The 144,179-nt window shown below is 42.7% G+C and overlaps 3 protein-coding genes and 1 pseudogene across 6 annotated transcripts; 2 read left to right on the top strand and 2 right to left on the bottom strand.

The window, feature by feature from the left end:
- Positions 1–2,842: 2,842 nt before the first annotated feature.
- PDZK1 (PDZ domain containing 1) lies at positions 2,843–45,997 on the top strand. Of its 4 annotated transcripts, XM_078451510.1 has the most exons (10): positions 16,856–16,953; positions 20,169–20,380; positions 21,049–21,298; positions 23,471–23,607; positions 24,692–24,887; positions 27,990–28,186; positions 34,507–34,569; positions 34,606–34,767; positions 43,781–44,071; positions 45,386–45,997. In XM_078451510.1, exons 1-10 carry the CDS (start codon positions 16,887–16,889, stop codon positions 45,437–45,439), a joined length of 1,629 nt encoding a protein of 542 aa, XP_078307636.1. In that variant the 5' UTR covers positions 16,856–16,886; the 3' UTR covers positions 45,440–45,997. The 4 variants fall into 4 exon arrangements, with proteins under 4 accessions (XP_060478196.2, XP_078307636.1, XP_078307635.1 ...); XM_060622213.2 differs by lacking the exon at positions 16,856–16,953 and adding an exon at positions 2,843–3,046 and having other exon boundaries at positions 34,507–34,767; XM_078451509.1 differs by having other exon boundaries at positions 34,507–34,767.
- Positions 45,998–46,404: 407 nt separating this feature from the next.
- On the bottom strand, positions 46,405–106,841 carry GPHRA (golgi pH regulator A). Its single transcript, XM_060622217.3, has 14 exons — positions 106,612–106,841; positions 98,175–98,234; positions 96,873–96,976; positions 92,039–92,145; positions 91,502–91,603; positions 85,470–85,590; positions 84,491–84,571; positions 67,599–67,708; positions 65,194–65,282; positions 64,187–64,279; positions 50,816–50,911; positions 48,352–48,441; positions 47,180–47,245; positions 46,405–47,046 (listed from the first exon to the last, which is right to left on the bottom strand). Exons 1-14 carry the CDS (start codon positions 106,651–106,653, stop codon positions 46,840–46,842), a joined length of 1,368 nt encoding a protein of 455 aa, XP_060478200.1. The 5' UTR covers positions 106,654–106,841; the 3' UTR covers positions 46,405–46,839.
- On the top strand, positions 85,090–85,153 carry LOC132673934 (U4 spliceosomal RNA; annotated as a pseudogene).
- A 6,813-nt stretch (positions 106,842–113,654) lies between the features above and the next one.
- GJA8 (gap junction protein alpha 8) lies at positions 113,655–120,009 on the bottom strand. The gene has a single exon (XM_060625148.3). It carries the CDS (start codon positions 119,927–119,929, stop codon positions 118,607–118,609), a length of 1,323 nt encoding a protein of 440 aa, XP_060481131.1. The 5' UTR covers positions 119,930–120,009; the 3' UTR covers positions 113,655–118,606.
- Positions 120,010–144,179: the final 24,170 nt, after the last annotated feature.

Genomic DNA, 144,179 nt, shown 5'->3' on the forward strand with positions numbered 1-144,179 from the left:
TATTCCAAAGCCCACACTCACACCTCTTACCTTCATGCCCTTCTACCCACACACCAGGCTTATCCTGCACACCCTCATGACACTGTTGTCTTCGATCCATGGTGTTTAGGGTCACAGAAACTCCAAGCTGGAAGAGACCCAAGCTGGAAGACCCACGTCTACTAGCGGTCTACTCCTTCCCCCTACACCTACTCCGAGCTCCCCAGCGGTGCGGGATATCTCTCTGTAACAAGATACAGAACCATCAGCCTCCATTGGCATACCATACCCCTAGACAAGGAAAGCTCAGTCCCTCCCTGGACTGTCCCTTATCAACAGGCGCAGTGACACTCACAGACAGGCTCCTTAGTCCTTCTGAACCGAGTCATCTTGGGCAGGATAATTGACCAGGTGAGTCTAGGCTTTTCTTATCTGTTAAATGGAGACAGTGTCTCAAAGGGTTGGGCTGAGGGTTAAACAGAATCATAGATATAAAGGCTTAACAGTCACATAATAGATGTTATTTTCTCTTCTCATTAACGTCTAGATCTAAGTAATCAGTAAAAAGACTGCTTTGCGTTAATCAGATCATATCCATTTACAGGCATGAGAGCTTTTAAAATTCAAGTTTTAGTGAGAGCAAACCTCATTCCGTTCAACCAACATTCCACTGGGAAAGGGTTTTGTCGCTTAAAAAAATAATTGTTTGTTTCTATTTAATTTTGAGCCAAAACTTTCTCTGCATTTCTCTGCATTTTCTATTTCCAGTCTCAAGGCTTGTGGCAATTTCTCCATAGTGCTGGGGTAAAGGGCAAGTCTGAGAAGTCTCCTGGTTAATATACATGCCAATGGGAGGGCTGTCTTTATTTTATTTTTGTCCAACTTTTTTTATTTTAGAAGTTTCAAGAATAAACATTACCGACTTAGGCTCCTTAACAGTGAAAGTATTATTTCTATGCAGTGCAATTCACCTATTTTACGTGGATAGGTTGATGAAATTTGGTAATTAAAAAAAATTAAAAAAATTTTTTTTAATGTTTTATTTATTTTTGAGACACAGAGAGACAGAGCATGAGCAGCGGAGGGGCAGAGAGAGGGGGAGACACAGAATCCGAAGCAGGCTCCAGGCTCTGAGCTGTCAGCACAGAGCCTGACGCAGGGTTCGAACTCACAAACCATGAGATCATGACCTGAGCTGAGTCGGACGCCACTCGACTGAGCCACCCAGGCGCCCCTAAAAAAAATTTTTTTTAACATTTGTTTATTTCTGAGAGACAGAGAGACAGAGTGCAAGTGAGGGAGGGGCAGAGCAAGACAGAGACACAGAATCCGAAGCAGGCTCCAGGCTCTGAGCTGTCTGCATAGAGCCTGACGTGGGGCTCGAACTCACAAACCGCAAGATCATGGTGTGAGCTGAAGTATGTTGCTTAGCCGGCTGAGCCACCCAGGTGCCCCTGAAATTTGGTAATTTTAGACAATTACATAGCCATGCGCACACTCAAGATATAGAACAATTCCCTCACCTTAAAGCTTCCCTTTTAGGCCCTTGATTTTAAGAGAGACATTGACAGATTGGCTGGGGTCCAGGGTGAGAAGCCATGAAGTCATGGCCAAGGAATAAGGGGTATTCACAGAATCCCAGAGAAAAGAAGGCCTATGGAGGATGTAAGGAGCCTTTTAATACTCAAAGGGCTGCTATGTAGAATAAAGAGTAGACTTAGGGTAGCTCCGGAGGGAACCATTTGGATTTATGAGCAGAAGTGAGAGACATTTTGATTCAATAAAAAAAAAGAAAATCTCTGAAAACAATATAATAACCATTATTTATGGATGATAAAGTGAGTCTCGGAGTTGGAGTGGATTACTCTAGATCAAACAGCTGGGAAATGGCAGAGTCAGCATTTGAACACAGGTGTTCCAGTCTTAAATTCAGATTTCCCCATTATGTCCTGCCTCTTGGGAAGACATCCACCCAGGAGGCCCAGGGCACATGGCAATACAGCTGAAAATGACCCGTTTTGAGTTAGCGGCTCAGATGTTTGTTGTTTTTGACCATTTACTCTGTGGTTTGGGCCCTGCCTTTGCCGGGGAAAGCCAAGGCCCAGCTGAGATCAGCAGCCCCTGCGGCTTGGGTGGAGGAGGGTTGAGGCCACCCGGTCCTCTCTGGGCTTGCGGTTTGCTTTGCCTTACTGCCTGGAGCAATTTCTTGCCCCGATTTCTAGTGTGGGCCAAGGATCCAGGTCAGTCAGCCGCCTGGCGTCGGGGCCTGCCCGTGTGGGTGCTGCTGCTAAGGGATCATCTGCTCAGGGCGGCTGGGGGGCGAGGGGCTGACGCAGGGCCCCTCCCCACCGCCCAGGCAGCCACAGCTACACTGAGGACTTGCTGAAACACCTCCCACCTTCCCTGGCTGGGCTTGCCTGAGAGACTCTCAGTGGGTGTGAGAGGAAGGCAACTGTCCGTAGTTTGGAGAATAGAAACAGAGCAGCCTCAGGTGAAAAAACTAAGGGGTGAGGAGAGGGCATCTGAGAAGAGGAAGGGAATCTGGGAAGTCGGAGCAGGGTTTGGCCTGCAGGCCTTCTACTCGGCGGGGGTTGCATGGGTTACCCCTCCCCAGGAAGGTCTCAGCATGAGGATGCCCAGGGGGTGGCCCTCAGCCCTGAGCCTGTGCTGGGGCACAGTGGACATTCTTAACACACTGCATATGGAGGTGTTGGTTGGGGTGACCATGACACCTGGCACGGAGAGGACCGAGGAAGGTAGAGGCGCCTCCTCCCCAGCTGCCCTTTCCCTCCTCCCCCTCCTCTTCTCTGGGAGGGGCGGACAAACAGTCGCATCCCCGCAGGGTTAGGCGGGCCCAGTGCTGACTGGCGTTAACACCAGCTCCGGGCCCACCAGCTGGCAGGAAGCAGGACAGAGGTCACTGGAACTCAGACCACAGGTCCCTGTTAAATACATCAGCTTTTAAATCAATCTTTGTTCAAAGTCCAGTGAGTTCCAAGACTAGAGCTGGCCAGCAGAGAGAGAATTCCCTGGTGAGCGGACCAGCTTTTCTTCTTCCCAGATCCAGGTAAGAGCTGACACTGGGTCCCCCTGCCTGAGGGCGCTGGCTGCCTGGGCCTGAGCCACCTTCTTTCTCTTCCTTTCTCCTTTTCCAAGCAGTGGCTGGCTGCCAGGGCACAAGGGAGGCTCATGGGGAAGGAGCTAGGGCCCTTTCGTGGGGTGGCGGGGTATTGCCCACACTCTGAGGTCCTCTCTGCTTGTGACTCCCGACCCTCACAGGTCAGGGTCTGCTTCACAAAGGGGTTGGCAAACTGATCCTCAGAAAAAGCTTTCCCAGGGTTGCCTGAGGGGGTGTTGGCGTGCACCCATAAGGGAGTGTGACAACGGAGCTCCCAGGAAGAAATGTGGAAAAACCAGGGGGTTTCTAGGCTGGCTGAGTTTTAAATCGACCTCTCCAGGCTCCACCCTTTGGAGTTTGTAATTCTAGGGTCTTGTGTGGGGCTGAAAATCTTTGTTTCTTTAACACGCTTCCAGATGATTTAGGTGTGTAGCCACGTTTGGGAACCATAGGCCGCTTCCTCAGCGGAAGAGTCAAGGGACTTCAGTGTGACTTCACCTAAGGGCTCACTGGCCGAGGTCGGGTCTGGGCTGGTTCTTCTCTCCTCAGCTGTCCCCGCAGGGTTGCACCGACGTGTTCTCAGGCCCGGATCCAGAAGCCACAGGGGCTGGGTGTCCAGTCACCTGTAGTCACATGTTCTTTTCCTGCAGCAAATAACTCAGGGACTTTGAGTTTGTGTGTTATGACTAAGTAAATTGTTCTTATCTTTGACTCTTTTGTATGTTCTTTGCACTATAAACTATGAAGTAGCTGGTAATGATGTCTTGTGTTCCTAGACCGCTGGCTAGGCAGCTCCTTCTCCTCCAGGGAAAAGGACTTGGGACTAGAATTCAAAGAGCCTGCCCTGGGATTTGGTTGTTAGTGACAGACCGTTGGAGGGGTCAGCCAACTGGAGCTTCAATTTCATCATCTATCAGTGAGGGCCTCTCCTTTTTCCCCAGGGTTGTACTGAACATAAAATTATAAACAGGATGTGTTTGAGGAGATTTAAAGCACAAAGGTAAGGTGTGTGCATTTCCAGTGTGTGTGTCCCAAGGCTCTGTGGGAAGAAACAGGCTCATAGGACTCATTGGGACTCCTTGTCCTGGTGTTTCATCGCAAAGAGCCTCTTTACTCACTTGTAAGTCAGGAGTCGAGAGTGGATCGCTGTTAATGACTAGCTCACCAAGTGTAAGGTGGGGCTCTAAGTATTCGGAGCTTCCCGGTTGCTTGGAAGGCTGGCTCTGTCCCATCATCTGGGTCTGAATCCAAATGTTACCTTTCCAGGAAGTGCTAAGCCTACCTGCCCCCCCACCCACCCCTGCTGTCCCACCACTGACTGTCCTCACACATAGCCTTTGTCACCAGAAATCCTCTCATTTACCTTCTACTTGTCACCCGTGCCAGATGTCAGGCTTCGGGAGAGCAGGGATCTTGTCCTTTGTGTCACCTGCAATAATCCCAGCTCTTGGGGCAGCTCCTGGCAGAGAGTAGACGCTTAGATATTTGGCTGAATGGAAGTTAGTTTGGCAGGGAAGGAGCTGCAAGAATAGAATCAGGATGGTTTTTTGTTGTTTATTTTTGAGAGAGAGAAAGAGAGCAAGCTGGGAGGGGCAGAGAGAGAGGCACACACAGAATCCGAAGCAGGCTCCAGGCTCTGAGCTGTCAGCACAGAGCCCGACGCGGGGCTTGAACCCATGAACTGCGAGATCATGACCTGAGCTGAAGTCGGAGGCATGACAGGGGCTTAACCAACTGAGCCACCGGGGCGTCCCAGAATCAGGATGTTTTTGATAAACTGCTCTTAAGGAGAGGACAGTTAAGAACTCTGACACTGTCCGATCATCTGAGGTCCTGGGTCTGATCACGTGGGCATGGGCATCTCTGGGTTGCATCTTGGTTAAATGATTTTCACATTTGTTGCATAGGAGTTTGAGGAGGGTAGCAAGTTCAACTGGACAAGTTTCCTCAAGATCTCGGCAACTCCTCTCCTTGGCATTTCGTGAAGGACCGTCCAGCTTTTCTTAATCTTGTTGCCTGGTTGTCCAGTGGCTGTGAAGGGTATGGGCATTGGCATTGACAAACTGCGTAGCAGAGCAGACACATTCTTATCCTCTGAGGCTCTGTGTCCGCATCCATCAAATGGCACAACAGTACCTCATTCTAGTGTTAGGAGGATCAGAGAGGGGAAGACACACAGGGCCTCGCACACTGTCAGTGCCGCTGTTTTGATGATCTTCGGACACCTTTGCCACAGGCAGGACCCCAGGGGAGGAAGGAGCACAGGCCGTGGCAAGGAGTGTTGATAAACAGGAAAGATAGCCTTGAGGCAGCAACGCAGGGTTTGCTCTGGGTCTGAGATGGCCTCCGGCATCCGAGAGGCTCTAAGCCTCAACTGCTCTCAGCACTGACGGCTCTTCTGTAATTGACAGGACGGCGCCTAAGATTCCTCACAGTCTCACCTGACCTGCTTCCTCCTTTCAACATATACCTGTTGTCTGGGCTTGCTGAGCCATTCACGTTCCTGAACACAGCGCGCTCTTCACCTGCGGTGCTTTCCTCCGTCCAGCCTAACTGCGTGCGTCCCCTAACACAGCATAGGCCTCATGGTGGGGAGGCTGGGGAGATGGCCGAAGGAGCCCTGACTCAAGTGGCTTTGAATCCAGGCTCTGTCGCTTATCCGAATAGCCATGGGAAACCGACTTAACTTTTCAGAATCTCTTTTTTTTTCCCTTGTAGAATGGAGCATTTGGATTAAATGCAAACTCATAACAGGTACCGAGGCTGGTGCTTGGTGCTTAGTAGGAACTCGATAAATATGTAAAACAGCAGCAAAGCATTTTCTTTTAAATGTTCTAGCACCCATGCCATCGTTGGGTAATTATGCTTGTGACTTTCCGCACCTCACTAGTGGGCTCTGTGAGGGCAGAACAGTGTCTAACCTGGCTGGGGCCTTGGTATCTGTCCCATAGTAGGAAGTGAATGTAACTTGTTGATTATATAAATGCTACTTGAAATTTGGATGATGGAGTGATGCCTTCAGATGGTAGTGGTCAGGAAGGGATTTGTGTTTAACTTAAAATTTGAAAATTTTAAATGGGTAGGTTTTGAATTCATTGACTTGGAAAGAATGTTTGCTTAGGAGCTACTATGAATAAGTAATCAGAGTGAGGAAGGTGCTTCAGGCAGAGCAGGTAGCACGAGCAAAGGGCAGGCTGGGTGTCGGTGGCCACGAGGAGGCCAGTTTGCTGTCTGCTGAGGAGCTCTGGGGAATGAGACAGGGCTGGGTATGCTGAGCCTGAGCAAGGGGTTTGGATTCTGTTTCTTCTGTTTGTTTTTAATGTTTATTTATTTATTTATTTATTTATTTATTTATTTATTTACTTTTGAAACAGAACGAGAGAGAGAGCATGTGCATGCGAGTGGGGGAGGGACAGAGAGCGAGGGAAGGACTGAGAACTCCAAACTGTCAGCACAGAGCCCGACACGGGGCTTGAGCCCATGAACCGTGGGATCGTTTCCTGAGCCGAAATCAAGAGTTGGACATTTAACCGACTCAGCCACCCAGCTGCCCTGGATTCTGTTTCTTACACAATTCTTTTAGCGCCTGACAAGATGAGGGCAAGATCTGAAGGCAGTGACCAGGAGAGCCCGGGGGCAGGAGGACTCTGGCACACACGAAAACAGGGAAGGGGTAGAAATGCAAGGTCAAGGGGCGCCTGGGTGGCTTAGTCGGTCAAGTGTCTGGCTTCGGCTCAGGTCATGATCTCACGGTTCGTGAGTTCGAGTTCCGCATCGGGCTCTGTGCCGACAGGGCAGAGCCTGGAGCCTGCTTCGGATTCTGTGTCTCCCTCTCTCTCTGCCCCTCTCCTGCTCACACTGTTTCTCTCTCTCTCAAAAATAAACAAATGCTGGGGCGCCTGGGTGGCGCAGTCAGTTAAGTCTCCGACTTCAGCCAGGTCACGATCTCGCGGTCCGTGAGTTTGAGCCCCGCGTCAGGCTCTGGGCTGATGGCTCGGAGCCTGGAGCCTGTTTCCGATTCTGTGTCTCCCTCTCTCTCTGCCCCTCCCCCGTTCATGCTCTGTCTCTCTCTGTCCCAAAAATAAATAAACGATAAAAAAAAAAAAATAGCTTGTTGAAAGGAAGATTTATTTATGTCTTTATGTCTGCTTTGCCGGAGACGTCTGTTGGTACCAGCTGAGACACAATAGGGTTCCTCCTATGCTGTTGGAAGAAATGGCACTTGTGAGGCCCTGGGGCTGGCTCTGAAGGAAGGCGGGCACGCGGGCACAGGGCAGGAGGGGGCACCAGGAGGCCCTTGGGCAGGGCTGGTGGCTGTAGGGAATTCTCGGCCCGTCTACAGTTGCTGACTTAACATCTCCATCTCCACCAACTGTGCTTTTGCGACAGGAGTCTGGTGTTCTGTTCGTCTCACAGATGCACTCTGGTGGTGTAGGAGCCCTGTGCTCCACGTGGGCCCAGTGTGCGGCCATTGCTCAGCCTTGCCAGTGACGCTGTTTCCTCCTTGCTGAAGTTGCAAGGGTTTTCTAGACCAGCAAGGCGTTCAGTGCAAAGCGAGCGGCATTCGGGCTGAATGTACCGCTGGGCCCCTGCCCTCTCTGCCCGGCCCGCCTTTGATGAAACAGACATAATTTACTCTTCGGTATCTCCTAGGTATACAATCAGATATCTATCCACAGTCACAATTCCTAGGGTTAAACATTATTCACCTGCTGTCTTGTGAAGTTGTTGTTGTTTAGTTTTTTCTTGGCTCCGGCGTTGGTTACGTAAGTGCCTTGCGAAGAGAGGCTATGTTTTGTACTCGCTGCACCACTGGTTCCCAACTAGGAGAGAGGACGGCACTAGACCCATGGTGCTCATGGCTGGCGGTTGCAGGGTACCCTGTTTGTGGAATAATCCAATTGTATCCTCTGCAGAAGACAGTCCCGGGGCCCCTTCTTTTCTCCTGAAGTCACTGCACCTGGCTGTCTCCAGTGACATCCCTCTTCTGTTTTTCTGCCTCCAAACAGAATGCAGCTCCCCCTACATCCTTTCTGTAATCTTCTGGAAAGTCAGTGATGCTACGTGGCCAGTGGGCCTTAATCACTAGTTACTCCTTGGCTACGGATGATCCACACCCGGACCAGCTTTCTGTATATTAGGTCATGCCTCCCTCATTCGATCTTCTCTACCCTCATCTGTTCCTTGGTCCCTGTGCTGGTTACCTCGTGTGCATGTCTGTTAGAGCTCATCTGCCTCAGGTGCCGGGACCCCCTGGCCCACTTAGCCTTGAAGTTTTATAAAGGCTCCCTGGCACTTTTTTTTTTTCTTAAATGTTTTATTTATTTTTGAGACAGAGACAGAGAGCAAGCAGGGGAGGGGCAGAGCGAGAGGAAGACACAGAATCCAAAGCAGGCTCCAGGCTCTGAGCTGTCAGCACAGAGCCCGACAGGGGCTCAAACCCACGGACTGCAAGGTCATGACCTGAGCTGAAGCCGGACGCTTAACTGAGCCACCCAGGCACCCCATCCCTGGCACTTTATACTTCCTTGATAGGTGGTATTTGGTTCTATTTTTGTAATTCCCTGGCTATCAGACTTACATGAAACTTCTGGGTTCTGAGGAATCTGAATTCATTAAGTTCATTATTTGCACTTTATTCCGTGAGGAACAAAATCCTCAGCCCTGACTTCCTAACAGCTAAAGCTGACTTTGCAGAGATGGCATTCAGGCCATGGATGGAAAATCGCCAACCTACTAATCAAGGGGCCTGCCTACCCCCAGCCCATCCCTCCTTGTCTGCTTCAAAAAGAAAATGGGGAACACTGTTCAAATATTCTCACAGAGGAGGGGGTCCCCAGGGCATCGGGGCTCCCACCAGAGGACAGGGAAGATGACGCAATGGCCTTCTGTGCTCCAGACACTGTGCTTAGATGCTCCACAGGTTCTGTCTTAAGCAATCTTCACCGTGCCCATATGCATCTCTGATTTCAGGCACACTTCTGTCTTTCAAAATCAGGGAAGTCACCCATATTCTTGGTGCTAGTAAGTGCCAACACTGGGATTAAAAACTGGGTTATTTTTTAAAACTCTTTTTCTTACTGATATCCTTTACCCAGACTCAAGTGATGTGGGAAGATGGAAATAAAACTACAAATTCCCGGGGCACCTGGGTGTCTCAGTCGGTTGAGCGTTCGACTTCGGCTCAGGTCATGATCCTGTGGTCCTCGAGTTTGAGCCCTGTGTCGGGCTCTGTGCTGACAGCTCAGAGCCTGGAGCCTGCTTCAGATCCTGTGTCTCCTTCTGTCTCTGTCCCTCCCCCACTCATGCTCTGTCTCTCTCTCTTTCTGAAGAATAAATAAACATTAAAAAAAATTTTAAAAAATATAAATTTCCTTTCTATCACCTGCATACCTAGACATCTCTTTTAGACTTTTCATGACTAGAAATTACTCTGTTTTAAAGATCTTTAAAAAAAAAAAAAGTTTACTTCTTTATTTTGAAAGAGAGAGAGAGCAGGGGAGGGGCAGAGGGGAGGGAGGGAGAGAATCCCAAGCAGGCCCCAAGTTCAGTGCAGAGCCCAACATGGGTTTCGATCTCATGACTGAGATCATGACCTGAGCTGAAGTTGAGAGTCAGACGCTTCACCAATTGAGCCACCCAGGCGTCCCTGTTCTAAAGATCTTTTAAGATGACTTTTCCAGGTCGATACCTTATTTTTTGGAACTACTCCTTCAGTACCTCCTTCCTTCTCATTCACCCTGCTGAGTCAGTCCCTGACCGCTCCTCTCTCTAGCCCTACACTGGTCTCCCGTTCCTGCTCTGTGCTCATCCTAAGTATAGAAATTCTCATCTTCTAGCCTTCTGTTTTTTACATAGGTCAAACCCCACCTTAGGGTAAAAGTTACCACTTTCTCCTATTTTTTTTTTTTTTTTTTTAAATCCAAGTTAGTTAACATATAGTGTAATAAGGGCTTCAGGAGTAGAATTTAGTGTCTCCTTCTCTTGTTGATGGACCCTATGGTGAGAAGAAGCCATGAGAAATCATCCTGATTGGTCCGCTATAAATTAGTAAGATTGACCTAACTATCTGAGGGAAAAAATTTAACTGAAGTTGTTTCTTAGAACATTGTATTCAATTTGTTGACTCATTTTAGTGAAACAATGCTGTGGCTACTGGAAATCCTTTTGGCCAGTGGTTAATAAACTGCCAGCCCAGGGCTCGATTCTGTTGCGTTTACATGGAGTTTCTTAAAAAACTGGAAATAGCTGTCGTTTTTTTACAATGGGGACATTCTGCATACATCCAGATTTCCAGATTCTCTTGAGAAGTCGGCAGATCCAGCTTTCTGGGTTCCTATTTCCTCACTGCAGCTGTCTTTTCCTGCCAAATGCCAGCTAATTCACAGGCCTCTCCCGGCCAGCCTCTGCAATTTGTCAGTTTGAACCCATGGACCCTTGGTCTGTGTTCCCAAAGATCCTCATTTGTCTCAGCTACTTTGCAGGAGGGATTGAAGGTCAGGTGAGTGGCCTTATTTTCCTCTTTCTCTCATTTTGTTTTTAACTTCTGCCCCAGTGGAAATATTTCATCCCATGGAGGTTAAACCCATTTCCTGTCCTGCCTTGATGGCAACATGCTGCTCATTTTCTTCACATTGGAAATAAAATCATCATCTCTGCTTTCCCCTCAGGCTGCTATCCCGATGCTCTCCATCATCCCTTTTTTTTTTTTTTTTCAATTTTCTTTAATGTTTATTTTTGAGAGAGAGACAGAGTGTGAGCGGAGGAGGGGCAGAGAGAGAGGGAGACACAGAATCTGGAGCAGGTTCCAGGCTCTGAGCTGTCAGCACAGAGCCCGATGAGATCATGACCTGAGTGAAGTCAGATGCTCAAACAACTGAGTCACCCAGGCGCCCCACCATGACACCATCTTTTAATGGTATCGCTTTTCTGTCAGTCACCAAGGCATGAGCTTGGTTTTCGCTGACACCTTCCCTTTGCAACACTGAACTCAAGCAGAAGCCTTGTGAGTCTCCTCACCGCCATAGTAAGAATACCATAAACTGGGCGGTGGAGTGTGTGTGTGCTTAAACAATAGAAATTCATTTCTTCACAGTTCCAGAGGCTGAGAGTCCGAGGTGAAGGCATCAGCAGGGTTGGTTTTTCTGAGGTCTCTCTACTTGGCTTGCAGACGGCCACCTTCTTTCTGTGGGTTGCACTCCCTGTGTCTCTTCATCATCTTGTAAGGATTATTGGATTATTTCCCTACCCTGTGACCTTATTTAACCTTAATGATCTCTTTGTAAAGTCCAGTCTCCAAATATAATCACCTTGAGGGTTAAGGCTTCAACAGAAGAATTTGGGGAGGGACACAGTTCAGTGCATAAGAGAGGGGAGTCTGGGGCTTGAAGCAGGAAAGGCATCACAGTTGGATAGTAGGAAAAACTGAGCTAAAGTAATAAATCTGGGAAACAAACGACCTTCCTGGAGCAGCAGGTAGAAGGAGACGGTGATGGCAGAATTAGAGCGATCTTGCAGCTCAGCACTGCGAGGAGCCAAAAGCACCCTGTGCGGGAGCTGGCTGTTCCTTGTGAGGGCAAACCACAACCCAGCTGCGTGTGAGAGAGGTCAGATTAGGGGGAGGAACAGGGGCCATGACACCCCCGGGGGCTGCCGACCTGTTGCACCTGTCCTCTGGTCACAGTGGGTGTAAATGAGTATTGTGGACACGGGTGCTGTTGAAACGGCTCTGACTGTGGCCACCTCTGCCTCCGGAAATCTGAGGGAACAGGACTGAAGGATTGATATAATCTGTCGCTTTACTGCTGTTGCCTCCACTCTGTTCTCACAGCTGCCGTGCCGGGTCAGGGCCTGACCGTCTGTGAGTAGGATTATTACAACGGCCTGTGACCTGGCCGCCCCACGGGGCTTCTTGGCTCCAGTGCATCCCGCCTGCCATTCTCGTGGAGCCCAGCTCTGAACCTGCCCTTCCTCTGCCTGTAGTGGCGTCTGCTGACCACGAAACTCAGGCCAGATCCTCGGGCTGGAGTTCAAGGCCAAGATTTTACAGCGTAGTCAAAACTAATAGAAGAATCTCAAGATCGGGTAATTAACAGTGGGAAATGATGGCAAGAGGTAGAGAGAAGGAGAACGGAAAATGTCACTAAGCTTAGGACACGGAAGTCCAAGGGCCCAGGTGGCTCAGTCAGTTGAGCATCTGACTCTTTTTTTTTTTTAATGTTTATTTTTATTTATTTATTTATTTTTTTAATTTTTTTTTTTAATGTTTATTGATTTTTGAGACAGAGAGAGACAGAGCATGAACGGGGGAGGGTCAGAGAGAGAGGGAGACACAGAATCCGAAACAGGCTCCAGGCTCTGAGCCATCAGCACAGAGCCCGATGTGGGGCTCGAACCCACAGACCGTGAGATCATGACCTGAGCCGAAGTCAGACGCTTAACCGACTGAGCCACCCAGGCGCCCCTATGTTTATTTTTATTTTAGAGAGAGAGACAGAGTGCAAGGAGGGGAGGAAGAGAGAGAGAGGGAGACACAGAATCAGAAGCAGGCTCCAAGCTCCAAGCTGTCAGCACGAAGCCCGATGCGGGGCTCGAACCCACGAACCATGAGATCATGACCTGAGCCGAAGTCAGACGCTCAACCGACTGAGCCACCCAGGCACCCCAAGCATCTGACTCTTGATTTCAGAAAGATAAATTGGCTGTCCTTTTTGTCATGTTGGGCCTTTAACTCTTCTCTGACCACACCCAAGCACGTTCCCACTTCCACACCTGACGTCCACATCGTTCTCAGTGTTTAGAATGTTCTCTTCCTACTTCCGTACCTATTGAAGTCCTACCTATCTGTTGTCAAGATCTACATCAAGTCCTACCTAATCTGTGAAGTCTTCCTGAATTTGCCCCACGTTGTAGGTCTTATAGCATTTAGATTGTGCTCATAGAGGTAACTCTTTTTGTACTAAAACTTTTCCTTTGCCCCTATTCATCTATAAAAGTCCCTTGAGAATAGAGGTGGTGTTTAACTTTATTCCATCAACCATTTAAGAGTATTTTGCATTTTTAAAAATGTTTATTTCTGGGGGGTGGTGGGAGAGAGAGAGCACATGCCTGCATGAGTGGGGGAAGGGCAGAGAGAGAGGAAGAGAGAGAATCGCAAGCAGGTTCCTCACCGTCGGCATGAAGCCCGACATGTGGTTCAAACACGTGAACTGTAAGATCATGACCTGAGCCAAAATCAAGAGCCAGACGTTTAACCCACTGAGCCACCCAGGTGCCCCAAGAGTATTCTGCATTCAAGTCAGGGCGAACATAGGTGGCCTGGACAAATGAAACCAGGGTCATATGTCTTCTTCTTGATGTTCAGTAGAAAGTGGAAGAACCTTTGATCACGATCCTAGGTGGCCTTCACCCAATCCAGTATGCTAACTGAGGAAGTTAAGGAGGGGGAAAGTGCTTGGAAGGGAACAAGAAGCTGAAGTAGAGCTGTCACGCATTCCTCTTGCCCAGGGGCTCATGGGATGACTGGAAGAACCACAGGATGACTGGTAGGGCCTCAGATAGGAATGGAGCTTAAGACTCCACCCACAGGGTGCTGGGGGAGGAGGCATGGCTTCTGCTTTTAAGGTTGGTTAGATTTAGGGGGTGGAAAGTGGCCCCACAGACTTAACCCATAGAGTGAAGACCACATGGGAGCCGTTCAAGGTTGTTTTCACCTGCTTGATCCTGTTTGCCTGGCTCAGAACTGGAACTTGGGGAGGGAGGCATGAGGCACAGGCTTCAGGTCACCATGTACTCCTATACTGTTGGCCAAGGCATTGACTGGCCAGAGCTGGATCCTGAGGACTGCACATGGTGGCCAGGGCCTCTCCTATCCCAGCTGCCCCCTTGGTTTCTCATGTTGAGTAAAGGTGAGCTTAAGGTGGCTGTTAATAGTTCACCCAACCTTGACATTCTTTTCTGATCCATGAAGGTGTTATCCCAAGACTGAGGAGAATAAGTGGGAGTTAGGAACAGCAAAGGGTGGTTTTAAGCACTAGTTTCTTAAGTTAGTGGGACCTTCTAAAAAGGCTCCTGTTCGGGTTTCAAGCCTGGAGCCTGAGTCAGTAGATCTGGGGTGAGGCATAGGCATCGATTTCTAGAAATCTCTATAGGTGATTCTGGGGGCCAGCTAGGGTTGGAATCCAATCTGTAAGGTGCTTGGGAGGTTCAGTGAGGTTGTGTACATGCCTGGCACACAGCGAGTTTTCAAATGGCAACGTGATTTATTATTGCATCACCTGAAGGTCTGTAGATGTATACTCTTTCGACGAAGTATATCTGTTCACTCAGATGAAAGTGGATGGGGCCTTTGGGCATGAGTGGACAACTCCCAGGATTGAGGAGATGAACGAAGATCTTATAATTCTTGCTTTACTTCACTTTTCTAGGAGCTGTCCTTTCTTTTCCTTCCTCAGAAGAATTTGATCTCCTGACTTGTGTTTTATCTGATCTTTAGCAACTTCAGGATTCCTTTATGAAACACCTGGAGGCTCACAGGAGTTAGACAAATAACTCTGCTTTGGAGTAGGGCACGTTTCAGAGAACCCCATGTTCACTTTTGTATTGGGAAATGCTTTGTGTTCTTGTCAGGCTCCCACTGACCTTGAGACTCTCAAATATTTCTTAGGAGATCATGGAGTTTTCATGAGCTAAGTGGCTTTAAGATCCCTTCACTCCCACCCGTTTCCTGCACTGGGTAGGCTTATGAGCATTCATGTCTATGATAGTTTTCTTTTCTTTTCTTTTCTTTTCTTTTCTTCTCTTCTCTTCTCTTTTAATTTTTTAGAGCATAAGTAGGGGAGAGGGGCAGAGAGAGAGAAACAGAGAGAGAGCAAGCGAACCTTAAGCAGGTTCCACGCTTAGCACAGAACCTGATGTGGGGCTCGATCCCATGACCCTGGGATCATGACCTGAGGCAAAATCAAGAGTTGGACGCTTAGCAGACTGAGCCACCCAGATGCCCCTATGATAGTTTTAAATTAGAAATTTCCACATATAACAATTATCTTAGAACAGAGAATGTTTTATTTTTAATTTTTGTCTTTTTTGTAGCTGGCACACAATGTTATATTCTTTTCCGGTGAATATAGTGATTTGACAACTTTATACTTTATGCTGTGTTCAAGTGTAGCTACCCTCTCTCACCGTACAACACTATTACAGTACCATTGGCTGTATTCCCTATGCTATACCTTTTATCCCCGTGACTGATTCATTCCATAACTGGAAGCCAATATCTCCCACTCCCCTTCCTCCCTTTTGCCCATTCACCAACCCCTCCCATCTGGCAACTCTCAGTTAGTTCTCTGTATTTATGGGCCTGTTTCTGCCTTGTTCACTTTTTTAGATTCTATATATAACTGAAATCATATTGTATTTGTCTTTCTCTGGCTTATTTCACTTAGCATTATACCCTCTGTGTCCATTCATGTTGCTACTAATGGCAAGATCTGATTCTTTTTAGTATATGTGCTGCCAAAGCGAGCACAAGATCTCATTCCTTTTTATGGCTAATATTCCATTATTTAATATAATTAATATATTACATATTAATATATTAACAATAAATATATATTTGTACATTATATATTAATATATTATATCATTAATTTATTAATATTATATATATTAATATTACATATTAATATTATATAATTATATATATAATATATATATTTCCATCTTCTTTATCCATTTGTCTATTGGTAGACACTTGGGCTGCTTCCATATCTTGGCTATTGTAAATAATTCTGCCATACACAGGGGTGCACGTATCTTTTTGAATGAATGTTTTTGTTTTCCTTGGGTAAATACCCAATAGTGAGATTACTGGACCGTATGGTAGTTCTCTTTGTAATTTTTTGAGGAACCTCCATACTGTTTCCCACAGTGGCTGTACTAATTTTCATTCCCACTGGTAGTGCACAAGGGTTCCTTTTTCTCCATATCCTTGCCAGCACTTTTTATTTCTTTTTGTTACTGGCCGCTCTGGCAGGTGTAATGTGACACCTCTGTGGCTCTGACTTGTGTTTTCCTGATGATGAGTGATGCTGAGCATCTTTTCACGTGTCCTGTTGGCCATCTGAATGTCTTCTTTGGAAAAATGTTTATTCAGGTCCTCTGCCTATTTAAAAAGCAATCAGATTATTATTATTATTATTATTATTATTATTTTGTTTTGTTTTCGTTTTTGTTTGCTTTTTCTTTTGGTAGAACAGGGAAATTTCTGATGTGCAGGGTGACAGGTAAGGCACACTTCACTACAAGTCCTGTCGACTTCAGGATCAACTGAGTGGAGTCTCACTGCTTCCCCAGCCAGCCCTGCCGAGGAAAGTCCGGCAGCTTCCAGACCCAGACACACAAACTGAGGGGAAAATGAGCCGACTTCTGAGCCTCTGCCAACCAAATCGAATTCTCTTGGCTTTTTGGGTCTAGTTTTTGTAGATCATGAACCCTTAGGAACAGCTCCTGGCTCAGACTTCTCTGTGTGCAGGCTGGTGGTGAGGGGGTGTTGACTCGGGGTCAGAGATGGGCCCATGTTGATGGTTGTCTGAGAGGTTAGAACCCTTGGCCAGCTTGGAGCTCAGAAGAGTCCTCTGGGTCCCACCAGCTATTTCTTTCGTGTGGTAAATAGCCCAGCGGCTTCAATTCTTTCTTCTCTGGCCACATCCAGAGGTCCTGTGTGCCCTCCTCTGTCGTCATTGCCTTGCCTTCCCAACTTCTAAAATGTGCCGCGTTTTTCTTCTGGGCCATGGGCATATTATTCTCTTTCCTCGTAGCAAAAATCTACTCCTTTTGGGAGAAGGTGGGGTCTAAAGGTAAGATTAATAATTAAGATTGATTAGAAAAAATATCTGGCTCTCAGCCCTGAGTCTCTCCTGTCCACCAGCCAGCACTTTGTTCTCTTTCCCACAGACAAACAACTTTGTTGCCAAGAATTGACTTTCTTCCCAGAGCTCAGAAATGGTTACAGCTTTCTTTCATTTCTAGGGTTTTATTTTGGCGATGTGAACTGGGGGAATAACGCCTGTTGAAGATTTAATGGGCTCCAGCACTGGATGATTGCTGATACGGTATTATAGAAATCCATATGCTTTCGCTAGTTAAACACTTGTCCACCATAGGGATCTGGGCTGGATTTTCTCAGGAAGCAGAAGACGGAGATTGGGGCTGAAGAAACAGCCCTTAAATACAAAGATCCTTCCTATTAGGCCCTGTGTTCCAGAGTCCCAGGCATCCTCATCACAAAGCAGCAGGTCGTCGTGGATCCCAGCCCCGATTTAGGGGCCAGTGTAACACCAGGATGCAGATTAGATGGACCCAGGCCTGGAGCTGGACTGGAGCCCAGCCCCTTTGACTCCTAGCTGAATTGTCTCTCAGCAAGATGGCCAAGGAAATAGTTTTAGGGCTCTGAGGGTCCAATGGAAGGCCTGGCTTTGGGGTTTCAATATGTTTTTCTCTGCTGCTGTGGTGGAAGGAGTTACATATTTCATCAGTGTGGCGTGGGCACCGGCATTAATCCTTCAGCGGCTGACCAGTGGGGAGGGCTGATGGGTGGGAAGGGCTGACGGGTGGCAGGAGGATGTAGGGGGCCAGCGCCCAGGCTTCAAAGACACAAGTGTGGATCTGAGTGATTGCTGTCTGGCTGTTGGAAAACTTTCATCAAACAAACAATTTGGGATCTTGCCAAGAAGCAGTGATCTGTCTTTTCTTGTGTGTTGAGCTTTTGGGTCTCTACCGAGACCCAGGAAAATGTTGCCTCTTCCCCACTCCCCAAACACAGGACTAGTCTCCTAGCAAGGTGGTTTCACATTCTATCCTCCCAGACCTGCAGAGAAAGAGATTTTGATCCTGTGGCTGACTCCCAGGGTGGGAGATCGCTGAATTTTAGGGGTGAGGGCCTGAGAAATGGCCTTATTTTGATTATAAGGACTTGTTGCAGATTTTGCAGGATTTGGTTGAGGTTTGTTTACAATTGCTCCCAAATTTCGGAGGGCTCTGGGTTTTTTCTAGCTTTTCAGCTCTATGAAATTGCAAGCTGAGAGGGATCTAGAGGTGAGTGGACAGCGATGTGGATTCAAGCTGGAAAATGGAAGTGATACTTGCAGGCCAGATGCTCAGCAGAAAGAAAAAGTAAAGGCCCAGGGAGCCTGGGTGCCTGCATGCAAGGAAGCCCTGCTCTGGTGATGCCCAGTCCCTCCTAATGCCCTCCTCTGTCTCCTCCCAAAGCAGTGCTTTCCTGGCGATGGGTCATGCTAGGAGGGCTGCGAAGCTCCCCCATGGGTGGGTGATGACCTCACGATTGTGGCTCTATTTTTCTCTTCGCGGGAGACACAGCGGGGAGGGCTCAGCCCCGGGCCCTCGGTGAGAGATCACTTGGAACAGTGTCTATTTGTTTGTTTTCTTGGCCGCTTAGTCATTCGGGCCGCTGGTGGCGTGGCCGCCAGACTCCGCTGAGACTGTCTGTAATGGCCAAGTTGTCAGGCAGCAGGAGGCTTTCTGCCAGGTTTGAACTGTATGTCTCTGTGGGCATGAAGGTCAGAGATGGCTATCTGGGATCACCATGGGGTGGCTTCTAAGGAGCCTGGAGCACTTTGCTGTCTCTCCTCCACGCCCCACCCCCCACCCCCCATACCCCACACGGTCATCTGTACCTGTCCCTCCAGGAGGGAAGGGACAGACGGTTTATTCTCTGATTTACTGGTAGGGAACTGTGACGAGCCGAGCACGAGGCTTGCGCAGCAGGCAGCGTGACCTCAGAGTCCAGCCTTCTGCTCCTGGACCTCTGCCTGGCACCAGCCGATCTGGCTTCTGTTCTCGCTCTCCTGTGGAAGAAGATGCTTACGCTAGGAGGGATCGATGATGCTGGCAGGAGCCTTCCCCGTACGAACCTAGTGCCAAAGTCCCAGCTGGTGGTTTTCATACTTGTCCTTGCTTCCTCCTGTGGCCCGGGGCCCTGCTCTGGCAATGAGGCAAGAGGAAGGGCAGGATGGATGGGAACAGAAGCTGCTTCAAACAGGAGAATCTGACCTGGCCACAGGAGTCCTTTCTCTGTTGGGTATCCCTACTTTGCTCTAAAACTTCAGGGTCCTGGTTCTCTGTCTCCTCTCCAATAGGCCAGGCCAGCTCTGAGGCCTGGCTTCTCTGGTTTTTAGTTGTTTGAGGTCTTCCTGATCCTGTCCTACCTTACCTGCCTCCCACTAGTCCTTCAGGTCTTGGGAAAGGCGTTTTCCCAGGAAGCCATTCTTCCTTCTGCCTGTCCCAATCCCTGCTCCCAGCGCCCTCTGTTATAGTCTGCCTTATCACTGTGTTCTTTCCTAGCATATCCCTCACCATGTGTTGTTGTAAAAATGTGTGGCCTCTGTATGAGAGGCGAAGTAAAGGTCCATGTTGTCCACAGATTTATCCTCAAGGCCTACTACTTGGGAGGCTCTTTAAATATTTGAATGAAAGTGGGCTTGTATCTTTCTTTCTTTCTTTTTTTAAAAATTTATTTATTTATTTTGAGAGAGAGAGAGAGAGAGCATGAGCATGAGCAGAGGAGGGACAGAGAAAGAGGGAGACAGAGAATCCCAGGCAGGCTCCATGCCATCAGCACAGAGCCCAGCATGGGGCTCGATCTCACGAACCATGAGATCATGACCTGACTGAGATCAAGAGTTAGACGGTTAACTGACTAAGCCACTCAGGTGTCCTGGGCTGGTATTTCCTTAAAATATTTAGGTCAGGTGTTAAACCTACTTTCTTTAGGAAACAAAGAGGAATTTGGGTTTGGAGCTATTGAAACTGAAAAATCTATGTCTGGGACCCAGCCAAATACATGGGTCTGAAACTCAAGTAAAAAGGTCATCCTTTGGGAAATAGATTTGGAAATCCTTGGCAGGTCCTGGAAGGCGGCCTCCTAAACCTCAGTGTTGCTACAGTCTAGATTTGGTGTGATTAGAAGAAGAGAATTATGGGAGATGGAACACACGGGTTCTTTCTCCAAGGGGATTTTCTGTCCCCTGGGTTTATCCAATTTTTTTCATCACAGAAATGGCCTCCACCTTCCACCCACGAGAATGTGAGCTGTCTAAACAAGAAGGGCAAAGCTATGGCTTCTTCCTGCGAATTGAGAAGGACACTGATGGCCACCTGGTCCGGGTGGTTGAGAAGGGTAGCCCAGCGGAGAAGGCGGGCCTCAAGGACGGAGATCGAGTTCTTAGGATCAATGGTGTCTTTGTGGACAAGGAGGAACATATGCAGGTGAAAGGGACATTTGGGGTTCTTCTAGGATCTCTTTGGCTCCCACATATCTGCTGATTAGTGTTTGGGGTCAGCAGAGGTCTCCCAGCTGCCACTGACAAGGCAGACACCCTATGGCTGTACTTTCTGCCGGTTGATTGTCTCCTCCAAATTAACTGAGAACCACAAAATGGTTCTTAGATTGAATAGTGTCAGAGCTAATAGGCACTGGGTTTGCTCTAGGCTAGAAACTATGCTGGGCGGCTTCATAATCATTATTTTGTTGAACCTTTGTCACAACTCATGAGGTACGTATTACCATTCTGCAGATGAGGGCTCAGAGGCTCCGATGACTTACTAAATGTCTTGATGCAGTGAACATGTGGGACGGTCTGACCTTACCCCACTTCTGCCTGCCTCCCCATGCACGCCCTTTCCACCACACCATGCTGTTTCCATGAGCCCAGCTGGGATCGGGGCGCTCTAAGTTCTAACAGTGCTAGAGCCCCGCCCCCTCCAGCCCGCACCTGGTTCTTGGGAGGGGTGGGGTAGAGACGGCTGGACACTGTGCTGACTGTTTGGGCTTCAGAGACCAGCATTCAGAATCCTCTGGATCCAGAGACTGAGCCAGATGGCGAGCATCCCCTGGAATCGCTTCTTGGTTCAAGTTATCTTTTTCTTCCTCCTAGGTTGTGGATCTGGTCAGAAAGAGTGGGAACTCCGTGACTTTACTAGTCCTGGATGGGGATTCCTATGAGAAGGCCATGAAAAAACGGGTAGACCTGAAAGAGTTGGGTCAAAGTCGGAAGGAGCCGAGTTTGAATGATAAGAAACTGCTCCCTGTGGTGAAGGAAGGAGCAGAGACTTGGACGCAGCCGCGTCTCTGCTACCTGGTGAAGGAGGGGAGCAGCTATGGCTTCTCTCTGAAAACTGTCCAAGGTGGGCTTGAGGGCAGGATTTCCAGAAGAAAGATACTGTTATTGGCTAATGGCTTCTTTGACCACCTTTTCAGATGCTATGGCTGTCTAATTGTAGCTTCTCCCTCCCCTCTCCCTCCTTCCCTGACCCTTCCCTTGCTTTGACGATTGTGCAACAAGGGATCAAAACACTGGACCCATCATGGGGTGATGAGGGGCCACTGGGCACTCCTGTCCCCTAGTGTTAGGCTGAGCTTTGAGGTCAGAGTGTTAGAGGGCTGGTGCTTCTTTGTTATTCTTTCCTAGCTCCTTTAGGGTGAGGGTGGAGGGGAGAAGGGGGAATAAAAGGCAAGAAAAAGGAAATTTTTCATAATAGCTACTTTTGAGTAAGGGTGCTGTCTTTCCACTTCAAGTGCCCAGGTGATCACACATTCAACAAATTCTTGAGGGCCTGTTGATGTGGCAGACACCATTCTAGTGGCTGAGGATGCTATTAAAAATCCCACCCTCCTGGGGTGCCTGGGTGGCTCAGTCGGTTGAGCATCCAACTTCGGCTCAGGTCATGATCTTGCAGTTCATGAGTTTGAGCCCCGCGTTGGGCTCTGTGCTGATAGCTCAGAGCCTGGAGCCTGCTTCGGAGTCTGTGTCTCCCTCCCTCTGCCCCTTCCCCACTCATGCTCTGTCTCTCTCTGTCTCTCAGAAATGAATAAACGTTTAAAAAAATTTTTTTTTAATAAAAAAAAAATCCCACCCTCCTATGACATTTAAATAGTACCTTCTCAGCTATGGCCCAGCCTCAACTGCTCTGAGGTACATCCCTGACCTCTGAGAGGTACATAGTGATCTGAAAACTCCTGACCACCAGAAAGTACTAGAAACTCTGTTTGTAGAGTTTCAGAGATACAGACTATGCAATTGACTGTGGTTCCGTAATGGTGTCTCTGGGATTTAGAGCCATAGAGGCTACTGGTTCCACCTTGAATTTGCTCCTCCCATGTTCCTTCTGATACTGGAGAAGCACTGGTCATAATTGGGTAAGTGATAAAGAACAGACCAATAGTAAACATAAAACTTGTTTCCAAGGCCTATTTAACCTATAGCAAGAGATATAAACTAGGTAGAAGAGGCATTTCTCAAGTTTGTCCACTGTTAAACATAATGGTGTAGGTGGTCAAGGGAAGCCTGGCATTTCTTAGAAGTCCATTATCAGCAAAATGGTAAAAAAATTATCATAATTCAGATTCAATCCATTTGGCCCTTGTGTTAGTGAACATAATGCATGGTTTAAATAAGCTTTAGGAAGAAAATGTTTTCTACATGACAAATATATAACAAGAGAAATTGTAATGGGAGAAATTTTAAGACAGCAGTTTCTACTGTTATTCCTTACAAGTGATTTATTTTGTCATTATGAAGCTGCCCTTTGCCTAGGTTGAAATATTAATATCTTGAAAGAATTGATATCATTTCTATATCTATCTATATCTATATCTATATCTATATCTATATTTGTATCATTTCTATATCTAGCTGCCTTCTGTGGCTCTGTCCTCCTAGGCTTGCATCAATGAGATTTGGTGACCTCATTGGTACATGATGGTTGGTGATAGAACTAGTTAAAGAGGACAGGGGGCACCTGGTGGCTCAGTTGACTGTCCGTCCGACTTCAGCCCAGGTCATGATCTCACAGTTTGTATGTTGGAGCCCCACGTCGGACTCTGAGCCCTGACAGCTCAGAGCCTGGAGCCTGCTTCCGACTCTATGTCTCCCTCTCTCTCTGCCCCTCCCCTGTTCACGCTCTGTTCTCTCTCTCAAAAATGAATAAACGTTAAAAAGAATTAAAAAAAAAATAAAAGGACAGAATGGAACAGATGCTTTCTAATTCCACAAATGCGAAGAATGGGAGTGTGACAGCGATACAGCCCGGGCACAGCTCGGTGCTTTTCCGGTTCAAGAGGCCAGTGCCACCTGAGATTCCTTCCTTGCGTTTAGTTGGGGTCGGAAATTCTATTCGAATCAACAAAACCCAACAAAGCTCCTAGCACAAAGCCAGGAGCTGTAATTATAATTCTAGATCAGAAGGCAAAGTTAGCCTTAAAATTGGAGGTTGTAATTTTTACGTTATTGGGAGGAAATCCCTTATTGTTGGACTTTCTGTGTGATGGAGTTGTGATGCTGGTCCACTCCCTTTCAGGCAAAAAGGGAGTGTACATGACTGATATAACACCTCAAGGTGTGGCTATGAAAGCTGGTGTCCTGGCCGGTGATCACTTGATTGAAGTAAATGGAGAGAATGTAGAAGACGCCAGCCATGAGGAAGTCGTTGCAAAGGTATAGCCCAAAGGGGCACTTTTCTTACCTTTTACTCTCCTCCTATTGGAAGTGACAGGAAGACAGGAGTGGTAGTTTATGATGGAAGGAATATAATGATGGGAAGCTAATCCTTTGCTTTCAGAGTGAATAGACTCACTAGTGGTGTCAGCAGGGTTAGCATAGGGTTTTGGAACAAGGCTAGTTTCATGTTATTTCAAAGAAAAGGGTTCTTTTTTTATTTATTTTTTTATTTAAAAAAAAAATTTTTTTTTTTAATGTTTATTTATTTTTTGAGACAGAGAGAGACAGAGCATGAATGGGGGAGGGGCAGAGAGAGAGGGAGACACAGAATCAGAAGCAGGCTTCAGGCTCTGAGCCATCAGCCCAGAGCCTGACGCGGGGCTCGAACTCACGGACGGCGAGATCGTGACCTGAGCTGAAGTCGGACGCTTAACCGACTGCGCCACCCAGGCGCCCCAAAGAAAAGGGTTCTAAAGAACTGTCAACTTTATCTTTTGGATCTTTTTGTACCTGATTGGGAGCTCCGTCTGAATTTATAACAAATTGAGTGTTTCACTAAAATGTTTTAGCTCAAGCTGGCAGATAACCAACGTGATGATGAATATAGAGCTACGTGTAGGAGGTGTTGGAAGACCTGTTACCCCAGGTCTTATGTCCTGGGTCCATGACACATGTTACGCTCTCAGGTTTTCCTTTGAGGTCACGTGGAACCATGAAAACTGACCAACTTCTCCTGGTAGAATAATTTTTCACAGTAGACCTTTACCTTCTTTTCCAAACTTCTCTAGACGTAAGTACTTCGCTTAAGTACCTTTCTGGGTTTTCTGAATCTCAGCTCTCACTTGGGTTCAGTTAGCATCTGTGTGGGTGAGGTCATACTTAACAAAGGGGAAAACAGCTGTAGAAGTGGGGATCGAGAAATCCCAGGGAGATCAGGAGGTAGTGTTATAGTTCAAACTCAGGCCCCACACTGCATATTTTCTGTCGAACCTAGAGACGTGTGCCTCTGCGCAGGAGCTCTCCTCCTCCCCCGCGCCTTTCTTGGAGACCGCTGTCAGTCTTACTGTGTGTGCTGTTCCAGGTGAAGAGTTCTGGAGGCCGCGTCGTGTTCCTGCTGGTGGACGAGGAGACTGACAAGCTCCACACCGAGCAGAAGACCAGATTCAGGAGAGAGACGGCCAGTTTGAAACTGCTACCCCACCATCCCCGGCTCGTGGAGATGAAGAAGGGGAGCAATGGCTATGGTTTCTACCTGAGGGCAGGCCCGGAACAGAAAGGTGAGGCGCTAGACGAGCAGAAAGCGTGGCAGTGGAACCAATTGAACAATGAAGTCCAATTCTTCATCTTAGTCCGACTCCAGAGTTCTGTTAGGCCCCCAACTTCCTAGCTGCTGCACGAGGGGACAGTAAGAGACTAGAAGGCATAGCTGGGTCATTTTCCATGGGGGCCTGACAATGGGCCTCTCGGGTTTTCCTTAGCAGAATGATAAAGCAGAATTTTAGATCTGGGTGGTAGCGTGCTGTAAATTTGCTCTCCAGGGGGGAAAAAACCCACCTAATTTGTAGCATTTGTTGATCTATTTTATTTTATTTCGGTGGTGCAAATACTCCCATTACATCTGATTTCAAGCTACCAATGTGCTGTCACAGAGTGCAATGTGGAGAAGTATTGGCGAGAAAGGGTTCTCACGAGCTTGGACGAGCCAACTCCAATACGCCACCAGATCCGAGGCAGAGGTGTGGGCTGGGGCCTGGGAATCCAATAGAACCAGGAATCTTTCTGATTCCTTGCAACTCAACAAGAAAAGAACTACAGTCCTTCTAGGGAAGCTGAATACATAAAAGAACGCAGCTTCAGGCCATTTTGCAAGCTGTTATTCTCCTAGAAGTTGCTATGTTCTGTTCATTATGTATATTTGAATTAATCGAATGTTAATTTGATTCATATTATATAAAAGCATCCTCAGGGCCTTCTAGAATATCAAGTGGATCAAATAGGAGTTCTTCAGTCAAGGAGCCTCCTGTTTAGTAGAGGAGATGCAATACTTATGTCTGTAACTGAAGGTAGTTGTGAGGAGAACCTTAATATGGGTTAGATAAAATACTGTTGGAATTCAAGGTTGGAACACATTTTCCTTACTAAAAGAGTACAGGAAGACCTCATGGTAGAGATGGCACCTGAGCTCAGGCTTTGCAGGTATGAATAGAATTTGGACAAACAGATGGTGTGGGAACAACGCAGTCCATTCCATTAGGATGGGATTGTGTGAATAAAGCAGGGAAATATGGGCACAGTTTGGCATCTGAGGTGTAGCACAGGAAACCATGTTAGAAAGGTAGGTTGGAGGGGCGCCTGGGTGGCTCAGTCGGTTGAGCGTCCGACTTCGGCTCAGGTCATGATCTCGCAGATTGTGAGTTCGAGCCCCGCGTCGGGCTCTGTGCTGACAGCTCGGAGCCTGCAGCCTGCTTCGCATTCTGTCTCCTTCTCTCTCTACCCCTCCCCTGCTCATACTCCGCCTCTCTCTGTCTCTCAAAAATAAATAAATGTTAAAAAAAAAAAAAAAAAAAAAAGAAAGGTAGGTTGGAAAGAGATGATGAAGGGCCTTTAATACCAGGTTGAAGAGTTTAGACTTGGCTCTGTGGTCGATGGGGAGTTAAGAGTTTTTTCAACAGTGTGATAAGAAAAAATTAAGCCTATAGCACCTTGGGGGCTTACACATCTCAAACACAATCCTAATAATTCTGCAAGAAGAATTTCTGAACTTAAAGGCTTGGAGAAGATACAGTAATTATTATAAAGTCAAATAGTTGTGGTTTAACTGGGACCAAACTCAGGTCTGTTCTGTTCTTTTTTTTTTTTTTAATTTTTATTTATTTATTTTTTTTAATTTTTCTTTTTTTAACGTTTATTTATTTTTGAGACAGAGAGAGACAGAGCATGAATGGGGGAGGGCCACAGAGAGAGGGAGACACAGAATCTGAAACAGGCTCCAGGCTCTGAGCTGTCAGCACAGAGCCCGACGCGGGGCTCAAACTCATGCACTGTGAGATCATGACCTGAGCCGAAGTCAGACGCCTAACTGACCGAGCCACCCAGGCACCCCTAATTTTTATTTTTTAATGTTTTTATTTATTTTTGAGACAGAGACAGAGCATGAGCAGGGGAGGGGCAGAGAGAGAGGGAGACACAGAATCCAAAGCAGGCTCCAGGCTCTGAGCTGTCAGCACAGAGCCCGATGCGGGGCTCTAACTCACGCACTGTGAGATCATGGCCTGAGCCGAAGTCGGATGCTTAACCAACTGAGCCACCCAGGTGCCCAGGTCTGTTCCGTTCTAAAGCCCACACTCGTGCTGTTGCCCTGGGGAATGACTTGGTCCGACATTGCATCGAGAAGAATCTGAAGGCAGATCTGTATTGGAGAAGGCAGAGATCAGGGACAGGGAGAGCAATTCATAACTGAAGGTAGGTAGAGTTTAAGGCAGGAACAAATACCACCTGCATTGAGGGTAGAGGAAGTGGCACCAGAGAAGAGGAGATGTGTCAAATATTAAGGCAGCAACAAAGGACCTAGGAGTTGATTGGAATATGGGGAATGGACACTGAGAAGGAATTGTTCCTACGTGTCAGTGACTGGAGTGATGGTGCTCCCATGAACAGGTGACCTAGAGGAGGAGCTTTGGGATGGGGGTGATGGGCAGAGATGGCTTTTGGTTTGAGTATGTTACATTTGAGGGATCTATGGGATACCTAGTTGGAGATGCCCAGCAGCCAGCTGGAAAAGTGAAACTGGAGCTTGTTACAAAAGTGGGAGGGACCACAAAAAAGACAGTGTGGGAGATCTGAAGGCATCTGGTAAAGACAGTTCAAGTCGGGAGAGGAAGGCGGAAGACACATTGTCGAGGCACGCCCACAAACACATTCACAGTCAAATACACCTAGTGGCTACTAAAATGCCAGCATGGGTTTCCTAGGCTCTGTCTTCTTTGGTTTTGTTCTTCTTTCTTCTTTCAACCCCCCTTTTAATGGCTTAGCTTCTCCATAAGATGTATGGGTTACAAGAGCTTCCTGGGAACTAGCTGACTCCTAATAGTTAGCATGTTATTTTGTCAAGATTGAGCCTCAGATACTTTTAGTAACATGATTTTTTTCCCTTAAGGTCCTTTCATTGGTAATGGCTAAGTTTGTTCCTGGAGTAAGTTCTGGGCAGGGAATGAGGCTGGATAGGATGCTTACAGGCTTTCTCTGATGCCAGTGGGAGGGGCAGTAGCATTCAGCATGCCTTTTACATTTATTTATCAGATCCTTAGGCTCCAGCAGAAATGCCACAGTTTAATTTAGGGATCTTTCTGATAATTTTATTTAATTTTTTGGGAGGGTAGGTCAAGTCATCAAGGACATAGATTCCGGAAGTCCAGCAGAGGAGGCCGGCTTGAAGAACAACGACTTGGTAGTCGCTGTCAATGGCGAGTCTGTGGAATCCCTGGATCATGACAGTGTGGTGGAAATGATTAGAAAGGGCGGAGATCAGACTTCGCTGCTGGTGGTGGACAAAGAGACGGACCGCATGTATAGACTGGTAAATAATTCAAGGCCACGCATTCGTGCATTAAGGTTGGGTCCATTCCCTCAAGTCCTCAAACTTTGGCTAAGTTACCACTTTGATTTTCAAACTGGAAGGGGTGTAACGGTCATCATTAAGGCTGCACTGAAGGTCAAGTTGGTAGTGACAAGAGAATGCCAAGTGATTGGTACGTGAGTTTTAAATCCTTAGATTCAAGTTTTTGAAAGAATTTGCGAATGTAACTACAGAATTACTCTTGCTGATCTGAGAAAAATCTATGAACATTACCCTGGAAATAGGCAGATATAGCCCTAACTGTGCCAAATAGCAAACAACTGGATTTTAAACTATAGACCAATAAATGCCATTAACCCTGCACAAAAGCCTAGAAAGGATTATTAAATAGCTCCTGAGCCCTTAGCAAGGGAATAGAAACATGGATTCACCAAGACTAACATTAGTGTCACACTAACCTTATTTGCTCTCAACTTTTAATCACAACAGGTGTTACCTGCATGTCTTTTTTTTTTTTTTTTTAAATAATCTTTTAATTTTATCACAAGAACTGAGGTTCGGTCTAGTTTAAGAGACATTCAGGGGCCTTCAATGTACCATCCGCCTTGCTAGGTGGTGGTTACACAGATGAACAAGGATGAACTTATTCTATGTGATATACAATAATGGCAGCATCCAAAGGTACATAAATGATAGAGAGCGAGGAATATGATAGGGGTGGTATTAGCCCCTTTTTACAGATTTGCAATTTCTTAGTCTCTCTAAACTTCATTTTTTTAAGTCACCCATCCCAGCCAGTATTTGAACCCAAGTTGTTTTGCCGAGTGCAGGGCTTGAACTCACGACCTGAGTCACGACCTGACCTCAGGTCTGAGATCAAGACCTGAGCTGAGATCAAGAGTCAGATGCTTAGCTGACTGAGCCACCCAGACACCCCTGAACCTAAGTTCTTAATTCATTCCACCATATTCCCTCTCAGCACATCTTGATTAGGTATTTCAAGATACTTGTGTAAAGAAAATTGAAGAGTAAACTGGATGATAGAAGGATTTGTGGGTTTTTAGCTAGTTGTATGGCCATACTTGAAGGATAGTTGATATTGGAACAATGTCAGTCTGCATAGATGTCTCCAATGGTATTCTGCATATCCTAAGCTGCTTATAATCCAATTTGGAAACATGGAAAACGTTTAACATACTTTAGTCATACAGATGGCTTAATGTGTTGATGGGCAATTAATTTACTAGAGATTATAATATTCAAAATATTCAGGATAGAAAGAAGCATAAAAACTAGTAAGTTTAACTTTAAACAGGAATAAATTTCACATACTAATTTAAAACTAAATTGTATGCATATCAAATGGTGAGACCTGATTTGAGGACTATAAAAAAAGAACAGAAACCTGATGATACCCTACATAGCTGCCCCCACCCCAAAAAGGCAATTTAAACGGACACTTGGCTTTTGGAGAGGACAGTTGGTCAGACCGTACTTAAAATGACTAGTAAGTAATGTATGCTTGGGCAAGTTACCCTGGCTGTACTTGTTTCCTTAGTTGTAAAGTGGGGATAGTTACTGTGCAGTGTTACATGAGCTAATATTTAGAACATTCAGAATAATGTGTGGCATATAGAAATGTTGTTTAAGTCAACATCGTGTCCAGTTCTGAGAACATGACTATAAGAAGTCCAGTATCAAGAAAGGTAATTGGAGCAGAGGTTCTAGAAGTCACCATGTGAGTATTTAGCTTGAATAAGCATAGACTTTTGGGGAGGAAAGGAGAGTATCTTCAAGAATTCGAAAAGCAGGGGTGCCTGGGTGGCTCAGTTGGTTAAGCTTCCAACTTTGGCTCAGGTCATGATCTCAGGTCTGTGAGTTTGAGCCCCGCATCGGGGCCTGCACTGACAGCTCAGAGCCTGGAGCCTGCTTCCGATTCTGTGTCTCCCTCTCTCTCTCTGCCCCTCCCCTGCTCACGCTCTGTCTCTCTCTCTCAAAAATAAACATTAAAAAAAAACCCAACAATTCAAAAGACTAAATGATAACATGATGACTGTGTAAGGGGACAGATATGTTAATTAACTTGATTGTGGTGATCACTTCACAATGTGTATGTATATCAAATCGCACTGTACATATACCTTGAATATATAGAGTTTGTCAATTACACATTAATAAAGCTGGAAAAACCATGAAGCACAAATTGACAAACTTGGAAGTGGAAATAGACAATTCCACAATAATAGTTGGGAGATTCCTCGTTCTTAATCACAGATTGAGCCACCAGACAGAAGATAAGGAACTCAAGGACTTGAACAAAATTAACTAGATCTAACAAATATAGAGCACACTCTACCCAACAACAGCCCCAACTGAAACTGCCAGGAACAGGGTGAGCCATTTTTGCTGAGTAGTGACCTCCCAGCTTGTGGAAGAGTTCAGACAGAAGTCAGGAAGTCACTTCTCAGGCTGCTATAAAGGGGATTCTGGCATTAATTCTTTTCCACTCCCTCCTAATTCTATGGCAATGATTTAACTATAATGTTTTGGTTAATACAAGAGAGAATTTTGAAAAACATGCCTTCCCCATCTTCTTCCTCCCCCTCCCTTCAGCTCCTCTAAAGCAGGTTCCACACAGGGGTGGGTGGATCTTTGAGATATAACCGTGAATGAAACAAACACCTAAACAAGTTCCTGGCACATACTAGGCACCCAGATATCTGAGAGTGAATGAAACTCACTAAGTGTTTAATGTTACTATGCTTGTCCTCAAGATTAGCTACTGTGATCACATACAGTTGATTTGCCCTTTGGGTAGTGATGTTGGAGGTGTATTTGTATGTAACAAGTCACTGATAACTTTCCACATTTCATTTTATTTTATTTTTTGTTATCATTTTTAAAATAGAATTCATTGTCAAATTGACTAACATACAGTGTGTGAAGTGTGCTCTTGGTTTTGGGGGTAGATTCCCGTGGTTCACTGCTTACATACAACACCCAGTGCTCATCCCAGCAAGTGCCCTCCTCAATACCCATCACCCACTTTCCCCTCTCCTCCACCCCGCCATCCACCCTCAGTTTGTTTTTTCTCTGTATTTAAGAGTCTTGTGGTTTGCCTCCCTGCCTCTCTGTTTGTAACTAGTTTTTCCGCCTTCCTTCCCCCATGGTCTTCTGTTAAGTTTCTCAAGTTCCACATATGAGTGAAAACATGATACCTGTCTTTCTCTGACTGACTTATTTCACTTAGCTTAATACCTTCCAGTCCCATCCATGTTGCTGCAAATGGCATGATTTTATTCTTTCTCATGCCAAGTAATATTCCATTGAATATATAAACCACATCTTCTTTATCCATTCATCAGTTGATGGACATTTAGGCTCTTTCCATAATTTGGCCTTTGTTGAAAGTGCTGCTATAAACATTGGGGTACATGTACCCCTATGAATCAGCACTCCTGTATCCTTTGGATAAATTCCTGGTAGTGCTATTGCTGGGTCGTAGGGTAGTTCTATTTTTAATTTTTTGAGGAACCTCCACACTGTTTTCCAGAGTGGCTGCACTAGTTTGCATTCCCACCAACACTGCAAGAGGGTTCCTGTTTCTCCACATCCGCACCAGTATCTGTTGTTTCCTGAGTTGTTTATTTTAGCAACTCTGACCAGTGTGAGGTGGTATCTCAGTGTGGTTTTGATTTGTATTTCCCTGATGATGAGTGACGTTGAGCATCCTTTCATGTGTCTGTTGGCCACTTGGATGTCGTCTTTGGAGAAGTGTCCATTCATGTCTTTTGCCAATTTCTTCACTGGATTATTTGTTTTTTGGGTGTTGAGTTTGATAAGTTCTTTATAGATTTTGGATACTAACCCTATATCCAATATGTCATTTGAAAGTATCTTCTCCCATTCCATTGGTTGCTTTTCAGTTTTGTTGATTGTTTCCTTCAGTGTGCAGAAGTTTTTTTATCTTGATGCAGTCCCAATAGTTCATTTTTGCTTTTAATTCCCTTGCCTTTGGAGACATGTCGAGCAAGAAATTGCTGTAGCCGAGGTCAAAGAGATTGTTGCCTGTTTTCTCCTCTAGGGTTTTGATGGTTTCCTGTCTCACATTTAGGTCTTTCATCCATTTTGAGTTTATTTTTGTGTATGGTGTAAGAAAGTGGTCTAGTTTCATTCTTCTGCATGTTGCTGTCCAGTTCTCCCAGCACCGTTTGCTAAAGAGATTGTCTTTTTTCCATGGGATGCTCTTTCCTGCTTTGTCAAAGATTAGTTGGCCATCCATTTGGGCCCAATTCTGGGTTCTCTATTTTATTCCATTGGTCTATGTGTCTGTTTTTGTGCCAATATCATACTCTCTTGATGATTACAGCTTTGTAGTAGAGGCTAAAGTCTGGGATTGTGATGTCTCCCGCTTTGGTTTTCTTTTTCAACATCACTTTGGCTATTCAGGGTCTTTTGTGGTTCCATACAAATTTTAGGATTGTTTGTTCTGGCTTTGAGAAGAATGCTGGTGTAATTTTGATTGGGATTGCACTGAATGTGTAGATTGTTTGGGTAGTATTGCCATTTTAACAATATTCTTCCAATCCATGAGCATGGAATGTTTTTCCATTCTTTGTGTGTTCTTCAATTTTCTTCATAAGTTTTCTATAGTTTTCAGCATGTGGATCTTTCACATCTTTGGTTAGGTTTATTTCTAGGTTTTTTATGGTTCTTTGTACAATTGTAAATGGGATCGACTTCTTGATTTCTCTTTCTGTTGCTTCATTGTTGGTATATAGAAATGCAACCAACTTCTGTACACTGATTTTGTATCCTGCAACTTTGCTGAATTCATGTATCAGTTCTAGCAGCCTTTTTGGTGGAGTCTTGCAGGTTTTTCATGTAGAGTATCATGTCATCTGCGAAAAGTGAAAGTTTGACTTCTTCTTTGTCAATTTTGATGCCATTTATTTCATTTTGTTGTCTGATTGCTGATGCTAGGACTTCCAACACTGTTAAGCAACAGTGGTGACAGTGGACATCCCTGTCATGTTCCTGATCTCAGGGGGAAAGCTCTCAGTTTTTCCCCATTGAGGATGATATTAGCTGTGGGCTTTTCATATATGGCTTTTATGTTGTTAAGGTATGTTCTTTCTATCCCGACTTTCTTGAGGGTTTTTATTAGGAAAGGATGCTGTATTTTGTCAAATGCTTTTTCTGCATCTGTTGACAAGATCATATGGTTCTTATCCTTTCCTTTATTAGTGTGATGTATCACATTGGTTGATTTGCAAATATTGAACTAGCCCTGCAGCCCAGAAATGAATCCCACTTGATCACGGTGAATATTTCTTTTTATATGCTGTTGAATTCAATTTACTAGTACCTTGTTGATAATTTTTGCATCTGTGTTCATCAGGGATATTGGCCTGTAATTCTCCTTTTTTGTGGGATCTCTGTCTAGTTTGGGAATCAAAGTAATGCTGGTTTAACTTTCCATATTTTAAAGACAGAAAGAAATGTGGAACATTTGCAAGTATATAACTGAAAGGTCTGAAATGTAGCTGAATTGGGTAACTATGAGGTTCTTGGCTATTCTTGTTTAGAAAGGAAGATGTGGTCTTGTGGTTAGTCAGAGAATTGATAACCAGAGGACCCCAATCTAATTTTAGCCAGGCTGCTGAACAGCACAATTTGGGGCAGAGCACACATTGTACTCACTTTCAGTTGCCTGATTTTGTACTCGTTGCCTAATAAAAGTCCTGGACACTCGTGGGCAGCAATTTAACTGCTGGTCCAGGATCTTGCCATACTCAAATCTACCTTTTTGATTCTCTCAATTAAAACCCACAGTCTAAGCTGTTAATTCTATTTACAAAAACCAGTCATATGTTTCCTGTTCTATGCCTCTTTTGTATTCAAGACCATCACACTCTTCTTCACATGGATGGTCTGGGAGTTGAGATGGATTAGAAGTATTTAAAGATCAGTTTGGCATAACAGAAGTTTCAGCTAATGGTTACAACAATAAATAATAAAAACGAGTATAACAAATTAGTACGTGTACTTCAGATGGTGGTAACAGCTTTTATTTTATGTATATGCGTATTTGGTTACGTGTTTATACACATTACTCATGACCGAGCTCAATATTTCTTTATACCTTTTCTGGTTAGGGTGGTAGAGAAATTTTACTGCCCCCAATCAGATGTATCTGCAAGAGCTGTGGACCATGTATGACACCTTGTAAATTAAGCCAGCACATTTAATAAAATATAACTACTCATACTTACAATTCATGTTTTTTTTTTTTTTCCCCTTTCCTTTCCTTTCCAAAGGCTCACTTTTCTCCATTTCTCTACTATCAAAGCCAAGAACTGCCTAATGGTTCTGTCAAGGAGGCTCTGGCTCCCGCTCCGGCTCCCGCTCCGGCTCCCGCTCCGGCTCCCGCTCCCGCTCCTGTGGAGGTTTCAAGTCCAGATACTACAGAGGAAGTAGGAGATCATAAGCCTAAACTCTGCAGGCTGGTTAAAGGTGAAAATGGCTATGGCTTTCACTTAAACACCATTCAGGGTCGGCCAGGCTCGTTCGTCAAAGAGGTATGGTAATCTGGTTCTAGCAGCCCAATGAACACACCACAGTTAGGAGAGTCCTAGTCTCTCCCACTCATTGATGGCTTAGGTTACATTGAAGGCCTACATTGATGGTCTCACTTGGGTTTAAATAAATGCTGCCATGGTCCCGTACCCTTTAAGGTAGTGACGAGTACATCCTAAGCTCACATCTTTTATTTTTCTTAAACATCTAATTGTCTTTAGGTACTTTCAAGTCAAATAGAGTGAATCGACATGACTGTAGTTGACAGTCACTACCAAGTCTGACTGGGAGTGATACTTGTTTACTCCTGTGCGTTTGGCGTAATGCCCCCAGCCTATAGGGAGTGACAGCGAGACTATCCCCATAGCTCTCAAGTTGGGAATGAAGAAGGGGAACCTATGAAATCTAATTAATGCTCCAGCTCAGAAGACCTACAATATGGTACTCAACCACTGTAATGCTACTTATTTTCTTCTGATGATCTTCATGATTTTTTAAAAATTGAAGTATAGTTGACATACAATGTTCTATTAATTTCAGGTGTACAATGTAGCATTTTCACAATTATATGCATTACGAATTCTCATCATTGGTGAGTGTAGTTACCACTGTCACCATACGGTTATTAAATATTATTGACTATATTCCCTAAGCTGTACTTTTAATTCCTGTGATTTACTTATTTTATAACTGGAAGCTTGTACTTCTTAATCCCCTTTGCCTATTTTGCCCATATCCCTCCCCCATCTGCCTCTGCTTTGGCAACCACCAATTTTTTCTCTAGATTTGAGTGTTTGTTTTGTTTCTTGGATTCTACATATAAGTGAAATAATAAGGCTGATTTCTGTCTGCCTTTGGTCCATCCATGTTGTTGTGAATGGCAAGATTCCATTCTTTGTTATGGCTGAGTAATATTCCATTGTGGACCCCTCCCTCCCCCCATCTTCGTTATCCTTTCATCTACTGGTGGACACTTAGGTGGCTTCCATATCTTCGCTATTGTAAATAATGCTGCTGTAAACAAAGGGGTGCATAGTTTCAAATTGGTGTTTTTGTTTTCTTTGGGTAAATACTGAGAAGTGAAATTGATGGATCTTATGGTATTTCTATTTTCAATTTTTTGAGGAATCTCCATACTGTTTTCCATAGTGGCTGCACCAATTTACATTCCCACCCACAGTGCACAGGGGTTCGTTCCCTTTTCTCCACATCCTTGCTGATACTTGTCATTTCTTATCTTTTTGATACTAGCTTTTCTGATAGGTGTGAGGTGACATCTCATTGTGGTTTTGATTTGCACTTTCCTGATTAATAATGGTGAGCATCTTTTTATGTGTCTGTTGGCATGTGTGTGTGTTTGGAAAAATGCCTATTCAGGTCTTCTGTGCATTTCTTTTTTTTATTTTTTATTAAAAAATTTTTTTTAACATTTATTTTTGACAGGGAGAGACAGAGCATGAGCGGGGGAGGGGCAGAGAGAGAGGGAGACACAGAATCTGAAGCAGGCTCCAGGCTCTGAGCTGTCAGCACAGAGCCCGACACAGGGCTCAAACTCACAGACCGCGAGATCATGATCTGAGCCGAAGTTGGACGCTCAACCGACTGAGCCACCCAGATGCCCATTCAGTGCATTTCTTAATTGGATTATTTGTTGTTGTATAAGTTCTTTATATATTTTGGATATTAACCCATCATTGGATATATCTTCTCCATTCAGCAGGTTGCCCTTTCATTTTGTTGATGCTTTACTCTGCAAAACCTTTTTAGTTTGATGTAGTCTGAGTGGTTTCTTTTTGCTTTTTTCCCCTTGTCTGAGGAGACAGATCTACAAAAATGTTGCTAAGGTCGATGCCGAAGTAATTACTGCCTGTGTTTTCTTCTAGGAGTTTTATGATTTCAGGTCTCCCATTTAGGTCTTTAATCCATTTTGAGCTTATTTTTGTGTATGGTATGAGGAAGTGGTCCAGTTTCCCCAGCACCATTTATCGAAGAGACCGTCTTTTCCCCACTGTATATTCTTCCCTCCTTTGTTGTAGGTTAATTGACCATATAAGCGTGGGTTTATTTCTGGGCTCTCTGTTCTGTTCGTTGATCTATGTGTCTGTTTTTGTGCCAGTACTACACTGCTTTGATTACTGTAGCTTTGAGGATACCTTAAAATCTGAGATTGTGAGACCCCTAGCTTTGTTCTTCTTAAGATTGTTTACCTATTTGGGATCTTTGTGGTTCCACACAAATTTAGAATCTTTTGTTCTAGTTTGGAGAAAGCCACTGTTGGAATTTTGATAGGGATTGTATGGGATCTGTAGATTGCTCTGGGTAGTATGAACATTGTAACGCTATTCTCCCAATCTATAAGCATGGAATGTCTTTCCATTTAAGTGTGCAATCTCCACTTCATCAAACTCTTTCTTAACTTCCTTGGTTAAATTTATTCCTATGTATTTTATTCTCTTTGATGGAATTGTAAATGGGATTGTTTTCTAAATTTCTCTTTCTGCTACTTTGTTATTAGTGTATAGGAACACAACAGATTTTTGTATATTAATGTTTTTGCTTTTGCAACTTCATTGAATTCATTTACTCTAATAGTTTTTGGTGGAGTCTTTAGGGTTTTCTACATATAGTCTCATGTCATCTGCAAATAGTGACAGTTTTACTTTTTCCTTGCCAATTTGGATGTCTTTTGTTTCTTTTCCTTTTCCAATTTTTGCAGCTAGAACGTACAGTACAACGTCAAATAAAGGCGGCAAGAGTGGACATCCTTGTCTTCCTCCTGATCTTAGTGGAAAAGCTTTCAGCTTTTCACCGACTACATTAACCGAGGGTTTGTCATATAGGGTCTTAATTATGTTGAGGTATGTTCCCTCTAAGTCCACTTTGTTAAGTTTTTATCATGCTGAATTTTGTCAAATATTTTTTCTGCATCTATTGAGCTGGTCATTAGATTTTTAACTCTCATTTTGTTAATGTGGTGTATCACATTGATTTGTGGATATTGAACCATTCTTGCATCCTTGGAATAAATCCCACTTGATTGTGGTTAATGATCCTTTTAATGTGTTGTAGAATTTGGTCAGTTAATATTTTGAGGATTTTTGCATCTATGTTCGGGAATATTGGTGTGTAATTTTGTGTATGTGTGCGGTGTGTTTGTCAGGTTTTGGTATCAGGGTAATGCTGGCCTTGTAGAATGAATTTGGAAGCTTTCCTTCCTCTTTGCTTTTTTGGAATACTTTGAGAAGGATAGGTATTAATTCTTCTTTAAATGTTTGGTAGACTTCACCTGTGAGGCCATCTTATCCTGGACTTTTGTTTGTTGAGAGTTTATGATTCCTGATTTTGTTACCTGTAATCAGTCTGCTCAGATTTTCTATTTTTTCCTGACTCAGTCTTAGACGATTTTGTTTCTAGAAATTTATCTATTTCTTCTAGGTTGTCCAATTTATTTATTTTTATTGAAGTATAGTTGACACATGTTCTATTAGGTGTACAACATAGTGATTCAACAACTCTAAATGTTATGCTGTGCTCAACCACAAGTATAACTACCATCTGTCCCTGTACAACACTATTACAACATCATTGACCATAGTCCTGCTGTAACTTGTTCTGTTACTTGTTCATTCTATAATTGGAATCCTGTATCTCCTACTCTCCTTCACCCATTCTGTCCATCACCCCAATTCCTTCCCCTTTGGCAACCATCAGTTTATTCTCTATTTATGGATCTGTTTCTGCTTTTTTTTTTTTTTTTTTTTTTTTACATCCTACATATAAGTGAAACTATATGGTATTTGTTTTCTCTTATTTTACGTCTAGGTCCATCCATGTTGTCTCAAATGGCAGATTTCATTTTTTTTTTTTTTTTTTTTTTTTTTAATGGCTGAGTAATGGACACTTAGGTTGTTTCCATATTTTGGTTATTGTAGATGATGGTGCTATAAACATAGGGGTGCATGTATCTTTTCAAATTAGTGTTTCCAGTTTCTTTGGGTAAAATACCTAGTAGTGGAATTATTGGAACCGATGGTATTTCTATTTTCTTTTTTTAAAAATTTTTATTTATTAACATTTAATTTATATCCAAGTTAGCTTATAGTGCAACAATGATTTCAGGGGTAGATTCCTTAATGCCCCTTTTAGCCCATCCCCCATTTAGCCCATCCCCCCTCCTACAACCCCTCCAGTAACCCTCTGTTTATTCTCCATATTTAAGAGTCTCTTATGTTTTGTCTCCCTCTCTTTTTTTATATTATTTTTGCTCTCCTTCCCTTGTGTTCATCTGTTCTGTGTCTTAAAGTCCTCATATGAGTGATGATATTTCTATTTTCAATTTTTTGAAGAACCTCCATACTATTTTCCATAGTGGCTGCACCAGTTTACAGTCTCACAAACAATACATGAGTGTTCCTTTTTCTTCACATCCTTGCCAACACTTGTTATCTCTTGTTGTTTTGATGTTAACCATTCTGACAGGTGTGAGGATATCTCATTGTGGTTTTAATTTGTGTTTCCCTGATCATCAGTGGTGTTGAGTATCTTTTCATGTGCCTGTCAGTTATATACATGTCTTTGGAAAAATGTCTATTGAGGGCCTCTGCCCAATTCTTAATCAACTTATTTGTGCTGGTGTTGTTATCATTTGCAAATATCTTCTCTCATTTAGTAGGTTGCTCTTTCATTTTATTGATGCTTTCTCTGCTGTGTAAATTTGTTTTATTTTGGTGTAGTCCCAATAATTTAGTTTTGCTTTTATTTCTCTTGCCTGAGAGCATATATCTAGAAAAATGTTGCTAAGGCCAATGTCAAAGACATTACTGCTTACGTTTTCTTCTAGGATTTTTATGGTCTCAGGTTTCTTATTTAGGTCTTTAATTCATTTTGAGTTTATTTTTGTGTATGGTGTGAGAAAGTGGTCCAGTTTCATTGTTTTGCATGTAGCTGTCCAGTTTTCACAGCCCCATTATTGAAGAGGCTGTCTTTTCTCCACTGTATATTCTCGCCTCCTTTGTTGTAGATTAATTGACCAAATAAGCGTGGGATCATTTCTCGCCTCTCTATTCTGTTCTATTGATCTATGTGTCTATTGTTTGTGCCAGTACAACACTGTTTTGATTACTGTAGCTTTGTACTATATCTTAAAAAAATTTTTTTTTTAATGTTTATTTATTTTTGAGAGAGGGAAAGAGTGTGAGCAGGGGAGAGGCAGAGAGAGGGAGACATAGAATCTGAAGCAGGCTCCAGGCTCTGAGCTGTCAGCACAGAGCCCGACACAGGGCTTGAACCCACAAATAGTGATAGTTTCTTTGGTGGAGTCTATAGGGTTTTCTATGTATAGTATGTCATCTGCAAATAATAATTTTACTTTTGCCTTATCAATTTGGATGCATTGATTTCTTTTTTCTTGTCTGATTCTTATGCCTAGGTTTTCCAGTGTTGTGTTGGATAAAAGTGGCAAGAGGGAAGGTTGTCCCATTTATTGGCTTCTAAGTTTTCATAATAGTCTCTTATAATCCTTTGTATTTCTATGCTGTTGCTGGTAAGTTCTTTCATTTCTCATTTTGAGTCCTTTCTTGATGAGTCTGCCTAAAGGTACACAATTTTGTTTATATTTCAGAGAAGTAGGTCTTGATTTCATTGATCTTTTCTATTTTTGTCATCTCTATTTCCACTCAGATCTTTATTTCCTTCCTTCTACTAACTTTGGGTTTTGGTCCTTTTCTAGCTTTTTCAGGTAGAAGGCTAAATTGAGAATTTTCTTATTTCTTAGGGCAGTATCTCTATAAGCTTCTTAGCACTGCTTTTTACTACATCCCGAAGACTTTGAATTGTGTCTTTATTTTCATTTGTCTCCATGTTTTTGTTTTTTTTCCCCCTTCTTGATTTCTTGGTTGACCCATTCATTGTTTAGTAGCTACATGGAGTAGCAAACTCCATATTGGTGTTCTTTTTAGATTTTTTTTTGTGATTTCTAGTTTCATACTGTTGTGGTTGGAAAAGATGTAGGATATGATTTCAATCTTAAATTTATTGAGACTTGTCTTGTGGCCTAACATGCGATCCTGGGGAATGTTCAATATATACTTGAAAAGAATGTGTATTTAGCAGTTTTTGGATGGAATGTTCTGTATATACCTGTTAAGTCTGTCTGGTCTAATGTGTTGTTCAAAGCCCCCATTTTCTTATTGATTTCTGTCTGGATGATATATCCACTGATCTAAGTGGAGTGTTATAAATCACCTACTGTTATTGTATTACTGTCAATTTCTCCTTTTATGTATATTAAAAATTGCTTTATGTATTTTGGTGCTATGTTGGGTGCATAGATATTTATAATTGTTACATGTTGGATTGTTCCTTTTATCATTATGTAGTGCCTTTCTTTGTCTCTAGCTGTAGTCTGTTTTAAAGTCTATCTTATTGGGGTTCCTGGGTGGCTCAGTTGGTTAAGTGTCCAACCTCAGCTCAGGTCATGATCTCATGGTTTGTAGTTTTGAGCCCCATGTTGGGCTCAGTGCTGACAGCTCAGAGCCTGGAGCCTACTTTGGATTCTGTGTCTCCTTCTCTCTCTGCCTCTCTCAAAAGTCAATCAACATTAAAAAAAAAAACAAACTTATTAAAAAAAGTCTATCTTATCTAATGTAAGTATTGCTACCCTGGCTTCTCCCCCAGCCCCCTGCTTCATTTGCATGGTATATGTTTTCTAGCCCTTCACTTTCAGCCTGTGTCTTTAGGCCTGAAGTGAGTCTCCTAGAGGCAGCATATAGATGGGTCTTGTTTTTATATCCCTTCAGTTACCCTCTTTTGATTGGAGCATTTAGACCATTTACATTTAAAGTAGTTATTGATAGGCATGTACCTACTGACATTTTGTTACTTGTTTTCTGGCTATTTTTGTAGTTCTTCTGTTTCTTTCTTTTGTTCTCTTCCCTTGTGATTGATGACTTTTGTGTTATGCTTGGATTCCTTTCTAATTTTTTGTGTATCAATTATAGTTTTTGGTTTATGGTTACCATGAAGTCCCTACATAACATCCTAAATATATAGCAGTGTATATTAAGTTGATGGTCACTTAAATTCAAGTATATTCTAAAAGCACATGTTTATTCCCTCCTCTCCACATTTAACTTATTTTACACATCTTTTTATTTTGTAAATTCCTTATTTTTTTTTAAAGATATGATTGATTTTACTACTTTTGTGTTTCAACTTTCATATTAGGTTTATAAGTGACTGATTACCACCTTTACTATAGGTTTGCTTTTATTGGTGAAATTTTTTCCTTTCATAATTTTCTTCTAGTTATGGCCTTTTCTGCTTAGACCAGGTCCTTCAACATTTCTTACAAGGCTAACTTAAGGGTTGTGATTTCCTTAACTTTTGTATGGGAAACTCTTTCCCCTTCAATTCTGAAAATAATCTTGGTTGGTAGAACATTCTTGCATGTAGGTTTTTTCCTTTGAGCCCTTTACAGGCCCGAGGGAGAGTGGCATCTAGCTCAAAGTTACTACTGAAAAATCAGTTGAGAGCCTCATGGCATTTCCTTTGTATGTAGCTAGCTGCCTTTAAGATTCTCTATCTTTAATCTTTGAGATTTAAATTATTATGGGTCTTGGTGTTCCTCCTTGGGTTCATCTTGTTTGGGGCTCTCCTGGACCTGAGTGTCTCCCCAGGTTTTAGGGAGGTTTTCAGCTATTATTTCTTCAAATAGGCTCTCTGTCCCTTTCTGACAGGAATGACATGAGTGTTACTATGCTTGAGATTTTCCCAGAGATTCCTTAACCTAAACTCAATTACAATTTTTTTCTTTTTGTTGCTCAGTTTGGGTGCTTTCCACATTACCTGTCTTTGCAGATCACTTACCTGATTCTTCTGTATCATCTGTTGATTCCCTCTGGTGTATTTTTTCCAGTTATTTTAAAAAACCAGAGTTAAAGAGATAGAAAATATATTCTGTAAGTTCTGAGTTCATTCACTCAGCAGGTTGATTGCTCATCTCCATTTTGTTCAGTTCTTTAAGTTTTGTCTTCTTTCCATTTGGAGCATATTTTTTGTTTTCATTTTGTTTGACTTTTGGTGTTTGTTTCTATGAATTAGGCAAAACAGCCACCTCTCTCTGTCTTAAAGGAGTGGCCTTGTGTAGAAATGTCCCCATTGCAGACTGTGTCTGCCTGGTGGCTTTGGTTGGAGCCAGCGTCGGTGGCATGGCTGAAGCAGGCCGGCCTGGGCTGAGGGCGGGGGATGGTATTTTGGGGTGCTTTGTGCCCTGGCAGCACAGCTGGAGCTGTAGCAGGCAAAGGCTGAGGGTGTCCTGGTGGGTGCCATCCTGGGGCTGCCTTGCGCTGGTGTGGGCTAAGGTCCAAGGGCTTGCCGAGGTGGCAGGATGGCTAGAGTGCCTGGCCCTGGGCCCATCTGCACTATCAAGGTAGAGACGGAATGTAAACAGTGGTACCTGCCAGTAGCTGTGACGCTGGAGAAGTTCAGCAGTTTCCCTCCCATTTGGTGGATGCTCTAGGATTAGTGAGTTGGTTCCCTTCAGTTAGTCCAGCTGCTCTTTAAACTGCTTTTTTGCTGTGCCCCAGTCTGTGTGCAGACCCCTCCGTGCTCTGTCACTCGTGCAGCGCGGTTTTGATCATGACCGTGCCTCCATGTCTCCTGCTGTTCCTTATGTGGTCTCTCTATCCTTTGTTGTGCAGATACTGTTCAATCAGCCCTCAGTTCTTTAGGAAGAATTGCTCTGTATGTAGGTGTACATTTGGTGTCCGTGAGGGGGGTGGGGTGAGTTCAGAGTCTTGTGCTATCATCTTGGACCCCTCCAATGGTATTCATTTGAATATGGACGTTGAAGCTTTGAGAAGCAGAAAAGCATTAGAGTGCCTTTCTTCTGTACCTCAAGGAGAAATAACATGGTTAAGAAGAAATTCTCAAAGCCCTCTTTCCTCTGAAGGGAAGCCAATCTAATATTCCCTTATCTGTGCCTGGAAGTGATAATTCAGAACCTCTTTTTCACAGGTGCAGAAGGGCAGCCCTGCCGAACTGGCAGGGCTGGAGGATGAGGATATCATCATCGAAGTGAATGGAGGGAAGGTGCTGGAAGAACCCTATGAGAAAGTGGTGGACAGAATCCAGAATAGTGGGAAGAATGTCACACTCTTAGTCTGTGGAAAGAAGGCCTATGATTATTTCCAGGCTAAGAAAATCCCTATCGTTTCCTCTATGGCTGATCCACTGGATGCCCCCCCTGATGCCAAAGAAGGAACATTGGCAGAACCAGAGCACGACTCACACGTGGCAAAAGAACGAGTGAGTGGTGATAGGTTTCTCTCAGTGATTTAACCTATCAGAGTATGATAAAGTCTTTCATAAGTACACCTCAGGTCTATGTTTGCCACAGATTTCCTAGAATACTAGAAAATTACAATGTAAAGATAAGTCATTTTGGTGGAGAGGAAGTGGTATGAGGACAAGTTTCTTTTTCATAGCATGGAGTTGACAGTAACTGTCCAGAGAAGGTAAGTTTATCAAAATTATAATGGAACCACCAGAAGAACCTGAATCAGACTAGCTATGTACAAATTCTGGTTCTGTCACTTAACGCCCTTGGGCAAATGGATTTATTCTCTCTTTGCCTCATTATCCCCACCTGTAAAACAAGGAGGATTTGTAGGACTGTTATTAGGATTATATTATCTAAGACTACTAAAGCACTTCAAACAGGGCCTGGTTAATGGTAAGCATGAAAATGAACCGTGGTGTTTAGGGACATGTTGTTTTTAAGATCATTGGCGGTGTATTATTGCTAGGGAGGAATAAGCATTACTCTGTATTTGGATTAAATTCCTTGATAAGTCTTTTGCATCATTCTTCTTTCTACTACCTTTAATTCTACTCTATTTACAATTAATTATTGGTAATATAAATTAAATGCTATTTGTTAATGAATACCCACTTAGTCTGGGGGGCTATAATAAAAGACCATACACTGGATGGCTTATAAACAACACAGATTTATTTCTTACAGTTCTGAAGGCTGGCAAATCCAAGATCAGGGCACTGACAGCTTTCGGGTCCGGAGAAGGCCCTCTTCCAGGCTGCACACTGCCAACTTCTTGCAATGTCCTCACATGGTAGAAGGGGATAGGGAGCTCTGGGCGTGGGGGGGGTGGGGGCTCTCTTATAAGACATTAAACCCAACCACAAAGGCTCTGCCCTCATGACTTAATCACCGCCCAAAGGTCCTACCTCCTAATATCATCACCTGACCTCAGGGTTAGTATTTCAATAGACGAATTTTGGAGACATACATTCAGACCACAGCACACATGGTAGCCACTGACCTTGCATTCGTGACTGCTTCACAAAGAAAGCATTCTAGTTGTCTTTAAAAAATTCAGTGATAGCTCTATAGCAAGTCAATTATAGGACTGTGCTAGCTTTATAGAAAAGATATGTAGACATTAAGAAATTTGTTAGTGTCAAACAGCAAGCTGGAAACAAAGCCAAGTGTAAAATCCAGATTACCTGGCTTCTAGTGAGGGACTCTTCTCCCTGCCTCAAGTCATGCAACTGCTGACATTCATACTCGCACTTACAGATCTTTTGTTCTCTTTTGCACAGGCGCACAGTACAGCCTCACATTCTTCTTCCAATTCTGAAGACACAGAGATGTGATGAGAGCAAATATGTGGCTTTGGCTGACAGCTGTTTCTGGGCGTTCAGAAAGAATCCTTTCCCAAGGAATGAGCTGCCACCCATTTACTGTCTCTGTTAGAGAAGAGCTCCTCTGGGAACCAGTTCATCACGTGTGACTGTCTTCTGTTGTCATTTGCCTTGGGGGCAGATACCGCAATAGATGGCTTATTTATGGTCAACTTAAGGCAGGAACCAGATTCTTTTCAAGTGATCTCTTTCAAGCTTCAACTTAACTACATTTCTTTGTGTGATGCTATCTCTTAATTCTATAGGCTCCTTGAGCACCAAAGATGATTCACAAATCTGTACACGTGAGAGCTCATTATAGTATCTGAGCAGATAAGCCTATTAAAATTATCGTTTTGTAAGAATGTTGTGGTTGCTAAAACAGATGCCATTAAGAATGCCTTTAGAGTCTTCCTTGTTAGCTGATCAAACCTTAATAGTGCTTTTGTTTTTGGTAAACTTGCTTTTATGCTTTAACTTTCATTTTGCCTCTGGAAGTCCCAGCACAATAAAATTCAGGATTTCCTTAAATTGCATTTCTGAATATTCTATAAACCTTCCAACATTTTCCTTTCACAGATGGAGAAAAGTAGGGTCTACAATAGGAAAACTTATTCCAGTTAACAGTTATTCATTGTTTTACCCCACAGCATGAAGGGGCAGATGGAAAGAAAAAAAAAACAACTGAGACATCATCACCAACTTGAATGCACAGTAATTCACTCTCAAATACGGACTTAAAAGGAAATCAATAAAGATGATATACCTGACCTCTCTCAGTAGAATCTATTTCAGTAGCACACCATTCCATCCCTGGACAAGAACAGATAACCTGTTGGTAACTTTTATGGGGCGGGGGTTGGCTGGGGGATGCCAACTCACATTAGATCACACAAGCACACTACCAAGCTATCCTTGATAAAATGAAGCTAAAGCCAAAGGGTTCCAATCTGATTTTAATGATTGTCAATCTTAAGGGAAAGCCAGAACCTCCTCCGTGTGAGCCTTGACAGAGATCCTGTGTGTTTGGCCCAGCTACCTCAGACTTCCCATTACCCTAGGGCTCCAGTGTATTCTCCCAGACTAGTTTCTTGGCTCTTTTCCACCCCTCTTCCGCCATGCTGCATCAGCCTCAAACCCATGTGGGATGCGCTCCGCTGAGGGCTAGCTTGAGTTTACTTCACGCTCACGTTTTAGCTAATGCTACATGATCACAGTATCAGCTGAGGAGGAAGGCATAAGCTGGAGGTAGAATCTGCTACCTCAGTGTTTTGATTGTTTAAAAAATATTAGGCCCTGGTCCCCTCCATTGTTTTCTCTTAAATCCAAATTCTGACGCTACTGGCCCGTAGCAGTCTGTAACAGGCATGAGTTCAAGGTGCCATATGCTTCTCTGGCGCCTGTTTGTGAGCCAAATAGAGGAATAGTATGCTGGAGAGAGCACTGACCAGGAAGATCACATCAAACCAACGGTGATAGAAGTTGAACTGTAGTTCCCCCAGGACTTCGGTGATTATGGTACGATATTCTAGAGGCATGCTCATTCGAATCAGCAGCACAGAGGAGACAAAGTACATGCCCTAGAAGTTAAACAAATTAACCCAGAGGTCACTTTGTGGTCAGGGATCAAAGGGAATTGTTAAAATATTCAGAAGTACAAAACACTTCTGGTATTTTACAGTTGTAATCATAAAGCTAGTTCGTGAAACTCACCATTATCTGTGCTAACAGCAGGACAATGACGTTGGAGGACTTACTGCTAGAGATGGCATAAAAGAACTGTCAAGAAAGGGAGGAGAATTTATGCGGTACTGCTAGACACCTGTGTCAAGAACATTAAGTAGCATAATTAAAAATGTCTCTTCCCAGGGCGCCTGGGTGACTTGGTCGGTTAAGTGTCCGACTTTAGCTCAGGTCTTGATCTCATAGTTCATGGGTCTGAGCCCCGCGTCGGGCTCTGTGCTGACAGCTCGGAGCCTGGAGCCTGCTTCGGATTCTGTGTCTCCCTCTCTCTCTCTGCCCCTCCCCTGCTCATGCTCTGTCTCTTGAAAATGAATAAACGTTAAAAAAATAAAGTCTCTTCCATGCAGCAATCCCATAGGGAACAACTGATACAGTTAACGCCATGAAGAGAAACAGACTGCTTGCTATGTTGTGCTCAGAGGGATATTTGGGGGTTTTAAGAATTATGTTATGACATGAAGGGATTCCAATCTGTATCAAGTTTGTCAGAAATTATGTGACACATATGACTTTCATATCATTATGAAATAATAGAGCAGATTACCTCAGGCCACTCCAAGCTCTTATAATTATTACTAGGCTCCTGAGCTCTTTCCAAAATTGTGCGAGATGCCTGTAGATCCATCCTTCCTCCTCCTCTCCCAACCTCTTCACTCGTTTCATTCAAACCCTTCTTGGATTTCGAGATTCCCCACCTCGTCTCCAAGAGAAAATTTACCTTCTGCCTCCATGAAGCCTTCCTGTGTTGTCAGAAAATAGCCAAACATTCTGCTTCTCCTACTCCCATGTCCTCCTTATAAGGGACCCTCACAGTTATTCTAACCTCAAACACCTCAAATACTCAAATTCTAACCCAAATACCTCCAGTCTTCTTCATCCATTCCAAGTATCCCTGGAACACCTACTGCATGCCAGCTTCTGTTCCCAGATGCTGGTGCCGTATCAGTGAACGCAACGGACCATGATCTCGTTCTATGACCTTTGGTAAAAGTACACATCTGATGGGCGTGGGATGTAAATCCAACTATTTGTGACTGTTGTTTAAGATCTCAGAAGGCAGAAATCTTAATTAGGTAAAATTATCTTGTGGTGCCACGTGTAATTAAGCAAATAAGAAATTTAAACTCAATGATACAACCTACCTTGGTAAGAGTGATCAGCAGTCCTCGGATAGATGTAACGATGATGATTCCAACCAGAATGAAGGAAATGTGTTGAGACCAGAACTTCACCTGCCACCATAGAAAGAAGGAAAAGTATCTGTGAAATCTCTGTTGAGAGACACGTGAAGGCTATTCTCCTGATGCATTCTGATTGCTTATGTGACTGTGAGAGGGTACTTCATCGGGCCCTACCTGATTAAAAAAATTTTTTTTAGGGAGGGAGAAAAGTAAGGTGCAACTAACAACACCTAAGAAAGTGGCAGTGCAAATCTTTTTTTTTTTTTTTTTTAATGTTTATTTGAGCGAGAGAAAAGGAGCATGAGTGGGGGAGGGCAGAGAGAGGGAGAGAATTTCAAGCAGGCTCTGCACTGTTAGCGCAGAGCGGGCCCGACGCGGGGCTTGAACTCACCAACTATGAGATCATGACCTGAGCTGAAATCAAGAGTCAGACACTTAACTGAGTCACATAGGCATCCCTGCAGTGGATATCTTAATGAGACTTAATCAAGACAGGACGGAAGCAAGTGCAGTGGAGTGATGAAAATAACACTAGTCAGTCTGAGGAAACAGAGATGGAGCTAATGATGCAGCTTCAATGTATTATGTGAAAAGCACGGATTAAAAGGAAATTAAATAGCAGCTAAATTACTTTTAACATCTGTGAAGGATAGTCCCCTCATTGCCCATAACTTTAAGAAATTATTCTTTTTATAATAAAAGAATATGTAAACATTCTCAGCTACAGTCTAGGACATAATTGACCTTCACTTGAATTACACGAGGATACCTTTTTCTCCTCTTGGACTGCTTCATAGTGGCAGGCAGCTTTGGAACCCTGTGCTTGATTCGGGTCTGAAAAGTAGCTGCCAGGGAAGTGCTATTACTAACATCTAAAGGTGTTACTCAGAATTCTGAAACGTGGAGTATGCAGATGAATTGTAGATTAAATATATATATACACACACACAGCAACTAAGTAGCCTCACAAAGCACTGATAAGGAAGAACACTTCTAATAACTGAGCCCAGGAAAAAATGAAAAGAGGAGAAGAAAACACATATGTAACAACAGTGAAGCATGGGTTATGGGATATTTTATAAACTACTTGAACGAAAGGTACCATGTTCCTTCACGTGAAAAAGTTTACACCATTGGTTTATCATCAAAAAACGTGCTTTGGGGGGCGCCTGGGTGGCGCAGTCGGTTAAGCGTCCGACTTCAGCCAGGTCACGATCTCGCGGTCCGTGAGTTCGAGCCCCGCGTCAGGCTCTGGGCTGATGGCTCAGAGCCTGGAGCCTGTTTCCGATTCTGTGTCTCCCTCTCTCTCTGCCCCTCCCCCGTTCATGCTCTGTCTCTCTCCGTCCCAAAAATAAATAAAAAACGTTGAAAAAAAAAAAATTAAAAAACGTGCTTTGGGGTGCCTGGGTGGCTCAGTCAGTTAAGTGTCCAACTTCGGCTCAGGTCATGATCTCACAGTTCGTGGGTTCAAGCCCCGCGTCGGGCTCTGTGCTGACAGCTCAGAGCCTGGAGCCTGCTTCGGATTCTGTGTCTCCCTCTCTCTCTGTTCCTCCCCTGCTCATGCTCTTGTCTCTCTCTCTCTCCTTCAAAAATAAATAAAAACATTAAAAACAAAAACAAAAACATGTGCTTTGAATTGTTTCTCAAGGACTGGAGCTCATTTTGCTCTGGTTCATTTTCATTTTATCCAGCATCTAGCTACCAGGAGCATGTCCAGCTGAGACGGATGGCTGGGGGTAGCATGCAGTCTGTCACTAGGATCCTAGCCCAGCTAAATGGTCCTTACAGGGACTAAGAGCATGACTCTGGGCTTACTATCAAAGTGCTAATCAACTAGAATCATTGGCTATATATATATATATATGTGTGTGTGTATACACACACACACACACACACACATATATATATATATATATATATATGTATATATATATATTTTTTAAATATACTCTTCTATTAATAAAGGCAGAAAACATAAATCGGGACAAGAGTGTTTAATGATAGTGGTATCATAAATCAGGTAGAAAGAGAATTAAAACTGCACGGGTTACACTTACCATCTTTAGCTCAAAGTCCACATTAATTAATTGATAAAGATAAATTTTTTACAGCAGACATAATTTCACTTCTAACGTGGAACGCTAATTAGTAGTTAATTTTCTACTAGAGGAATCAAAGGTGAGTTTTGGATTTGAAGATCTCATTATATATCACAGAGAGAAGTATCTAATATTTGGTGGGGAGAAACTGGTGAGGAGCAGTCAGCTACAGAAAAGCAGAAGACGAACTATAGAAATAATCGGCATCTAAGTCAGTAATAAGTACCGGCCATCACTTACGGTTTTATGCCCTTTACAAATTTGCTATAAGAATATGTCAAAAAACAATGGAGAATGGGAAGAACAAAAACAGACTTAATTCTTACATCAAATTGGATCCCCAGATAATTCACAGTGATCTCAATGCCTCTTGTGACAGGATCAGTTTTCCCAACCCGGTCAAAAACGATATTAATCGTTGCCTGTAAAGACACAGACCTTTATATATTAGAGCATCTCAATAATCACTATTTCAAAAAGTGACTCAAAATAATGAATTAATATAACATCCTACAGGTAGATGTTCCATCCTACCTATCCTATAGGTAGATGTTCTTAAAAATTCAATTCTACTCTCAATCTAAATCACATATAAAACATCTATTATAGTTATTCACATATAGGCAAACAAAAGTCCTTATGTACCCTATCTTTTCTGTAAAGAATAAAGAGAAAAAAAGGCTATGGCATATGGCATGTATACCTTCGGTTAACAGAAGTCAGAAAGGTAACATTCTGGTGATACAGTTAGAGTGAAATCAAGGAATTCCAGGGTCATTCCCTCTGGTTATTTTCTGAATGCTCTAACAGCAATCACTAAAATAATGAAAAGAGAGTTACAGCTAACAAGGCAATAAGAGATCAGATGGAATTATGAAAAATATCCAATTAATCCAAAAGAAGGCAGAAACAAAGAAAAAATGGAAAAAAGAACAGATGGGACAAATAAAAAACATAATAACAACATGGCTGTTTTCAACCCAACCATATTAATAATCGCATTAAATGTAAATGGTCTAAACCAGGGTTGGCAAACTCTGACACTGTAGTGATAGTAGCCACAGATGATACGTAGATGAATGGCCTTGGCTGTATTTCCAGTAAAACTTTATTTACAAAGGCAGGTGGTGGTTGGATTTGATCTGTGAGCTGTAGATCTTGGTCTAAACATGCCAATTAAATGGCAGAGACTGTAAGACTGGATAAAAAGCAAGACCCAACTGTATGTTGTTTATAAAAATCCACTTTAAATATAAATATACAAATAGGTTAAAAGTAAAAGAATGGAAGAAGATATACTAACACTAATAAAGAGAAAGAGAAGTCTGTATTAATATCAAAGTAGATTTCATAGCAGAAAATACTGCCAGAGATTAAAAGGGTCATTTCAATAAGGGGTTCAAAATGACCCAGAAGGTGCATGTACCAAATAACAGAGCTTTAAAATACATGAAGCAGAGGTATCAGGAAGATGGTAGAGTAGGAGGATACTGAGCTCACCGTGTCTCAAACACATCAAGATAACAGCTATTATCTGTGCAACTAACTCTACTCTGAAAACCACCGGAAGATTGGCAGAACAGACCATCCACAGTTAAGTGTTGGGAGGCCACATTGAAAAGGGTAGGAGGGGCTGAGACACGGTTGGGAACCAACCCCCACCCGTCTGTGAGACTAACCACAAACAGGAGGGACACCACAAGCACAGAGGAGAGGATCAGACCCCACCCTAGGCACCCCAGGCAGTGGGATGAGGAATTCCGGTAACATGTGGCTTTGAAAACCAGTGGGGCTTAACTTTGGGAGCTTGTAAAATCAGCAGGGCTAAACTCCAGGTACTTTAAAAATTAGCAAGGCCTAACTCTGGAAGAGCCAGAGGGCAACAGGAAACGAAGACCCTGCCCTTGAAGAGCTAGAATAAATAACTTGGCCTGAGAGACAGCAAAGAAGCAGCAGTTTGAAAAGTGCCCAGGGTATATGTGAAGAATATTCATTTATTAATCGCAGTATGTGCTGGAGGCGCAGGGAGACTTCAAGAACAAAACTGCTGGGCACCATTTCTCTTCTCCTCCCCCAGCCTAGATAGCCAGACACCTGTGGGCACCAGGGCTAATACTCCCTACCTATCTCGCCAGCACCAAGTGCCCTGGCCCCATGGTCACCTGGGGACCTGCCTGCCTCGGCAGGTGGCCCTCTAGCACAGCTCCTGCCCTACTACAAGCAGTCTTAGCAGGGACCAGCACCACTCCAGAGGGACTGCTGTCTTGGGGAAGGGGAGAGATTACATCAGTGTGCCCATAGTTCCAGCAGCTGAGCCTCTTAGTTGGCTGTGCAGGGACAAAACCTTGCCCAGTGTGCCCAGAGCAGGCAGAGCAGGTCACTGCAGCCATCTGGGCTGAAGGCAAATGCAACTCAGCCACAGCAGTAGGGCGCATGTTTCCCACAGAGGAGACACCCTTGGAGCACCTGGTTTTGGTGACCAGGGACACTGCACTACAGGGCACCACCGGGTCTCTTCTACACAAGGCCATTACTATCAAGACCAGGAGTCACAGCTGGCCCCCAATACACAGAAACAAACAGAGAGCTAGATAAAATGAGGAGACAGAGGAATATGTCCCAAATGAAAGCACAGGACAAAATCACAGCAAAAGAGCTAATCAAACTGAGATAGGCAATATACCTAGATAAAGAATTCAAAGCAATGGTCATAAAGATACTCATTGGACTTGAGACAAAGTGGATGAACTCAAGGAGAACTTCAACAAAAACATAAAAAAGAACTAGAGATGAAGAATGCAATAACTAAAATTAAAAAAAGCACACTAGAGGGAAGGGCAGATCAGAGGATGCAGAATGGATCAGCAATCTGGAAGACAGGGTAACGGAAAGCAACAAAGCTAAACAGCAAAAAGGAAAAAAAAGGAATAAAAAATGAGAAAAGGTTAAAGGAACTCAGCAACACCATCAAGCGTAATAACATTCGTATTATAGGGATCCCAGAAGGAGAAGAGAGAGAGAAGGGGGCAAAAACGTCTTTGAAGAAATAACAGCTAAAAACTTGTCTAATCTGGGGAAGGAAACAGACATCCGAATCCAGAAAGCACAGAGAGCCCCTAACAAGATTAACCCAAAGAGGTCCACACCAAGATGTATAATAATGAAAATAGCAGGAAGTAATGATAAAGAGAGAATTTTAAAAGCAGCAAGAGGGGTGCCTGGGTGGCTCAGTCGGTCGAGTGTCCGACTTCGGCTCAGGTCATGATCTCACAGTTCATGGGTTCGAGCCCCGCGTTGGGCTCTGTGCTGACAGCTCAGAGCCCAGAGCCTGCTTCCGATTCTGTGTCTCCCTCTCTCTCTGCCCCTCCCCCACTCCCACTCTGTCTCTCTCTCCTTCAAAAATAAACAAACATTAAAAAAAAATTTAAAAAAAAGCAGCAAGAGAAAAATAAAACCAGTTACTACAGAAGGGGAACCCTACAAAGCTATTAGTTGATTTTTCACCAGAAACTTTGTAGGCCAGAAGGCAGTGGCATGATATATTCAAAGTACTGGAAGGAAGACCTGGAACCAAGAATACTCTACAAGCAAGACTATCATTCAGAATAAAAAAAGATACAAAAAGTTTCCCAGACAAAAGTTCAAGGATGAAATCACCACTAAATAAGCCTTACAAGAAATGTCAAAGGGAATTCTTTGAGTGGAAAGAAAAGGCCATAATTAGGAGAAAATTATGAAAGGAAAAACTTTCACAGGTAAAAGCAAACATAATAGACAGTAGAGGGGCACCTGGGTGGCTCAGTTGGTTGAGTGTCCAACTCTCAATCTCAGCTCACACCATGATCTCACTCAATGCAGGGACTGACCCCTGCATTGGGCTCTGAGCTGACAATGAAAGCTTGCTTGGGATTCTCTCTCCCCCCATTGCCACCACCCCCCCGCCCCGCTTCTCCCCTGCCCGTGTGCACTCTGAAAATAAATAAATAAACTTAAAAAAATTCTACACATAATAGATTAATCACTTGTAAAGCCAGTATGGAGCAAAAGTAATAAAATCAATTATGTCTACAAAAACCAGTCAAGGAATACACAAAATAAAGAGATGTAAAATATGACATCATCTACATAAAATGTGGAGAGGGAATAAAAATGTACTTTTAGAGTGTGTGTGAACTTAAGCTCGAACTTAAGTTTGATCAACTTTACAGACTGCTATACACCTAAGATGTTATATATAAACCTAATGCCAATCACAGATCAAAATCCTACAATAGATACATAAAGTAAAAAGAAAGGAATCCAAGCATAACACTAAAGAAAACCAACAAAACACAAGGGAAGAGAGTAACAGAAGAAGAAAAGAGCAGAGTACTACAAAAACAACCAGAAACAATGAACAAAATGGCAAGAAGTACATAAGTATCTATCTATCTATCTATCTATCTATCTATATTTATTTAGAGACAGACAGACAGACACAGACAGTGCATGCTCATAGCATGCACATGAGCGGGGGGAGAAGGGCAGAAGAAGGGAGAGAGAGAATCTTATGCAGGCTCCATTCTCAGCGTGGAGCCCGATATGGGCTTGATCCCATAACCCTGGGATCATGACCTGAGCTGAAATCAAGAGTCTGACATTCAACCAACTGAGCCACTCAGGCGCCCCTCAATAATTACTTTGAATGTAAATGGTCTAAATTCTCTAATCAAAAGACAGAGGGTGACTGAATGGATAAAAAACCAAGACCCATCTATATGCTCCTTTAAGAGGCTCACTTCAGACCTAAAGACACATACAGACTGAACATGAAGGGCTGGAAAAAATGCACCATGCAAAAGGTAGAAAAAAAAGGTAGAGTAGCAATACTTACATTAGATAAAGTAGACTTTAAAACAAAGACTATAGCAAGAGACAAAGAAAGCCACTACATAATCATAAAGGGGTCAATCAAATAAGAGTATATAACAACTAAATATCTATGCCCTCAACACAGGAGTACCTAAATACATAAATAATAACAGACAACTAACACTCCACCTATATCAATGTAGATTATCCAGACAGAAACCAATAAGCAAACAGTGGCTTTGAACAACATATTAGACCAAATGGACTTAAAAAAGACATACTGAACATCCCATCCAAAAAACCATTGAATACACATTCAAGTACCCATTGAACAGTCCCCAGGATAGATAACATGTTAGGCCACAAACAATCTCAATAAATGTAAGAAGACTGAGATCATATCATGCATCTTTTCCAACCACAATGATATGAAACTAAAAATTGATCACAAGAAAAAAATCTAAAAAGAATACCAATACATGGAGGCTAAATAGCATGCTCCTACACAATGAATGGGTCAACCAAGGAATCAAGGAGGAAATAAAAAAGAATACAAGGAGACAAATGAAAATGAAAACACGATGGTTCCAAGTCTTTGAGATGCAGTAAAGAAAGCCATTCTAAGAGGGAATTTCATAGCAATACAAAACTAACTCAAGAAACAAACAAAAAATCTCAAATAATCTAACCTCACACCTAAAAGAGCTAGACTTTGAAAGAACAAAGCCCACAGCTAGCAGAAGGAAGGAAGCAATAAAGATTAGAGCAGAAATAAATGAAATAGAGGGAAAAAAAAAACCCCACACAAAACCAAAACCCCACAAATCCAATGAAACCAGAACCTGTTTCTTTGAAAAGATCAACAAAATTGATAAACCTTTAGACAGACTCATCAAGAGAGAAGACTCAAAATCAGAAATAAAGGAGGAGAAATAACCATTGACACGACAGAAATACAAAGGATTAGAAGAGACTATAACGGGGGTGCCTGGGTGGCTCAGTTGGTTGAGCCACCGACTTAGGCTCAGGTCCTGATCTCACAGCTCGTGAGTTTGAGCCCCGCGTCGGGCTCTGTGCTGACAGCTTGGAGCCTGGAGTCTGCTTTGGATTCTGTCTCCCTCTCTCTCTGCCCCTAACCCACTTGCATTCTGTCTCTGTCTCTCTCAAAAATAAATAAGCATTAAAAAAATTTTTTTTAGAAAGAAGAGACTATAATGAAAAACTATGCCAACAAACTGGACAACCTAGAAGAAATGGATAAATTCCTAGAAACATATAATCCTCCAAAACTGAATCAGGAAGAAATAGAAAATCTAAACAGAGCAATTAGTAGCAATGAAATTCAATCAATAATAATAATAATAAAACAACAACAACAACAGAAGCCCAGGATCACATCGTCCCACAGGTGAATTCTACCAAACATTTAACAAAGACTTAACACCAAAGAGGCGAAAGACCTACACTGTGAAAACTATAAAGCACTGATGAAAAAAAGTGAAGATGAATCAAATGGAAAGATATTCCATGCTTGTTGTACACCTTAAACTAATGTAACACTATCTATAGAAAGAAAGAAAGAGAGTTAATACCTATTCTTCTCAAATGATTTCAAAAAATAGAAGAGGAGGGAAACTTCTAAATTCACTCTATGAGGCCAGCATTTAAAATCCCTGATACCAAGACCAGACAGACACTACAAAAACAAACAAAAAAGCTACGGGCCAATATTTCTTTTTTTTTTTTTGAGACAGAGACAGAGCATGAACGGGGGAGGGTCAGAGAGAGGGAGACACAGAATCTGAAACAGGCTCCAGGCTCTGAGCTGTCAGCACAGAGCTTGACGCGGGGCTTGAACTCACTGACCACGAGATCATGACCTGAGCCGAAGTCGGCTGCTTAACCGACTGAGCCACCCAGGCGCCCCTACAGGCCAATATTTCTGATGTACATATATACAAAATTCCTTAACAAATTTTAGCAGACTGAATTCAATAATACTCTTAAAAAAAACTGTCCACCGTGATCAAGCAGAATTTATTCCAGGAATACCAGGGTGATCCAGTATTTACAAATCAAACATGATAAACCAAATCAACAAAATAAAGGATAAAAACCATATGCTCATCTCAATAGATGCAGAAAAAGCATTTGAGAAAATACAACATCCATTCATGATAAAGTGGTTTTAGAGGGAACAAAGTGGGGTTAGAGGAACAAACGTCAGCATAATAAAGGCCATATATGAAAAATGTACACCTAACACCATACTCAATGGTGAAAAACGGAGCTTTTCCTCTAAGACTGGGAAGAAGACAAGGATGTCCACTTTCACCACTTTTATTCAACATTAATATTGAAGTCCTAGTTCCAGCAGTCAGATAAGAAAAAGAAATAGAAAGCATTCAGAATGATAAGGAAGACGTTAAACTGGCTGCAGATGACATAATAATATATACAGAAACCCTCAGAGACGCCACCAAAAACTATTAGAACTTATAAATAAATTCAGTAAAGTTGCAGGTACAAAATTAATATACAGAAATTGGTTGCATTTCTATACACTAATAATGAAGTACCAGAAAGAAAAGAAAACAATCCTATTTACAACTGCACCAAAAAAGACGATCTAGGAATAAACTTAAACAAGGAGATAAAGGGGCGCCTGGGTGGCGCAGTCGGTTAAGCGTCCGACTTCAGCCAGGTCACGATCTCACGGTCCGTGAGTTCGAGCCCCGCGTCAGGCTCTGGGCTGATGGCTCAGAGCCTGGAGCCTGTTTCCGATTCTGTGTCTCCCTCTCTCTCTGCCCCTCCCCTGTTCATGCTCTGTCTCTCTCTGTCCCAAAAATAAATAAACGTTGAAAAAAAAAAAAAAAAAAAAAAATTAAAAAAAAAAAAAAACAAAAAAAAAACAAGGAGATAAAGACCTGTACTCTGAAAACTATAAAATATTGATGAAAGAAATTGAAGGCAACAAAAACAAATAGAAAGTTATTCTGTGCTCAAGGACTGAAAGAATCAGCATTATTAAAACGTCCATGCTACCCATAGCAATCTACAGATTCAAGCAATCCCTGTCTAAGTACCAACTGTATTTTTCACAGAACTAGAACGAATAATCCTAACTTCTGTATGGAACCACGGAACACCCTGAACAGCCAAAGCAATCGTGAAAAAGAACAACGTTGGAGGTCTCACAATCCTGGAGTTCAAGATATGCTACTAAACTGTAGTAATCAAAACAGTATGGTAATGGCACATAAACAGACAGCTAGATCAATAGAACTAAATAGAGAGCTGAGAAACAAACCCATGCTTATACGGTCAATTAATCTATGACAAAGGAGGCAAGAATACACAGTGGAGAAAAGACTGTCTCTTCAAGAAATGGTGTTGGGAAAACTGGACAGCTATATGCAAAAGAATGAAACTGGACCACTTTCTTATACTACATACAAAAATAAACTAAAAGTGGATTACGTATCTAAATGTGAGATCTGAAACCGTAAAACTCCTAGAAGAAAACATAGGCAGTAATTACTCTGATCATAGCAACATTTTTGTAAATATGTCTTGCAAGGCAAGCGAAACAAAAACAAACATTAACTACTAGGACTACACCAAAGTAAGAAGCTTTTGCACAGTGAAAGAAATCATTAACAAAACAAAAGGGCAACCTACTGAACGGGAAAAGGTATTTGCAAATGATGTATCTGATAAGGGATTAATATCCAAAATATATAAAGAACTTATACAACTCAACACCCCAAACACAATCCAATTAAAAAGTGGGCAGAGGAACTAAAGAGGTATTTTTCCAAAGAAGACAAAGAGATGGCCCGCAAACACTTGAAAAGATGTTCAACATCACTAGTCATCAGGGAACTGCAAATCAAAACCACAATAAGACATCACCTTACACCTGCCAGAATGCCTAGAATAAAAAAGACAAGAAATAACAAGTGTTGGTGAGGATGTAAAGTAAAAGGAACCCTTATGCGGTGTTGGTGGGAACGTTAATTGGTATAGCCACTGTGGAAAACAGTATGGAGGTTTTTCAAAAAATTAAAAATAAAAATACCATATGATTCAGTAATCCTGCTACTGGGTATTTACAGAAAGAGTATGAAAATGCTAATTTGAAAAACTATAGGCATCCCTATATTTACTGCAGCATTATTTACAACAGCGGAGATATAGAAGCAACCCAAGTGCCCATCAATAGATGAATGGATAAAAAAGATATGATGTATTTATACAATGGAATATTACTTAGCCACAAAAAAGAATGTGGTCTAGCCATTTGCAATAACGTGGATGGTCCTAGAGGGTATGATGCTAAGTGAAATAAGTCAGACAAGGAAAGAAAGAACACCCGATTTTACTTACATGCAGAATCTTAAAACAAATGAACAAAGAAGTAAACAGACTCTTAAATACATATAACAAACTGGCGGTTGCCAGAAGGCAGGTAAGTAAAGGAATGTGTGAAATGGATAAAGGGGATTAAGAGGCACAAATTCTTAGTTATAAAATAAATAAGTCACAGAGATGCAATGCACAGCATAGAGAATATGGTCTATAATATTGTATAACATCGTATGGCAACAGATGGTGACCACACTTATAGTGGTGAGCACTCAGCAATGTATTGAATTGTTGAATCAAATATATTGTACACCTGAAACTAACATTGTATGTTAATTATAAGTAAAAAAAAATGCACAAAGCACAGAGAACTAAAAAGAGAAATAGACAAATCCATAACAATGGTTTGAAATGTCATCACCTCCTCTCAATAACTGAGAAGATAGAAAAATCAGCAAGGATACAGAAAACTAACAATACTACCAACCAACTTGATCTAATTGAGATTTATACAACATTCTAACCAGCAAGAGCAAAATACACATTCTACTCAAGTGCACAAGGGATGGATATTAGCCATGGTTGAAAATATTCTGGGCAGAAAACAAGTCTCAATAAATTTGAAGAGATCAAATTTAAGACAAATCAAAGTACGTTCTCAGATCACACGGTTTAAACTTGAAATCAATTACAGGATGATATTCCTCTGATCACCAAATATTGGATAACATACTTCTAAATAACCCATGAGTCAAGGAAAAGGAATTATACATATTTTGAACTGAATGAAATAAAAATACAACACACATCTGAAATGCTACATTTTGAATCAATGTAGTATACTATACCAGCCAACTAAAAAGAAAAAATATCATATGGTCCTCTCAATAGATGCAGAAAAAGCATTTGACAAAATCAAACACGTGTTCATGATTAAAAACACTCAAGAAACTATGAATAGAAGGGACTTCCTCAACCAGATAAAGGGCATCTAGGAAAAGCCAACAGCTAACACCATATTTCATGGCATAAAACTGGATGCTTTCCCCCTAAAATGAAGAACAAGATTAGGATGACTGCTCTTACCACTTGTTTAATTTTGTACTTTGGTGTGATATGGCTGAAGGAGAAGAAACATGAGATAGAATGGGATGGTATGGGATGGTATGGGATGGGATGGGATGGGATGGGACAGGAGGGGAGGGGAGGGGAGGGGAGGGAGGGGAGGGAGGGGAAGGGTAGGGAAGGGAAGGGAAGGGAAGGGAAGGGAAGGGAAGGGAATGGAGGGGAGGGGAGAGGAAGGGGAGGGGAAGGGGAGGGGAGTAGAAGGGGAAGGGAAGGGAAGGGAAGGGAAGGGAAGAAAAGAAATAAAAGGCATCCAGAAAAATAACAAGGAAGCAAAACTGTATTTGCAGAGAACAGATTGTCTATGTAGAAAAAAATCCTATGAAATCTACAAAAAACTTTAAAAATAAGCGGGTTTAGCAAGGTTGCAGGATATGAAATCAACAGACAAGAATCAACTGTGTAACTACATAATTATACTAGATACAGTTGTGTATCTAGTAACACTCAGAAACTGAAATTATAAAAACATTCCCATTTATAATAGCATCAAAAATATATTTGAGATAAATCTGAAAAATGTAAAAGATCTATACACTAAAAACTATAAACAATGCTGAGTGAAACTACAGAAGATCTAAATAAATGGTTACACCGTGTTCATGAATTGTAAGACTCAATATTAAGTCAAAATTAAGTCAAATTGATCTGAAGATTCAATGACATTCTAATACATATTTCAGCAGGTATTTTTGTATTCAGCAGTAATTAAAAACTGATTCTAAAATTCATATGGAAATGCAAAGGGCACAGAATGGCCAAAACAAATTTTAAAAAAGGAGAAAAAAAGAGTATTATTTATTTCAAGACTTATTAACATATATATCAATAGGAAAAAACAAATAGAAAAAATATATGGTCAATTAGTTTTTGACAAAATTGCAAAGTCAATTCAATGGAGGAAGGATAATCTTTTCCACAAATGGTGCTACAACAAGTAGATATCTCTGCGAAAAAAATGAACTTGGATCCACACTCCAACATCATATGAGAAAATTAACACCAGATGGATCATGGACCTAAATGTAAAAACCTCAAACTATAAAATGTATAGAATAAGACAAGAAAAATATCTTTGTGACCTTGGGTTAGGCCAAGATTTCTTAGATACAACACCAAAAGCATAACCCATGATAGAAAACAAAAGATACAGCAGACTTCATCGAAATTAAGAACTTTAATTCTTTGAAAGATACTACTAAGAGAATGACAAGCCAAGCCAGTGACTGGGAGAGAATATGTGAAAATCACATTTGATAAAGGGTTTCCAGAATGCAGTGAAAAATATACAAAACCCAATAAAAAAGAAGCCTAATTTAAAAGATGGCAAATAGTTACCCCACCCTCTCACATATACAGGTGGCAAATCAACACATGAAAAGTTGTTCAACATCATTAGGCATTAGGAAAATACAAATTAAACAATTCAATGCCACCTCATACCTATTAGAATGTCTAAAAGACTGACTACAAAATGTCAGCACGGATGTGGAGTAAACGAAATTCTCAAACACTGCAGGTGGGAATGTAATAGGGTACAACCTCTTTGGAAAAGTTTGGCCATTTCATACATTTGCCATGTGACCTAGCCTAAGTGTTTCCTCATAACAGGAAAGAGAGCACATGTCCACATACAAACTTGTACACAGATGTTCACAGCAGCTGTATTTGTAACATCCCCAAAGTGGAAACAAATACCCATCAGCAGGTGAACAGATAAACAGACTGTGGTACAACAACACAACGGAATACTACTCAGCAATGAGAAGGAATAAACTATTGACCACACGATAACATGAATGAAACATAAAGTAATTATGCTGAGTAAAAGCTGCCAGACAGAAAAAGGGTACATAATTTAAGACTCTATATACATAAAATTATAGAAAATGTAAGTGGTTACCTGGGGACACATGAGAGAGACATTACAAGGGGGTACAAGGAAGCTTTTGGAAGTGATGGATGGGTATGTTCTCTCCAAAGTGTGGTGATAGTTGTTGGACAGGTGTATACATAGGTCAAAACTTACCCAACTATACCCTTTAAATATGTGCACTTTACTGAATGTCAATTACACCTCCATAAAGCTGTTAAAAATGATATGCTCCTTTAAAGGCTATGTCTTGGGAAAAACTTTTTAGTAGCTTAGTTAATTAAACATACTATCTTCATTTATCTTCTCCACTGAATGAATCAGGATTTAAAAAGGTCCTCTGAATAGGCATTGACATCAATTTATTATAACATTAGATCCATTAAAATCCAGAATCTTCCATTCATCTATACTGATCAAAATTAACAAGCTGACAAAGCTCCTCTTTGTGCAAACACAGCCCCAGTAGAAAAGTCACCAAAACAGAAAGTCCAATCAGCCTTTTCTGTAATCACACTGAAATCCACGAATACCTACAGATGAGACACAAAATGAATGTACACAAAATGCACATAAAGAATATGGCATTGAGGGTGCCACATAAGATGAATTTATCTGTAGAAATAATGTTTCGGAATTTACTTTGTATTTAATTTTTTTAGGTATATACAGATGATTAAAAAGGAGAAGTAGTTTCTGTTCTGAGCTGAAGGTAGGGATTGCATTACATAGATATACTCATGGGTAATATGGAAAGCAGAGTGTAAAATAAAAAAACCTTTGTATTCCTTTCATGTAGTTTATAAACTAAGACCTTACTAATGATTTCTGACTGAAGAAAAATACAATTCCTCTTTTCTATGTGACATAAAAATGAGATGTGGGGGGAGGGGCACCTGGGTGTGGCTCAGTCCCTTAAGCATCCAACTGTTGATTTCGGCTCAGGTCATGATCTCACGGTCCATGAGATTGCACCCTGCTTCGAGCTCAGAATTGACAACGTGGAGGCTGTTGAGGATTCTCTCTCCCTCCCTCTCTGCCCCTCCCCTGCTCATTCTCCCTCCCTCTCTCTCAAAATAAATAAACATTAAGTTAAAAAAAAATTTTTGTTAATGTTTATTTATTTTTGAGAGAGAACGTGCACAAGCATGAGAAGGGTAGAGAGACAGGGAGACCCAGAATCTGAAGGAGGCTCCAGCCTCTGAGCTGTCAGCACAGAGCTCAACGTGGGGCTCAAACCCATGAACCATGAAATCATGACCTGAGCAGAAGTTGGACGCTTAACCGGCCGAGCCACCCATGCATCCCAAACATTAAAAAACTTTTTTTAAAAAGAAAAGGGGGAGAGTCAGGCTCGGGGATGTGAACGATATCATTCTCTGTTGACTCCTTTGGATTTAGAATTTACAAACCTACTTTTCTCTCTGCCATTACCAGGGAAAATAACCTAAACCCTGACAGTTAAAACTAATATACTTACCATGAAAATTTTCCAAACACAGTAAATAGAGAAAAAGTAACCCAGAAAATTGAAGTATTTTCCCTTAAAAGTTTTGGAATATTCTATTCTCTCCTGAGGGAAAACAAATACAGAACATGGTTAGTCCCAGCAAAATGTAAACTTTATACTCAGCTAAAACATTCCTGCCTCTATGAATCACTGTTTTGCCAGAGCGAAAAACCCACACATGGCTTCATAATATTAAAATAATACTAGTGGGAAACATTTATTGAACGCTTACTTTAAGCACCAAACTGGGATAAACACCTTACATACATTATCTCCTTTAATTTTTATAACAACTTTTCTATGTTCTATTATCTTAATCTTACACAGGAGAAAACTGAGGCTTACGGGGTGGGGGGGGGGGGGTATTAGATAACTTGCCCAAGGTCACACAGATAGTGAGTAGGGGAATTGAAGCTCAAGTCGGTCTTCAAAGCCTATGCTACCTCTATATTATGGCTATTCCAATGAAGTGATCCTTCAAAAGGATAAAAATAGTTTGAATGACCTTAGCTAATAGATTTTACATACTTAAATTATATGGCATTTTTACATAAATTATATGGCATTTTAACTTGAGGAAAGTTAGGTCACTTCTTGGTCTGGCTAGATCATGGCTAGATCATGGCATCACTCTTGCAATATTATTAACTTCTATAGGAATAAAAAGCAACCAGAGGAGCTACCATCTTGACCTTGAATCAGTAGGGGGTGGTGTGAGCCATCTTCCCAGATGTTGAAAAAAACATCGCCTGACTATCCCACTAATTTTTATTATTGAGAGCGTTCCATTAAGAATTTTGCTAGGGGGTAGGAACAATGTCATGAAGAACAGACTCTTAATGTTTCATGGCTGATACTGGAGCTATGAGGTCTCTCTTGTGCTGGGTGGCCACAGAGGATGCTACAAAGCTATTTAGTCTTGTTCTGCCTTCAATCGTACTGATTAAAAACCACACTTCCGTTTCCTTTCTCTGTACCTTGGTAGCATACAGATCAGCTGTTTCCAGAAAAAGCTGCCTGCTTAGTTCTTCCAAAGCATCCACTTCCTGTTGGATAAGAGTGAGATCTGGCACAAAATGGGCATCAAGGTTTAAATCACATAGAAGTTTCAAGAAATAGCAATGAAGAAATCATATGCTTTTGGTTTCTCCTAGCCTGGATATTCAATTTCCTGCTTCATGGCCAGCAGTACTCCTTCAGAGCAGTTTTCCCAACCTCCAACACAGGTGTGAAAAAGCTTCTCCCCCAAGAGCATTACCAAATACCTACCATTCAGTTTCTCACTAGTTCAAGTGGCTCAGACAGATGGTTTTGTTGTTGCTTTTCTTTATCTAATTAGAGTAAGTCAAATGTAATCTTGAAATCTCAAATAGTTACATAGTAAAACTCCTATAATATAGCATAATTTCCCCCTAAATTATCTGAATAAATATAATGTTAGGAAAGGGAATTAACACTACTGAGTTTAATACAGGATTTATAAACATTCCCTTCTTTAGTTCTTTATAGACATTATCTTCTTTCTATTATTCTCATAAAGTCCCATGAGATAGGTGTTATTACCCATTTTGCAGATAAGGAAAGTAAAGCTCAGATATGCCTTCCTCCAAGGTCTGCTCTTTCCATTACACTATGCTACTTTCCAAGAACTCAGTGAGGGCCTGTTATTGTCTCCATTGAGGAAACAGGGGCTCAGAGAGGGAAATAATTTTAATCCTGATACTTTTGCTGATTTGACTTACTATCACTAAGATAGCTTAAACCTAAACTTTAGCTTTTATGGACTTTAAAGTCATAAAAAATAGTGAAAATAGCCCAGGTCACAAGATTCACTTTGGTCCAGAGCCTCCCTAACTCTGTGACTTTTTCTGCTAGAGGCAGGCATTCTACTGCCTTCTGCAGATACTGCCCCCTTCACCCCCTCCCTTTTTTTTTTTTTTTTTTTTTTAAACAAATGGAAGGTTGTGGCAATCCTGCATTGGACAAGTCTATGGGCACCATTTGTGTCTCTACCAAAATGTATCACATTTTGGTAATTTTCACCGTATTTCAAGCTTTTTCATTATTATTACATTTGTTATGGTGATTTGTGATCAGCGATTACCACTCACTTAATGTTCAGGTAATGATTAGCATTTTTTAGCGATAGTTTAAACTAAGGTATGTACATTTTTTTTTTTTAAGAATGCTATTGCACACTCAATAGGATACAGTATAGTGTGAACAAAACTTTTATATGTACTGGGAAACCGAAATATTCATCTGACTCACTTTATGGCGATATTTGCTTTATTGCGATGTTCTGGACCCACACCTGTAACATCTCTGAGGTATGCCTGTACTGCTCAAATCACCATAGTGCCCTTCGGCTCCTTCTTCAGTAGTGGCTGCTACTGGGATGGTCCAGGCCACCAAACAACAGGGTTTAACTAGTTACATGTCTGCCTCTCCCATGATTAGATGGTCAGCTTCTTGAGGAGAGAGGGTACATACTCTGTTCATCATTTTATCCCTTAGGACTCTGCCTGGAAATAGAAGATATGAAATAAATGTCTCCAGGGTAAATGAATTCAATGTAATCCTTTTTTTCTTCTCTCATGGTCATCCTGCCTTTCTTTGGTCCAATTCTTACCTACATTTGACACCAGAAAGATATGTCACAATTTATAGCAAGGACAGATTACATCCTTTTCCTCCAATTGAAGCAAAAGGGAATTTGTACTTCCCTCAGGCTAGAGAAGGAAGGAGGAACATGCTATCTCACCCCAGCCCCCCCCATCCCCCCCGCCCCCCAGCAATTTTGACTTAATAGCCTGGTAGACACAAAGAGATTTTGTTGCTCAATCTGGGAATCAAACACTGCAACCGACTGGGCCAAGAACAACCCATTAAACCCAATATCCTTCATCCTTCAAACTAAAAGTCAATGAAGATACAGTGCTGCTTAAAAGTTGTTTAGCAATACCGATCGCTTTAGAAATGGGCCCTTACCAGCTCATATACATACAAACCATCCATTTTCAGGAGTCACTGTGTTTTATGCTAGTTTTTCAGACTTGGGAAATAGAATAGTGTAGAGGAAAGAACTAAAAGGAGGTCCTATCTTTGCCACAAACCACAGTGTGACTTAACCTCTCTGGGTCTATTTTCTTATCTGTAAAATGGAAAGAGTGACTTTTAGGATTTCTTGAGCTCAAAGACAATTGTTTTATGATCTTTTAGGGGCACTGGAGAGATGACTCTGTATTTCCTAAGCCTAGCCCTGGCCAGCTGGACTCTGATGCAGTCAGGTACCTTAGAGAAGACCATCCCAACACTACTTTTTTCTTCTGGCCTTGGTCCAGAGTTGAAAAAAAGAATCAGGCAGAGGGATAAAGGATACTTTCACTTCCTGGTGCTGAAGTGGTAACACTTTTTATCATTCCCCAGAATCCTGATGGTTTGTTATGCACCTCCCCCTTCTGGAACATAGTTCTCCGTGTCATTGCCATCCTGAAAGGAAAGAAAAGATAAAACCTCAGCAGGGAGCTTTAATCCTCATAGTCGGTATTCATCCACCTTCTAGTCTCATAACTGCCCTTTTCCCTTGCTGAGTTGTTCAGGAAAGAATGCAAAACTCCGGAGTCCCGCTTTGCCACTACTCACAACCAAGGGGAAACTATACACTCCCAAGAAGCAATGTGGCCTACGCAATGGAGCACAGAATTTGGCGAAGGCAAGAAATGTGAAGATTGGCTCTAACTGAGAAACTAGAAGACTGCAGAGTTTTCATTTCCTCATCTCTGGCCGGGTGTGAAGATCACTGAAACCGTATATAAGAACTCATGCCGTCAACTACAAAGCTCTATACTTACATTAGTAATTTTTACCATTATCATTTAAGGACAAAATAGTTAACACACCTGAAGGGCCAGGTTCAGGGTAAGAACTAAAAAGTTTCTTTCCTTCCTTTTCGAAAGCAGACAAAGAACAAAAACTAAATGCAGGAAAATCACATAAATCTAGCCTCTTCTTCTTCTTTTTTTTTTTTTAAGTTTATTTATTAATTTTGAGAGAGACAGAGACAGCATGAGTTGGGGAGGAGCAGAGACAGAGGGACAGAGAGAGAGAATCCCAAGCAGGCTCCGTGCTGGCAGCACAGAGCCCGATGCCGGGCTCGAACCCACAAAACCATGAGATCATGACCTGAGCCAAAACCAAGAGTCAGACACTTTAACCGACTGAGACACCCAGGTGGCCCTCTGTGGGCTAGATTCTTTAAGACAGTGATTAAAGGTATTAACAATAAGAATATGAGGTATACTGGGTCATGCTGACTTAATTTTCTTCTCAAAATGACCTTTGCCTGGATATCGAGTGAATGGGATATAGCTCTAAGTTTTAGCTCTTTAATTACACATGTTCACTATAACTTAGCATTGTTGGAAGAATTCATTAACAACCAAGAAGAGGCTCACTAGGAAGATTTTGACTTGGGAGAACTAAGGGTTATGAGTCTTGCCATTTTCATAGGTGGAAAAGCTGGAACAAGTGTATAAAGAAGGAAGAGGTTCTATCTTACTCATTTGAAAGTTCACTTCAGTTTACCGGGACGGATTAAAAGAGAAGCAGTGGGGAGAGAGGGAGCACTGAGGCCCATTTCTATTGTCCTTAGTTTCGATGACTACAGCACGACAAATGCAACGACTGGCTGTGGAGTGGAACTGGTTGATGATATCAAGGTGACCGACACTGTATCGTGGCCCCGGAATAGGCAGGGAGGCACAATCACTGGAAGAAGTGAAGGCTGGCTGCACACAACAAGCGTGACCTTGTTTTAAATGACTCACTTTCACTTTTAATTTTATCACTTTAGCCTAAACCAATTTTGCTCTTTCTTACCATAAGTTGCAGCTGAGAAATAAACATGTATTTTTAAAAGAAATGGTTAACATTATCAGACTTCCGGAGATGTGGTAAAAAAGAAAAAAATAGTACGAGGTACTTGTACTTTTATCTTGAACTTTTTGTCACTATCATCAACACCACATCCTGTGACCATCATCATTATTGCCTCTTTATGATAAGGGCAGTCCAGAACAAGAAATTATTTTTTCATTATTAGCTGGATGCCATTAAAAAACCCCACAGTCTGGAAAAACATGTGCCTGGCTGAGGTTTGGTGGTAGTTTGCAAGTCAAGAGGCTGAAAAGTATCTACTGTGGTTTAAATACACCATTCTACTATTCTTCTGGTACAAACTAGAAAGGTGGGAAGAAAGCAATTACTTTTCCTTTCTAATTAAACATTTTGAGGTATTGTAGTTTCACATGTAGTATAAGAAATTACAGAGACATCCCACACACCCTTTCCCCAGCTTTCCCCAATGGAAACATCTTGCAAATTTATAGTACAATAGCACAACCAGGGTATTGACACTGATATGGTCAAGATACAGAATATTTCCATCACTACAAGGATCCCTCATAATGCCCTTGTACAGCCCACTTCCCCCCTCTCTCCTCTGACTCCTCTTTAACCACCTAGCAACCACAAATCTGTTTTCCGTTTCCATTCTGTCAGTTCAAAAATGTAATAGAAATAGAATCAGATAGTATGGAACCTTTGCAGATTGGCTTTTTTCACTCAGCATAATTTTCTGGAGATTCACCCAGGCTGTTTTAGTGACAGTTCATTCATTTCGTTCATTTTTATTACTCAGTAGTATTCTGTACATGTGCGACCCCGTAACCATTCATTCACTAAAGGGTATCTGGGTTATTTCCAATTTGGGCCACTATGAATAAAACTGCTACAAACGTCAGTGTACAAGTTTTCTGTGAACCCAACTCTTCTTTTCTCTGGCATGAATGCCGAGGAAGGCAGTTGCTGGGTTGTGTGGTCGTTGCAGGTTTAGTTTTTAAAGAAAGTGCTAAATGTGTTCCAGAATTACTATTCTACATTTTAACCAGCAATGTATGAGTAATCTAGCTTCTCTACATCCTTGCTAGGATTTGGTGTCACTTATTTATGTTAGCCATTCTAATACGTGTATAGTGGTATCTCATAGTTTTAATTGCATTTCTCTCACGTTTTAGGATGTTAAAACATCTTTTCACCTACTTAATAGCAATCTACATATGCTCTGCAATGAATATCTCCATGTCTTTTGCCTATTTTCTAATTGGGCTTTTTTTTTAAAACTCTGTTTTGAAAGTTTTTATATTTTAGACACTAGTTTTTTCTCAGATCTGTGGTTTACAAATATTTCCCCCCAGTCTGTAATTTGTCTTTTCACCCTGAGCAGGGTCTTTCCCAGAGCAGAAGCTTGTGGTGTGGATGAAGTTTAATTTATCAATTTTTCCTTTTATATGTTTGGTGTCAAATCCATGAACTCTTTGCTTAGCCCTAGAGCCCTCCTAAGACTTCCTATGTTTCTTTCTCCCTAAGTTGTACAGTTGTACGTTTGAGTTAATTTTTGTGTAAGATGTGAAATTTATATTGAGATTCATTTTTTAAAAAATCTATGAAGGGGTGCCTGGGTGGCTCAGTCAGTTAAATGTCTGACTTTGGCTCAGGTCACGATCTTGTGGTTCCTGAGTTCAAGCCCCACGCTGGGCTCTGTGCTGACAGCTCAGAGCCTGGAGTCTGCTTCAGATTCTGTGTCTCCCTCTCTCTCTCTGCCCCTCCCCTGCTCTGTCTCTGTCTCTGTCTCTCTCTCAAAAATAAACATTAAAAAAATGTTTTTTAAATCTATGGATATCCGATTGCTCTAGAACTATTTGTTGAAAAAGCGATCTTTTCTCTGCTGACGTGCTCTTGGATCTTTGTAAAAAAATTACTTGGGCATATTTGTGTTGGTCTATGTCTGAGTTTTCTGCTCTTTTCTATTGATATGTGTCTATACCTCTGCCAATACCACACATTCTTGGTTAGTATAGCTACATAATAAACTTTGAAATCAGACTGATTCTTTCCATTTTATTCTTTTTCAAAATTGTTTTAGCTATTCTAAGTACTTTTGCCTTTCCATATAAAATCTACAAAAAATCTTGTTGGGATATATGTTAAAGCTGTGTATCAGTGTGGAGAGAACTGACATATCTACTATTTTGAGTCTTCTAATCTATAAACTTGGTATGCCTCTCTATGTAGATATTTGATTTCTTTGATTAGCATTTTATAGTTTTCAGCATGTAAGACCTATATATGTTTTGTTAGACTTACATCTAAGTATTTCATTTTTTGAGTGATTGTAATTGGTATTGTATTTCTAAATGTCAGTTTAAAGAAATACTTTAAGTCTCTGTATGTTTATTATGTACCTGCAACCCTGTTAAACAACCATTATTTTGCATTGTTCCCCTGTGGAAAATAAGCTTAAGAATTCTGTACACTTGCACCAGTGGGTTAACAAGGCTTAGGGCAGAAAGCCACTATGGGGCAAAAGTGCCCAAGGTTAGTCACTAAGTAAAACAAGGCTTAGGGAGAAAAGCCACCTCCACAGGACAGAAGCCTCTGAAAATAGAGGGACAAAGCCACTATGGGGCGAAAGCGCCCAAGGTTAGCTAGTAGAAAGGTGCCTTGTTAGCCTTGAGGCAGCGCGCTCCAGCAATCTTACACTTTGGAGAGAACAGCTACGTGGCTGTATCGCCCACAGAGAAACACTGTCCATCTGGCATCTGGCGCCAATACATCACTGTGCTTTAATCTCAACTTCTACCGCCACTTGCCCCCCAAACCCTTTGCTTCTTACAAATTAATGGTCACTATCTTATTGTTTGTTTCTGCACATTCACCATGTATGTGAAACCTTGAGAGATCAATACATACAGAGGCAAAACCCCTGTTCGGGGCTCTTGTCACCTCCTGGACATTAGCTTCTCTCATATTCAATTCTGCATCCAATCTCTTGCTGGACAAGAGAGAGCTCCAGATTCAAAGTCTGCAACATTCCCCTGTATCATTTTTCTCTTGCTGCTTTCAAGATTTTTTCATCTTCATCTTTTAGTAGTTTGATGATATGAACCTCAGTAGAGTTTTGTGTTTACCCTACTTGGGGTTAAGCTTCTTGGATCTGTAAATTAACATTTTCCACCAAATTTGGGAAGTTTCTGGCCATTAGTTCTTTAAATGCACCCCCGCCCCCTTCTTTGAGAGTGAGCACGAAAGCGTGCGCACATGCATGCACCTGAGCATGGGAAGGGCAGAGAGACAGACTCTTAAGCAGGCTCCACGCCCAGTATGGAGCCTGATGCAGGGGCTTGATCTCACGACCCTGGGATCATGACCTGACCCGAAATCAAGAGTTGGATGCTTAACCAACTGAGCCACCCAGGCACCCCTCTTTAAATACTCTCTTTCTCTCTCTTTAGGACCCCAACCACATTTTGAATTGCTTGATATTGTTTTATACTTAAATACCCTGCATTTTTTCCAGTCTTTTCTCTATTCTTCAACTGACTAATTTCTTTTTTAATTTTTTTTTTTTTTAACATTTATTTAGAGAGACAGAGAGAGACAGAGCATGAGCAGGGGAGGAGCAGAGAGAGGGACACACAGAATCTAAAGCAGGCTCCAGGCTCTGAGCTGTCAGGACAGAGACCGATGCGGGGCTTGAACTCATGAATCACGAGATCATAACCTAGGCCGAAGTTGGACACTTAACCAACTGAGCCACCCAGGCGTCCCTCCAACTGAATAATTTCTATTGATCTATCTTCAACTTGATTCTTCCACCTCTCAATTCTGCTAGGCCTACCTAGTGACATTTTCATTTCAGTTATTGTACTTTTCAGTTTTTGAATTTGTTTTCTTTTTAAAATACAGTTTCCATTTCTCTTTTGGGATGCTTTATCTGTTCACTGATATTATGTTCTCCTTCATTTCTTAGAATTCATAATAGATTTCACAAAAAGACTTAAAGGCTATTATTTGGGCCCACTTGAAGTTAAGTGTCTTATTATCTGCTTTTTATCTTGAACATAGATTGCTTGGTCCCATTTCTTTGTATGTCGAGTAAGTTTTGGCTGAAAACTTAACACTGCAGATAGTATGTTGCAGTAACTTGGGAATCTATCACCCGCCCCCCCACCCCCACCCACACCCCGCCCCGAGAACTGGTTTTTTTTTGTTTTTTTTGTTTTTTGGTTGGTTGTTGTTCTATTAAGCAGTTAGCTTACCTGGGCTCAAACTGTGAAGCCATCATACCTACTGCATGCAGCAACTACTATCTTTGCCTAGTTTTTCAGCATCCAGCTGCTCTCTTTGTAGCTGACTCTGGTGGTCTCTGCTGAGCCTGAGTAGGTTAGTTAGTGGTTGACAAAGAATCTGAACAGATTTTATATTTTAAGGCCTATCCTTTCTCTGGTCCCTTTGTTTTTAGGGGTTCCTCTAAAATTTCTAATTGCACCTTGCCAGTCCCAAGTTGTACCTTGTGACACCTTAAACCAGTTAAGAATTTCACTTTCTGTCATTCAAGCTCTGTGCCCATCTTACACACAGTTCAGGCAATGCACGCAGCCAAAGGCACCACACACCTGCAGATCACATTAAGAGGGAATTATGTCTTTCAAGGGTAGACCCCCTTCTAGTTTCTCCCTACTTTTTCTCAGGCTCTCTGGTATCTACTCTGCAAATGTATTGTTTAGTGATGAGGCAGGGACTTGGATAGTTTATACCTCGATTCTATTATCTTAGTACTTCTACATGTCTCTTGCCTCCAAAATTTCACTTCCAAGTTCAAACCAGAGTAACTGGAAATTTATCAGTCTGAGTGGATGCTAGGATAGTGGGCAGTGGCTGAAGAGCAACCCCGAGGAAGAAAGCCACAAAACGTGAGGTAACGTGATACTCTTCAAAATTTTTACCTCTGTTCGTTTTCCAGTGTCTTTGAATAATATCTTTTACGATTTTTTTCTAGTAAAAACTAGAATCATAAAAATGATTCTCTATAGAAGGATTTACGTAAACTCTTTGCAGTACCATGGTTTGAAGGCAGTTGTGGCTGGTGCTGAAATTTCACCAGTGAATGTATTTTTTCCCCTATCTCTACAAGTTTTCAAGAGAGCCTAAAAATAAATAAATAAACAAACCAACTCAAGAGTATAGGTTAAGATTTTTTCTTTATAGTAATAGCTTGCATTAAACTTTTACATATTATAATATTCTAGTTTTTTTTTTAGTCACCAACAGAAAAATTAGAAATTCAGAATCTGTGGTTGGAAAGGGATCCTAGAGACCCTTTAGCCAACCCTGTCATTTTCCAAATGAGGAAACTAAGTCTAGCATTTGCTCAAGATCACTTAGCATGTTTATTGTAAAGTGACTGTCTGGCTCAAATTCTTTTCATTATACTATGGGAGAGTTGCATAGCTGTATTTTCTATCTTCCACAAAACCACAATTTCAAAGTTGTATTAATACTGTTTGTGAGTACAGACTATAATTTAGCTATATCCTAGATTACCAAAACAAAAACTTTGACATCTAAGTCAAAAGAAAAAGAAAATAACAGATCACTTAATTCTTTTAACCTGAAAAAAGCTGAAGGCTTTGATCACTAAACCAGCGTGTTCATACTAATTGAAGTAGGTTTAAAAAAAATTATTTTTAAAGTTTATTTATTTATTTTGAGGGAGACATCAAGCAGGGTAGGGGCAGAGAGACACAGAAAGAGAGAGGGAAGGAAGGAGGGAGGGAGGGAGGGAGGGAGGGAGAGAGAGAGAGAATCCCAAGCGGGCTCCGCACTGTCAGCAGAGCCTGATGAGGGGGCTCGAACCCACGAAATGTGAGATCATGACCTGAGCTGAAATCAAGAGTCATATGCTTAAACAACTGAACCACCCAGGCACCCCTGAACTAGGTTTTTGATGAATGTTTTCCAAATACTATAAATTTCATCTTCTCTTTAGTGTTCCCAGGGAGAACACAGTGTGCCTCTTTCCTACCCCCATTTTTAACTATTAATTCTTTTGTACATAACAGATGTTATATTTCTTGTAGGTCATCTCACTATGGCTCTCTGCTGGTAAATTAAAAGATGGTTTTCTGGTCACTACTCCTGCCCAGCTAGGAGTATTTGTGAAAACAGTGTTTCTAGTATGAATCCCAAGGGCCCCAGTGTTGTCATGTTAGCTTATTTGCCCTGATAGCTCCACTGCGGTGATAATTAGGCCAAGTTAGGAGGCTAACTCTTCTGAGAGCCGCTCAAATTAATAAGATCTACTAGAGGATCACAAACCATCCCAGATTCTGACTAGACAAAACCTGTAGGGGTACATGTAGGGATCAGGGTCAATTCCTAACCATGACTTATGATGAAATGGCTTAAAAGTACACATCCAAGGAAAAGGTGTCAAAGATGGTAATGTAGGAAGACCCTGAACTCACCTCCTCCACTGACACCCCAAATCTGCAGCTATTTATAGAGCAATTCCTCCTGAATAATAACTAAGGGCTGGGGTGCCTGGGTGACTCAGTCAGTTCGTGTCTGATTCTTGATTTTGACTCAAGGTCATGATCTCAAGGTTTGTGAGTTCGAGTTGACAGTGCAGAGCCTGCTTGGGATTCTGTCTCTGCCCCTCCCCAGCTCTCTCTCTCTCTCTCTCCCTCAAAATAAATAAATAAACATTAAAAAAAATGACTGAGGGCTGACTGAACAGCTTCTGCACAACAAAAGGTAGAGAGACCACAGAGAATGGCAAAATAGTGGAGACTCAGTATTAAAGGGAACCTCCCCCTCCCTCCCCCTGCCAATGCTGTACAGTGCAGGGGGTGCAGGGGAGAGGAATTGTACTGAGGGACCATGAACAGATTTGTCTGGCCTGAGGCACAGAAAAAAAGGCATGGTTTACAAGAACTACTTGAATATAAAGGATCCAGCTCTACAAGCCTACCAGACAACTGGGGAGCTGCTGGAACTCTCTCTAGCTGGCCAGGGCTGGCACGTACCACAGTCTATGTTCCCCCTCCACCTTAATAGTACAGACAGGAGCAGGATCTGAGCACCCTAGTCAGACTACCACCTCAGTGAGCCCCGAGCCCCTGGACCGCATCAGTCCCAGCTGTCCCACCAAAGCAGCCCCAGAACTGTACACGCTGGGGCACCCCTGGTCAGCGTTCACTACAGCTCCAGCCATCTCACCATGTGACACAGGCACAAAGCACCCTGGAACACTCTAGGCTGACACCACTTCAGCTCCAGATAGCTTGCTAGGGCACCCCTAGTGCAGCTCGCACTGGGACCTCCTGGCTCACGTGTGTTTCAGCTCTAGCCACTTTGCTAGGGCACCCTGTGTATGGAGCCTCTCGAGAACCTCTGGCCTGTGCCCACTTTAGCTCCAGCTGTCTTGCCAGGGCACCCCCTGAGTGGAATACCTGGGAACCCTGGCCCATTCCCCACCTCAGCTCCAGCCATCCCCCAACTGGGTGCCCCTGGAGTGGAGCATCTTGGCCTGTGCCAGCCTTGGCTCTAGCCACCCAGTCAGGGTGCTTCCTGCATGGAGTGCCCTGGGACACCGTAGCTTGCACACATTTCAGCTTCAGCTATCTTGCCAGGGTGCCCTCTGCACAGAGAGGCCCAGGACCATCCTGGCCCACACCCACTTCAGCTCTAAACATCCCACCAGGGCAGACCCAGAATGGAGTGCTCCAAGGCCCCCAGCCTCTGCCAATCAACAAAAATTACCAGTCACATACAGTCTACACAGAAGATGATGATACCCGGAGCATTTCCTCAAGTTTGGAAGTAGCTGTTTCACCAAATTCGTAGAATAAAAACAGAAAGGCAAAATGAGGAGGCAGAGGAAGATGTTCCAAACTAAAGAGTAGGACAAAACCTCAGAAAAAGAACCAAATGAAATGGAGATAAGCAATATGCCTGATAAAGAGTTTAAAGTAATGATCATAAAGATGCTCATGAAACTGGAGAGAAGGGTAAGAAGCCAGTGAGAACTTCAACAAAAAGACAGAAAATATAAAAAGAGCCAATCAGAGTTGAGGAATACAATAACTGAAAAGGAAAATACACTAGAGGGAATCAACAGATTAGTGGATACAGAAGAATGGATTAGTGATCTAGAAGAAGGGTAATGGGAACTACCTAAGCTGAACAGCAAAAAGAAAAAAGAATTAAAAAAAAAATAAGACTAAGGGTTCTTTTGTATCACATCAAGCAAGTAAACATTAACATTATAGGGATCCTAGAAGAGAAAGAAAGGGGCAGAAAACTTATTTGAAGAAGTAACAGAAACTTTCCTAGCCTGGGGACAGAAATAGACATCCAGGTCTAGGAAGCAAAGAGTTCCAAACAAGATGAACCCAAGGAGGTCATACCAAGATACATCGTAATTAAAATGTCAAATGTCAAAATCTTAAAAGCAGCAAGAAGCAAATAGTTACATACAAGAGAAACCCCATAAGGCTATCAGCTGATTTTTCAGCAGAAACTGCAGAACAAAAAGGAATGGTAACATATATTCAAAGTGCTGAAAGGAAAAAAACCTACATCCAAGAATACTCTACCCAGCAACGTTATCATTCAGAATTGAAGGAGAGTTTGTCCCAGACATCCAAAACTTAAAGGAGTTCATCACCACTAAACAGGCCTTAGAAGAGATGTTACAGGGACTTCCTTAAGTGAAAAGAAAAGGCCATAAGTAGAAGAAAACAATGAATATAAAGATGTAAAATATGACAACATAAATATATAATGGGGGGGAGGGGAATGAAAAAAGTTCTTTCAGAATGTGTTTGATCTTAGGTGACTATCAGCTTAATATACACCGTTTCATACTTAGGATGTTATATCTGAACCTCATGGTAACCATAAACAAATATGTATAATAGATACACAAAAAATAAAGAGCAAGAAAGCCAAGCATACACTAGAGAAAGTCATCAATTGCAAGACAAGACAGCAAGAGAAGAAAAAAGGAACAGAAGCACCACAAAAACAATCAGAAAACAATGAACAAAATGGTAATAAGTACAGACCTATCAATGATTAAATGTAAACAGTCTAAATGCTCCAATCAAACAACTTAGAATGACCGAATGGATAAAAAAACAAGACCCATCTGTATGCTGCCTACCACAGACTCACTTCAGACCCAAAGACACACACAGACTGAAAATGAAGGGCTTAGAAAACATATTCCATGCAGATGAAAGCGGGGGTGAGAGGTGGGGAAGCCAGGGTAGCAGTACTTACATCAAACAAAATAGACTTTAAAACAAAGACTTTATTTATTTATTACTTTAAAAATTTTTTTTAAATGTTTACTTATTTTTTGAGAGAGAGAGAGAGACAGAGCACAAGGTGGGGAGGGGCAGAGAGAGAGGGAGACACAGAATCCGAAGCAGGCTCCAAGCTCTGAGCCATCAGCACAGAGCGTGACGTGGGGCTTGAGCCCACCAACTGTGAGATCATGACCTGAGCTGAAGTTGGTCACTCAACCAACTGAGCCACCCAGGTGCCCCTAAAACAAAGACTTTAACAAGAGACACAGAAGGGCATTACATAAAGATAAAGAAATCAGTCCAATAAGAGGACAGAACAACTGTAAACATCTTTTCATGCAACCGCTGTATCATCCAAATACATAAAGCAAATGTTAAGAGACATAAATGGAAAAACTGACAGTAATACAGTAATAGTTGAGAACTTTAACATCACACTTACATCAATGCATGAATGGAATATCCAGGCAGAAACATCAGTAAGGAAACTGGATTTTTTTAAAGGAAACTTCATCTTTGATGACACATTAGCCCAGATGGACTTAAAAGATATATACAGGACATTACATCCCAAAACAACTGAATACACATTCTTTTCAAGTACACATGGAACATTCTCCAGGACAGATCATATGCTGGCCACAAAACAAGTCTCAATAAATTTTAAAACACTGAAATCATATCATGCATCTTTTCTGACTACAATGGTATGAAACAAGATATCCATCACAAGAAAGCAACTGGAAAAAACACAAACACATGGAGGCTAAACATGCTACCAGGCAAACCAACAGGTCAGTTAAGAAATCAAAGAGGAAATTAAAAATACATGGAGACAAATGAAAGTGGAGAAACAATCATCCAAAATTTTTTGCATACAGCAAAAGCAGTTCTAAGGGGAACACTTACAGCAACACAGGCCTACATCAAGGAATCAGAAAAATCTCAAACAATTTAGTTTTACATCTAAATTAGGAACCAGAGAAAGAACAAACAAAGCTCAAGGTTAGAAGGAAGAAAATAATAAAGATCAGGCAGAAATTATAAATGAAATAGACTCTAAAAACAAGTAGAAAGATCAATGAAATCAAGAATTGGTTCTTTGAAAAGGTAACAAAATTGACAAAACTTTAGCCAGATTCATTATGAAAAAGAGACAGGACCCAAATAAATAGAACCAGAAATAAAAATGAAACAACTGACACCACAGAAATACAAAGGATTGTAAGAGACTACCACGAAAAGTTATATGTCAACAAACTAGACAACCTAGAAGAAATGGATGAATTCCTAGAAACATAGAATCTTCTGAAATTGAATCAGGAAGAAATAGGATATCTCTGAACAGACCAGCTACTAGTAACAAAATTGAATCAGTAATCAAAAAACTCCCAATAAACAAAAGTCCAGGACCAGAAGGAATTACAGGTGAATTCTACCAAACATTTAAAGAAGAGTTAATATTGGGGCGCCTGGGTGGCTCAGCCGGTTGAGCTTCCAACTTCGGCTCAGGTCATGATCTCACGCTCTGTGAGCTCGAGCCCTGTGTCAGGCTCTGTGCTGACAGCTCAGAGCCTGGAGCCTGCTTTGGATTCTGCGTCTCCCTCTCTCTCTAATCCTCCCCCGCTCATGCCCTGTCTCTGTCTCAAAAATAAAATAAAACATTAAAAAAAAAAATTAAAAAAAAAATAAAGAAGAGTTAATACCTATTCTCTTCAAACCACCCCCCAAAAAAGAGAAAGGCTTCCAAATTCATTCTATGCGGCCAGCATTTCTGATACCAAATCCATCCAAAGACACTACAAAAAAAACTACAATACCCTTGATGAACATAGATGCAAAAATCCTCAACAAAATATTAGCAAACTGAATTCAATAGCACTTTAAAAGGATCATCCAGCACAATCCAAGCGAGTTTTACTCCAAGGATGCAAGGATGGTTCAATATTGACACATCACACATTAATGTGACACATCACATTAACAAAACAAAGGATAAAAATCATATAATCACCTCAATAGATATAGAAAAATCATTTGACAAAATTCAACACTGGATCATAAAAACTCTCAACAAAGTAGATTCAGAAGGAACATATCTCAACATAAAAAGGGACGTATATGAAAAACCCACAGCTAACGTCATACTCAATGATGAAAAACAGTTTTTCCTCTAACATCAGGAAAAAAGAATGTCCACTCTTACCACTTTTTATTCAACACAGTACTGTAAGTCCTAGTTGCAACAATCAAGAAATAAAAGGCATCCAAATTCATAAGAAAGAAGTAAAATTGAAACTAATTGTAGAAAGAGAAATTTGGAAAACAATCCCATTTACAACTGCACCAAAAATAATAAAATACCTAGGAAGTAAAAGACTTGTACACTGAAAACTATAAAGTATTGATCAAAGACACTGCAGCTAACAAATTAATGGAAAGACAGACCACGTTCATGGATTGCAAGAATTTATATTATGAAAATGACCATACTATCCAAAGCAATCTACAGATTGAATACAATCCCCATCAAAATACCAACAGCCTTTTTCACAGAACTAGAAAAAATAATACTAAAATTTGTATGGAACCACAAAAGACTCTAGAGAACCAAAGAATATCGAGAAAGAAGAACAAAACTGGAGGTATCACTAACCTGGAGTTAAAGATATACTACAATGCTATAGTAATCAAAGTAGTATGGATCAGTGGAACAGAATAGAAAGCCCGGAAATAAATCCACACCTATACAACAATCTATAACAAAGGAGGCAAGAATATACAATGGGAAAAAAAGTCCTTTCAATAAAAGGTGCTGGGAAAACTGCACAGCTACATGCAAAGAATGAAACTGGACCACTTTCTCACACTATATATAAAAATAAACTCAAAATGGATTAAGAACTAAATGTGAGACCTGAAACCATAAAATTCCTAGAAGAAAACACAGGTGGTAATCTCTTGGATATTAATCTTAGAAATATTTTTCTGGATATGACTTCTCTGTTGAGGGAAACCAAAGCAAAAAGAAACTATTGGGACATCAAAATAAAAAGCTTTTGCACAGCGAAAAAAACCATTAATAAAATAAAAAGACAACCTACTGAATGGTAGAAGCTACTTGCAAATGATGTATCCAATAAGAGGTTAGTATCCAAAATATATAAAGAACTTATACAACTCAACATCAAAAAGGCAGTCTGATTACAAATGGGCAGAGGACCTGAATAGACATTTTTCTAAAGACAACATACAGATGGATAGCAGACACATGAAAAGATGCTTAACATCACCAATCAGGTAAATGCAAATCAAAATCACAATGACATATCACCTCACACCAGTCAGAATGGATAAAATAAGAATTAACAAGTGTTGGCAAGGGTGTGGAGGTAAAGGGAACCCTTGTGCACTGTGGGCAGGAATGTAAACTGGTACAACTGTGGAAAACGGTACGGAGGTTCCTCAAAAAATTAAAAACAGAACTATAGAACTACCATAGGATCCAGTAATTCAACTACTGGGTATTTACCCAAAGAAAAAAAAAAACACAATAATTTCAAAGCTACATGTACCCCTATGTTTACTACAGCATTACTTATAATAGCCAAGATACGGAAGCAACCTAAATGTTGGGCGTGTGTGCACACATGCACAGAGAATATTACACGGCCAAAAAAAAAAAAAAAAAAAAAAAAAAGGATGATACCTTGCCATCTGCAACAACATGGATGAATACAGAAGTTATTATGCCAAGGCAGACAGAAAGATATCATATGATTTCACTTATACGTGGAATCTAAAAATAAACACAAAACAGAAACACTCAAATACACAGAAATGATGGTTGGCAGAGGGGAAGGTGGTGGGGGATTCATTTATCTCTATATGAATAAAATATAGTAAAAAGGAGAACAATCATGGGAATCAAGACAGTATTATTCCTTTGTAATTATCTTTCAATACTGAATAATGTTGCTCTTACTGTTATTTATTTTTTTTTTTTTTCAACGTTTTTTATTTATTTTTGGGACAGAGAGAGACAGAGCATGAACGGGGAAGGGGCAGAGAGAGAGGGAGACGCAGAATCGGAAACAGGCTCCAGGCTCCGAGCCATCAGCCCAGAGCCCGACGCGGGGCTCGAACTCACGGACCGCGAGATCGTGACCTGGCTGAAGTCGGACGCTTAACCGACTGCGCCACCCAGGCGCCCCTACTGTTATATTTTTTAAATCTACATTCATATTCATTCATGTAAAATAAACTGTATATAAAATGAATGTGGACAAAACCCAGAGAACAGGGGCGCCTGGGTGGCGCAGTCGGTTAAGCGTCCGACTTCAGCCAGGTCACGATCTCGCGGTCCGTGAGTTCGAGCCCCGCGTCGGGCTCTGGGCTGATGGCTCGGAGCCTGGAGCCTGTTTCCGATTCTGCGTCTCCCTCTCTCTCTGCCCCTTCCCCGTTCATGCTCTGTCTCTCTCTGTCCCAAAAATAAATAAAAAACGTTGAAAAAAAAAAAAAAAAACAAAACCCAGAGAACAAATGTATATCCATGTGTATCTACTTTCAATATCCTCGGACAGATGTACAGAAATGGAGACAAATAATTAGCTGCTAAATCTCATCCTCTTTATCATTGTAAAGTCCGTTGTCATATCTTACATTAAAGCCTCCTTTGACTTTGACTTGATGGGTCTTACTATAGAAAAATGTTGAAGGACGAAACACGAAATGCAGAAACACTCATGCAGTTTAAAACCTCTATGTCACAGTTTTTATTTGGGTAACAGGACTTTAATAAAGACAGACTAATTAGCTTCATGAAGACAATAACTTACTATCTTGTTCCTCATTCTATCTCTATGACCGTTCAGCAATTAGCAAAGTGCCTAGCAGAAACTGGGCTTCCTATATTAAGAGAATGAAAATACATGAATGCATAAATGAAGACAAAGCACTAAAACCTAATGACTGTCCTCCAAGACTATTAATAAGTTCAATAGTTTTCCTTAGCTATGTATGGTTCACTGTTCTAGAGTTCTACATGTCAACTCATTCTTATTATTTCCATTTTACAGTTGAGGAAACCAAGACATGAAGTAACGCTCAAGGCCACACTGTGAACCGTACGGCAAGGATTCAAATTCAGAAAGTCTGAGTCTAGAGCCTAGGCTTTAACCCACCGTGATACAGATTTCTAGAAATGCCACTTAAAAAACACACACTGTAAGTCTACTTCTTAAAAATGACAAAAAGGACAACAGCTAGAAGACTTGAAGGATTTTTCAAAGTAGTTGGAGAAAAGGAAGTTGAAAAGATTGAAATTAGGCATGCAAGTTTTGTAAAAATGTAGGCCAACAGACTTTTAAAGCATCCAATCGATGTAGAATACCTTCAACTATAGAAGTTATTCTAACAACTTATCTCAAGAGAATTAAAGTCAGGAAATAAATGGAATTTGAAAATTTCATTCACACAAGACTAAACATTAAGTCTTTGTTTTTGTTTTTTTAAGTTTATTTTTGAGAGTGAGCGAGTTGAGGAGGGGCAGAGAGAAAGGGAAAGAGAGAGAATTCCAAGCAGGCTCTGCACTGTCAGTGCGTGGAGCCCAATGCGGGGCTTGAGCTCATGAACCATGAGATCACGACCTGAGCCGAAATCAGAGTCAGATGCTTAACTGACTGAGCCACCAAGGCACCTCAAAATCTTTGATGGTATCTTACTGTAAAAATGAATACGATGAAACTTCCTGTTATCATCAATTCACAGTCACATTTTCTTGTTGAGAAATTCTAAGAGTACATGTTTTTTAACGTTTATTTATTTTTATTTTTGAGACAGAGAGAGACAGAGCATGAACGGGGGAGGGGCAGAGAGAGAGGGAGACACAGAATTGGAAGCAGGCTCCAGGCTCTGAGCCATCAGCCCAGAGCCCGACGCGGGGCTTGAACTCATGGACCACGAGATCGTGACCTGAGCTGAAGTCAGACGCTTAACCGACTGAGCCACCGAGGCGCCCCAAGAGTACAGGTTTTTTAATGTGCTGGTATCTTACCTTTTCTTTTTGCTGATGATCATGTCCATGGTTTGGAGCAGTCGCCGTTCCAGGGCGAGGATATCTGCATCAGTCACATTTCTATAATAAGCACAAACTGTTAGCAATGTTTTGGGACCCCATCCTTGGGCATAATAAATACAAGGCCGCTGACAAACACATAAACCTCAATTGTTACCCAGTAATTGAAGGACCTCTTTCTAGAGAATATTAACATGATTATAATAAACAGGAGTCCTTTTGTTGCCATGTTTTATAGCTAATATTTTTTGCAGTCTCAGGGTAGTGGAAGGTAAGTGGCTCTCTTATATAGTCTTTCTTAGCTCTGATCCAATGACATTTTTTAAAAATATTTTTAATGTTTATTTTTGAGAGAGAGAGACATTCATGAGCGAGGGAGGGGCAGAGAGAGAGAGGGAGACAGAGAATCTGAGAGGAAGACAGAGCTGTCAGCACAGAGCCTGACATGGGGCTTGAACTTGGGAACGGCGAGATCATGACCTGAGCTGATGTCAGAAGCCCAACCGACCGAGCCACCCAGGAGCCCCTGATCCAGTGACATTTATGAGGTATCCGTAAGCATGCCTGCAGCTTGGCAAAGCTTTGTGCAAGGGCAGTCTTGTAGCCAATGAGGTTTATCCGAGGCACAATTAGTGCTACTTTTGGGAGGAAGCGATTGACTGAAGTTGGGATTAGCTCGCACTGCTGTCCACAAGAAATGTGCCTTTAAGAGGAGGTAGAGGGTCTGAGTGAAACAACCATTTTAAAAATAAGTGAATGTAGGACAAATAAGGACAAACAATATAAGTGATAAGACTTATTCAGGAAGACTCCTAGGATAATGCCCATAAGGGCAGAGGGAAAGAATAAAAAGTCCGTGTCACAGATCTAATACTTAAGTATTAATGATGGCAGCATGATATCACGTACGTATGCATGAAGTCATAGGAAGAAAGAAATGACACGAAGTTCTCTTTACCTGAGGAAGTAGGACATGTACGTGTATGGGCAGTTGACAGCACCAAATCCAGAAAGAAGAGCCATGAGAGTCACACCGATCACACCTACCCGGCTGATGAGCTGTTCTATGGACAAAATCCCTAAAAACATCAAAGCACCTTAATGTCAGCTAATAAAGATCAAATGTACTATGAGAGGAAACATCACGAAAAACATCAACTGTTACATACAGCTTATGTAAGCCAAATTTTAATTATCAATATGTATATCTTCCATAATAAATGTATAAAAGTCTGTTGATTTTCGTCATATCTCACATGTTTCTAGAATCATCTACTGGGTGATGGTAATAGTAATAATTATAAGTAACACTCACTGATTGCTTACTCAAGGTAGTGTGAACACTAACAGAGCAACACACTTTCAGTAAAAGCTTTGGTAAAAAAAAAAATATATGTATCAGCAAAGTAAGTCTGCTGGAGATTTACTTTGCAAAGTAGCACTTTGCACTATAGTTACTGTCAATATATATATATGTGTGTGTATATATATACATATATATATATATACACACACATAAGGCATCTAACAAATGAGCTGACTTTATACGTGAATGAGTACTTCAAACGCAAATATGTGAGTTTTTGATGATCAGTTGCATTCTAATTATCAACTGTTTCCTATGATTTGAAAATGCTGAAAGTCTGTAGGTAAAATAAGTGCTGTTGAGATCTTGGATAAATGAGAGAAGGCAATGCTGAAGAACAAGCCAGGAAGTTTGGAAGCACCCGACAAAACTAGCTTTGTTTTTACTCCTGTTTCTAGGATGGGGTCCACTTCAGCATTATCTACTCCTATGGCCTAACACCAGAGCTGCCATGCAGGAATTCTGTTGGCTTTGGAACCGAAATTCCAATAATCATGTTCTCTTGCTCTTGTGTTTCCACTACACCATTTTAGAGCTCTTTGTGGCCTCTGGTCTCTTGTCTTTTGCTTCCCCCTACCTTCCATTTCCTTCTTCACTGAGCCTGACCTCCAAGCTTGCTTGCTTGAACTTCTCTCACTAGGACTCTGTCCCCACTGTACTTCTGAAGTGCTGATCCTGAAAACTCCCAATCCTGGATCAGTCTGACACTCGGTCTTCCCTGTGCCCGTGCCTGAGATGCTAAAACTGCTAAAACGCGTCCCGACGTTGGTGCCATTACAGATTTAGGTCTCCAGTCTTAACATGGCTTACGCTACGACTGAGGAATCCTTTTCTTTCTTTCTTTCTTTTTTTTTTTTTTTTTAATTTTTTTTAACGTTTATTTATTTTTGAGACAGAGAGAGACAGAGCATGAACGGGGGAGGGTCAGAGAGAGGGAGACACAGAATCTGAAACAGGCTCCAGGCTCTGACCGTCAGCACAGAGCCCGATGCGGGGCTCGAACTCACGGACTGCGAGATCATGACCTGAGCCGAAGTCGGCCGCTTAACCAACTGAGCCACCCAGGCGCCCCCTGAGGAATCCTTTTCTTGCCCTTGGTCAACCATCTCTCCCCACCCCCCTTAGCAGATAATCTTTAATCCATTTTTTCAATCCTTGTTCTCCTTAGCCAATGCCCTCATTACTGAAGTTATTGGTTATACCACCTTCACTCTACTATATTCACATCTGCAATCATCCTCCCACCTTGTCCCCCTCAAACAAGACAGTGTCCAAAGCTAAGACTTCTCTATGTGCTTTGATCTTATTCCCTTTCTACCTCCTCCAGAATCCTGTTCCATCACCTGTCATCTCTCTCATCTTCAATCTTTCTTTCTTTGCTGGCTCTTTCCCTACAGTTTCAAGTCTCTTTCCTAAGGAAGGCTAAGGCCTTGAGTTTACCTCTAGTTACCAATCCTCTATTTTTCCTTTAATGGCCACGCTTTTTGAAAGGAGTTTACACTTCCTATTACCTCTTCTTCACTTCCACTTATTCCTCAACTGGCTGCAATTCAGCTTTCATTCCATTCTCCTACCCTAAAGGAAACTGCTTTCACTAATAATTGTAATGGCAATAAAAAATTGGCAACATTCATCAGGCACCTGTTATGCACCAGGCACCGTGGAAGCATTCTACTTGTATTAATTCATTTGCTCCTCATTACAGCTCTATGAGGCAAACAGTATCGAAAACCTCATTTTACAGATAAGGAAATGGAAGCACTGAGGAGGTAAATTTTGTCAAGGCCACACAGCTAGCAAGAGGCAGAGTCAGGCTTCAAACCCAAGCAGTGTAGCTCCACAGCCTATGCTCTTAACCATTACTCTAATATGATCATGAATTTTCTTCTGGTTGCAAAACCCAATGACATTTCCAATCCTGCCTTTATTTGATCTTTTATGACACTGAATCATTGCTACTTAAAATTATTTTCCTTTCTTGGCTTTCATACCATTTCCCTCAGTTATCCCTTTTACTTCTCTCGTATTTTCTTGGTCTTTCTCTGTTCATAATGGGCCAAAATAATCTTTCATTTCAGTCTATACATTTTTCCATGGGTGGTACTGCGCTTTTCCCCAGATTCATCTAACGACATTTAGCCGATGGTGCCTGATTTTTTTAGATTTCTGGAGTTATCTCCCTGAGGACTCCTAAATCCATTCTTTGTCCTAAATTGCTGACCTCGTGTATCCAACTGCCTACTGAACATCACTTTGGATGTGCACAGGCGCTTCAAATTCAACATACCTCAAGTTCAACTTATCTTCCCCTTTCTGCATTACCTATCCTAGAAAATGACATCATCAAGTATCTGGTCACCATGACAGAAAAATCTACACCACTAGTTTCCATTCTGTCTCTTACTCTCTAATGACTACACCAGGCTTTTTTACCTCAGGGCTTTACACAATGTCTCTGGCATCTTCTTGCTGGGTCTACCTTTGTCTTGTCCTTTAAATCTCAGTTTAAATAATTTCTCAGAAAAGCTGACTCTAACCGCTTACATGTAATTTGACATCTTTATTTGCATTGTTGTCTACCATAGCAACCTGTTTGCTCTTTGATAATGATCATGATCAGCAATCACTTGTTTATATATTTATTGTTTAGTCCTTCCTGCCAGAGGGTAAGTTGCTGGAGGGCAGAAACCTAGTTAGTTTGTTCATGGTTGAATCTCCAGCACTAACAATAAACTAGGTGCTCAGAAAATATTTGTGGAATGTTAAATGAATGACTAAATCCTCATCCAAATTCTGTTGATTCTATTTCCCACATAATTCTTTACATCCTCTATTTTTTTAATGTTTATTGATTTTTGAGAGACTGAGAGAAAGAGAGAGGGACAGAGACAGAGATGGTGTGAGCTGAGGAGGGGCAGAAGGAGGGGCAGAAAGAGAGGGAGACAGAATCCAAAGCAGGCTCCAGGCTCTGAGCTGTCAGCACAGAGCCTGATGCGGGCCTCAAACCCATGAACTGTAAGATCATGATCTGAGCCAAAGTCAGATGCTTAACTAACTGAGCCACCCAGGCACCCCTACATCCCCTTTATAGGAAGGAATCCTGCCTTACTGATCTTTGTTTTTCTTACTGCCTGTCACATGGAAGGTGTTCAGTAGATGTTTATTGACTATGGGTACATAATTATCATCTAGTATCATAAAAAAGTCCAAGGGATTAATATAGGTTACTAAATGTAAAAAAACTAGAAAAATGTCCCCTCTACTTTTATTCCCTTTAAGGTAGTGCCCCTTTATTAAATATCTTTTTCTGGTCTAAATTACTGTTTAGATACTACCGACTTCATCCTAGCATTTCTATGAAGTAAAGGTCAATCATTATTTGTTTTCTAGCTACTAGATGGAAAGTCTGATGAAGTGACATGCACAAGGCCATCTAACTGTTGCCATTTGCTCACACAGACTCCTTTTAGCTTCATGTACTTTCTTAGCCTCTCTTACCCTTTCTCACTGTTGAATGCCTTTCACCTTTCCTAGGTACAGGCACTGCATGAAGGAGTATTTTCACGGACATCTTTTCATGATAGGCAAGGCCTGGGTCTTGCAGTCTTCTGTGGTCTCCACAACAATGAACCATACTGGTTGTTGGGGCAGTCCTGGACAAGCTCTACGATGGCAGAGTAAGCCTGGCTGCTTCCCATCCATTGCCTAAACTTTGCTTCCTATTTACTTCTCTTAGTCAAATGAATTAGACACCTGAATATTCAGACATAAAACCAAAATGCTTATTTCCTGGAGGAAATACTAAGGAAAGACTAAAAGTGAAACTCTCTCTCTAGCGCTTCCCCCCAGTAGCTTCTTTAGGATATCCCTATAGGATTTAGAAATAAGGACAGATGAAGATCCAAAAGATGTGGTGGTCTTTATATTCCCTCAGGCCTGGTCTGGCTGTACAGGTCGTGTGAACTGACTGCTCACAAGGAGAAAGCTGGAGACAGGCATCAGAGTCTCTCTGGGTTGTATGTGACCTGTGCTATCACTGTAAGCATTGGGGTCCTTTTAGAATTCTTGTCCCTCTTGGGTTTATTTGAAACCGTTTATATGAGATCTCTATTATCAGGGCCTCTCTACTCCAAAATCTTTCCCTACACGGACATGTACATGTTAATCATATTAGCAAATCCTAAATTCCTATCCAGAATGTCATATTCTTAAACTCATCTACTACCTTGGAGAGACAGAAATTGCTTTTTTCATTCAGTAATGCAATAAACACGCATTAAACACTTTATGTGCTAGGTTTCATACTAGACACCAGGGATGCAAAGACCAGTAAGATGGAGTCTTTGTATATTGATGGAGTCAAGTATATTGAGGTGGGAGCAATTCATACCTTGTAATGATGGCCAGAAAAATCTTAAGAGGAATGAACTGACAGGAATTCAATACTGAAAGAAAAGGCATTTTCCACAAGGAATGTTGAGGCTGACAGAACAGCTCTAAAAACTTCAAGTAATTTGGTAGGACTGGAGACAGGCACAGAGAAAGACAGCAATAGTCAGGCCATAGAAGGTCCTGTATGCCATGCTGAGAATCTGAATGCTTTTGGTAGCCCATCCTGCTTTCCTATAAATAGTATAAACTCCCTAATACTCTGTAATAAATCACTTTCTGCTTTAAACTAGTTAGATTCTGTTTTCTGCTAGAAGAACCCTGATACAATAGGAGAGTGAAATGAATAGATGTGTATTTTTTTAAAACCTCTGGTATCAAAGTGCCAGTATATTTATTATAGGTGGGCTTGCTAATCTATTTTAGATAGATTCATATATATATATTTCTGAAGTACTAGGACTTTTAGCTGAGAGACTACTGTTCATGGTTTTTAGCACAGAAATTATGGCTATATAATCTGCTCTCATATTTAAAGAGTTTTTTTTTTACGTTTTTATTTATTTAAGTAAGCCCTACACCCAACTTGGGGCTCAAGCTCATGACCCCAAGATCAAGAGTCACATACTCTATCCACTGAGCCAGCCAAATGCCCCTGCTCTTGTATTTGAAATGAACTTTCTTTGTGTAAGAAGAGACACTGATTCCTAGAAAGCTTTTCTTTACCTACCAATTTTGAATGTTTATGTCACCGCTCTTTCCCAAAATGCATATATTCCCTAAAGACAATATTTATCATCATCTGAGCAGTGGTCATTTATCTTTTGGGGCTTAGACCCCTTTGGGAATCTAATAAAAGCTTATGGGTACTTCGCCTTCAAACACACACATAAATGTTTCCCTGTACTTCTGCATACAATATCAGGAGTTTTCAAAAAAAATTTTTTTAATGTTTTATTTATTTTTGAGATAGAGAGAGACAGAGCATGAGCAGGGGAGGGGCAGAAAGAGAGTGAGACACAGAATCTGAAGCAAGCTCCAGGCTCCGAGCTGTCAGCACAGAGCCCGACGCGGGGCTCGAACTCACGGACCGTGAGATCATGACCTGAGCTGAAGTCGGACACTTAACCGACTGAACCACCCAGGCGCCCCAGAACTTTTAAAAAAGTTATTGTTTTTCAAAATTAGAAAATGGTAAACAATTATTTCCCTCTCCCTGTCACATATTCGCTCACCATGTTTCGGGCTGAGAATGGGAAATGGGTCTCCTAGTTTCCAGAAGAAGTACATGAAGGTCAACCACAGGAGACAGGAGAAGAGCAGTCGCTGCCTATGCACTAAGGAGGAGGAGAAAGACTAAGGTTAAATGGATCCACATTAGAGAGCTTGCTCTACTTCCAGCTATGGAATCATACTAACTACTATTTGACTGGCTTGTCCACTTGGCAAAGAAATGATGGAATAATACCATTTTTAGAGAAAGCGTATTTATCGTCGCAAGAGGAATTTGGCTGAATTAAGATGTGGGTTAGGGGAGACAGAACAGTAGAAACAGAAAGATAGTTGTGGCCACACAGGTGGCTTAATTATTCATTCAACATTGATTTTATGCCTACTTTTTAAAGATGCTGGTGTGGGGCACCCCCAAACAACAGTAGTTACTGAGAGTAATACAGAAATGAAACTCTCCACAGCCTCAGTCCCCACGAATCCTTGTCTCAATCGACGTGCTGACATGAGCAGGTAAAATACTCACGTTTACAGATACTCACATAGTCGGATGTTGCTCACAATAAAATAGCCAATGTAAAAAGGCACCATGAACACCAGGATCAGAAGGATTACGCACAGGTTCATTTTCCAGTGAAAATAACGGGAACTGAAATGAGTATAAAAGAATATGGCTAAGAGGGGAAGGAGGCAGCAACTTCCACTCTCTTTAGTCTTCCGAAAGATCTCTTGCTCTTTGAACTCAATACCAGATATATCCCATCCAATCAGTCAAGTAGGCTGTTACGGTCTGCTTGTTTATAGAGGTTAAAGAATAGATTATAAAGTTCTGAAAGGTATATATGACCATCCTAACTTCCTAAGAATTTTACCTATTCAAATGAGAATGTTAATGCTCTAGTTACATTCGTAGGCAGTGTATAATAACCTATTAACATATACTAGCACTGGTAGAATGGCTATTGTTTCTCTTACCACTGGGAGGCTCATAAGAATTAAGAGAAAATAAATATTAATGGTAATATGTGCTATAAAGACATAAATATTTCTTATGTATCTTCAATATAAATAAACATTTGATTTTCATGACTAATGCTTATAAACTGTATTTTATTAACTGACTAAAATATTTTTAGGACTTTTCTAATGCTATGCCTTGTATTCCCATGACTTACACATTCCATAATCAGAAGCCTGTATCTCCCACTCCCCTTCACCCATTTTGCCCAATCCTCTACTGTGGACATTTTTTAAATGACAAATTTATTGAGATATAATTCACCCCTTTAAGATATAACTCACCCATTAATAATCCAATGGTTTTAGGATACTCACAGAGTTGGCAGCCATCACAACACACTTTAGAACATTTCATCACTCCATAATGAAACTCTATTCCCATTAGCTCTCCTTTCCTCTCAACTGCCCCAACCTTAGGAAACCACCAATCTACTTTAAGTCGCTATGGATTTACCTATTCTGGAAATTTCATATAAATGGAATCATACAGTATATGGTCTTGTGTCTGGTTTCTTTCACTTTGTATGCTATGCCATCTATCAATACTTCATTTCTGTTTATGGCTAAATAACATTCATTCAACTGTATGGATATGCCACATTTTGTTTTCTCATTCATTAGTTGTGGGACATTTGGATTGTTTTACTTGTAAGCTATTTTTTTCTAAAATTTTTAACATTTATTTATTTCTGAGAGACACTGAGAGACAGAGCACAAGCGGGGGAGGGGCAGAGAGAGAGAGACACAGAATCCAAAGCAGGCTCTAGGCTCTGTGCTCACAGCACAGCTCTGTGAGCACAGAGCCCGATGTGGGGCTCAAACCCACGAACGGTGAGATCATGACCTGAGCCAAAGTCAGTCGTTTAACCGATTGAGCCTCCCAGGCACCCCATTATTATAAACAGTGATGCTATGATCATTTGTGTACAAACTTTTGTGTGGACACGTTTCATTTCTTTTTATATTTATACTGAGGAGTGGAATTGCTGGGTCATATGATTACTATTTAATTTTTTGAGGACTGCCACTATTTTCCAGAGTGGCTGCACCATTTTACATTCTCCCCAGGAAGAATGCTAGGGTTCTCCACAAATTCTCCACAGCCTCGCCCACACTTGTTACTGTCTTTTTGATTATAGCCACCCTGATGGGTGTTAAGTGGTAGCTCATTATGGTTTTGATTGGCATTTCCTCTCAAATGGCTAATGACATTGAGTGTCGTTTCACATGCTTATTGGGCATCTGTATCTTATTTGGAGAAATGCCTATTCAGATCCTTTGTTCTTTATCAATGTGTCTTTTTATTATTAAACTATTAACAGTTCTTTTTTTTTTTTTTTTTTTTTTAGCGTTTTATTTATTTTTGAGACAGAGAGAGACAGAGCATGAACGGGGGAGGGGCAGAGAGAGAGGGAGACACAGAATCTGAAGCAGGCTCCAGGCTCTGAGCCATCACCCCAGAGCCCGACACGGGGCTCGAACTCACGGACCGCGAGATCGTGACCTGAGCTGAAGTCGGACACCCAACCGACTGAGCCACCCAGGCGCCCCAACAGTTCTTTATATATACTAGATTGAAGTCTCTTTCAAGTGATTTATAAAAATTTTTTCCTCATTCTTGGGTTGTCTGTTTACTTTCTTGATAGTGTCTTTTGTATTTATTGATTTTTGAACTTACACTTGGGCCTTGTTTCAAAAAGTTTAGTGGTTAAGTGGTTTATGAGGATATATAAAATACAGAATGATGAAATAAACTGTAAGTAGGAAAAGAAAGGAAAAACATGGGAAAAGATAGGTAAAAAAGCAGGCTAGGCCTGATGACAGTTTTGAAAATGCAAACCATAGGATTCTGGAAACTTACATGAGTGGATCATAAATTTAGCTTTAAGCTTTCTAATGGTCGACATCAAATAGAAAATTTGATCAGTTAAACAAGTGACAGTGCTACGGGAAAAAACAATTGCTTCAAGGAAGCATAACTATTACTGAAATTATTACCAAGACTGTAATGAAATTTCTCCAAAGATTTCCTAAAGAAGACAATGTGAGGGCAATTAACAATGTCTTCAACAACATCCTTTCAAGAGAAAGGTCAAAATCAGTTTCACTGGGCTGTTCCTTACCATTTCTCCTTAGTACAGGGGGCGGGTATCATAAAATAAAGAGCTATTCATTAAAAGCTACACTACAAAATGCCAATATCATTTAGTCTATATATACAGACAGCTTTTTACTGCTCTGGATTAACCCACTGTTACAGCATCTAGAGAAACAAAGACGCTGCACATTCTCTGGGCAACTGTACTTAGTATTTCAGCTCAACTTCTAAAAGCATCAGGAGACAGTTTGAAATGACAAGGATGACACATATTGCCAATTAAAAGTGAACCGCATGTTTTAACTGTTATATGAGCCAAGAGTAAAATGACATTCTCTTGGAAAAATTGAGGATCCTAACAAGATTATATATTTGAATAGGAGACAATACCACTTCTGCTTAGAGGGGAGTCAAAAAATACTCTTGGTTAGGGCCAAGATTTTCCTTTGAAAACTTCTGAACGCAGTCAACACACCAATATAATACATAATCAAGGCCCATATTTCTGTGACATAGTAGAGCCAAATGTTAGCATGAAAGAAATAGGGGTAACTGAACATGTCTTAGTTTACACAAACCCAACCCCCCCAAAAGCACCCAAAGAACAACCAGATTTTAGCAATGCAACTTCCTATATTCTTTAAGATAAACTATTTAAGAACTATACGTCAAAGTAACTGAGTTAAAGGTCTTCCTGTATGGATTAATTATAAATGAGTGAAAAGTGGGGACATCATCTACCAAAAACAATTTTGGTTTTAGAAAATATCTGAGGCACAGTCTTTTCTTTTGGCACTTAGATCAGTAGTCAGCAAACTATGGCCTGCCAGACACCTGCTTTTATAAGTAAGATTTTATTGGAACACAGCCATACTACACAGCCATGAACACAGCCATGAATTTGTTTATTCATCGCCTATGGGTGCTCTCATTCCACAGCAGCAGAGCTGAGGAGTTGTGATGGAGACCACATAAGCTGTGGAGCCTAAAATATTATCTGGTCCATTATAGAACAACTTACCGGCCTCTAGTTAGATAGCAGTGAAAGTTCCAGCTTGTGATAATAAAATTTAGTAATTTTTAAGTTAAAGAACACTGGTCTATTCTTGATAGTCACAGGATCTGTATCTTGCTCATCCAAAAAAGGTTTGAAGAACTAGTTTAATAGAAGAGGCAGAACATACTCTTGTTTTATCATATGATAAGCTTTTAATTTACCTATCAAGAGACATTAATTATCAACTCTGATTCTCAAAGGAATCTGAGAATACAGTCTAAGTCTCAAGTGTCAGGAGTCTGAAACAAGTTATACAGCTTAGCTCAGCACCGATTCCTGACTACAGAGTCAAATGCCACCTTATTCTTGAAAGATTTTTCCATGCAGTGATAAAAACTACACAGGTCAACACAGAATAGCTGATCTACTCTACACACAATGGCCTAAAAAACCCCAAGCTTCCTGTTTAACAAGAAATACTTTGGACTATAACAAACAACATGTCTGTTATTTGGAGAGGAATAGGAGTTGCTTTTTAAAAACGCTTTAGGGGCGCCTGGGTGGCGCAGTCGGTTAAGCGTCCGACTTCAGCCAGGTCACGATCTCGCGGTCCGTGAGTTCGAGCCCCGCGTCGGGCTCTGGGCTGATGGCTCGGAGCCTGGAGCCTGTTTCCGATTCTGTGTCTCCCTCTCTCTCTGCCCCTCCCCCGTTCATGCTCTGTCTCTCTCTGTCCCAAAAATAAATAAAAAACGTTGAAAAAAAAAAAATTAAAAACGCTTTAAAGAAGACTTTAAATTCAATCAGACTTGACCAGGCCTGTGAAATCAACAAAGGTAGTGAGAGCTGGAGTTCAGACTTCAGAGAAGCCCATACAGAACTAACTGAGGAATTCTGATCTTTTCAGGTAGAGATTTTTTTTTCATTAGCACAGCAATGTGAAAGGCCATTACCAGGATTCAAAGAGCAGCCTCAGAACAATAAAAGTTCTAGGAGTGTAGCCTGGGACCTAGGCTCTCTCTCACAGCCTCATTCTCAATGAGCTCAGAGCTAATGGTCAGATTTCTTTTTCCCTATTTCTCACGGTCTGTGTCAAACCAGCTACCAGGTGGCTGGGACCCATATTTGCTAGGATTCTTATAGTTACTGAGACTAAACTAACTGCATGGTAGAATTTTTTCAGCTATGGGATTCAGGTAAGTCTTCTACCATAAAGAAATCTTACAGGTCTCTTCATGAGAAGAGCTAATTAGTACTCACTCACCTGCTATTCAATACTTTTAAGATTTCAAAGATGATGAGCTCAAACATGGTGCACGAAAATGCGAAAGTCACAGAGAAGATCACCTGTACCACATATTGACGTACCTATTAAAAGTCAAATACAGAATACAAGTCATGTCCTTGTGCGAAATATTGAATTGATAATCTTCTGGTCACAAGTCTGACAAAGAAGAAATTCTTAAATCACTGGAAACAGGGCAATAGCAACTTTCTTGGAGCTAAAGAAACAGATGGAAGTAGGTAGTATTTCTAAATCATGACGCACTTTTATCATCATCTTGTGGATGGAGAATTTAAAGCACAAGATGAAGTGACAGGGTCAGAAGTAGCACTTGGAATTCATGATGCACACTGATCAAAAAAATGGACAGATGTACACATATATGTAGGTTCATACTAAAAGGGTTTCTTCAACACTCTGCAGGCCTTGGACCAGTTTTGGAACCTCCCCTGGGAGGCCTTCTTGAGCAGAGCAGAATCTCTAGAATCCTGGGCTCTTTCAGACAACAACCCCAAACTCCCTGGGGGAGGTTTAACGGTGAACATCCTAGAAATGATCTAAAATTAGTCCACAGCCATTGAGCTTACTACTAAATGAGGATTAATTAGGAAATGTCCAGTCTAAGCTGGTGCTTCTATGAATTCAAGACTTAAGAACCAGATCAGCCTTAGCATTTTGGTATTAACTTAGGATGTAAGATTGGTCATTAACACTGAAGGTCAGATACCCAAACTAATGGGAACATTTATGAGACGTAAGTTAAATTCTCTTCCAAAAAGTATCTGCTATTGTTCTGTATACTGATATTACTAAGACATGACAGTTCTTGCTCCTAGGCTACATATGACTCGCTTTAAAAAAAAAAAAATCAACTAAACTTAAATCATATTCTCCAATTTAAGAATTATATAGTACTGGGGCGCCTGGGTGGCGCAGTCGGTTAAGCGTCCGACTTCAGCCAGGTCACGATCTCACGGTCCGTGAGTTCGAGCCCCGCGTCAGGCTCTGGGCTGATGGCTCAGAGCCTGGAGCCTGTTTCCGATTCTGTGTCTCCCTCTCTCTCTGTCCCTCCCCCGTTCATGCTCTGTCTCTCTCTGTCGCAAAAATAAATAAACGTTGAAAAAAAAAAAAAAAAAAAAAAAGAATTATATAGTACTCATTTGGCCAAAACTCCCTATCTTGGAAGTGAACATGACCTTTCTTGAACAGAGGCATTTTACTCGCCCATTTTAAAACAATCTAAATACATAGAGTAGTATAACCAAAATGATATCTTCTTACTTCATAGTCCTTAAACAGTTGGCGCATGAAGAAAAGCCATCCAAATCCAAAGAAAAGTATCTGGAGGAGAAAGAAAATCGAATTGTCAATATACGTCATGTTTTGAGAAATGCCTAATACAGACTATTTTATGATAAAAGGTCTGCTAAACAGACAATTAACTTATCTCAGAGATTAAAGACAAGATCCACTTATGTCAAGTCCATAACATTGAGAGAGGATGTTAAAATCCTCTTCAATTTTTGAAGTTATCCATGTTTTAGAACATTGTTTAAGTTAGGCAAAAATAAAATATTTTTTCCTGTAATCTTATGATTATCATTTTAGCCAGAGATGCTGGCAAACAAAAACAGAAACCAGTGATACTTGCTTCTTATATTAGATCCCTGTTTGCAAGTATCTCGAAAAACCAAAACTTTATGGGAAAGGAGTTAAAATAAAAAAAAAAAAAGGTAGAAAAACTGGTTTTTTAATGTCTTTTCTCTCGTGGAGCTTTCTTAGCCTCTCCGCAATCCTGCCTAATCCACATAAAGTGGTTTTCATCTCAGTATAAAGCCAAGAGATTGAAGGATCCCACTTCAATGGTTTCAGTTTTGGTTCAAGCTGGCATCAGAGATCGTAGCCACAAGACAGCCCTGTTCAGTGCTCCAAAAGCTGGTCTGTTTTTCACTGGTGAACAGAACCTTTGCTACATACACACACTGATACAACTCCCTTTTTTTTTTAAACAGTTTATTTTTCTTAAAGTGATCTTTACATCCTACATGGGGCTTGAACTCACGACCCAGATACCAAGAGTCAGATGCTCTACTGGCTTAGCCAACAGGTGCCCCATAACTCCTCTTATATGGGTTAAGAACTTTAAGAATAAAATTCTTTTATGCCTTCCCACCAACTTCAGAAGGAAGTGTGAACTCTTGAGCATGGTTTAGAAGACTCCTCCAGCCTCTTGTTGTGTCCCTCCTACCCACCAAACTCACATTTTCAGCCACATGAAACTGCTTATGGTTCTTTAGACACAATATTCTTCTTTCATATCAAGATTTCTATGGACATTGTCCTCTGACCGGAACTTCTCTCTAGTCCTTACAGGTCTTAATTCTTAGAACCTCTGGAAAGCTGGCTCTGACCTCTTAACGGTAAGTTGCTCTTTTTATATAATCCTATTCTACCCTGTATTTCCAAAGGACTTGCCACACAGTTTTGTAATGTCTAATTTAATCACACTTTCTTAGACATTAGACTGTAAGCTCCGTGACGACAAGGATGTTTGAATGTCAATCTGTATTTTCAGCACCCTGTACAATGCCTGGCACATGGCAGACTCTCCATTAAAGTCTGCTGAACGGATAGATGGTCCATAGCGAAAGGTGGTTTGTTCTTGAACACTAAGCCTCAATTTTTTGGTGACAACTTCAATGTGCTGTGCTAAGTGCTGGGGATACAAAGATGAGTAAGACAGTCACCACCCTCAAGGAGCTTGAAGTATAAGTGGTGAAGACACTAAGTAAGTAATTACAATGTCACATGGGACGTGCGAGGAAAGAAATATACACATATGTAAAAGAATATGGAAGAGGGAGATCATGTAAGGAGTTAGGGTGGATTTTCTGGAGAATATCTTAGTTGAAGAAGGTTTTAATTCAGGGTTAAAACCTGTATCATGTACAAATTTGGGGATTATATGTATTTTTCTAGGCAGAGGTTCTAAGGTATTTATCACATAGTCCAAGGTTTCTACCACCCCTAAACTATTAAACGACTACTCTCTTAAAGGATGAAAAAAAGCAATACGCAGGTAAAAGACAGGGGATGGAGGTAGGAAGACTGGGCTTTCCTTCCACGTAGGAAAGAATAGGAGGACAGGCACAGAAGTGAGAAAATAGCATGGTATATACATGGGAGTATCCTGGGAATATACATGGGTATATACAACACATGATTGGGTGCTGCCGGAAGATAAAATTCAGAGAAGGAAGCAGTTAAAAATGAGACTTAGGAGGAGCAGGAGACCAATGAGTCAGAGTCCTAAAGGCTACCCGAAGGAGCTTGTAGTCTATAGGTGATGAGTCCTATTTTAATAGGGCAAAGACATGGCCCGGTTTGTTTTATATGGAGCACTTTGGTGGCCACGTGGATTTGAAGGAAACAACACTGTAGAAAGAGAAAGTTTATAGAAGGTTGCTGCAGCAGTCCAGATGATAGATGATAAAGGCCTGAATGAAGACACTGGTTGCTGGAGAGGAGGCAATCGATTTGAGTACTTAGAAGGTTAAATCTGCAGGGAGGAATAAAGCTTGACTTGTCTGGAATACACAATGAAGATTGAGGCCACCCAACTTACATAAAGAATATTGGATAAATAAAAGGTCTGGGAACTAGGCTGGGATATTAGGAGAGGAGTTCACTTGCTAAGTGCCTGAGGGCCATCCAGGTCAACACAGAAGAGATTATAAAGGCAGAGCTCAGATACACCTGAGTTAAAACCATCTAAGTATGTGAGATCACCCAGGAATAGTATGTACAGTGAGAAGAGCAACATGGCAAGAAGAAACGGTGGAGGGTAGGAATGGGGAGAAGAGAGCAGGAGGGAGACAGAGAAAGAGTGGACAGAGACTAGACACCAGGAGAGTGGAGTATCCTGAAACCAAGGGAACAGAGTTTGAAGGAGTGTTAAATGAAGCAGAGGGACAATAAAACCAGGACTGAATATTGTTCAAAGGATTTGGTTAACTTGAAGGTCAATGCTGACCTTAAGGAAAACAGTTTGAATAGTGAAATGGGGGCAGGAACCAGACTGCAGGTGGGCTGGGGGTGAAAAGGGTAAGTCAAGGGAGACAATGAACACAAATTAACCTAGCGAGAGCCAAGAATGAGAAATACCAACAGCATTTTTCACAAAACCAGAATAATACTAAAATTTGTTTGGAATCACAAAAGACCTTGAACAGCCAAAACAATCTTGAGAAAGAAGAACAAAGCTAGAGGTATCACAATTCCACATTTCAAGGTAGACTACAAAGCTGTAGTAATCAACATGGTATGGTACCAGTACGAAAACAGACATATAGATCAATAGAACAGAATACAGAGCCCTGAAATAAACCCTAGCTTATATGGTCAATTAATCTACGACATAGGAGGCAAGAATATACAGTGGGGAAAAGCCAGACTCTTCAATAAACGGTGCTGGGAAAACTGGACAGCCATATGCAAAAGAATGAAACTGGACCACTTTCATATACCCTACACAAAAAAAACTCAAAATGGATTAAAGACCTAAATTTGAGACTGAGATTATTAAACTCCTAGAAGAAAACACAGGCAGTAATCTTTGACATTGGCCTTAGCAACATTTATCTAGATAGGTCTCCTCAGGCAAAGGAAACAAAAATCAAAATAAACTATTGGGACCACATCAAAAAAAGATTTTGGACAGCAAAGGAAACCACGAACAAAACAAAAAGACAACCTACTGAATGGGAGCAGATATTTGCAAATGATAAATCTGATAAGGGGTTGATATCCAAAATATGTAAGTAATTTATACAAGTCAACATCCGAAAGGCAAATAATCCAATTAAAAATGGGCAGAAGACCTGAATGGACATTTTCCCAAAGAAAACATACAGACCTGTGCCAACAGACACATGAAAAAATGCTCAACCTCACTAATCATCAAGGAAATGCAATTTTTTTAAGGGAAATGCAAATTAAAACCACAACAAGATATCACCTTATACTTGTAAGAATGGCTACTGTTAAAAAGACAAGAAATAACAAGTGATGGCAAGGATGTGGAGGAAAAGGAACCCTTCTTGTGCACTATTGCTGGGAAAGTAAATTGTGTAAAATGGTATGGAGGTTCCTTAAAAAATTAAAAACAGAAATTCCATAGGATCCATTAATTCTACTATTGGGTATTTACCCAAAGAAAACAAAAACACTAATTCAAAGATATATGCACTCCCATGTTTATTGCAGCATTATTTACAAACCCCAGGATCCACAGATAGATGAATGGATAAAGAAGATGTGGTGCGTGCGCGCGCGCGCGCACACACACACACACACACACACACACACACACACACACTGTGGAATGTTATGCAGCCATAAAAAGGACGAGGTCTGGCCATTTGCGACAACACATATAGACCTAGAGGGTATGAGGCTAAGTGAAATTAAGTCAGAGAAAGTCAAATACCATATGATTTCACTTATATGTGGAATCCGAAAAAACAAGACAAACAAAAAGCAGAAACAGACCCATAAATTCATAGAACAAACTAAAGCCTGCCAGATAGGAGGGAGTGGGGGGATGCACTGGATGGGTGACGGGGAATGGGAAATACAGGCTTCCGGTTATGGACGACTGTCACAGGGATGAAGATACGGCCGAGGGAATATAGCCAATGGTATTGTGATAGCAATGCATGGTGACAGATGGTAGCACAGCAGAACTCCCAGACTGGTGCAATCACCATGCTCTCTTTTGTACACCTGAAACCAAAGTAACATTATGTATCAACTATACTTCAATTAAAAAAACAACACAAAAAAATTCTGACTGCTCAAAAAGGGCTGGAAAAGAGAAAACATTAGATAGTAGCCTAAGGACAAATGTGGGGAAAGAGAAAGTTTATAGGTCAAGGGGAAGAGAGGAGTAGAGTAAGGGGATAAACACGCGAGAAGGAACTGATGGGACACTAGAGGAGGAGTTGTTGCATCTGGTATTTCCATCTTGGCCACAAGCAGTTTTGCTGCAAACATTCTGCTGTGTAACTAATATGCCATAAGGCAGTTTTGCTGTAAAAGATAACAGCAAGTTATCAGTTTGGCTCATTTCTCCATCGATGCAATACCTCCATTTTTATATTATATATAAATATATATAATTCATATATATAGCCCTCAGAATGGTCTATACAGTGACACAGTTTTGTACCCACACTGACTGTAGAACCTTGATCCATCCATCGGCGGATATGTGGCCGTGCACCAAGAACAAATAACAGTGAGGAAGGCATTCAGGGTTCAATGAAAAGATCAGTTATAAATATACATCCCGGTATTTGGAAACTGACACTTCTCTTAATGAAAGAAGAAATTTTAGAGGAAAAACAAAAATATGTAATACCAAATGAGGAGACGAATCAACAAGCAAAAAAAAAAAAAAAAAAAAAAACCCAAAAAACACGTATAATGCTATGAATGAAATACTGAAGATAGTGCTTAGGGTACAATCCACAAAATGAAATCATTTATTTGCCTAGTATTGCCAAGTGTGCTATGTTACACATTTTGGATGTATTCAAATATTTTATATCTCACAATAAGGTCTATTTAATTTTGTTACCCATTTTTCATGTTTTATGATGTCCTTTTATTTTTTTATTTTTTTTTATGATGTCCTTTTAAATGAATGTCCCGTTTTATTTTTGTAAGTTTATCTTTTACAGCAAAATTGCCTTACGGTCAATCAATTATGTGGTGAAAATACTTGTGGCAAAGATGCATATAGGGAAACTGAATTGAAGGTATTAATGATTTATTATGATTAGCGGCAACTATCCTTTATTGACCATGTACTATATTCCAGGAACTCTAAATTCTTAGCATTGTAATCTCATGAAATCATAAAAACCTACGGTATGTGTCATTATCCTCATTTCAGAGAAAGCTGAGGTTTACAGAAGTTAATTCATTTAGTAATTGTCAAAATCAGGATTGAACCTGAAGTCTGTGACTGATTCCAAACCTTGTGCTTTTAACCACAATAAAGCTGCTCTAAGATCAAAGGCACAGGTAGAGAGGATGTCCTTAAAAAGGAGCAGCGGGCACCTTTTTTTTCTGACCAGGGAGGAAAGCAGCTGGAAATGGTTGTAGACATACATTAACTGCTTAGATTAAGACCTACGGTGTAGAAGGAGATCAGATCTTTTTTCCTCACTTTTATTGATACAGTGGGAGGCAAGGTTATCTGCCAAGAGTTTAAGAGATGAGGCTGGAAAAGGGGCTTTGAGGACTGATAAAGATTCAGAAATGATGAGGGGAATGGAACAAACACCTGGTTAAAGTCAAGAAAAATAACTATTTCAGACTTCATGTTATCATTTATTTAAGTAGGCTCCACACCCAACATGGGACTCGAACTCACGACCCTGAGATCAAGAGTTGCATGCTCTATCGACTGAGCTAGTCAGGCTCCCCGAAACTTCATTTTAAATAAATCTTTCAGGTCATACAAAACAGGAAAAAATGAGGAAGAGGTATTTCTAAGGTAACTAATATTTACTAGGCCTCTATGCATCAGCAGCTGATTTAGATGCTGGGGAATACAGCATAGAACAAGAAAGAGAAAATCCAGAACCTCAAGAAGTTTATATCTAACAAACACACAAATAATAGTGATAGAGGCTAAGAAGAAAATAAACAGGAAAATGAGACAGAAGGTGGCTGGAATGGGTGCTATTGTGACGGGGTAGGGAGTCAGGAAAAGTCTTTCTAAAGTGACATTTTTACTGATACCAAAATAATGAAGTAGCCACATAAAAAATGGACAGACAACAGTCTACACAAATGATTCTTTGGTCTTAGTTCCTCGTTTATAAAGAGCATTAAATATTTAATATTGCATATGAATGCATGTGTGAAAGTATATGATGTAAAATATCAGAAAGCCACTTTCTTGCTTCAATTTATCAATTATATCCGTGTTAAAAATCTTAAAGGCTACAATGCAATGCCAATTTCTTCACTCACGTTTTTTAAAAATTGAGTAAAAAAAAAATTGAGTAAAGAAAAAAAAATGCTACTGAAATATTGTCATTTTTCTTGAGTTGGTAGTAGAGCTAAAAATAAACCTGAATTGTCACAAAGGGACAATTAGAAAAGCCTAAGAAAAGTTAGAAAAGAGAATTATAGGTCCAGATTTTTGTGCATCAATGTATTTGAATATTATGCAACCAATAAACCAATTATGAAAACCATATAAAGAATAGTGAATTTTAAAATAAAAAGTTATAGTGGGGCGCCTGGGTGGCTCAGTCGGTTGAGCATCCAACTTCAGCTCAGGTCATGATCTCATGGTCCGTGAGTTCGAGCCCCGTGTAGGGCTCTGTGCTGTCAGTTCAGAGCCTGGAGCCTGCTTCAGATTCTGTGTCTCCCTCTCTCTCTGCCCCTCCCCCACTCGCGTTCTGTCTCTATCAAAAAAATGAATAAACGTTAAAAAAATTTTTTTAAATAAAAAGTTATCTTATTAGGGCATTCCTCATTTCATAATTTCCGAAATGTTGTAATTAAAGTTTTTCAAGAGACAAGGACGATGCTCTATTCCAAAGACAGAACCATTAGGATGAAGCAATAGGAAAACTGGATCAAAGATTCAGTTTCCCTTAAACCCTCAAAAGGAACTGTTTCTGTCGTTTGCCACTTGAAAAAAAAAAAAAAGAAAATATACTCTAAACGCTGGGAGATGACGGGGGGGGGGGGGATCGATAATTAAGATAATCTGAGCTTCTACAAGATAATCTGAGCTTCTACAAATATTAACAGCTGGCCGGCAAATAATTGTGTTTAGTGCTTGCACTTAGAGGGAGAGGGAATTCAGCTTTGAACAAGACAGGACCTCAAAAATTAAATTAATAAACAAAACATAAATATCAGTGCTACCAAGAAAACAGAGTGGCTTAGCGAATGAAAGCTGGTAAAAGCAAGAGACCCCCTAGACACAGCTTCTATAGAGCAGGAGTTAGTGTTTTATTTGTGTTTGTACCCTCGGAGCTTTATACAATGGTCAAGTCTGCTGACTGTACGAATGAAGGTGCCCGATCGGTAAGAAAGGAGCGTCGGGAAAAGATCCGAAGAGCGTGTGCAGCAGAAAGAGGATTAAACAATGAGGTGTTGGTGCACAAACGAAACCTTCCACAGTACTTTTAAGATCTCTTAGCTGACCGCGGCAAATTCCTCCAAACCCGGATTCAGGATTTGACAACTAACCAGCAAGGTCCCCACGTGTCCTTAGAAGCCGGCTCCGATTGGCTTGCTGCGCACTCCGCGCCCGGAACCACACTCTTCCCCGAGCCATGGGTCAGCAGCGCGGTCCAGAAGCTTCGGGGCGCTTTGGGGACCGCTCCTTTCTCGCGGCACCGGCTCGGAGCACCGAAGCCGCCTAACTCCCTCCAAAAGTGGACGAGGAAGCGGGGAGATGGAGGCTGGGTGGGGGCACGGACGGCCGCAGGACGCCTCCCCACTACGAGGGCGAGGGAACCGGACGCAGCAAATCCTACACCCTCCCCGAGCTCTGAGAACCGATGAGGCGGGCCCAGGCCGCGGAAGAGGAGAGCGAGACCCCGGGCCAAGTCGGCATCACCGAAGCCCCGAGAAGATTCGCAAAAGAGGCTCGAGGGTCCCGGGGCGGGAGGCAGTAGCTCACCTGGGAGGTAATCATGATACTGGAGTCGATCAGGAAACTCATGGCGAAGTGTAGGGAGGCCTAGTGCCCCCGATTCCCCCTCCCCGTGTCCGCAGCGAGCTTGGGCCACTGGCCCTCTCACACAGGCGGCCTTCGCCCCGGGTCCACCCGCGGGACCGCAGCTTGCCAGCCCGACGCCATCAAGCTGCGCCCCAGTCAGCCAATCCGTGGCTCTATCCAGAGCTTCCTGCCCCGGGCCGAGGGTGGGCGGGGCGAACGCGAGGCGCTTGGAAGCCAAGGGGGCGGGGCCAGGGAGGGGCCGTTCTGGGGGCGGGGCTTAATAGAGAGGGCCTGTTTAAAAGGAGCGAAATAGAATTAGGAAGTCTGAAAATCCAAAAGCTGATGTATTGCAAGGTAGCATTTAATTTGTGAGGCTGAAGATGGGGGCGGGGGAGGGGGGGCCTGAGCTAACATCTTTTTTTAAGTGGTAATTCCATTTTCTAATGGTCATGGCTAATAAGATGAAGTTAATGATTATAATGAGTTAGGTGATAATTCAGGCATCGTGTTTTAGATGTTACAACTTATACTTGGCTATACAAACAACTGCATCATTACAAGTGAGAAAGAGTGGAAAGGCAGATGATATTTTTAGCATATATAACTAGCCAAGTAATTTCTGATGTAATAACAAAAAAAAAGCACACCGTGTATAACAAGAGAGTGATAATCTCATTGTACTTGGTACCCATCAGCCCACACATTGAGTACTGCGCTCTTTGTACCACTCTTTAAGTGGAACAGAAATGAATCGGAGCATGCTCAGAGGTGAGCCTGATGGAAGGAACTGAAGTAAGGAGACTCAGGAACATGATAGCTGTCTTCTTGTGAAAAGAATGGGTAGAATTGATATGGCCCCTGGAGATAGATGTAAGACAAAGGACTGGAAGTTAAATGAAGCTTGATTTAATTCAAAACAAGGAATAATTCTTTAAGGGTCTGAAGATGAGTTATTTCGGGAAATGGCTTGAAGTTGCTCAACTATAGACTGAATCACTGCTTCATCCATCCAATACTCATTTCATGAAGGCCTCACTGCCGTGAGGCTTATCCTATCCCACTAGGGCTCTAGCTAGTTCTCGTAGTTCTTGTAGTGTCCTAGCACTAGAAGCGGGCTCCAGCTGATGGCAATGGCCCGGTGTGGGAAGAGCTACAGTCAATACCCTGAAGCAGTCTTGAGTACACCTGGCATTGAGGACTTGAGCGTTTAGAGTACTGTAATCTGAGTAGACGAGACTCACACATTTATTACACACAGGGGAAGGTGTCTCTCTTTCTTGGAGTTGAACTCTGCCTTTCTAAGCAGCCCAAACTACCTGTCAAATGTCCAATCCCTTATCCAGAAGGCTAGGGAACAGTGGGAGTAGCCCTACTATGGGAGAGTCAAACCAGATACCTTTGTGTCCTTGGCTACAGCTCTCAGGGATGCAGGTAGATACCAGCACAGAGGCTACTGTGTAGGCATTTACCTTACACGTGATAAATTGGAATCTCACCTAACCGAGATTCAAGGCAGTGTAATAGTGCAGAATTCTGGGAGAGTATATTAAGGCAAACAGTTTACCTTGGTGGCTTACTGGGATGTATGGTGGGGATCAGGGTCTCAGTGAACTTGGCATAGCAGAGAAAGGTATGCAGTCCCACTGGCCCCAGCCCTGTGCAAAGCTTTGAATGGCACCATTCAGGATATTCTCCCTTGTAATACCGGTTTCCAGGTCAAGGACGGGCCTGGGTGACCCAGAGAACTACTACCCCTTGCTTTTGATTGCAGAATGTCTCCAGAAACCTTCATACTAGATTAATATCCACTTGACTCACCTCTCAAAGCATTGGGAGGGATGGGTGAAACTGAGAGGCATGAGTTTTTGCTTTCTTGTCCTCACCTTAGCTTCTCTTTCCCATTAGAGCTATTACCAATCCCCATGACCAACAGTGACCTCTGAGAGGGAGGGAGAGCTCTCCTCTCAACCCCTCAAGACCAAATGCACAAACCCTTCCCTTCTATGTATCTCAGTGGAGTCTAAGGTACAGGATTTAACAATAAAACTATGCTAGTCATATGTCACAAGATGATGACAATAATTACATCACATAGAATAACATTTATCATGGTGATAATAACCAATACTTACCAAGTGTTTACTATGTGCCAGATACTATTCTTAGATCTGATAATAACTCATTCACTCCCTGACTTACTCCTGACTTGCCTCTATATGGCAGACACCATTGTTCTGTTTCTTTGGAAGCATATTGAGCACATTGGCACTTATTGGATACCAGGCCTAAGAGAGTGAGGCTCAGGCAGAGAAAGGAGTTCCTTTTTCTTTCTATTCCAAGCAAGAATCTTTCTCTTTTCAGCATTTGACATTGAAATATCCATTTTCTTCACAGGAAGCCTCACCTCCTATGGACAGGGTGGGATCCTACCCTATGTCCACAACTGGACAAGAATGTGGAAACGTAACTATTCATTAGCAGTACACAAACAACAGCAGGAATTGTTTTCTTATACTTCTAAATTTGTAGGATTATGTCTTTATTCTTGCAAATCAAAATTTGTCTAGATTTTTTTCCCCCTGGTACATGATGAATTCCTTTCAACTTGTGTTTTCAGGTCTTTTATCAGCTTATTAAGGAAGTTTCCTCCCATTACATCTTTGATGCTTATGGTTCTCTTGTCCTGACTCTCCTTCAGGAGGATGCATATTTATGTGTTGGATTTCTATTGCCTTCTCTCCATATCTATTATCTCCTCTGTGATAATTTTCATGCCTTTGTTCCTTCTCTTGGCATTCTGGGAGAATTCCTGATATCGATTCTTTACAATACTGATTTGGCTTTATGTGTTGCTACTTCTGTTCTTTATTCTTAAATCCTGTTGTGGCTTTGCTTACTGACCGACAGCTCCTTTTCCAATTCAATGTACTATCTTACTATCTTCTGTTTCATCTCTTGCTTTACAGAGCCCATGTTTTCTTTAATTTTTTTTGAGAGCACAAAACAAATTTTAAGCTTACTTTTATTTTTTAAGTAAATTGAAATTACACTATTCTTTTACTCTTGGTGTCCACTGTTGGTTTTCTTCTTGTGTCTCTGAGACCTTTCATAGACTCCAGGTGGTTAGCCATCTCTTTATTGTTATTTTCCTTGTCTCTTACTCATCTGTAAAGATGAGAGTCCCATCTGGCCCAGTATACACGTAGAACTTAACTAGACACAGTAATTAGCTCAAAGGATTTTTAAAAAGTCAAGAAGAAGGGTCTTTGACTACTGGATAAGTATCTAAAAAATATTTAAAGGGGGGCTCCTGGGTGGCTCAGTAGGTGGGGCATCCGACTTCGGCTCAGGTTATGATCTCACAGTTTGTGAGTTCACGCCCCACGTTGGGCTCTGTGCTGACAGCTCAGAGCCTGGAGCCTGCTTCAGATTCTGTGTCTCCCTCTCTCTATCCCCCTCCCCTGCTCATGCTCTGTCTCTATCTCTCTCTCAAAAATAAATAAACATTAAAAAAATTTTTAAAAATATTTAAAGGAAAGGCAATTAGTTGGTAATGAAAAAAAGATACAAAGTTGTCCTAGAAATTACGGCTTCAGTCTGATACAATCATGAAAAAAGATATTGGAGAAAGTTGAAGTTCTGATCTGAGAGACATTAGAGATGTCCATATTTATCATAATCCCATAAGTAAATCCCTTGTCATTGTGTCTGCCTTCAAGACATGATTGAGGATTTTTGGGTCACATTATATTCTTTTGGTTCGGCTCACTTATATTTATTTGATCTCATCCATTTTCTGGAGGTTTTATTAGTCTAACTCAATTCTGGAGATGCTTTGTTCTTTCTTCTATCTATATAGGTCCAGCCGTATAGGTTCTTTCTTCCAGCTATATAGGTCATCTATAAAGATGATAACTATAGTAAGTGAGAAAGATAGAAAAATGTCCCTGGAAAACCTGGATGAATTAGAAAAACTGAACAGTGTTCAGGAAAGCTGAGCATTAGAGAGCGGAAAAGCCCCTCAAAACTCTGTCCTAGCCAAAGGAGTCATGACCAGACACTATCATTGGCTAAGGGCTTCCCTCATGGTGCAATCCGGAATTAGCATTTTTGTTACCGTCTATTCAAATCCTGCCTACTTCCAAGAGCATTTAGAGCAGATTAAACCACATATCATATGTACAATGAAAGCATTAAAACAAAGGAAAAGGAACCACACTTCATGTCTTTACCTCAAATCTTGCTCCTCTCTAGTTCATTCTTTCCACAGGAGTTGGAACAGTCTGAGGGAAAGTGACCAATAAAAATATGGTGGAAGTAATGGAATGTGACTTCTAAGGTTAGGTCATAAAAGACATGGAAATGTTTGCCTTGATCTCTTGGTTCACTTGCCCAAGGGGAAATCAGCCACCAACTCACAAGACCCTCAAGTAGACCCAAGAGCAACCAACCTGCCAGCACTAACTTGCTAGTCATGTAATCATGTGAGTGAGTGGGTCTGACCACCCCAACCGCAGGCCCCATCAAATTCTGACTGCAACATCATGAGAGACCCCAAGCTGCTCCAGAATTCCTGACCTGCAGAAACTGTGAGAGATGATAGATGGTCATCGTTGTTATAAGGCACTAAGTTCTGGCAAGATTTGTCACTCAGCAACAGATAACTGATACATAAATCTTCACAGGTGACATTTTTACTAAATATGTGCATGGCATAGCCTGGAGTTCTATCCTTGTAGCCTTTGATTTTCATTTCTTTACCACTCACTGTTCAACTGATAAGCCAAAGCAACAGATTTTAGATTTTTGTTATAACTGCATCTAACCTCAGTTTCTATAAATATACAAGGTATTGCTAGATCCTATATGAGATAAATCTTGAGCTATCAGAGGACTAACACAATAAAGTTTATTTTTATTTAACTCAAAGTTCAAAAGTCCAAATAGAAACTGGTAGGGATGGGAGGCCCTCTGATCTACAATCATTCAAAGACTCTGACTGCCATCTTCAACATAAGGCTTCCAAGTTTGCTCTGGGTGATGATATCCAGCAATTCATATGAAAATCTCTGCCACCACCCTCCTTCCTTTATTTATGATACAGCAAGCCTGCCTGCCTTCAAGCCTAGAACTCCTGGAACCTTTAGGGAATCTTTCTCAGATACACTCCTATGTAGTGTCAGCTTCCAGTACATCCCTTTGGTGATGGGAGCATTTGCCAATTATTTCCTTCCCGCCTCGGGAGATGTCTCAGTCCTCATTCATGCGTTCACCAAACATTACTATGTTCTAGGCCCCGCGCTAAGTACTGAATATTCAGAGATCTATAGGATGAAATCTCTATCCTAAAGTTGCTTGCAGTCAGAAGAGAGAAAAGCAAGAGAGAAAACAACTTGATAAATGCTATGGTAGAAGTGCACACAGGCATCAAGAGATCACAGACAAGGGAGCAACTAACACTGTTTTGGGAAGTTTGTGGAAATTTGATAAAGAAGGAGACAACTGAGCTGAATGTTGAAGGGTGAGAAGGAGCTGACCATGGAGAAAAAGGTAGGCCAGGACAGAGTCCTGAAACATCACGGAATTCATTCGTCACCATGGGCTAGGCCTGTCTATACTGGGAACTGGCCAATGGTCCCAGAAGGCTAGGACACATACACATGGGTGGGTGTGGGAGATGAGGCTACCAAGGTGGTATTGACTGCAAACAATAGAGATAATTTTGGCCATGTTAAATGAAACAAACAAACAAAACTCTGGGGTAGTTCTGCAAACTAAAGGAAGGCGAACGAACAGGATCTGGAAAAAGTGGAACCAAGCATGGTCCAGAAATCTAGGTAATTAGGAACTCACTGTGAGTCTGTTCAGCGGCTTTTGTCACGATGAATGAAGTCCAACCAGGTTGCATTTCTCTGTTACTCCACTCAACATCTGCATTCCAGGGAGGGAAGGTTGGCCCATTTGGATCAAAAAAACCCTGACCCTTGACCAGGGGAAGTCAGATAGGCATTACTTAGAGTTCTACCAAGTTCCTCCAACTGAGGAAGTTATTATAGGAGAAGGAAGAATAGATTTGGGCAGGTAAGAACAGATGTCTTATCTGGGTGGGTTGAGGTCACTTATGAAGGCTTTGTAAGCTGCTTTGAGGAACGTAGAATTTATTGGGTATGTAATGAAGAATGGGAGGATTTTAGCAGAGAAGTGACATGGTAAATCCCAGGCAGAATCTTTTGGCCAATTTAAGTCATCTATTTTTATCTGTAATGAGTAACCTTAACTCTTCCCACAGTTCTCAGAGACACAGAAGAGTGTCTTTTGCCTCTTCCCATAAGGCCAAACAAGTATACTTTTTGATTTTTCCTGACATTTGTGTAGAGAAAGAGAAGGAACAAAGTGACCAAATCTTAACGGAAAAGGAGAGTTTTCATGTTCTTTCTGAATCAGAGTCTCCTCCATTCTACTCAGTAGTGAGCTAGAACTAACTACGTATACTGGCCCGAAAGAATCATTTGCTAAATTTCCTGGACTTTTGTAAGCCAGTTGCTAGATACAGTCATTATTAACAATTAAACTACATAAACTTAAAGAAAATGTGAGACACAAGGGAATAAATAGTCAAAGCTCATCGCTTCTTAATTATTTGACTATTAGCTACGCTAACAGGGTTATTGGTATCTATTATAAGGTGGAAATCTTTTATAATGTTGTGCAACTATACATCTTTCCCCAGCTCTGTTTTCAGTGACATTTTGTTGGAAGCCTGAAATTAGTGGGGAATGGTTGGAGAATTTACACAGAGGAAATTGGCAAATGCTATAAACCAGGGCTTCTTCACCCTGCAGAGAGCGGTTTGTGAAGTGTTTACCAGAATACAACTGCCCCCTCCCAAAACCCCAGTCCTCTTCTTCCCCAACCCCTCAATTCCAAAGGAAGGTAACCACGAACTGGGGCAGTCTCTTCACAGTCTAGCTTGGTTGACAAGTCAAAAGAAAAAAAAACAAAGATGGCGAAAAGTCAAGTTAGTTTTATTTGTTTTGTAACAGTCTAACACGTGACTATTAGCTCTAACATAAGGATGTGGAGGGTCGGAGAATTCAGGACCCAATCCCAAGAATGCCTTTCTCCCTTGCCGGAGATGTCCCCCAGGAAATTTGTTAGGAATATGCTCCTTAGCTGAGTCTTTACTAACCCTGTTTCCTAGGTGGAACGTTTTGCAGAAAAAGGCAATGGAGCCATCAATTTTTCCTTCCAGGAAACTTCATGTGATTCTTCCAGAATTCTTTGTCTGCCCTAGAGAAAGAGCTTCCAGAAGGAAGTGGGGCTAGAGCTAACAGTATGTCCCACTGCTGCCTTGGTGGTCGACTTTGGGAGCTGCAGTGTCTAGGGCAGTGGAGACTGACTTGTCTTCATTAAAGTCTTCTTTTGTCTAACTGCTGAACCTCGAGTTTCGTTTCCTTTTTCTCCTCCCTTCCCGGTTACATATTTAGTTATAGTACAATGATTACAAGAAGGGAAAGTCTCCCTATTTCAGTATCACTTCTAGGCACACACTGACTTTGTTTTACAGATTGGATTTACGCTTACAGGAGTTTTCCATCCAACCAGGCAAACCCTTTTGCATCTAAATGTTGCTAACTTGGGTTGTGTGGTCATTTGCACACAGTATGCATCGAGGAATAATTCGGGGTGGGGGGGAGGGGAGGAGTGGGGTGGGCTATGCTGTGTGGGTGGTAGCTTCTTTTTCACCCTGAGCATGACTTAACCACCCTCCCTAGGAGCTCATGGAGAGCAGCTGCCCACACTAGCCTTGCCCCAGGCCTTCCACATGGCTTAAACTGCAGAGTTCCTGCACATAGCTCCGCCAGTATCCAGGGGCTCTCTTCTGCTATGAGTCAGAGACTCCGGTCTCAGGGGCTGGCACATCTCTACACATGAGCCCTGGGAAGCTGACCACCTCCTGTAGCACCACCTTGAGCATTGAATTCTCGCGCGATTAAAAACGTGCTCTTTTCACAGTGTAATTCTTAGGAATTCAGGACGACAGAAACATTGCCCATCCCCTCCCCACCCCCCCCCCCACCACCCCCCCCATTTACTTCCTTCACTTTACTTATTAGCTGACTTTTTGTCGGGATCTTAGTCAACAATCTATGCCGGATTTGAAAGTGGTGACTGTCCTTGCTTCACTATGCATTTTACAATAAGGACTTCTGACAAATTTGAACAAGGCCGTCTTCCCTTTCCTTGATTTCCAAATTAGTGAATTTAAAAAAAAACACCCACGTATTTCTTCTAGTATGCTCATGGTGTTTTCTGGGTATCAATTCACTTGTTCTATCTTGTGAAGGAGGGGTAAAATTTGTTACCCCCCCCCCCCCCCCAGTTGACTGAGGGAAAATCGTCATATGGAGCAGGTAAGTGACATCTTGAGGTCCTGGGGCAGCCAACACTTCTGACTTGACCTTCATTGTTCTTTGTGGGTAAATCTTATCCCCAGGTCACAGTGACCCTCAGGAATATTTGTCTGATTCTGTGTGGGAGATGTCACCTGTGTGGCAAGTTGCAGTGTCACCGTGAAAAGCAGATAGGCCTTTTTATGATGCCCCAAATGCTAGGCCTAGGGATTACAGAGCCAGGTTTGAAATTTCCGAACTGAACTTTGAGTTACTCTGTCCCTCCCTGTCACAGATCTCCCCTGATGGAGGAGGTGTTATAGCTGCTGTTAAGTGATTGGCCCTTTTCCTCTGGAGCAGGCTGTACTTTGGATATCCAGCTGTTCACTGATTCTTTTTATCAGTAGGTCTTCATGCCCTAAGGATTTTAGTCTAACAAGGGAAGGACCCAGAGTAGGATTTAAAGCTGGACATACTGGAGCCCAGGGGGGGATTATAATCCTGAGTCGGTCATAATTATTTGCCTCCAGATACTGAGGGATCCAGCTGTACAACGTTAAGGGCCTCCACGGACACAGAGCTGCCTGCAAATGGAACCTGGGACCTCTTCCAGAGGATGAAAATAATTGCCAATCTGTCCCCAGTCGTTTCTCAAGGTCAAAGAGCCTCAGGTTCCTACTAAACATATGGGGGTCCAGATTCTGTTTTGAGCCTTCTCTGAGAAAACTGATCTCCAGAGTGTCTATTCCACATTGGAAAAACTCTCACTAGGTAAATGCAAAGCAGGTTGGGGGGGGGGGATGGAAACCACCCATCTCCCTTCCCAGTCTCCCTGCTGCTAGAGGAATCTTTCAGGGAGTGGTGACACTGGGCGGGGTGGGGGGGGGGCGCTCCAGGCTTGGCGGCCAACTCGTTAATCCTTAACGATACCCCTGGAGGTAGGTTGGTGGCACATACCATCTCTAGTTTGTAGACAAAAAACCAAGAGACACAGAGGTTAAGGGATGACAACAGCACAGCTACTAAATGGCAGAAATAGAAAAAAAAAAAAAAATCCTGGTCCCTTGATGTCTGTGTCTATTTCTGCCCCCAAATAGTCTTCCTCTTTTATCGGGGAGACTAAGAGGGAAAATGGCAACTTCCCTGGTGGCGGGGTCGGTACAGACAGTGAGGCAGGATCCTGCTTCATCCCGGGAAATGTACTCACTCGCAGGCTCAGGCCAAGACAAGGAGGCCTGCAGCCTTCACCCCTGCACCAGCAGTTTTCACTTAGAGCAGGGTGAATTCTCTTTTTCGGATGAGGTCCTTGTGGAGATAGACACTCCGTTCTGGTGATGATCAAGCTGTTCTTAGGCTCTGAGTTCATATCTTCTTAAAATGAGTGTGCAGGAGCAAAACTGTAGGAGCAATGGTGCAGCCATTGGGGTGAGCGCAGTGGTGCAGTGTCTGTTCCCAGGCCCCGGGGCATGTGACTTGTCTCACCTTAGGGAAGTTCTGGGTGGAGCGGTGTTGATTGCCAGGGGAAGAGTCAAGCAGTACCCAGAAAGTCACATGTCTCTGAGATAAATACACCTCTTCTATTCAACTATCCACTGCCTGATACATTCTTTCACTGAAAGTTTGTCACTGTGGATTAACCTAGGTAAAATATATTTTAAGCTGTCTCTTTGAAAATGTAAAAGTTCCCCGGAGTATTTATCAAACAACCATACCTTAGAACGAATTTAATTTCCAGACCACTTTGTTTTAGAATGGGACACCACGGAATGGGAGGGGAGGAATAGTTTGGGAGGAGGCTCTCTCTGCTCTGGAAAAGTGTATCTAGAAGGAATATCTTAAAAGGAAGGGGATAATCAGAGGGGCAGCAAAAGGGAATTCCTTACTCCAGGATGGGGCTGGCTGGGGGAAGACAGAATTAAGGCAGTTTTCTGGGTACTTCTTTCGGGTTCCCTGGTGGTCCCATGTCCAGATCTCTGCCGTGTCATTTTGGTTTCTATCCCTCGAAGCATAGCTTTGGTTCAGATAAACCATTCTGGTTATCACTGTGTCCCTCAGCTCTGGGAATTGATTGGCTCTAGGTGAAATTGCTTCCTGTGGGAAATATGTACTTGTACTTGAGGGTTTCCCCAAACTGGACTGCATGTTTGAGGAGTGTTGGTTGTAAGGGTCAAGGGTAGGAGAACTTTGAGATTCTTCTTGTTCCCTTTACGCCTCTGTGTCCCTTCTAGGGAGGAGGCCTGGCCTGGGACCAGACTTTGAGATTCTGGCTGTTTGAGCTCCCACTTGGTAAGAGGCTCTCCCTAGTACCGCCGTGATGGTCCTCCTTGTGCACATCTTATGTCTGGGCAAGGCCTGAGAGCTGACTCTCCTCAAGACGGGCCAGCAGACAGTTTATCTGCTGGCTCAGAACTGGGCTTACCTCCAGCCCCTGATAGGAAGGAGGCGTGGCTCTCAGGGTGAGCACTGATATTGGCAGAGGAGAGGAAAGAAGGGCACGTTCTTTCTTCAGGGAAGAAGACTGCGACCAGACCTCCAGGCCTTTTCAGCTCAGGGAGAGGGTCTGGGGCCTTGCTCTCTTTCCCTGATGGTGCCCCGGACAGAATTCCCACCAATTCAAGGGGTATAATCGCATCAGAAACCAGGGGCTACGGTGACCTGAGAGAGAGGTCAGTGAGAATACTGGGTATCTCCTGGGCTGATGACTTTACCCGGACACTCCAAATTGGTGAAATGAGATTTGGGCGCCCTAGACACAAGTTGAGACCATAAGTAACATGACCAATTCCACGGGAAAGCCGGGCTCACTAGTGTAGGCTCACCTTGCACATTGGTGCCCCATAGGTTAAATCTGGCTGGCACACATTTTGCTTGGCCCACATGGCATGTTTAAATTTTAGCTGGCAATATTAAAGAGGTTGGACATTTCACCGAGAAGTTTGGGCTTCTGGATTCTGTGGAAAACTCTGAAATTTCTGTGGTAACACTGCCCGGTAATCAGTGCCTGGCACTGAGCGACAGCTGCCCTCTGCCCTCCCCCGCCAATCTTCACACCCCTAGACGTCCCATGGCATTAGAACAGGCCCACCCCACCGATTTAAAGCACCTGCCTGCATCCTGTAGGCATGTGAGTTTGGGCCCCCTGATACTTGGTCACACGGCGTCCACTAGGGAAGTGCTGGGGTGATAAAGTCTGGCTGAGCCAGCGGGCTTGAGTCATGGCTGGTAAACAGCTGTGAGGCAACCACAGTTCTGATCAGAAGGATTCCGATGGAGAAACGGGGGCGAAAGCAGAGTTCCCCACTGCAGCTGGGGTAGAGGGGCAGGGCAGTCATTTGAGACTAGGAACTTTGAGGGGACAGTGGGTTTATCTTGGTGGCCCTTTTATATGGGAAAGCTGGTTTCCTAGTTGAACAGCAAAGTACCGTACCCCTGCAGTACCTGTCCAACCAGGGGTGGGTGGGAGGGGAGGGACAGAAGACTCCAATCATGGTGGCATCCTTTACGTTTCATCTTGCCCTAGGTCAGCTCAGGGGTTTTCTTCTCTCTCTTTCTTCGGCAACACTTCACACGGTTAGATCGTCGGACCTGGCGCGGCTGCTGGTCTTGCTCAGCCTGCTCAGGGGTCTGGTGTCATCCCTGCTCAGGTCGGGACACAGTGAAGGCGACTTCTCCACGGGCAGCCCTTGCTTGGCTACCTTCTCAGCCTGCAGCTCGTCCTTCTCACCCTCCTTCCCGACCTCGGGAGTCTCCACTTTCTCCCCCTCCAGCACTGCCAGGGTCTCCTGCCCTTCCGTGCTCACTCTCTCGGCTTCCTGCCTCTTGTCTCCCACCTCCGGTTCCGCCCCCTCCTCCACGGGCTGCTCTCCCCCCTCTCCCTCCTGGGCTCCCACCTGAGCGTAGGAAGGCAGTGTCTCTTGGTAAGCCCGGGACAGGTCCCCCAGGGGCCCGGGGCCCATCTTCTCCTCGAACTGCGCGAAAGGCTTGGCAGAGAGGGGGCTGGTCTCCACCATCCCGACCTCGGTCAGAGGGAAATAGTGGGACACGATTTTCTCTTCTTCCAGCAGCTGGTAGCCCTTGGCTTTCTGGATGGAGGAGACGGCGATGGAGTGCAGGGACTTCTCGGGGATCTCCCCCAGGGGCTGCTCCACGGGCCTCTTGAAGGCCGACCGGATTCTCTTCAGGCCCAGGTGGCTCATCTCCAGAATGTTGAGGAAGAGGGACACGGAGGCCACAGACAGCATGAACAGGATGAAGATGGTCTTCTCCGTGGGCCGAGACACGAAGCAGTCCACCACGTTGGGGCAGGGCCACCTGCTGCAGCGGTAGAGGGGCAGGATCCGGAACCCGTAGAGGAAGTAGTGGCCCACGACGAAGCCCACCTCGAAGAGGGTCTTGAAGATGATGTGGCAGATGTAGGTCCTCAGCAGGGTCCCCTCCAGCCGGAACTTCTTGGTGCCTTTGCTGCTGTTGCTGCCCTTCTTGACGCTGCCCTGGTCGGCGGCTAGGGGCGCCCTGTCGCCGCCCTCGGCCGCCCCCTGCTGGCACAGCTCGTCGGCCTCGCGCTCCTTGCGCTTCTCCTGCATGCGCACGTGGTGCACGGCGTGGCCCACGTACACGAGCGACGGCGTGGACACGAAGATGATCTGCAGCACCCACAGGCGGATGTGCGAGATGGGGAAGGCCTCGTCGTAGCACACGTTCTCGCAGCCTGGCTGCTGGGTGTTGCACACGAAGTCGGACTGCTCGTCCCCCCACACGAACTCGGCCGCCGTGCCCAGGATGAGGATCCGGAAGATGAAGAGCACCGTGAGCCAGACCCTGCCGATGACCGTGGAGTGCTCGTTCACCTCCTCCAAGATGTTCCCCAGGAAACTCCAGTCGCCCATGTCTCACCCACCTGGAGGAGGCAGAAGGCAAGAGCTGAGCGGCCGCGGGGCACCCCCGAGCGAGGCTGTCTGTGCCAACCCTCGGGGTCCCTCTCCTTTCTGAGTTAACTGCCACAGTCCGCGCGTGAGCGGCGCCCATGCAGCGCTCTTAGCGCAGACGGTGAGGCCGGGGGGGTGGGGGGGGGGGAAGGGGGGAAGCGGCCTGAAGGATCGGCTTCCACTAGCTTCCTCATCTGTAAAATGGGTTGAACGCTAACACCTGTTCTCAGTCACTGTGCAAGCAAGTGGTGGTCTGCAAGGGTACGGGAGGCAATAGGTATGGAATTCCTCGAGTTCCACCCCAAATAAGGGTTTGCGGTTGACCATAGATAGAAACCCCATGGTTTCATGGATTTAAATCGAGACCACAAGCTTGAACTAAGCCTCAAGACGCATAACCCTTAAAGAATACCCCACCCCACGGGGGTGCGGGCCCCCAACACAATTCTAGGGTGTGTGAGATGGTCTGTAGCCACCTTACTTTTCACCGTGTGGGGATGTGTAATGATCGGGCGTTTGAAGTGGAAGGAAAGGAACACTTTTTGAACGTCTCCTTTGCGGCAGACTTTTGACATTACATTATTCCATTTAATTTGATTATGCTGGACTCTAATCTCCACGAGGATAAGGACCACGCCTGTTTTATTTACTGCTACGTGCTCAGTGCCTGCCACGGGGCCCAGCAAGTAGTGAAAACTCAAAAGGTATTTAACCCGTCTGGTTTGATGAGAAAACAGAAGATCAGAGAGGTTAAATAAACTAAGATCAGACAGCTAAGTAGCAGGAGTTTTGTCCTCCTGGTCCCAAAGCCTGACTTCTTTCCACCACTCTGTGGAGATAACATTGCTTTCGATCAAAACTACGCAACTCCTGTACTCACAATTTATGTTTCTTCTGTCTCTGGGTTGAGATTTGGAAACCATTCTTAATAGCTTCACAAATTGAGAGCAATATTTTTTTATATTATTGGTATAACCCTTTTACATCCAAAGGATGGGGAGAGGGCTTCAGGGAGGAATCATGTTACCGGGTGAGGAAGGTCCACGGAGACACTTTTAGTGTCCCACTGAGTAAAAAAGGTTTTAGGGTCTGTACCATGTGGCTATTTTAATACAACTAAAAATTTGTTGGAAAAAAATGCCATTAAACATGATAGCATATAATGCCCCTAGCAGCAGCAACGACTAATGCACATGGGATCGAACTGACAGGGTGATGTGTGCAAACTGGGGCATTCATCCACTGCAACCCTGGGCTAACCTATGAAGGACTACAATCAGAACTTCCATTTGGGGGCGTCTGGCTGGCACAGTCCGGGGAGCGTGGAACTCTTGATCTTGGACTCATGGGTTCGAACCCCACGTTGGCCATAGAGATTACTTAAATAAATACATAAATAAAAAAACTTAAAGAAAGAAAAAAAAAACCCTTCTACCTCAACCTGTGGCAGATATTCCTCCAGCTTGCACATCTCTAGAGTTGCAGTGTTTTCCTCATCACTGCTCTCAGACCAGGACAAGAGCCCTTGCCCGAGTTGCTGCTCAGGGCTTCTTTCTGCCTCGCCCTACCCTACAGGATTAGAAGCCTATGGGGGCAAAGGAATATACCCACCACTGACAGTGGTGATGTTAATGACAGTGATATTTGTTAACCACTCGATGGGTAATGAAAAGTGATAGTTTGGGTGTAATTTTCATCGCCAGGAGAGGATAAACAAAGTGGCATCTTCAAGCCTCCTTCCGACCTGTGGTTTGGAGCCTGGCCAGACAGTCCTTGGCGGCAGACAATGACGACTGGCATGAGTAATGCCCAGCCCATGCCCTCAGGTTATGTACAACCACCGTCTGCTTTTTGTTGCTCCTCTTGGAACCCCAGAAACTCCCAATTAGGTAGGGCATCCAACAGCAGCTTCTCTCCTCCTGGGAAGGTGAGAGCATCCGGGGCTCCCTACTCATGACTCCAGCATTGGAAAGAGTTCCTTGTAGGCATGGGGGTACTGAGAGTGGGAGAGGGTCCTCTACTCAGAACCAGATGTTCGGAATCCTAATCACATGTGCCTAGTTATACTTCTGCACTTGACACTCCTCAAAGTACTGTTAAATCTAGTCCTTGCCCTGTAACGAGTGGCAGCCATTTCCATCACCTTTGGGGAAAAGATGGGAAGCATCACGAACAGGCAGACCGAGCATAAATCCTAGAGGTGGCAGAGCCAGGAAAATCCAAGTTTCTTACAACATGAGTCAGTCTAACATTCATGTTAAAACAACAATTTAGGTAATTTACTCCCACAGGATCAAGTCTGGCTTTAACATACTCTAAATATCGTGTTGCTAATGTCTTATCCCCATTGATATGTCAGCTTGGTTTTGACACTCTTCCTTGTACTGTACTGTATCAGTCCTTTGGGATTTCCGTGTGTATTTCACTCGTGTGCCACAATGAATGTGTGCAGCGAGCACACACTCCCGGAACCGTATGTCTATCAGTCTTGTTTCTTCCTTTGAGAATCAAAAGCTCTTGGAGGGCAGAGACCATTTTGTTTTCATCTTCTGTGAGCCATCATGACACAAAACAAAGACTTTCACAGAGTGGGCCCTCCATAAACACCAGTGCATGGGACCAATAGTAATCATTTCAAATCTGAACTTCTCAATCTCTGAGTGTGTGTAATACTGATATTACTTAAAGTCTGGAGAACTCCAGTCTTCTTTGCTGCAGTTGGCAATGGGGAGGCTGGGAACTTGCAGAGAAATGCTAACTACCAAAAAAGGATAGTAAATTAATCCCAAACTAGCTCTTTTCAGGCACTGTTTTGTATAAGATCAAAGATATAAATAAACTGGAATCTAGAAAAGATTCTTGACATGTGAATGATGTGATATATGTTCATGAAACAAGAGAACCTCCTGAGCACCCCATCAGTAATTTCCAAATTAAAGCCAAACAGGGCTGTGTCCACATTCCATGCTGCAATGCTGGAATTGAGCGTATGTGTGTGTATGTGTGTTTCATGTCTCGGTACAAGGTTTCTCATAATAATGGAAAGAGAGAAACTAATTTAGGATGAAATCTTTCCAATTCCATCCTATTGAAACAGGCCAACTATGCTTTTAAGAAGAGAAGCTTTAAGGCGCCTGGGTGGCTCAGTCAGTTGAGCGTCTGACTCTTGATTTCCGCTCAGGTCGTGATCTCACAGTTCATGGGATCGAGCTCTGCACTGGGCTCTGTGCTCACGGTGTGGAGCCTGGTTGGGATTCGCTCTCTCTCCCCCTCCCCTGCTTTCTCTCTCTCTCTAAAATAAATAAACATTTAAAAAAAAATAAGAAGAGAAGCTTTAGAGGTGCTAAGGGAAAGGTTCCTGACTTCTGCACATGAAAATTATACTCAAAGGAAGTCAGATCAGAGTATATCTGAACAAGCTATTCCACTGGAGCAGGGAGTAATCTAAACCAAAGAAAGAATATTTTTCTGCTCTTCTTCAAAGAGGAACAGATCTCTTACAGATGGAAAATAAACCGATGGAGTTCAAGCCTCCACCCCCAGGACATCCACCAGAACACCCACTAGAGGATTATGGTTTTAAGTAATGATAAAAATGACATCTTATATTTGGGTCTCCCTTGTCTATTTATAACTGATACACTTTTCCATATATTATTTCAGCCCTTATAACAACCTGTGAACGAAGCCCGTGGTTCTCAGCCTTGGATTTCACAGACTAGTACAATAACAACAACAAAATAGAGTGACCAACATAGGGCTACCAACTCCCAATTGTACCAAGCAAGCACATAAAAATAAGAAACTTATTAAATCACTAATTATGACTACAGTCTGTTTTCACCATCATTCCACAAAAGGGGAATTTTCACACCGCAAAACTAGAAAAGACACAATTTCAGAATAATAGGCCTTTAGACTGAACACATTTAAGTTGGTGAAAAAATGTGCTACATTGTTTACTACATTATTACTACAGGCTGCTGAAAAGTCCATCTTGGACCAGAACTCACAGATCCACAGAATGACTATTTGAGAAAAAGAGAACCAGGCATTATCACCCCCCTCCCCCCCCCCCCCCCCCCAGATAGGAAGGTAGACTAGGAAGTTAAATAAGTCTAAAGGGTCTCAGCTAGTGAGGGGGGCAGAGCAGAGATGGGAGCCCTGGTTTTCCTGCTTCAAGCCCAGGGCGATTTCCAGTATAACATAACCTTCTCTTGGCTTTAAAGGGGCAGAAAAACACACTTACATCTGTGTTAACCAGTTCCCTGAAGGATTAGATGGCCACTGACCACTCTGAATTGTAAGGGAGTGTAAATATGCCTCCATTCATGTCTCTAGAGCAACTACTTTAAAGAGCAGCTCTCCTAGGGAGCCAACAGAGTCTGCTCCCAGGAAGACTTTTAGGGTCCTTAGCTAGACCTGTTCTTGTGCCCCATTAAATGCTCCAACATGAAAACACAGAGCATGAAGCCTCCTCTACACCCACAGCACTCAGTAGTCACTACCATTACTCCTATCACAGAGTTCAAGTGAAAAAGTGCAAAACTCTTTCATAAACACCAAATACTCGGTTTAGGTCCCTCAGGACTGGAGGCATGTTAATTCATTCTGAAAAATGAGAAGACCTTAAAAAGTCAAGTTTTAGTTAGAATTTGGACATCTCCGCTCCCCTCCCTCTCCCCCACTCCTACATTCCTTTCCCTTCCAAACCTCTGCCAACTCTTAGGCCAATTCCAAGAGGGTTTTCAGAACTGGACTCTAAATCCAGCCATCCCAACCCAAGACCGAACCTTAGTGACAACGTTTTTCCTTTTGGAGAAGCCTGGATATGGCCCTTAATTAGGCTGGGAAGGAAGCTGGGGTGGCAGGGGGGAAGGCTACAAACCACCATCACCCAAGGAAAACTTGCCAATAGTTGTAAGGTCCCCCGGAGAAATATGTGCTCTCTTTCTCTCTTGGCGCTCAGCAGCAAAATGGCAACTTTGGCCTCCTTCCTTTGGCACCTAAAAGCCCACCTCCCACTTCTCTATCCCGCCCCTACTGTGCTGCACGACTGAGCAGATATGACTGGATTGGTCCTGATGGGTAGGTTTTACTGTCCAGCAATATTTTAAGCTCCCAGCCAGACAGCTTTTATGAAGGGAGGGATGTTTGGAAAACAATGGGAGAGAGAGAATGGGAGAGAGAGAATAGGAGAGCTGTGTTGGGCACAGAGGGGAGGAGGGTGGAGAAAAGCTGATGTGGGAAAGCTTAGATGGGCTTCTGCAGCCTCCAAAAGTGTCTTTTAGCAGCAGACTGGCCCTCTGTTGCAGAAAGCCCTTGGCTTCTCTCCAGAGGCCCTGAGCCTGGGGGGATTTTCCCCAAGCCCCACCTTCAGCTTAGAGAATCCTAGGGAGGTAGGGACAGACGATGTTCACCTGTGTGCATCCCTCTGCCCCCGGTCAGACTGTGCCAAAGTCACCCCAGAAGAAGAGTGTTTGGTCTTTTTCTTTTCTTTTTTTTTTTTTTCAACGTTTTTTATTTATTTTTGGGACAGAGAGAGACAGAGCATGAACGGGGGAGGGGCAGAGAGAGAGGGAGACACAGAATCAGAAACAGGCTCCAGGCTCCGAGCCATCAGCCCAGAGCCTGACGCGGGGCTCGAACTCACAGACCGCGAGATCGTGACCTGGCTGAAGTCGGACGCTTAACCGACTGCGCCACCCAGGCGCCCCTGTTTGGTCTTTTTCAAAGGATGATCTATCCTCTTCTCTTGGGGGGTTGGTCTTGGGTCTCATAACTTGGAGCAGAGAGTGTCTTTCTTTGGAAGGAGCCTTAACACTCCAAAGAATTCTGGTGCCATTTATCAATATAGTAACACTTCCCTCCTTGGTTTACTCATATTACAAATACTTTTGAGAAACTGCAGAGTCAAGGGGATTAGGCAGCGTCAGCTAACAGTTTTAGACACTAGTGCCTCCATCTGTGAAATGGGGCTATGATGGCTTAGCTCCCCAGGAAGCTCTGGAATGAAATACCAATGTGGCCTACTGAAGAATGATGTTTGGAAAGCTAGCTTGGAGGGCAAGAACGCATGCTCTCTGTCTCCCTGAGTTCTACCCTCTTCCCGTTGTCTGGGACTGACCATTGAAAAATGGTTGTTTCGACCACAGTTTCCAAACCCCAAGCTGGGGCATTTTATTATACAAGTTTATGTGTGGAAATGATGGAGCAAAAATAGTCAAAACTGGGATGGTTTCAGGAAATCTACAAGGTATGATTACTAAATGGAAGGCAATTTTAGGGTAAGCCAGAAAAAAATAATCTAAGCACTTGCCTCTTCTCTACCCCTATTTCCTGTCCTTTCTGGTGTCATGGGAAAATTGTGTTTTGATGGTGGCAGTTTGAAGGGGGATAGTACCAAGGCCATAGGAGTCTCAAATTCCAATCATATTAAAATGTTCACTAGTCCACAGCCTTCTTCCCTTTAGAATTCTGATTCCTTTTGGACTTCAAATTTGAAGGACTACTTTAACTGGGACAGAGCCTTCTAGAGAATTCCTTAAAGACAAATGGCCCATGGCTGTTCCTCAATATCAATGAGTCAGAAGAGAGAGGGAAGGAAACCAAATCAGACTTTCTTTTGAGAACATTTGGCAAATGTTGATTCCTGAAGCTTGGAATATTCTGGAATCTACAGACTTTTCAAATGAACTTCTCTCATCGATGGCATCCCTGGCTAACTTGGCTCATATAGTAGAGCAGCCCCATCTCCTGACATCACTGTGTGGAGAGATGGCCATAAAGGATGTGTTTGAGTCTGGAAAAACAAGGAATGTCCTCATAACTCTGCACCGACTCTAGTCTCTTGAGTTTGGACAAATCTAGCTTTGTCACTGAGCACTTTCTTTGCTTATTTACTCCGTTGACATTGAAGACACTCTACCAATAGTGCCCATTTTTGCGGTCAGTTGTTTTTGAATTATTTTTGTTGTCAGTTCTTCTGTTTGCAGTCTTTGAAAACATAAACACTCAACCCCTTATGTCTTGAGGAATGTTTTGAAGGAGATGGGGAGAGAGGCTCATCTGTCACTCAGAGATGATTGTCTATTCCTTTTTTATTTAAAAAAATTTTTAATCTTTATTTATTTTTGAGAGAGAGACAGTGTGTGAGCAGGGGAGGGGCAGAGAGAGAGGGAGACACAAAATCTGAAGCAGGCTTCAGGCTCTGAGCTGTCAGCACAGACCCCGACGTGGGGCTCGAACTCACGAACTGTGAGATCATGACCCAAGCCAGAGTCGGACACTCAACTAACTGACTGAGCCACCCAGGTGCCCCTCTATTCCTTTTTTTTAAAATTTTTATTTAATTTTTGAGAGAGAGAGAGAGAGAGAGAGAGAGAGAGAGAGAGAGACAGAGCAGGAGTGGGGGAGGGGCAGAGAGAGAAGGAGACACAGAATCCAAAGCAGGCTCCCGGCTCTGAGCTGTCAGCACAGAGTCTGATGCAGGGTTCGAACCCACGAACCATGAGATCATGACCTGAGCCGAAGTTGGACCCTTAACCAACTGAGCCACTGAGGTGCCCCATGATGATTGTCTATTCCTAATCAGCAATTTGAGTCATTTTCTCAGGTCTTTCAGAGGGAAGACTTCTTGTGGTGGCTCTGTTGTTTTATTGGGTGTAAATAAATCTCTAGAACATGGGACATAACTACATTCAAATGCAAATTCTACTGTTATGTTCTGTAGTAAGGAATGGATTATTAGATCATTCACATGTTGGGTAATGTAATGGTGGCATTCTTCTACCAGGGTACATTTTGGAAACAGTGACACAGTTACGTGTGGGATGATCATGGGGTTTTCAGTGGGAAGCTCTGGCTCTGGGTGTGGCCCTTTCACTTTCTGTTTGTGAGCAGTTTGCTCAGCCTCTCTGGGGCTCAGTTTTCTCATCTGTGGACAAGAGATGATAATGACTGCCTTTCCCGTTCTGTGAAAAGGATTTTTTTACCACGGTGGTGGCCGTTGATGTAACCCGTGCAATGCTGTGAATACCTTTCCACTTGTTAGTTACGTTCACTGTGATCTCCTCCCCTCTGAGTCTGACTGACAGTCCTGCCACCCCAGGGTCATGGGTTGGTTTGTTTCTAAGTGCACCTTGACTACAGTCATGTATGCTCCCCTTCCAAAGGGAAAATGTCCAAACTGGAAAAGAGCAGGAGAGATCATTGGCCTCTGTTCCCTCATTTTACAGATGGGGGGACCAAAGTTCAGGGTGGAAATGACATCCTGAGGTCACGGTGCAGCTCTGAGGCCCGGGCACTTTCCATGGCTCTGGATGTTTCCACGTAGGGGGCATAGACTCACCAAGCAGCAAGACTCTAGGGAGAACCAGGGGGGCCCTATGGTGGGTAAAAGGTCAGGCAGATGGATGGGGCCTGAGGGGCCCGTTCTCAGTCGATCCCAGTGACTACAACTAGGAGACACAGAACCTCTTCCAGCTGCTAGGGTGTGCCAGGGAGAATGAGTCTCTGAGAAACCCAGGACCAGGGGCCGTGGGTGAATCGGGTCATTTCCCTGAATGTCCAAGCCTGGCTCTGATGAGTGGGCAACGTTTAGTGATTTATTTCACAAGCCTTTTCTGAGCTCCTACCCTGTGAGGTGTTGGGACACATCAGTGCGTAAAACAAAGATCCCCTGCTGTGGCAGAGCTTCTGGGCGAGTGAGGGAGATGGGTGATTCTCATTAACACTGGGAATTAACTCCGGGAATCACACAGTAGGTTGGGAGGTGATAAGAGTTACCCCCAATGGCCGGGTGGAGAGGGGATTGGGAGAGCCAGTTGGGGGAGGTGGTGCTCACACAGGCCTCACAGAGAAGGTGAGGCTGGAGCCCACTTTAAGGAGGCTGAAGGAGGGAGCTGGGAAGGCGTGGGAAGGGGGAAGAATAAGTCAGGCCAAGTCTGGTAGCAGCAGGCAGGCCAGGGCGGGGCCGCACCAGCGGGGGTGGACACAAACTGCTGGGAATGAAACTTTTGTCTCCGGACTGTTTATCCAAGTACGGTCCGTCCACCTGCAGGTCTTTAAAACTTCGACAACACCAAGAAACAAGATACCCAGCATCCGACGCGCAACTGTGCCCTTCCTTTCGGCCACGCACTTCTGCGAAGTAGCCAGTGTGTGCCTGGCGCTGTGCTGGGGGCACCAGGATGGGTGAAGCACAGGCCCCCGGGTGAAACCTGGCTCACAGAGTGCGCAGAGGCCTCGTGCCCATCTGCCCGAGGAGTGTGTGGGGGGGGACCCTGGGAATCTGGTCTCCCAGGCCCCAATTCCCACATCTGGCCTTAGTTGCTGGGGCCTCCGTCTGGTAGGAAGCTGAACAGAGAAGTGGTAACACACCAGGCTTTGGCGTGAGATAGGTTTGAGCCCCCTGCCCCCCGCCCCCAAGTCAGCTGCCTGACCTCACTTTTGGGACTTTCCACGGCTCCTCCTCACTTTTCTCTTGTGAAAAACAGGAACCAGCATCTCCTCAAAGAGTCATTGTGATTAAATGACATGATGTGCATGACACGGAGTTGGGTACTAGACATTCAGGGAGCACTTGATGCATAGTAACTGCCATCACCACTGTTAGGAAGGCTTAGATACTCCTGGAGTGGGAGCAAGGGTTCTTTGCTTAACCAGCATGGGGATCAGTACCTGCTTTCCCTTGTCTGTGGCACCTGGGGGGGGGGGGGTGCCCAGTGGTGAGCCATGGCCCTCTCTGTCCCTCCTCCCTGGCCAGTTTGGTCGGGAACCAGAGATTGTTCTTTATCACGGCCACTTGGCTGAGATTCAAGGGCTCCTGTGCCCTGAGGGGCAAGGGGTGGGCTGGAGCGGGGGACAGGGGTCACTTTCACTAGGGAGAGGATTTCCCGCACAGACGGCTGTCAGGACAAGGCCGGGCACTCTATTGACCGGAGCAGCTCATGCGTGAGAGCAGATTGCGCCAATTCTATAGAGCACGACCCCTCGGCCCTGGCTTCTCCTGCTAACAAAGTTATCTTTCCCAATCTGCTTAGGCAGAAGGGGGACACACTTCCCGACCTTGTGCTGACCGTGCAGAGCAAGCAGGACCTGGGCCAGGGCTAGGTCTGGCTCTCTGTGTGCCCCCAATTCCTCCCCTGTCCCCACTGGGAGTCTTGGGTTCTCCTCAGCTGCCCCTTTGCCTCGGTGAGAGGAGCACAGGCTACAGAAACCGGCCATTGGCTGGGGGTGACAGCAGGGAGTGTCCTGGCATTCTAGCTGCCTGGGGAGGTTGCAAAGAGAACATTCCAGAAGAGGGGTAGGGAAAGAGGCTGATGCAGCCTCAAATTCACTGGGGTGGGAATAGCTGTTGATGCTGTAAGTCAATGGGTCTCAAACTGTGGTTCCCCATCCCAGCATCGCCTGGGAACCTGTCGGGGGTGCAAGCCCTACCCCAGACCTACTGAGTCGGAAACTCTGTGGGTAGAGACCAGCAGACTGTTTTAAAAAGCCCTCCAGGTGATTCTAACGCATACTAACATTTTAGAACTGTTGCTGAAAGTAGCCCTGGCTACTAGAATTGGTCATCCTGGCCCTGGGGCCCAGAGCCTTTGTAGTGCAACCCTCCCTGATGCCCCCCTGCACTTCCCGACACTCTGCCTCCACCACAAGGCCCTGGAAACATTTCTCTGGGTCCATCCAGAAAACAAACAACTCTTGTGGAGTTCCCTGTGGTCTCTCAGCTGCCATATTAGCCCATCCTACATATATAATATCATAAATCAGAACGGGAGAAAAAAAATTTGTACATACATGGCGTAGGCAATTTTACTTCCATTTACCGAGACACCGCGAGGTTAAGTATTTTGCTCGGGGTCACAGACAGAAAGGGGCAGGGCAAGGACTGGGACCAGATCTGCTTGACTCCAAAGCCCATGTTTGCTCTGGCGGCCCATGCTGTCGCCTTTAATTATGAGATTCAGTCCTACAGTGCTGACCTTTCAGAGCATTTGGGGTCTCCGGTCTTTGTGCTAATCGGTTAACATTTGTGTGTTTAAAAAAGGGTGGTTTTTTTTGTTTGTTTTGTTTTGTTTTGAAAAACCCACATAGCTGCAAATATTTTCTAAATAGAGGAATTCACTTGCACGTATTCATATATTTTTTTAAAAATTACAAATGTGCAGCATGAAAAAACAAACCATATAGGAACAGGCAGGATAAAAAGTAAAGATCTCAGCTCACCCTTTCTTTCTATCTCCTCATCACTGCAACCGTGTTTAACAGTTTGGTGTATGTCCTCTCAGGCGCATTTTGCTTTTTAAAGATATACTTAATATATGCTTAATATATCTTGATATCTTTGTTGTATATGTACAGATCATTTTAATGCCTGCAATAGTGTTCCATACTAAGGACATCCTGTAAATCTGTTCAGTCACATGGTTGCTTCCGTGGTTTTTGCAATTACAAACTTAAAAAAAAAATAAACATCTATATGTACATATTTGGGGGTAAATGTAGGAATAGTTTTGAAGGATGTATTCCTAGAGGTAGAACTGATTGTTCGAAAGACAGGTGAAATTTAAAAGTCAGTAAGTACTACCAATTACTCTCAAAACAGACTGCGCTAGACTATACTCTCAGTATAGCGTGTGAGAGGGCACTTCATGGTCTGTTCCAACCACCACCGGCTATTGTCCATCTTTACATTTTTTGGACAACAGGATGAACAGAGAATATTCTTTATTTTAATTCACAGTGTTCTGATTATTGGATGACTCAGATATTTACTAGTCCGTTTGCATTTCTTCTCTGAATCGCCTACTCATATCCTGTGTCCATTTTGGGGGAGTTATTTGTCTTTTCATGTTGGTTTATAAACTCTTTTTATAGACCATGGCTGTTATTTCTCTGTCATAAATATTGTAAACTTTTTGCAAACCATGACTTGTAACTTTGCTTTTAGTGTGTTTTGCTGTACAGAGGGTTTATATTTTTATCTAATCAAATCTGTCATTAAAAAACTTGTGGTTTCTCGTCTTTGTGCCTGGCTCAGAAAGGCTTCTACATTTCACTAAAATTCAGGAGACCATTCTGAAAAAATGGAATTGTCAGAGCAATATGAATACTGCCTATTCTCCTCCTAGTTTTGTCTATAGTGGCCTTTTAATTTTGATAGTAAAGGAATTACATGAATTTTATTCATCATCTTGGTGCATTTGGCAACAGATTTCATCTTCATTACCATTTTCCAGGGCCCATTCTGATTTGCAAATCAGAAAACCAAACCTGGGGATCATTCGTGTCATAGATGTTTTGTTTTGCCTCTTTACAATCCTGGATGCCTGATCTGTACTTCTATTCAGATATCACGCGTGGGTGGGAAGAGAGCAAGAACATTATTATTTTCTTTTTCACAGGCGTATTTTCTGCCCTTTAATGGGGAGGACATTTTTTCTTTTTCTTTTTGCCTTGTCTTTGTAGCAAAGAAAATAGCTGTAGTCTGGGCCAGTTACCCCGAATTCCGGAAAAAGCCTGCCTCTTTTCTAATCCTTTACCACTTGATTTCTTTTTGACTTAAGTAAGAGGCTTGAATCTGACCAGATTTGTCGGGAAGAACATGGTTCTGGAGGCCTGGAAAACTTCAGTCTATGGCTTCATCTAGTTGGTCTCTCCATCACCAAGGACTTCAGTCCCTCCATCTTTGAAGTAGGGATAATGCCGATCTCCTGTACGTGACCTACCATGGTTCCTAGTCCAAAGAAGACTCAAAACAAATATTGCTTCGTGTCCATCCCTCAGCTTCCTGAACCATAACATGGATAAACCGTGTGGCGTACCTGGCTGAGTTGTTTTGAGGGTTAAATAAGAGAATACAGAATTTTACAAATGAACGCGAGGAAAAGGTCAGAAGCAAGCTTGGTTCCTTTTGCCGGGGGTCATGCTGCACTTGTACCACTAGATGGCATTATTAACACAGCAAGCTGGCTAAGGTGGTTCTGTCTGAAGTCCAAGCAGGGAAAGGGGATCCCTCCTTCATTTTCTTCCCTGTGAATGAAATATATTTAGCAACAATTATTACAGAGGTAACAAGGAAGCTTTTGTTTTTGCTGTAAATCATTTGTTACCGCCAGAGCTTTTCTTAGGCAATAGACCGCCCGAGGAGTGGTTGCAAGCAGGGCCTGGAAGCCAGAGTGGTCTTTCTGAAACACAAACTTGGCCTTCCCAAACTTCGAACCCTTCTGTAGCTTGTTATTATATACAGAGATACTATTTAACAATTTTTATTTCAGTTTCAACCTTACTTTGGAATCGAGAGTATAAAATAAGTCATTCAGGTCAAGGGCAACGTGCCCCTAGTCCTCTCTCCTGGGGACCACAGTGGACCCCTAAAGCTCTAGGAAGGAAGGCTCAAGAATCACTACAGAATGAAGTTTGGGGCCTGTAACACGCCACATAGGGTCTTCTGCTGTCTGAAGCTTGCCTACTCCTCCAGCCCATATCTTGCCACTCATAGCTTTGCACTGGACCCTCAAAAGCTCTGATCTACTGAGTTCCCTGTACACAGCACCCTGATTCTTGCCTCTGCGCCTTTGCCCATGCGGTCCTCTCTACTTTGAACCTCCCTTTCCAATTCTGACTCATCCATCAAGGCTCAGTTTGGGCTTTACTTTCTCCAGAAATTCTTCTCTGACCCCATCTAGGTTAGATTTCAATAGTTCATTCCTTTGTCTGTCTCCCCTACTGTTCAATGAGATTTGGGAGTGTGGGGAATGTGCCATTCTCATATCTATTTTAGGAAGACCAGGCAAATGAGAGCACTTGGTGGGTTTTTGTGGAATGAATAAGTGAATGAATGATGAACAGAGAGGACATTCCAGGTAGATAAGATGGCAGGAGGTGAAGCTACAGAAGTTGGAAAGGGAAGCGAGTGTTTCAGGGAGTGGATTGTTTGAGTCCAGGAGTAAGGGGAATTCTTCCCATGCCCCTGGCTGAGCCACTCACGGGAGACCAGGCCCTGTCCTCTCAAAGCCCCAGTGGCGTTCATCATGAAGATCACAGAGGGTGGGGACTATATGGCAGCTGTAAGAGAAGTCCCAGCAGTGGCCTGTTTCTAAGAATGATTTTGACAGTGACCTTCAGCAGCCTAGGATCGAGGAGCTAGAGCTTCTCAGGCTACATCTGAAAGTGAGGACCCTGCCGCACATGACCTTTGCCAGAAATTACACACACACACACACACACACACACACACACACACACACTCATACACTCTCTTTCTCTGTTTTCTTCCTCTTCTGAGACCAGATTCTCTTTTTCTTCTGAGGGTCCCTGAGAAGGGTAGGACAGGACTCCAGGGTTCCTCGGGTTAATGAAGATGACCTTTCTCAAATGGGCAAATACTGGGGGAGCAGCCCACATGGTTCCAGGGGTGGAAAAACTGCAGGGAAAAAGGGGCCGGGAAGCAGGATGGTGGTTCTGGTTCCTTGCGATTGCAGACATGGGGATCAGTCTTGAGCCGGCACCATGTCTGGGAATCAAGACAGTGGACCGCAAAGTTGTTACCTTCCAGCCTCTGGACCTGTAGGGCATGAGGTCTTCGAAATAACCAGAAGATTTGCTTTCCCCCTAAAAGCAGAAGTGGAATTGACACCCTCCTCACTCTGGCAGCTTCCTAAGCAGCAGACTCACCCTGCCAAGGTGTTCCCGGTCATACTTTCAAGGTAGGATGTTGCCTTCTTAGTGCCTCACCTCAAGGCTTTCCCAGGGAGTGGCACCACAGCGCCCAGTCGTCTGGCTCCCAAAACCGGAGTCTTTCTTTGCTTCCACCTGTGAGGTTATACGGACCTGAAGAGGCTCGGGTCCCTGACCCATTTGTGCCCCATCCCACCCTCCAGGGTAACCAGGGGAAGAGGCTGCCCTTTTCCCAAACACTTGCTACCCCAGGGATCTGTTCTTCCTCAGGTCCTGTGGCTACCGAGGAAGTGAAGTTTTCCCTCAACTTTCGTGTTTCTGACATGACTTGCTGGGGCCAGCCTCTTTGCAGGCCCCCAGTGCCTTTTCTCTAGACGGTCCACCAAAATAGATCAAAGCCAGTTTATAGTCTCTCAGGCAGAAAGGGACTCTGGACATGTAAATGGAGGGTGTGGGAGCCCCAGGGGAGAAACTTCTCACCCTCTTGACATCACCACGGTCATAGGGCTTCAAATGTGCCCCTAGAGATATGTTAGGTGCTCCCCCCAAACTAAAGAGGGGGCATCCTGGTGACAAGTCCCACCTTACCTGAAAGTATGAGAACTCGAAAAGGATGGAGAAGAGTGTTTTTTGAATCCCCCAGATTCCTGGTGGTGGGTCTATTGCAGTTTAGAGCCAGATCTGCTCAGCCCAGCCCAGGACCCCAGGGAGGCACACGCCTTCCTGTCTTAACTCCAAATGTCAACCTCCCTAGAGGGCAGAGGGGGCTCTTGGCCTAAAACTGGGAGAAAAACCACTTGGAATTTAAAAAAAAATTGCTTCTTACTTCATTTTCCTTCTGAGCGGGTCCCCAGGCATCCAAACAATGCCTCTCCAGGCAGCCTGGCATGGCTGTCATAAAATGCAGCTGAAATCCGTATCTATGGAAACAGGCCGGCTCTTGTTGCCTCTCTTCCTCTCTGCTTCTGCGCTGCCCAGGGTGGGCCTAGACTCTGGGCTCTGCACTCTGATGTAGGGGCTGGTCTGGCTGTGCCCTGAGCAGTCTCTGTGCCCGCTCTCCTCTTCCCAGGGCAGAACGGCACTGGCAGGAGAGTAACCCCGGTGTGGTGGCAAAGCTTCAGGTCGACCCAGACTGACAGCGCAGAAGGGAGAGAGTGTGTCTGCCTAGGGCTTGAGGGAAAGCCGGCAGTGCCGCTCAGTGGGGACAGCACTGACCCGGGCACCCAGAGTTCCGTGCCGCTGTCCTGGCCTTTGAGCTCAAGACCCAGGCACTTACTCGGTCAACAAAGTTCATTCCCTGCCTTCTCCACTCACCCCGGGCTTGGCTACGATCCTCTGGGCCTTTCTTCTTTTGCCTAAAAAGGCAGTTCATTATTCCTTAGGGGTACATATGTGATGGTGTTTGGTTTAAGAGGTTTTTTGTTTTTGTTTTTTGGATTTAAGACAAATGAAAATCAGTCTGCTTCAACTTGGCGGAATGGGCTGAAATGAAAACAAAGACATCAGAGCTCTCTTTTCCTCCTCAGCCCTCATCTGCCGACTTACCAAACTGAACATTTTCTTGCAGGGGCAAGCTGTCTTCAAAACAGGCGCGGCAGACAGGTGTAGTTGGCTGGGAGGGTGGCGGGGCAGGGTGATGTTAGGGGAAACTCCCTATCCGACAAAACGTGTCATATGTAACAGAAAGGTTCTAAGGAGATCATCTCCATTCCAACAACAACGCGCCTCTGCCTGGGCAGCCCAAGAAAGCATCCAGAATAAGCATCCAGAATTCCACCAAGATGGTCCTTGCATCACTCCATCACTAGGGGGCGATGCTGTCCCTCTTTTGCTCCACCCAGGTGTGTGTTTTTTGTTGTTGTTGTTGCTTGTTTGTTTGTTTTTTTACTTCTTCAGAGATTGTGGGCCAAGAAAGAGGTCAATTCCAGGTCTGTTTCAGGGTTGGGGTCAAGTGAATTCTATTCATCACCCAGAATAGAAGGGCATGATCTAAATGTGTGTGGCTGAGAGGATTAGGAATGCAAAAGGGCAAGACCCGGCCTTAACTTGGAGGGCTTTATTGTGGGACCATATTTACTTGCCCTCCCTCACTCTGTTAACCCAACTGGTGGGGCAGGTGCCCCAGAAGGTATCCCCCACTCTCCTCTTTTCCTACTCAGTAGCTCCTTCCATCACTGAAATATTTGCCCTGTTTCTCATGGCCCCCCACACCACCAAACCTGAGAGTCCCAAGATTCTCTGCTACACCCCCCTTCCCTCTCCCAGGCCTGCCCTGTTTCCTCTGCTCCTGCTCTGTTTGACTGTATCCCGGATAGAAAGGGGGGGAAAGATTTGATTACGAAAGGGCAGAAGTATATTTTATAGTGTTGGTTCATGTGGTGGCAAAGCAAAGGGTGAATCAGCAGGTGGCAGGCTCTGACCTTGGAGAGTAGAGGCCCAGGAGACAGCAGCACTCTGGGGCCATTCTGGCTAGGGTAAAGGAGAGTCCGTTCTAAGAGCTATGGCTGAGATTGTGTGAGTTTAACTCACCCAGCTGCTTGCTACCAGAGGCCTCTGTTGCTGGAGGCAGGGTTGGTGGGGCTCCTGGGGCCACGGAAGGTGGTGGGAGGCGGGCCTCCTCTCCTGCCAGCTGCCTACCTTGGACTTGCCCTCCAAAGCCTGCAGGCTGATCAAAAGCCCATGCGATAGAACTTGGAGACTCCTACTCATGAGTTCATTCTCTCCTTGGCCTGTCTGCAAACCCATTAAAGTGAAGACTTCCGAGGAATTTCTCTCCCAACTGGATCCAGTGGGTGCATTTTCATGTGCTTTTAAAAGATGAGGGGGGCCTTGCATGGAAGGCTCTATAGTTGGAGTTCATCGTTGACTTTCTCAACATGGTGGAGTATTTTCTTCGCTCTCAGACTCTATTACCAGACTGCCTGGCTCTGAACCTACCACTTACTGGCTGCATGATATTTGGCAAATTAACCCTTTGAAATCTCAGTTTTGTCATCTGTAAATGAGGATGATTGTTATGGGGATTTAATGAGATAATTTATGTAAAGTTGGCCCAATGGCTGGCACATAAACGGTCACTGTCATTATCTTGAAATGCTCTAGAGGGTAGTAGCTAAGCCAGCTGGCTTGAATCGGGACTCTACCACTTACCTACTAGCTGTGCGCTCTCAAGCAAATCATTTAATCTCTCTGTGCCTCGGTTTCCTTATATGTAAGATGCAGCTTAACAATAACACCTATTGGTTAGGATTGGATAGCTCATGCCCGCAGAGCCCTGAAAACAGTTGCTGACACATAGTAAGTGCCCAGAGAAGGCTGGCCCTCATTGCCTGCAGAGCTGTTGCTTGGATTATCCCAGGGCGAACTGCATTTGGCTCTGGGGTACTGTGATAGATGTTTCAGGAGAATTGTTTTCTCGTTTGACTTAGTTTGCACTGAGATGAATCTGTATTTGTTGCTCGTACAACCGGTAAATGCTGAGGCCAGGAGCTCAGAACACGGCTGAGGGAAGCCGGTTAGCAGTGCAAGATATGAAGCAGAGAATCCAGAAAACAGATCCTTTTGAGGCACTTGTATGGCGCCTTTTGACCATGGCCCTGGATAGTTTTTCTTTGACTATATATCAATGTGGAGAGAAAGAGGATATTGTCAAACCAATTTTGCAAGTGGAGAAATAGGTGAAAGAGACAGATTATGTGCCCGGCACAAGGCGTACAAATCCATGCTTCACCCTCACACCAATTGCATTTAGAAATAAAAACTAATCAAAGTAGCTCTTGGCACTGCCAGACAGAACAGGCCATGGCCAGTGTGTCTGACGTGTCATCCAACCGTGTTGGCAGCCCTAGGCACAGCTACAGTGAACTTGGGGTAACGCCAGGAGTAGAGCACATCTCAGGGCGCCTATCACACCTCCCTGATTATTTATTTATTTTTAGAGTCTCCAACAAGAAAATTTTAAGGGAAAGAAAGAAAAGAAAGAAAGAAAGAAAGAAAGAAAGAAAGAAAGAAAGAAAATACCATGGGTGGGACTCAGGAGAGGGCAATCTAGAAAAATCTGAAATTCTCCTAAAAATGTCCACATATATATTGTGAATTTCAGGTTGCTTTCTAGGTCATGGGCCACTGTGATAAGACAGTCTTGAAGAATAGAAAGATCAGAATGAGGGTGAGGTGCCATCATTCTTTCTAAAAAAGTGCAAAAAATTAATCTGAAGAAATAATCTGTTAGGGCTGACAACTGTTTAAGTAAAACTGATAAAATGGAATTGGGAAGAAAATCCTCTCCCGACTTCTTAAATGGGATGATGATTTATTAGCAGGGAGAGTTAGGGTGTCTGTTGTCCTTTGCTGATTTGATAATCAGCATGGATTATCCAAAAAGATCTTCGGAAAATGTCATGGTATTTGTTTTGGCGGTAGATTAATTTTTCAACTAAACCTGTTAGCTTCGTTACAAATGTTTTATTAGAAAGTTATGGGCTTGTGTGTGCTTAACCTCTTTTTATTCAAGAAATATTTATCGAGGACCAACTGTGTGCCAGGCACTGGGCTAGGAGCTGGAAAGACAATGCTGTGCTAGTTAGGCATGGTTCCCATTCTCCTGGAGAGAGGCATTGAACAAATAATATACATAAGTAATTCTTACATTAATACTGTCTCAGTGAAGTGGACATACAGGGTGCAAAATACGAATACGGTAAAGAGTTGGCCTTCCCAGGAGGTTGGAAATACAAAAGCACTTGGAAAACTGTGAAGTGCTCACTGTAAAAGATGGAATGGTGCCCAACTCCAAGCTTCATCTGGAATCATGGTTAGTTTCTGAACGCACACGAGTTTGCTCCTGCCTAAAGCCTCAGCTGCTGTTTCTGCTGGAACTTTCTCTCTGGAAAGAGGCTAACCTCCTTTTCCAAAGCCTCCATGGTAAGTGGGAAAGGCCCCAGAGGTGGATGGGAACAGGTTGAGAAATGGTTCTGCCAATTACCGGAACAGAGAAATTGGTTCAGCTCTATTCATCATCCACTTTGGTTGGAAATCTCAGACCACACACACACACACACACACCCAGTACAGCAACTTCTTGATCAAAACTATCAGCAAGAAGGTCTGCTACTGTCCATCACTCATGCTATAAGGGACTGACACGATGTAGTTCTCGTTTACCAATTATATCCTAAGAGTTAGACATATGTGCATGTGAACGTCAATGTTACTATGAGAAATGAAAACGTTAGACACCTAAAGCTGAAAAGGCTCTTTTCTAACAGTTAGCACTTATTAAATACACACGTAAGGGCTTGTGCTTTTACAAAATACACCATGTCATTTAATCATGTGTAAGGTCTATGAAGCAGTTCTTTTATTCCACAGATGGAGGAATGGAGGTTAAATGCATTAGTTCACATGTTCAAGGTCACAGTGCAAATGCATTAGCTCACATGTTCAAGGTCACAGTGCTTAAGAAGTGGCCGAATCAGGATTTACACCGGGGCTCCCCTGAACTTTTTTTTTTTCTAATTTTCAGGTTTTGTTTTGTTTTTTCAGAGAGAGAGAGAGAGGGCGAGGGAGGGGCCGAGAGAGAGAGAGGGGGACAGAGGATCTGAAGTGGGCTCTGCAGGCAAAGCAGAGAGCCCGATGCGGGGCTCAAACCCACAAACGGGTGAAATCGTGACCTGGGTTGAAGGCCAGTGCTTAACCGACTGAGCCACCCAGGCACCCTCCTCCCACCCTGCCTTGAACTTTAAAACCCGTGTATTTTTCCACTATGCGGTACATGTCCTTTGGAGAATGTAGAGGTAGAGATAGCAGCTAGAGTTTGAGACTCGGGTAACATGATTTGCTTTCTCTTGATAAAGAAACAAGTTGGGGAGGGGAGGAGAGAGTCTATAACCAAGCTTTAAACTGGGGATATATGGAAGTAGACTTTGCATCATTTTGAGTGCAGCACGCTTTATTGGGTGGGCCTGGGACAAAAGGCTAGGAAATGAGACGTCTGCTCTGAGATGGGGGGTGGAAGGTCCCGTACCTTCACATGCCTGTTAGTATAATCAGTCAGGAGAGGGCTTGGGTAAAAGAAACTAACACATGTAACTGGCAAATAAAAAAGAGCATACAAGGGACCAAGACCTAGAGGATCATAGAGAAAAGGGACACATAGCTAGTTGCCAAGCTGGAATTATTTTGGTTGCAACAGACACCAAAGTCCTCCCCTAGTCCTTGTCCCTCAGTCTTGGTAACATGGAGCTCTGAGGGTCATTCATGCTAACTTCGTCCCCTTGATGGCTCCCTGTGTAATTAGATCCAACCTTTTAAGGAAGAGGGCCCTGGCAGATATGTCTTATGGTTTATGCACAACCCAGTTCCTTTCATGTTTCCTGCTGTAAATTTTTGCTTGTAAATTGCTTTTTTGAAACCCTGTTATAATGGTTCCTGGGGGTGGGGCTTTTTTTTTTTTTTTTTTTTTTTTAATAACCAAACCAGTCGGCTGCTGTTTGGCAGACCGCTAAAATAGATTGGAAGAAGAGCTGGTAAAAGAACTGTGCAGAGACAGCACGGTAAGAACACTGAGGAGATTAGTGTCCAGGGATTTGGGGTCTCTGAGCTTCCTTCATCTTGTACCGTCTGTAAGAAATCAGCCTCGGACAGCCTTCTCCAGCTGCCTTATAAAATGTTAAATTTCCAGTTGTGACTTTGCTTGTTGCCATTTCTTCTATTCTTGGAAATAAAGAAGTTTTGGTCCCGAAGGGATCTTTCTTCTCTCTCATGTTGGTTTTGTGTTTAATGATTTTTATAACCTCTTTAAACTGGTCTTTCTATTAGCATAGTCAAATGGGGTTTGTATATATTCCTGCTTAGAAGTTAATCAGCTTAGTTGAAGAACGGACTTAATGCACTCTAACTTGAACTTAAGAACAACTGAAATAATAACCACAATAATAACCCTGATTGTAATCAATGAAAGCAAACCGTACTGCAGTGGGGGCTGGTGGTTAATCCATTTGGAATATTTGTTCAACACACTTACCTGTTGGTCTGACAAATATCTAACACCTATCATTCTTGATAACCTGCTCAAAGTCTGAAAGTGTTTACAGTGAAGGTGATCACTCTCATTTCTTGAAAAACATAAAAAAAAAAAAGAAAAATAGTTAACTATCCTTTTGTTTGGTTGGGATGATCCCATCCTAGTCATATCTCTGTTATGGAATTTGTTGAGTTGCGTGATGATTATTAGTTAACTTGGCTGGCTCCTCCAATAAAATGTAGGTTCCTTGAGGGCATATTAATTAAAATTAATTTTAAGAAGAGTTTGCGGATTCTTGATTAAATTGTGTCCAGAAATTCACTAATAAAAAATGAGGAGTCAAATTAATTCGGTTAATGAGATAACTGGGGCCAGCCAGCTCAGCTAGCCAGCAGGGAGTTCCCCTCGAAATTTATCACCACCTGGCTATGTTTTGGCATCTCCTGGTGGCAGTTGTCTGTTGTAGCTTAAATATTGATGGGGATGCTTCTGGATCCTGTTGTTTGAATTTCCAGAGCAAGAGCAGTGATTCTGGAAATCTACTGGCTAGTGGTACCCATTTGTTGGCCCAATTTAAGTAGATACGTGGGGATTCTGGGGCACTCCACTTCTCTGATTTCAAAGGCAAAACTTCCCCTATCCTGTCTTCTTCTCCTTACACATTCCCTCCGTTTCCCCCCAAATAATAAGACATTTAGATGGCTACATTTGAGAATGGGGGCTGGATGGAGGATAGGAGCCAATTTATAATGGTCTTCATTCTAATTTAATGTCATTGCAGGATTTCACTGTATTGGGTGCTCAAAAAGTGTTTCTTGAATGAATAAATCTAACTTGTCTCACTCAACATCACCGAGCAGTGAGTTGAACTTTTTTAGAAAGACAACAAAATGTGTGAATAACCAATGAAAGGGATCAACATTTGGTCCCACTAAATCTTGGGTACCTAGCCCCTGATGTACTGATATATTAGCAACCCTAGATCTGAAACTCTGAAAGAGCATCTACAACAGATAAGCCTGAGTTTCAGAGTCAAAACTGTGCCTAATTCTAGCCTAAAGGAAGTCTTGCATTTGGGTAAAACTGGAAATGGCTGTGGCTGTTACTCAAGATTGGACAACTCAACTGGTGCTGAAGTAGAGTAGAGTGTACCAGAGCATCCAACGTAGTTGACGACAGGAGCAGAAAACAAATGGTGATGAAGGAGACTGAAGACTTTTACTTTTTAAATATATACCATTAGATTCTTGGACCACAGAATTCTTCAAATTATTACAGTCAAAAGACTGTAACAGCCTTTTATGTGTAGTGTGTTGGAGAAAGCATGTTCAGACATATTGGAACAGAATCATCATAACAGATCAACAAATCTTGGCCAAAGACAAACTGATCTAAAAAATAATAACAAAATTTCGTTTTGATGGTTAGGGGATAAAGTCTTTTGTGGTTTCAGAAGAGAAGCCAGCACAAATGTGATGGTTGAGAAATGTGAAATTACCTCAACCAATTATCACCTGGGTAACTATAGTAGTTTTGACCCCAAAAAGCGAGCAGCTTTGGGAATTAGGGTTTCCTTACATGATACTATCAATTTATGCCCTATTTCTTTAGAATAATCCACATATTTACCATTTCTGTTGTCTTTTTACCTTTCTTTGTCTCCAAACTACCATTTGGGATGATTTTCCTTTTTCTTAAGGAAATAACTTTAGTATTTCTCTTAGTGCCAGCCTACTTTTGATGAATTTTCTGTTTTTGTTTAAAAATGGATTAAACTTCATTTTTGATGATGGATTTTTTTTGATGAGTTATAGAATTAAAGACTAGTAGTTATTTTCTTTCAGCAGCTTAAATATGTCGTTGCCTTCTGGTTTCTGTAGCTTCTGTTTGAAAAGTCATCTGTCAGTCTTGTTTTGCTCCTTTGTAGGTAATGTGATTTCACTCACCCACTGATAATTTTACAGTTTTTTTCTTGGTCTTGGTTTTCAGCAATTTTGCTATAATGTGCCCAGTTGTGGGGCTGGTTATGTGTGTGTGTGTGTGTGTGTGTGTGTGTGTGTGTTGCTTGTGTTCATAGGGATTCCAGTATGTGGACTGATGCCTTTTATCGGTTTTGGAAAATTCTCACCTGTTATCACTTCTAATATTGCTTCTTCCCCATTCACTCTCTCACTTCCTTCAGGACTTAAATTTCATATCTTTTAGACCTTTCACCATGTCCTGTGTGTCTCTAATGCTCTTCTCTTTCTCCCTTTCTCTCCCTCTTGATATTTTCTTTTTTTTTTTTTTTTTTTTTAAATTTTTTTTTTCAACGTTTTTTATTTATTTTTGGGACAGAGAGAGACAGAGCATGAACGGGGGAGGGGCAGAGAGAGAGGGAGACACAGAATCGGAAACAGGCTCCAGGCTCCGAGCCATCAGCCCAGAGCCTGACGCGGGGCTCGAACTCACGGACCGCGAGATCGTGACCTGGCTGAAGTCGGACGCTTAACCGACTGCGCCACC

The sequence above is a fragment of the Panthera onca genome, chromosome C1 (genome assembly GCF_046562875.1).
Source record: "Panthera onca isolate mPanOnc1 chromosome C1, mPanOnc1 haplotype 2, whole genome shotgun sequence".
Classification (NCBI taxonomy): Eukaryota; Metazoa; Chordata; class Mammalia; order Carnivora; family Felidae; genus Panthera; species Panthera onca.

Excerpts from the sequence above, each read along its gene's own strand:
- GPHRA (XM_060622217.3), bottom strand. The coding sequence starts at position 106,653 with ATGAGTTTCCTGATCGACTCCAGTATCATGATTACCTCCCAG. Across the intron at positions 67,709-84,490 it reads ATCATCAGCAAAAAGAAAAG|GATGGCAATGACACGGAGAA; the intron begins GTAAGATACCAG and ends CTTTCCTTTCAG. Across the intron at positions 65,283-67,598 it reads TTCAGCACCAGGAAGTGAAA|ATCTCACTCTTATCCAACAG; the intron begins GTATCCTTTATC and ends ATTTTGTGCCAG.
- GJA8 (XM_060625148.3), bottom strand. The coding sequence starts at position 119,929 with ATGGGCGACTGGAGTTTCCTGGGGAACATCTTGGAGGAGGTGAACGAG.
- PDZK1 (XM_078451509.1), top strand. The coding sequence starts at position 16,887 with ATGGGCATATTATTCTCTTTCCTCGTAGCAAAAATCTACTCCTTTTGG. Across the intron at positions 16,954-20,168 it reads GGAGAAGGTGGGGTCTAAAG|AAATGGCCTCCACCTTCCAC; the intron begins GTAAGATTAATA and ends TTTTCATCACAG. Across the intron at positions 34,768-43,780 it reads CAGGCTCGTTCGTCAAAGAG|GTGCAGAAGGGCAGCCCTGC; the intron begins GTATGGTAATCT and ends TCTTTTTCACAG.